We start from the raw sequence: 144,179 nt of genomic DNA on the forward strand, positions 1-144,179 counted from the left end.
AAAGAATGATCAGAGAAGGGAAGAAAAGAAAAGGAAAAAATTGTTGAGGGAAAATTCGAAAAGCAAACAAAAGTATGAAGTGATTGAAATGACAGAATTTTAGCTGATGCAAACATTTGTGAGTGATAGTTTAGTGTGATGACACATTTAGTCATCAGAGGAAGGAATACTAGCACAGGAGTTTTATTAAGAACTATTAATGAGTATTCATTTTTTGTGAGTAATCGGTTTGCGTAGAAAAAGAAATAACAGAAAAATAATGCATTCATTTGAAAATGTGATCACGATGAGTGGCCGCCAGGGTATACTTATTAATGGCTTATTAATATGAAATATAAAGCTTATGTTTGATTGATGTAGTAATACATCATATTAAGGGTTATGCATTATGTATTAGCCTTATTAATTGTAGGCCTTAACTTAGCGGATGTCTTGGCCTAGTTGCACGGCCTCATGTCAAGCTGTATTTCTTACCGTTTAATAAAATTGCTGTTCAGAGAATTAAACTGTGATTTTCCACTGTACTGTCTAAATGTGCTCGTAGCTAAAAGTCTTTCTCATGAGAACTGGCTACTAGAAGATGCTGTTCTTGCTAAATGTAACAATATAAGTGTAATATGTGTAAGACTGACTTTCTCAGGAGGAGAACTATGGAAACCCTGACTGGAGTATAAGCTGTAACAATATTGTTACCTGACGAGCCGGATGATGAGGACATTACAAGAGAAGCCAATCAATGAGATGTGAAAGGAGAACTGGTAGAATTCATAGATTTGACGTTTTAGTTTTATTGGACAAAGTGTGAACATGCGAACCCTTGACCAATAGGGACTTGGGAAGTAGTTTTAGGGAATCTAACTTAGCCGGACTGCACGGATGGAAGATAGCCCGGTGCCCATTTTCTTGCTGGCCAGAAGGTCATTATTTTCTTGAGCAGAGTCGTGCTTAACTTTACTGCTTCAAAGACTTTTCATTTTCTGAACTTTGATGCTGAATCCTGATGCCTTGCTGACTGAACTGATGTCATGATGACCAAGACTATCTTAGCTTGGCAATCCAATTGAGGAGAGGTATATGAATTACTAAATGTGACTTGTAATGTATATTTGTTTTTTCTTTCTAGGTACCAACCACTCTGCTTTGATAGAGCCATAGCTAGATTTTTTCCAAATTTGTGTTAACTAAATTGTTTTGCATGAAGCCCAACATGCTGATGCTAATCTCGTGTTAGTTAAGGATTCCTCACTAATGAAAGTCTGCTACAGTATAGGGAATAACATTTGATATCTTTCTTTGCTGGGTCTAAATGTATGTGATATCGTTTGCGCAAATATTCTTGTTATTAATTTGCACTGTAACCTTAGAATGTGTGATAGTTCAAGCTTTCATTAGATTGTGTTTATTTTGTCGCTTAGGACAGCCAGTGTTGTTTATGTATGTGCATCATTTGATTTTGAAATTAACCTACGTGACATTAGCATTGTTAATATAGGGAAATAAATATTCTAACTTTTACTAAAAGGCGTAGTTATTCATGACTGGAAAGTCATGGTGTGTGACAATTACTGCCTTCATTGATTATTAATGTTATTGATTATCATTGATTATTGATGTTACTGATTGATTATTGATTTGCATGTACTGGAGTTATGGTGGGAACATCTTAATTGCGAGTCAAAAGCTTCATCGACATATTTGCTTCCCCTTGTAAGTTTACTTATTAAGGTCAGATGCGCTAACATGGTCGCATGACTAGGCCTCACCAAGACGCTATGAGCGGTGTGGGGGGCGGCATGCATTAAATAACCAGTACTTTGGTGGTAGTCTGCCATGGAACTGCCGGGGCGCGTCTCCACCTGTTTATCTCTTAACTTTGGTCGCATGACCCACAGAACAAAACAAATGTGAATCTGATGCCAGGGGGCACTTGGAGCTACACCATTCAACCTGCAATATTATACTCCTCCTTTACCCCAATAAACAAAACAGCCAACTGTAGAACACTTGATTCAAACACAGAGATACTTAAAGACATCCCCGGGAGGGGCACAATAACAAACAAAAACCACTGCTCTTTCGGGCCAAAGGATACTGGCTGCCTTAGGTGGTGGTAGCTCGGGTCTCACTCGTATCTAATTAGCCCATCACACAGTCTTGCAACTTCTGCGACAGAGTGTGGCTTTCCTGTAGATTTCAGCATGATAGACCATTGTCATGTCCATCCTGCACTGGGGTAGGCTCTCCAGTGCCTCCTTCTGCCATAGACTGGGCAGCCGGCTTGTTAGTTCAGGATCCCACATGGGGTTATGCAGGGACACAGGGCATTCAGGACAAAGGACACGTGAGTCAGCCTCTTCCTCTGGACTGTCAGGGCTTTCAGAAAGCTGTTTAACTGCTGTGTGAAAGTTCCTGTGTCCTGGTTGTTCCCCAGGGCTTCCATGTTACTATTTCAAGCAGGAAATGGTCCGGGTGACTGTCTGTCTCTTGACAGCTTGATGCTGACAACATGGTCCCCTGGGTCCTTGTAACTCACCACAGGTGGCGTTAGAACAGGAGTCTGGATTTGCTCCCACCAGCACCCAGTCCCCTAATCAGATGCTTGGGGTATTGGCTCGCCTGCATAGCATTGCACACTGGTTCTTTTCTTGCCGTCAGATGTGTTTTTGGTTGCTTGGAATTGGGGTCTTTGCTTACGTCAGATAGTGCAAGATTGCATCCTTGATACAAGAGGATACTGGGTGCTACAACTCTGGTAATATAAGGGGTCAGGCGAAAGTCTCTCAAAAAAATGTAGAAGGCTTTTTCAATGCACTGCTCTTCCATCTGGGCTATAGATTGTTTTGGTGCTAGTATTTGTGAATCTTTCAACCTCTCCCTTAGCTTGAGATGATGGTGTTGGGGGTGATATTGCAGTGCTTGGTCTTTCAGGGCAAAAGATAGCTGGAGAGGTCCTAACCATTGAAGAGGGGCTCTTTCATTGTGGAGCTCCCTTATGAGGCCATGAGTGGCCATGATCTTCTTCAGTTTTGAAATTGTCTCTTCCATGGAGATGGTTTTTACAATCTCCACCTCTAGGTATTTGGAGAAATCTTCTAGGACTACTAATAGGTGCCCGCTATCTGGGAGACTGCTGACATCTGCACTGGCATGGTGCCATGGGACCTCTGGAACCTGTTTGTGATGATGGGTGGTGGGTAGTCTGGTTTTCCGGTGGCTTGACATAGGTTACATTGTCAGACTGTTTCCTCACCTTGGTCGTGCAAACCGGGAAACCACACTTTGCTGCACAGCCTGCTTTTGGTTTCTATGACCCCTTGGTGGGACCCGTAGGCAAGGAAAACCATCTATTGGGTCAGGCTGGTGAGTAGGACTACCCAGGGCTCTCTTAGAAGACACCCATCTGCCGTGACAAGGAGCTCATCTCATATATTATGCAGGGATATTATCCGACTCAGTCACTGCTATGGCCTGCTGGATGCATTTGTCCATTTTGGTGGCCTCTATGATGTGAGTGAAGTATATGAAAATTGGACGTGACCATTCCAGGACCATCTTTACATATTCCTCCTCATCTGCTGCTTCCTGTTCTTCCTGAGGCTTGGCTGGTCATGCGTGTCACAACAAGTAGCCTGCGGGGTGGTATTCCTTAGCTGGAATATCCATCTCTCAATTTATGATGGAGGCTTAGACCCCGATCCCTTAAACAGCGGGATCAGTGGTTTGTGATCAATAATGACTGTGAACAGGTGGCCATTTAGGTAGATGTGGAAATGCTGACACTCCCAATGGATCGCAATGGCTTCTTTTTCAATGTGGGAATACTGTTGCTCAGTAGGGGTCAGCATATGGCTGGCGTATGCTTACATGTATGGGTGTTAAGTCTGTGAAAGTACATGTCTGGGTGAGTTCGGCAAGAAACAGCCACAATCGGTAACTATGCTCAGAAAACGTCTGACACTGATGATGGTGGTCAGTGCTGGTGCCAATTGAATGTTGCAGGCTTTGGCTGGGTCAGGGGTGACTGCTTTGGTGGCAAAGCAACAGCCGAAGAAACATATATCTTGCTTTAGGAACTCACATTTCTTTTTGTGCAGGGTCAGTCTGCGGTCTTGAAGCCGTTTGAGTACTGCCCTTAGTCTGTGATCTTCCGGTGCTTGGCCTTTTGGACAAAAGATAGCTGGAGAAGCCCTGTCCAATGAAGAGGGTCCCATTGACAGTGCGGTGCTCTCTTATGAGGACAAGAGTGGCCATGATCTTCTCCAGTTTTTGAATCGTCTCTTACACAGAGATGGTTTTCACAATCTCCACCTCTAGGAATTTGGAGTAATCGCCTATGACTACTAACAAGTGCCTGCCATCTGGGAGGTTGCAAAAGTCTGCACTGGCACAGTGTCACGGGACCTCTGAAACCTGTTCGGTGATCACAGGTGGTGGGTAGTCCGGCCTGTTGGTGGCTTGACATAGGTCACATTTTCTGACTGTCTACTCAACTCGGATTCCAAACAGGGAAACCAAGCTGTGCTGTACAGCCTGTTTTTGGTTTCTACAACCCCTTAGTGGGACCAGTGGGCACGTTCTACCATCTGTTGGGTCAAGCTGGCCAGTACAACTGTCCGGGGCCCTCTTAGCAGACACCCGTCCGCCATGATGGTGAGTTCATCTCGTGCATTATGTAGGGATATTATAGTGCTCCGGGCCACCAACATTTTCATGGCTAGTTCTGCTGCAACAGCATTCCAGTTTTCCAACCCATTCGTTGCTATGACCTCCTGGATGCAGTAGTCCATTTGTGTGGCCTCTATGATGAAGGATATAGGAAATGGACGTGACCATTCCACAACTATCCTTACATATTCCTTCAAATCAGCAGCTTCCTGTTCTTCCTGAGGCTTGGCTGGTCATGCAGGTCATGACAGGTAGTCTGCAGGGTTGTGGGCTCTAGGTCTATACTCCACAGAGAAGTGGTATTCTTTAGCTGGAGTATCCATTTCTCAATTTGTTGTGGAAGCTTTGACACCGATGCCTTAAACAATGGTTGTGTGATCAGTAATGAGTGTGACCAGGTGGCCATATAGGTAGATGTGGAAAAGCCAACATCCCCAATGGATGGCAATGGCCTCTTTTTTGATGTGGGAATACTCGATAGGGATTAGCGTGTGGTAAGGCGGTAGCCGAAGGAACATATCTCTTCCTTGGGGAACTCACATTTCTCCTTGTGCAGGGTGAGTCCACAGTCTTGGTGGCATTTGAATACAGTCCTTAGTCTGTGAAGGTGTTCCTCAAGTGTGGGTGAGTGAACCAGAGTGTCATCACTGACATTTAAGACTCCCAGAAGACCAGTCATAGTTCCTCTGATAATGTCCTGGAACACCTCGGCGGCACTCGAGATGCAGAAATGGAGGTGCTTGTATTGCCTCAAATCAAGATGGGTGGAGAATGTTGTCACGTGTCAGGTCTCTGGTACTAGGAGAATCTGACGGTATCCCGACTTCAGGTCCATTTTTGAGAACCAACAGGTGCCAGAGAGTTCCCCTACATCTACGGTTGAGGTTATGTGCCTTTCCCTCTTTATGGCAGTGTTCGGAAGCTTCTTGTCAACACATATTCTACTTCTCCAGGCTGCTTCGGTTTATGGGCAACCACAATGGGTGAGGTCTAAGGTTTCGGTCCCTCTACTCCCTCAATGATGTAAGCTGCCTCTTGTATCTCTAGTTCCACTTCCACTTTTGGTCGGAGGTGGAACGCCACTCGATGGTAGTGCAGGGCAATGGATTGTACTGTCTGATTGATGTGCAGGTAGATTCCTTGGTCTTTTAGGCACCCAATGCCCTAGAAGATGTGTTGGAACTTGCTGAAGAGAGAGTCCACTGCGCTTGCATGGATCCCAAAGGCAAACTGGAATAGCCACAAGCGTTTGGCCATGTGGAGCATGTCAGACCCACCTCTGGTGACGTATACTTTTGCCTTCATAGACTTCCCTTGGTGTCTGATTGTGGTGGTAAAGACACCAGCAAGGCATTTAGTAGTGCCAAAAGTGTGTACTCTGGTGGTGGTGTGGCAAAGTGCCGGTGAACATGGCATCTTCTGGTGTAATACTAGGGGTAGCATGTTGATTGACACATCTGTATTCACGAGGGCCATGAGCGCCTGTCCTTCTATTCTGACCTGGCAGTGGAGGGGTATTGATGAGCACGAATTTTGGTCAATTCGACTGCATGTATGATATGGACAGTCCCTTCTGAGGCATAGTCATCCATGTCGTCTTTGTCTGCAAACACTGACTTTTGTTTCTACGCGGTTGGTTGTTCTCTTCTTGGACCCTTTTGGCAGGGGTGTTGAGCAGCAGGCCTTGGAGTAATGGTTCATCTTCCCACATGCAAAGCATTTCTTTCCTTTTGCCAGGCAGTTTCCTGAGTGTGGGATAGCACAGCCACACGATTGGCATGGCCTGTTGGTCTGTGATGCCTTTGGACAGTCACATTTACTGCAAGGGGATGTGGTACTAGCAACCTGATTGACTGATTCTTTCTTGATGGCACACTGGAGGTTTGCCTCCTTGTTCACCACTCGTAATCTTGATGGCTCATCCGACCTTCTAACAGTAAGTATGTTTGCCATAGTCATGTGGGGATTTGGAGTATCTGCTCTTGTAGCTTGGTAGGGAGCAGCCCCAAATGAACTGGGCCCGAATCTCATCTTGTTCATCTGGTAGGGTGCAAATGCTTGCAAGCTCCTGAAGTCTGGCACAGAATTTGTCCATGGGTTATTCTGGCGTTTGGTGGGCTTGGCAATGGATGCCATAATTGTGGCCCCTCAGCATGCTTGAGCAAGATTACGAGTGAAAGACTGATGAGAAGGACTGCTAGGAGGGTACACATACTTGAGGTAGGCAATGGGAGCAGGTTGTGCTCGGGCAGTGTTGTCCCTTGCCATTGACAGGAGTCTACTGCAGGAGCGTCTAGACCATGGGCTGCTGGTGGACATGGATGCGGAAGGCAGAGAGGCCAGATTGTGTTGGCTATAGTGTCAAATCACCAGGAGTCATGAGAGGGGGCCTAGATGACCAGTGGGAGGATATGGGCATGACACCAAGAATAGACTGCAGTCTAGAACTACCTGCCCCTTTGATAAGCATGGAGGAGGAGGAACTGTGTGGGGAGCACGGCATGCAGCCCCTGGGATGTGGTGCAAAAAATTATGCTCAATGAACACCGGCTGCAGGATGTGCGAGCTGCGGGCCTTGCATCTGAGGAGGCTGCCATTCATGTCAGCTGTTAGGAACCAGAGATGTGGGTGGGGCAGTGCTATGCACGGTGGGCGTTGAAGGGCTACGGCTGGCTAGGTCAGTGTGATTTGCACAGTGGGCTTGTGATGCGAGGGCAGGGAAGACTGTCCTCATCCCCAGCTATTGTGTCTTCGGGACTGCATGTGACTAGGCCTCACCAGGATGCTGTGTGCAGTGTGGGGGGCCCCATGCAATAAAGAGCAGGCAAACTGGTGGTCATCTTGTGCGAACTGCCTGAGAACATCTCTGCCCGCTTATTTCTTAATGCGGGTCGCATGCCCCATGGAACAAACCAAATGTGAACCTGGGGCTCTGGGTGCTTGGAGCAACACCCCTTGGCCTGCAATATTACAGGGGCTACATTCCATTCAATGATTTATACATAGGTAAGAATGAATGGATGATGTTGCAATGCTATCTGTATTTTATCACCGACTCCATCTTGACCACTGATTCCATTTTGTGCTTAGCTTCAGATGCTGTCACATCGATGGTGCAGCTATTTTTCCACACCAAGCTTGTTTTCTACACTAAATGTGTTTTCGCTCTTCTCACCAGAGCAGGAAACATATTGTGGGGGATGCAGAGGTGATAAGAGTGTACCAGGATGAGAATATTTACAGCAGAGAAAGGTACAGCTCTGTCTCAGGAATGAGCATTGGGGCCTGGCCAGTTCTTTTGCATGTTTTTGACTCAGACCACAGAAGTACAGCCAGCATTTGAACTGTAGGGAAGAGTCAACTGCTAGAATCTCCCTCTTAAGTTAATTTAAGGTATATAAAGCGGGGAGAACTGAGCACTGACACAGAGGAACTCATTTTGGGGGTGGATGCACTGCCCAGAACAAAATCCCATCGGGGAAGTTTCTCCTGTCTCAGCTGTCCAGGGTTCCTCAGCTTGACAATGGCAAGGATGGTGTTGGACTTGATCCTCATGGTAAGGCATTTTTATTCCTAATTATCTAGCTTGACTACATATATATATATATATATGTATATATATTCACTGCACATATTCATTGTTGATGTAATGCAATTTTTTCTGCCTATCATTGTTTAACTGCTAACTGTTTTTGTGTGCTTTATTTGATTCTTGGGAAGTGCCTTAATAAATTCATTATTCAGGTTAAGAGTGCTGCATTCTTTGGCTTTGTTCCTTCTTAGTTTGAAGCTCAGCAGAACAGAAGTAGTGAGTTGATGTGTCTGGGTATGCATGGACTAAGTGGGCATGCTGTAGAACTTGGAGTATGGATGGCCTCCAACTACACCATTTTGGTAACAATTTGTTAAATAGAGCCTGCCCAGAGATACAGCAGGATTTTAGTGGCAGTTGGACGTTCATCATGACAGTAGAAAAGGCTTGTCTAGAGCTGGAGGGAGGCCTTGTGACAAAGGAGAGATATTTTGGGACCGCCTGCCCCCAAATCCACTGGCAACGTGCGTCAGCAAGGCATACTTGCCAATAGATCCAATTCATACCAGAGACGCCACCTAAAATTGCTTCTCCTTTAATGCAAGTCAGTGGGGAAAGTAAATTCTGCCATTTATTTATTCAAAATCTCCATCATTCATGTTTACAAATGGCCATTTGTGGTTTTATAAGTCTGCAAATGCCTGGACATGATACTAAATAGGGTATTACACTAAATTGGATTCATTTGTATCATGACTTTTCTGCCTTTGTTTATTTTAATTATTGGTTAAGGATCATGATCAGAGCACTACAACACAATTACAAATGCTTAAAATACCAGCGTTAGGTGATTGTGTTTATTTTTGTACCGTCCAGGACATTAAATACTGGTGGTGTCAGTAGGATATGTGGCTAGCATATTCAAAGCCTTATTCTACTCTGCTGAAAGTTGTATATTAGGCACCCCATGGTCTGAATCTTCATGAGGAACCTGCGGTACATTTGAAATAATTGACTGTATTGAGTGATATTACTTATTGTCCCCACCAAGTTTATTGTGGCCCCTGAAAGTCGCATCAGAAATGGAATGGTTGAGCATACCCTTATTTTTAGCTCTAAGCAATAAGTATGTTGTTTTCATTCTATTACTTCAAATTGGAGCCCACTAGGGCGTGATGTGGGATTGTACCATTGATCCTAATTTTTATTTTGTGTTCTTCTGTTCTCATGATTAAGCTAGGATCATCCCACTGTGGCGGTGTATGGTTAATATATGATTATTGATATTATACCATTGGCTCTGTGATTTAAATTTTTTAACAATTTAAATTGATTGGTTTCATTTTTAATTTTCAAATATAATTATCGCATGGAGCCAATGAGGAAGAGCATACTTGTGAACTTAGTGTGATGAATTGATGGGCTTTGCGATGGCAACCGCAGTGTGAGATGAATACAATTTAAAATATAACCTTCACGTTATTTTGAATTTTGGTACATGTATGGGCGTTAAGTCTATGTAAATATATGTCCTTTTGAATTTTCGAAGGATCACACTTTCATATCTATTGAAACAAGTATATTTTCCTTTGATATACAGAGATCTATCAATGTGATTTTTTTTTTTCAGATCTGTTCTTGAGTATGTTTTCTATCTTGAAACTTAACTCACGTTTGCACACTATGTGTCGCGCCGCGTGGTGCGGCGCGAGCCGAATGTTCGGCACAAGCCGGGCGTTCGGCTGGGGCCGCACAGCGCGTTTCTAAAACGCGGCGCGCCCCCAGCCTTTCATGCACTTTTCGAGGCCCCAGGCATTGCATGGGGCCTCGCTCTGTCGTTTTCCACCGCCTTGCTGGGGTCTCCTGACCCCTCTTACCTGTTCTTCTTTCTTCTTTCTTGTCCTCTTTCTTTTCTTCTTTCTGGGGTCTTTTTGTTGTACTTTTTTTATGTCTTCTTCCCTTCCCAGGTTACCTTTCTCTTCCCAGCATTCATTGTTCCCTATTCTCTATGGTTTCTATTCTGTTTTGTTCTATGTACCTCTCCCTGTCTAATATGGTGTCCTTTTACTTCCTGTGGGTCACTTCCTGTCTTTTGGTATATAAGGGCTGTGTTTTCTTCATTTCCTTGCGCTGCAACACTTTCTGCTCAGATAGTGTCTTCGCTCCTGATTTCCTCGCCTTTTTGGTTCTGGATTTCATCGCTCTGTGTTTCCTGAATTTTGTTCTTTTTGATTCCTGCTTTTTGTTCTTGTTTTTCAGGAGTCCTCCTGTTTAGAGGCTTTTTCCCCTTTTGTTCTAAGGGGTTTTTTCCCTCTGGCGCTATTTTCTGAAGGCCACGGTCTGTTCTTGGCGTCTCCATCACCTACAGCACCGTGGCTACCAGAAAGAGTCGCCCCTTTTTGGGCCAAAGCCGAACATCGAAAATCCACGCCACTAGATCTGCAAATTCCAGGCGCAAGCAGCACGTGAGTCGTGACAGATTGCAGCGCCCAACCATTCCGACGTCCTCAAACACCATGGATAATACAGTGGCGGCTGCTGCAGATTCTGATCAATCTCTTTTAACCACGATTGAGCAACAAGCTCAGGAATTGCAACAACTACGCAATGAAAATGCTGCGTTACGACAGGCTTTGGCTTTCCGCACTAGTGATGTTCCGACTATCTCCGCTTCTACCCCTCGTTTCTCCGGCGAACCAACCAAGCTTCGTGAGTTCCTGGATGCATTAACAGTGTACTTCGCCTTCCGACCAACCCAATTCTCCCACGACAGGACCAAGGTGGGTTATCTCATCAGTGCCTTATCCGGTCCAGCCTTGGCCTGGGCAACCCCGATGGTGTCATCCAATGACCCAGTTTTGTCGGACTATTCCACCTTTGTGAGTCGCTTCAAACAAATGTTCAGTCGACCTGGATTGGAAGCCTCTGCAGAAGAAGCCTTATGCGACATTCACCAAGGCTCACAAGATGTTCTGCAATATATAACCCGTTTTTGTCAGCTAGCAGCAGAGACCACTTGGGTGGAACGTACTCTGGTAACGTTATTTCGCAGAGGACTCAAAGAAGAAATAAAGGATGAACTAGTACATTCTACCAGAGTGGAAGATCTTCGTGGCCTGATGGATCAAGCACTGTCCATCGAATATCGTCTTCAGGAACGGAGATCGGAGAAGAGAAGGAGTAGAGGGTTCTCCCAGCCAAGTACCTCACGAGCTGGTTTGCAGCGTTCTGAGGAACCTCGCCCTCCTGCTAGAGACGTCGAAGGGGAACCCATGCAGGTAGATACTACCCGAGGTCCGCTCTCCGCCAGCGAGCGAGAAGACAGACGCAAGAAAGGGTTGTGCCTGTACTGTGGTTCTGCTGGTCACATAATTCGAAACTGTCCTGTACGTCCGCCCAGGCCATCGGGAAACGCCACTTCCCGTCCTCTGTAAGAAGGGAGGGGACGGGATCTACAGCTATACCTTCCATCAGCTCCTTTAATGACAATACAACCTCCTTGTTCATTTTTCCTGTCTTGTTGCAACTTCCTGACGGTCGTCAAGAAGAGACTATGGCATTACTAGATTGTGGTGCTAGTGGAATATACATGGACCAGACGTGGGCTGCTACTCACCAAGTTCCTACACAATCTAAAGAAGTTCCCGAACAGGTGCACACCGTGGATGGATCCTTATTATCCTCTGGTCCAGTGGACACCACTACCCTGATGTTAAGTTTACAGATCGGAAACCATCAAGAACACATCTCTTTTGATCTTATCACGTCCCCCAACCATACCATTATTCTTGGAATTCCGTGGTTCATCAGACATAATCCATATGTGAACTGGGTAACCTGGACAGTTTCCTTGTCTTCGCAATTTTGTCATGAAAACTGTTTTGCTTCCGACAAGTATTGGTCACCGAAAAGATCTATAGTCACTGAAAGTATTACTGGTTCTTCCATTAATACAGTCCAAGGAGTCCCTGAACACTATTTGGAGTTTCAAGATGTGTTCCAAAAGCCATCCAAACCTGTGTTACCTCCACATCGAGACTACGATTGTGCTATTCCCTTAGAACCTGGCACAATCGTTCCTTTTGGGAGGATGTATTCCCTCACGGAACCTGAAAAAGAAGTTCTAAAACAATATCTGGATGACAATGTCCAGAGTGGTCTTATAGTTCCCTCATCTTCTCCGGCCGGGGCTCCTCTCTTTTTTGTACCCAAGAAGACAAAGGATCTTCGTCCTTGCCTGGACTTTCGAGGTCTGAATAAGATAACCATTAAAGACCGTTATCCTTTGCCTCTCATCAGGGACATTCTAGAAGCAGTTAGAGGGGCTCAACGTTTTACTAAACTTGATCTGCGAGGAGCCTATCACCTTTTACGCATAAAAGAAGGAGATGAGTGGAAGACAGCTTTCAGGACCCCATTTGGTCACTTTGAATACAGAGTTATGCCGTTTGGTCTCACTAATGCCCCCGCAATCTTCCAGAGATTTATGGATTCGGTGTTTTCTGACCTTCTGAACCAGACAGTGGTCATTTACCTAGATGATATTCTGATTTATTCCAGAGATCCTGAACTCCATTCGGCCCATGTGAAACAAGTCCTTCAAAGACTCCGGGCACATCAACTATTTTGCAAACCAGAAATATGTGAGTTCGACAAGACGGAGGTTAAATACCTGGGTTATCATTTAAGTTCCACCGGCATAGCTATGGACCAAGAAAAAGTACAAGCGATTCTAGACTGGCCTTCTCCTTCTTCTATTAAAGAAGCACAATGTTTTTTAGGATTAGCAAACTTTTATCGGCAGTTTATATTGGACTTTGCAAAACAAACTAGCCACATAACACATACCTTAAAGAAGGAGAATTTAACGAAAGGGTTTATCTGGACTGAGGCGGCTGAAACAGCCTTTCAAGGTTTAAAGAAAGCTTTCACACAAGCTCCCATCTTACGGCATCCAGATACCAACAAACAATTTATTGTTGTCACCGACGCTTCTGAAAGAGCCATCGGAGCTGTCTTACTCCAACAACAAGAGGATGATGGTCTTGAACATCCTGTTTTCTATTTGTCTCATATCCTCTCTACAGCAGAACAACATTACTCTGTACTTGAACGGGAATTATTGGCTTTGAAAACAGCCTGCCTAGAGTGGAGACAGTTTCTGATGGGTTCCAAAGAGCCTTTTGAGGTTAGAACAGACCACCGTAACCTACAATGTTTACGAAATTTTGTGTGCCAGAATAGTCGCCAGGCTCGTTGGGCCTTTTTCTTCAGTCAGTATGATTTTTACGTCACCTATATTCCTGGATCTCAAAACATTCTGGCTGATGCTCTGTCTCGTCGTTATCCAGATTGTACTCCTTCCCCATCTCAGTATCTACTGGAACCTAGTAAGATCATTGGAGTGGCTCAATCTTTTCTGGAGGAAGTACAACTGGAATACACCAAACTATCGGACCACGAAGTAGAGAACCTAAGACCTTTGTTGAATAAGAAACAAGGATTCCATTATTATCAGAACTTGATATTCCTCCCTACTGACAGAGTGAAAGAAAAAGCATTACAAATGTGCCATGATTCACCGGTGGCTGGTCATAGAGGCATCAAGGCCACACAAGAACTTCTCTCACGGTTTTTCTGGTGGCCTACCTGGAAGCAGGATGTTGAAAGATATGTTCAGGCTTGTCCTATTTGTGCTCAAGTCACGATTCCCCGTACCAGACCTGCAGGATTGCTACAGCCCTTGCCTGTTCCGCCAGCTCCATGGCACACCATCTCTACCGATTTCATGTGTTCGCTCCCACCTTCAGCAGGAAACCGGGTTATCATGGTCACTGTGGATTCCTTTACTAAGATGGCTCATTTCACTGCCCTAAAAAGGCTGCCTACATCTCAAGAACTAAGCCAGATATTTATTAATCATATCTTCCGCCTTCATGGACTTCCACATACCATTATATCTGATAGAGGACCCCAGTACATTTCCCGGTTTTGGAGGTATTTCTGTAAGACACTCAATATCAACAGAGCCCTGTCATCGGGGTTCCATCCACAGACCAATGGACAGACCGAGCGTCTGAACCAAGGACTAGAGCAATACCTTCGCTGTTTTTGCAATTCAACCCAAAGCAACTGGAACACTTATCTCCCTATTGCTGAATTTTCCTACAATAATACTGTCCACAGTGCTTCCAAGGTCACTCCTTTTTTCTGCTCTTATGGTTTTCATCCTACCTCCTTTCCTACTTCTCCTCCATCCACCTCTCCTTTGCCCGCTATTACTCACCTCTCCAAACGACTTTTACAGATCCATAGACTAATTCGATCCAATCTGTTACAAACCAAAAGATATATGAAGAAGGCTGCAGACAAGAAACGTGGAACCACTCCAGACTATCACCCGCAAGATAAAGTCTGGCTCTCATCCAAATTCCTACCCTCACGTCTTTCTCTGAACAAGTTCACACCTCGTTACTACGGACCTTTCCGTATTCTTCAGCTGATCAATCCTGTCACTGTCCGTCTTCGCTTACCTCATACTTGGAAGATTCATCCCGTCTTTCATGTTTCCCAGCTCAAACCTTACGTACCTGACCCTTTCTCTCGTCAGTTTCCTTGTCCTCCTCCTGTGTTGGTGAACGATGTTCCTGAATATGAGGTACAGGAAATCTGTGACTCTCGTCTATTTCACAGACGGCTTCAATATCTGATTCATTGGAAGGGTTATCCTCTCAGTGAATGCTCTTGGGAAGATGCATCTTCTGTTCACGCTCCTCTCCTGATTCAACGCTTTCACAGTTTATTTCCTCTCAAACCTGGGCCTTCGGGAGGGGGACCTACTGTCGCGCCGCGTGGTGCGGCACGAGCCGAATGTTCGGCACAAGCCGGGCGTTTGGCTGGGGCCGCACAGCGCGTTTCTAAAACGCGGCGCACCCCCAGCCTTTCATGCACTTTTCGAGGCCCCAGGCATTGCATGGGGCCTCGCTCTGTCGTTTTCCACCGCCTTGCTGGGGTCTCCTGACCCCTCTTACCTGTTCTTCTTTCTTCTTTCTTGTCCTCTTTCTTTTCTTCTTTCTGGGGTCTTTTTGTTGTACTTTTTTTATGTCTTCATCCCTTCCCAGGTTACCTTTCTCTTCCCAGCATTCATTGTTCCCTATTCTCTATGGTTTCTATTCTGTTTTGTTCTATGTACCTCTCCCTGTCTAATATGGTGTCCTTTTACTTCCTGTGGGTCACTTCCTGTCTTTTGGTATATAAGGGCTGTGTTTTCTTCATTTCCTTGCGCTGCAACACTTTCTGCTCAGATAGTGTCTTCGCTCCTGATTTCCTCGCCTTTTTGGTTCTGGATTTCATCGCTCTGTGTTTCCTGAATTTTGTTCTTTTTGATTCCTGCTTTTTGTTCTTGTTTTTCAGGAGTACTCCTGTTTAGAGGTTTTTTCCCCTTTTGTTCTAAGGGGTTTTTTCCCTCTGGCGCTATTTTCTGAAGGCCACGGTCTGTTCTTGGCGTCTCATCACCTACAGCACCGTGGCTACCAGAAAGAGTCGCCCCTTTTTGGGCCAAAGCCGAACATCGAAAATCCACGCCACTAGATCTGCAAATTCCAGGCGCAAGCAGCACGTGAGTCGTGACACTATGAGCCTTATTATGACTTTGGTGGATGGAAAAGCCCGTTCGCCAAAGTCCAGACCGGTAGGTTGCCGCCGGTGTGGCTGGCTCCCTGCCGGGGCCATTATTGAGTTTCCCACTAGGCCAGAGGGCGGAAACGTAGCTTCCACCCGCTTACCCAGGGGGGAAATGGCCTACAGCATTGTCTCCGACTTGTAAAAGAGTCGGCAGCATTATCTTCGGCTCCTAAGAGAGTCAACGGCAATGCTGTAGTGCGTAAGGTGCACAACACCCGTCACAATGTTTACTGTCTGTCAATGCAGACAGTGAACATTGAGACGAGGCTGGCCGGGGGGCCCCCCTGAACCCTGTCTCTGACAGCCTTTTCTTGGTGGTGTTGCTGCCATGAAATCACTGGTGGAGAAGGGGTTAATAATCCCCAGGAGAGTGCTGCTTGCAGCAGTGCTCTGGTGGATTAGGACCACCAGCACCGCCAGGCCGACGTAAAGTCAAAATCTGGTAGTGCTGGCGGTCCGACCGCAACGCTACCTCTGCAGTTGTAATACAGTGCTTGGCCAACCGAATTGGCAGTGGTCTGACTGCCACCACGACCCTGGCGGTCATTAGACCACTAGGGTTGTAATAAGGCCCTATGTCTATGAGGAAATTGAGCTTACACTTGCAAAAGGCTGTAATAGCTGAAATGTGTTGTCTTTGACATCCTAAATAAACATTTTGGAATTACTATGGAGGAGTGGTGAGTTACTGATTTCTTTAAAAATATTTTCATAGGCTCTGCAACCCACTTCTTTTCACCGTCATAAGAGTGGATGGAGTTGACTTGATGTGGACTATCTCTCTATCTATATATATATATATATATATATATATATATATATATATATATATATATATATATATATATATATATATATGCATAGGCAAATCAATATGTGTCTTTTTAAAGGAAGCACTATAACTATACATTGGCTACTGTATGTCCAGAGGTTGAATTGGCAGTGATACAAGCAGGGTTCCGGCTGCCCTTAATATCACAAACGCACTTTCCCAGCTGGAAAATAATCACTCAAATCTCCTTATGAGTGCAAAGGTGCTTTAATGAAGCCCCTGGGAGATATATCACAACCCAACTAGTGAAAACGCTCCTTGCGTGACCCTCATCCCACATGTAGGTGTGAGGACAGCTGAGAGAATACCATTCGGCAATAATGCAGGATTAGGTGAAAAATAGAAAGTTGTCTGTTATGCCTTTAAGGCATTCGTTGTGTACGTTCATAAAGTGATGTTATGTTAGAGCCTTGTGGTGCATGGACTACACTCGTGTCAGTTGGATCTGTGCTAGCAAGAGGGGGAGCCACGCAGAAAGCAGACTCGGCTTTGGTATCTGGTCTATTGTTGGAGTCGACTCTACAATTTGGCGAGGACTTGCCAAAACACAACCTGCCTTCTGCCTTATAAATCCATTTGGGCGCAGTGAGAATTGGATATTTCACATGTAAGGACCTGAGAGCTGCTATCATCAGTCACTGGTACCATAAGCTGAAGCGCCAGCCTAGTCTTAACATGCATGTAGGACCAGGATGGTGGCAAATTCAGCATTTTTTCATTATATGAGTGTTTACATTTGCCAGTTTGAGACTCTGTATATACAACAAGCAGGATATAGCACGAGCTGAAGACAAAACGTGAACCATTCTGTGATTACGAGGTTACCAACAGTGGAATTCCCAGTTAGAGACAGCAAGCAGGAGCAGGACATAGCGCAAGCTGAAGACAGCACATGACCCATTCTGTGATTACCAACGGTGAAACCCTATGGCCATGGAGCACCATTGCAGTAACAAATCACTTCTGAACGACGTTTAAAGTGGAATTTTTATTACACGCAAAAAACAAAGGAACTTACCTGAGTGTTTGACAGTCCCCAATTCTTTCTGCTGGTCCATTATCCTAAATGGCTGTTGTTCTCTCATTAAAGGAAAGACCATTTTAACTCTTGTCTACATTGCTGTAGCAAACATGCATGGCTTCCAATTCCATAATATTACCTCCGTTATTTTTATCGGATCAGGATTCACCTCCAATTATTTGTGGAAATTGGATAGGCATTTTTGAAAATTATTTAATAGCTCTAGATGGTCAAACTTTTAGACTTGAGAGGAAAAAAAGCATTATTTTTTAACGTTTTGGGGAAGGAAGATCAGCATTTCTTCAATTTTTTCCCTGTGGTTCTTGATGCTGAGAATAATTCTACACAAGACCCTTATAAAGAAGCACAATTATGCTTGGAACATAGATTCCCAAAAGAGACAAACATTGCCATGACAAGATAAAAGTTTTATAATCACCAACAAAGTCTGGAGGAATCCATTGATTACTTTGTATTGAGATTAAGAGAGTTATCTACGAAATCCCAGTTTGGACAAATGACTGACAAATGAATACGAAATTATTTAATTGTGCAATGGCAAAGTAAAACAAATTTCAGGGAAGGTTATGGGCAGCAAAAACCCTTCTTTGAAGAATACCATACATATAGTCAAAGTTGTGGAAGACTCTGAGTATTATGTGCGTGAAATGAGCACGAGCGAAATAGCAGAGGGAGGGGCTGGTGTTTCCAAGGAGGCAGGAGACCAGGAGATGGTGGGGGTTTTTAATAATTTTGGCAAAAGTTTAAACAAAAATTCAAAAGAAAAATATTACAAGGGGCAAAGACCTCCAGAAAAAATGTGTTATAGGTGTAGAAGTAATTTGCATTTAAGGAATTCCAAACCTTCTTTTGCTATCAACAACGATTGTTTGAAATGTGAATGTAAAATACACTATGCAAAAGAGTGTGCAAAAGTAATATCAAATCTAGAATTACAGAGACAGACACCTTATTTCTCTCCAAATAACGGCGAGGATCGCATTTTGATTGAGAAGAATGACAGTGTGGATGTAGTGGGTAGGAACTCTCGCCGAGTAGCCAGATTCCAAATTATGGGGAAAGAGGTAGATCTAATGGTAGACTCAGGTTCCATATTTACTATAATTCCAAAGAAATTGTTCTATGATATATGGCCTGAGATTATACGTTCTACCAAGGACATCAATCCCATGGGTTATCAAGGTGAAATTATAGATTTTCTGGGATTTTATTCCGCACCCATACAATTCAAGTCAAGAGAGGTGCTGGGAAAAATGTATGTGGTAGAGGATGGTCCACCGATCTTAGTGTGGGTTCACCAATACGACCCTCACATGATTATAAATCCAAGAGAGCCCAATCAGATTATGGTGGTGGAGGAAGTAGGCATTGATAGAATTTTGAAGGAAGTCAAAGATGTTTTCAGTACCCATAATAATAAGAAGTGAAGTGAGGAAAATGCTTGATGAAATGCTGATGAGGGAATAATTGAACCAGTGAATGCCACAAGTTTGGTGTCACGTGTGGTGACCACCGAGAAGGCTGATGGTCGTCTGTGTTTTTGTGTGGACCTGAGAAATGTGAACCATGAGATCATAACTGACAGTTTCCATTTACCCAATATAAACTAGATGATTTTGACATTGAATGGGGCAAACATTTTCTCTAAAATGGATCTCAAAAGTGCATATTATCAGATTCACCTTCACCTAAGAGTATAACAGCATTCATCACAAGGGAAGGGACATTTCAATCCACTAGGACACTGTTTGGTCTATCCTTGGCTGCCAATGTTTTTCAGCAGATGATGCAGAGGTATTTTGCGGTTTAAAGAACATCATCTATTTCCAAGATTATATCCTAGTGTTTGGGAAGACTGAGAAAGAGCACAATTTTGCTCTTGAGCAAGCTTTGAGGAGATTATCTGAGGCAGGTCTCACTCAGAGGAAAGACAAATGCAAATTTCTGGTGCAAGAAGTAGAATATTTGGGGCACAATATATGAGTGAAGGTTTCCGGCTGAAAGATGATCTTCTCAAAGCCATAAGCATGGCTACTATTCATCAGGAAAAAGAAAAATTGCATTCATTTATGGATTTTGTGGAGCATTATTCTAAATTTCATGACAAATTTGCTGAAACAAATGGAAGTTTGGGAGATTTTTAAGAAAAGGTTGCAAGTCTGAATGAGGTAAAGAACTGCAAATCACTTTTGAATGTATCAAATGAGAATACCATGCTTCTGGGATCGGGCCAAGTTGTCCCAAGTACACAATGGAGCAGAAAAAAACTGTGGCCTTTGCCTCCCGCTCCCTGACGGACACGGAGCATAATTATTCCATGATTGAGGGGGAAGAACCGAGAGCAGCTTGGAGTATTGAATATTTTCAGGCTTATGTGTGGGGATTGTTGTTTGTGCTCCTCACTGATCACAAACCTTTAGTAAAAGTTTTGAAACTTGGAGGGTCTGAAGAGGTGCTGCCAAACTATCAAGGTTGGCAGCAAGGTTGCAAGAATACCGATTCAGAGTGCAATATGTTCCGGGATGGAAGAATATGCAAGCGGATTGTTTGTCACAGCTTCCATTACATTTGAGAGATGTAAATAAGGAAGCGGTATTGGTCAAAGAACAGGAAAAAACTGTAGCGTGGTTACCTGACATTCAAACAGAAAGTAAAGGATTATTTACTATTAAGGAATGGGAGAGTCAGAGTGGGTGAAGTACTTAAAAAAGTAAAGGAAATTATAATACGAGGTGGCAGGAGGGAAAGTACTGTATCTTTCTCTGTTAGACAGTATGTCAAAATCTAGGAGTAATTGTCTATGTGGGGACATGAGGTGGTGACGAGAATGGACACGTTTGTGCCTCCATCAGGATTAAGGAAACAGTTAATAAAATACCGCTCACAAAGGACATCTTGGGCAAACTTTAACTAAGAAAAGATTACAAGAAAAATTATTGGTGACCTGGGATGGATGAGGAAGTAACAAGTTGGGTGATTAACTGCCAAGACTGCAAGGAGAGTGAAAAGAGACTTAAGAATGAGGTACAATTTTAGGGGGGTCATATTGATCTTTATGGGTCCACAAAGTGGAAAGGAAATTGAAAGAATATTTGAGGATATAGTGTGGGTCATCTGCCTACAGAGAATGCTGCCATTACCATGTCTCCCTTTGAATGCATGTGAGGAAGAAAGCCAGGAACTAAGTTGCTTTCTGCATGAGTATTATTGCATGGTGGAATGGAAAAATTGGAGGAGGGAAGTGTATGCATTAAAAGAAACAAAGTGAAAGTAGGGGATTGGGTGAAGATCAAGAATGGGCTTGTGGAAGTGGGGCTGTCTAAGTTTTGGGGTCCATTTAAGGTCAGGTCAGGTCACAAGTGGCATGTTGTGCATGAGAAATGAAATAAGTGGAGAGTTGCAGTATATCAGAAGAGGGGTGAGTGCATTCCATTTCATACCATGACAAAAATGACATTAGTGGTTTTATGTTGATGTAAGATGGTGACATAGCTGGAAGTAAAAATGTGGAGGGAGGAAGTGGTTGTTGGAAGAGGTAGTGGGAGGGGAGAGGTGATGCTGATCAGAAGTCAAAGGATTCGTAGACCACCTGTGCCCTTAATTGACCATGTTAAGTAATAAGTATTCTTAAAAGATCTTAAGTGATTGTATATTACAATATGTTTTGTATTGCTTTCAACTACAATTTCTTATTTGTAGCAGTCTTGCATAGTGTTAGTTTTGTAAGTTTCCTTTATCCTCATGGTTGGTATTTTCACTTTATTTATTCGTGTTTTGAGTTTCCTTATATTGTTTTTGTTGTTACTGTAAAGGAGGGAGATGTGGTATGCCTTCTAACCCTTCCCTGCTATGCCTTTAACCATCAATGCTGAGGCTTGTTATGGCTATTGGGGTAGTTTGTGCTTATGCCTCCATAACTTTTTGTCCACATAAGGTCCCCATGCCAAATTTCCAATCTTTTTTTCAAACATCCTGGGGTTTCTAAAGGGACTGAGAAATTAGCCAAAATGCGGCAAAATTTTGTTTTTTGGGGGGAAAAATTGGAAAAAGTTCTGCAGGAGAAAGTGTCTGTTTTTTTGCCTGCAAATGGCACCAACGAAGGATTTGCAGTGCTACAATCACCATCGTCTCAGCTTTCAGGAAAAGTCACACTTTACTCACATTTCTATGCAGTAAAGTTGCGGGATCACCGCACCGGCACACATTTCTACCACCAAACGTTACCCTCGGTCATCCGATAAAAATTATAACTCACTTGTGGGGTGAGCCAAACGCCTGCAAGAGGGAAGGGCCAAAAACGTACAAATTGCACTTTTGGACCCACATTTGCTCCCCTTCAGTTTTTAATTTTATATGTTTTTAGGCTGACTCTGCTTTGGGCACCCACACAACTAAGGTATCAATTTTATCAGGAGGCCGAGAAAAACGCTAGGTGGTAGGAAATTTGTGCCGGCGTGGTGATCTAACAACTTTCCCACACAGAAATGTGAGGAAAATGTAACGTATTCGCTAAATCTGAGGTTTACAGAGGATTCTGTGTAAGGAAACACTGGAGGATCCACGCAAGCCACACCACCAGCCAAGCACCAGTCTACGCACAATCCCAGCCACGTGCAAGTCCACACACACCAGCAGCAAAATGCCAGTACACTCACAGGCAGCCAAATGGCAGTACACTCACAGGCAGCCAAATACCAGTACACGCAGACCATCAGCCGAAATCACACACACACACACACAGAAACCTTCCCTGGTATCTGGCAGTTTTCTGCCCCCCCAGTGCTTAATTTGTAAATAGTAACCTGCCGGTGCTCAAAGCCCTCCTGTTACACCCGCGGCTGCTGCAGTTAAATGTGCGAACACAGAATACTGTGGCGGCTTAATCCCGAAGCCATCTCGGGCCTCTTCAATCTATTTACAGCCAGTCCCTGCCCCCTCAGCTCACTCCTGCAACTTTCTGCTTTCTCCCTTTGTGACGCTTTTTCGTTTTTTCCCTTCCTCCGTCTGTGCCATGTGTCTTTTGCTCGCAGCAAATGCTTGAGGCAGAAGAATAAGCCCCGGCCCTCAAAAATAAGTCCTGGTGCTCAGCACCGGAAACAACAAGCATAAATTAAGCACTGTGTCCCCCTTTGGGTCAGGTGAGCCTATAAATATCACTGATCTGCCTCCAAAGGGGTCAGAAACAGACAAAATGTGTGTGAAAAATGGGGAGGGACCCTTGCCTATGGGCCTCTCCCTGACATGTCCATAAACATATCCCTGGTCCCTATTAGGCAGATCGGATGTAATAACCACCATCTGCCCCCCTGGGGGGGCAGAAAGACTGTGGCCATTTTGTGGGGGGGATTGGGGCATTGGCATGCCAATTCTAGGCAGCCCCCACGCCTACATAAAGAAAAAAAAGAGTCCCTGGTACCTAGTGGGCCTTCTTCCCCCCAGAGGGCAGATCTGGGGATGTTGCCCATATCTGTCCCACCTGGGGGGCAGAAAGACTGTGCCCATTTTTGGGGGGGAGAGGCAGTGGGAGCATTAACATGCCCATTCTGGGCAGCCCCCCCCCCCACTCCGGTGAAAAAAAAATATCCCTGGTGCTTAGTGGGATTTCTGCCTCCCTGGGGGGCTGATCGGGGGCTATTGTCCTATCTGTCCCCTGAGGTGGCAGAAAGACTGTGCTCATTTTTGGAAACAGTTGTAGCTTTGCCACACCCATTCTGGGCAGCCCCCCACCCCAACTCCGGTTAAATAAAATAGTTCCTGGGCATAGTGGGCTTTCTGTCCCCCAAAAAGGCAGTAAAACTGTGTCCATTTTTTTGGGGGTGGGGCGTTGACATGCCCATAATAGGCAGTCCCCACCCGTATTCTAAAAATATATATATATTACCTGGTGCCTCGTGTGCTTCTGCCCTCCTGGGGGGTGGCAGATCAGGGGCTATTGCCCCATCTACCCCCCTGGGAGGGGCAGATAGACTATGCCCATTATTTGGGGGTGGGGGCATTGACATGTCCATAGTAGGTCACCCCCACCCCTCTTCTTAACAAAATATATATATTCCCTGGTCCCTAGTGTGCTTTCTGCCCTCGTGGGGGGGGGGGGGGCAGGAGGACTATGCCCATTTTTTGGAGGTGGGTGCATTGACATGCCCATAGTGGGCAGTCCCCACCCCTATTCAGAAAAAATAAATAGGCACCCTGGTGCCTAGTGTGCTTTCTGCCCTCCCTGGTGGTGATGGGGGGGGGGGGCAGAAAGACTGAATATGGCCCCCAAAAAAAGGGGGGAGCAAAAGACTTGCCCAATGGGCCGCTCCCCCCTCCCTGGTGTCTAGTGGGTGGATCCCTGCTTGAGGATCGCCCTCCTGCAGAGGGAGGGAAGGGTCCCATTGTAAAGGGGTGATTCTCCAATTTCAAACAATACCTCTCTTGTCTGCCTTGGTGCTTGGGGACCTGAGATAGCCCCGTGAGCACTGAGGCAAAGAAAGTGAAATGAGCTGATTGTGCACGTTGCTTGTCAGTTAAGTGAAAACTAAAAACAGCTTTGGAAGATGGAGAAGCTCTATTACAGTTCCCGAGGCTGTTTATAGAAAAACCAAATCCCTCTGCTGTAAACAGCAGCCGGATTTGGCACCTGCGTGATGAGGAGGGAATGGTTCTGTCCTCTGCACATGAGTGTCGGTGCGCATGACAGAACTGTTCCGTCACGCGAAGGGTTTAAGGCATACTTTGTGTATGGCCATAAATTGATGTCATGTTAGAGCCTTGTGGTGCATGGATTCCAATCTTGTCAGCTGGATCGGTGCTGGCAAGAGGGGTAGCCACATACAAGGCAGGTTGTAAATAAAAGATTCCTTCTTGGTATCTAGTCTGTTAATGGAGTAATCTCTACATCGTCCCATGACGGTAGATGAAAATGCAGTTAAAGTTTATTGCCAGAAATTACCCATGAACTGTTTTGGCCTCGCAGCTTTGATCACATGACCATTGTTCTCTAATTACAATTTAAGCACCACAATACGCAAACATGGAAAAAGGAAAAACATAATTCCCAGTGTAAACATAAAAAAGGACATGTTTTATATTCTGAGTGCACAAAACAAAGAAGAGAAACCCTTCCTCTTTCTTTTTGTTAAAACAGAATTTTATTATGTTTTTTGCGTCAACACTTACAAAGGGTACATTGTCTTCAGGGATGTTTTCTGTGAGGGTCTACCATGATCTCTAATATTCCTAGATACTCCCTAGGAGCCTAGTCTACAGTATAGTACAATTGCTCCCTCCTAACTACATAGACATTATCATCTTGTAGTTGGTGTCTTATTTTCTCAAAACTTCATAACAGTTAAACCCTATTCCTCTCCCAAAACCTCCTCTGAGATTGTCCTAGTCACAGCACCATCCATGTGACCCATTCTACTTGACTTTTGGCATTAGGGCATAGGGACTTCCGCAATCTGCAATATTCGTAGGTGGTATGCGGTTCTGGCTATTCTTCATCTTTAGTTTACGGGATGCTCCCCACCTTCATAGATGGGCCTCAACATCTTCTCTGTTGTGGTCCATCTCTTATGCCACCCGGAGGAGGTCGCCTCCCCTTAGATCTCCTGATCTTTGAGGGCATCTGCTAAGCCCTTCCTCTTTCTTATATACTGCCCTATCTTGGAAGGTTCATCTATAGGCTTGAAAAATACTGCTGGGGAGAAAAAGGGCCCAGTATCTCAAAGTGTCTTAGCTCTGTGTCAATGGCATCAAAATGGACAGTGTTTAACATCTACGAGTGCAGTTTATCAAAGTAACTCACAATGCCTTTGTCTAAGAATAAATCTTCAAAATACATTTTAGTGATGTCCTTAAGCAAAAAATGTTGCAACTTTACACATTTGCCAAATGGCAGAATAGGTGAAAAGTGGCCAGAATCCTGAATCGTCACAGGTATCAAAAAGGCTCTTATTACCCTGAAACCCAAATGTGGAAACAACAGCAACCCGACTTTTCTAGAGACCAAGGAAACAAAGAGAAGTAAATAATGCCCAAGTAGGCTGACCACTGCTCTGCTTCTTCAAATTAAGAGAATCCATGTCTCATGGGGGCCTCATCCTCCTAGAATACACAATCACAGTACTTAGATTCAGACGATAATCAAAATAAATGAAAATCGTTCCTTATTTGCCCCGCTGGTTCCCAATCTTGGTTCCAGATCTGTCCATGGGCAAAAAGTTAAGAGGGGGTGAATAAAGAAATGACTTCCATTTTAGCTCCCATAGGAACATTTGCTCACATCCACATTCGGAATAGCTGAAAGTAGCACTTAACTCAGCTTGTGATTCTTCTTTGATTTGTTTATATTCCTTCCTGTAGAATTTACGATCTAAACATTTAAAAAAGCAGCCTTTAAATGGTTAATGCCTTTGTGTACTTCTGCAATTTTAATTAGTGAATAATGTCAATAACACTTTGAATCTTTTACAACATGTGATAGGCTGAATTAGGGATGATTTTTTTTCAGGTGCATCAGCTCTGACTCATGAGGTTCGTGCTGTGAAAAACATTTTTGTACAGCCACGAGAAGCCAATCTCATAAATAACCGACCACCGGCCAGTGTTCAGGAGAACCCAGACACGGGGGAAAAAGACATACCTGAGAAGAAAATGCTGAAAATGGTACACAACTCACAAGTGGAAGCTTACTTGAAAGCTTACAAGCAACCATTTGATTACTAGATTTGATGGCCATTTTGTGTCCTACTTGCACAATTCTTTAATCTTAACAAGTTTTTGGCAATGTTGAAAAAAAAGGACAAGCAATACCAAACACTAAAATGAGTGTCTAGCTTTGCTTGGAAGGCAGGAGATAGCGTTCAGGGCCTGGACTGTACCCAACCCTCTCTGTGCAGGAGCTGCCCCTCAGGCCAGGCCCTGTGCCAAACCCCCACTGTGCATGGCCAAAGGCCGGGCTTAGTGGAGGCAATGTATGGCCATGGTGGACTGTCACTATATAATATGGAGTATATATAGTGTTAGAATCAGTCAACGTGCAATATGTGTATTTACTGATCTGTTAGCTCATAAAAGAACTGTCCAATCCTCTTATGTTTGTGGAATGTGGGTTCTAACCCTGGCTTACTTACATGACTAAAGTGTGATATCCTGGGCAAATCACTATTTCTCACTGTGCCTCATTTTTCTACTCGATTTATCTGAATGGACCTGAAAGACATTAAGGGGGTTATTACAACTTTGGAGGAGGTGTTAATCCGTCCCAAAAGTGACGGTAAAGTGACAGATAAACCACCAGCCGTATTACGAGTCCATTATATCCCATGGAACTCGTAATATGGCTGGTGGTATATCCGTCACTTTACCGTCACTTTTGGGACGGATTAACACCTCCTCCAAAGTTGTAATGACCCCCTAAGTTTAGGGCATCCCCTATACAAAAACATCACTTTTTATGGTTGAATAAGTAAAGAAGTTGCTTTACATGTAACCTTTTTAGCCATATACAGGATGCACACCGCAAGCTGAAATGTTTTGGTTCACTCTGACTACATCTATCAGAACATGTGAGTATTATTTTTTGTTTTTAGGTTTATATTTCAAACTATTACTACAGTGAATTGTCACTTCTTGTATGGAAATTATTTAATGTTCTTAAATGAAACACAAAGATTGCAAAAAATATTTTAATTATAAAGTGTTTGATATTTTAAATGAGACTTATTGCATAATTCACATGTCAAATCTATTGCTGGCACACTTTTGCTTTGGCTCTTATGGCCAAGTCAGAACCACTGGCTTTGCTTTGGCTTACTCTTTTAAATTGCTGGTTTGCTCACCTCTAGCAATAGCACAGCCATATGGCAACATTGCAGTAGCTCCCAAGTGAGTCAGTGTCAATGACAGTCCTAGCTTTTTAGGCTACAGAAGGGGCTTTTTACCTTTTGACTTCTGTGGGCCCCCACTGAATCATAACTGGAATCAGGATCCCCACTTTGTCATTATTCGAAGCCGTGAATCTTCAGCTTAAAATATTTCTATGATTTGAACTCGATAATGATACACAAAAATACAAAAACAAATATACACCAACTTAGGGCCTGATTTAGATTTTGGCTGAAGGGTTCCTCCATCACAACAGTGATGGTCCTCCATCACAACAGTGATGGATATCCCGTCCACCAAAAGCTAAATCCCATAGGAAATAATGGGATGTAGATTTCAGTAGAAGGGGTGTCCGTCACCATTGTGGCGGAGGAACCCGTCTGCTGAAATCTAAATCAGGCCCTAATTACTCAAACATTGGAATATTTTGTGTAATGCACAAAGAAATCTAGAAAAAGTTACAATTTTAAAATTTGCTTTTAGTTCACATTTTATTCTTTTTAATTGATTCATTTTAATAGTATTTCATTTTGTAGTCGCGGACATCCTAAGCAGCCCTCATGAACATGCCCACAGAGCCCAGGTTAAGGAGCATATGTGGTGCTAGAGAGCAAATATTATTAATAAAAATATGAGTAGATAAATTGTATAATTAACATGTACTAAAAGCACTTAATTAGAGAAACGTGTGTTCGAAAAATAAAACATGCATGTTTGAAATGTGATTTACATGATGTCTGCCACTTCGAGTTCTATGTGAAATGATAAATAATTGTGAAAACGCATTTTGATGAATCATAACTATTCCCACTGACAAAAGATAACTAATATTGATGAATAAAACTAATGATTTGAAATTATTATTTGAATAATGTACTAAATATGGTTTTACTATTAAAACTGCTTTATTCGTCATGTACTAGCATTAGTAAAAGGCCTAAGTTTTAGAATTTTTCCACATTACAGTGTTTGAGATGGTATGCTGACTTCATTGAAATTCTTTTGTAAACTTTTTTTTAATTAGATATTCCATTGAAAAGCTCACAGTGGAAATCTACTGTCTTGTTCCACTCTGCTCATTCTGTACTTCCTTGTGATAATAATTGAATGTTTTAACAATGGGCTTTAGTTTCTGGTAGGAAGTAATATTAGTTAAAGTGCCATGTTCTGTACTGATTTCTACAATGTTAATATTCTGCAGAAACTGCTGACCGGAGAGGAGTGTCAACATGGACCTATCTTGGAGAAGATTGAAGAAAAGTTACAATCCAGAGAAGAAGTGAAATTCAGTTGGTTGCTTACTATCACACCTCATAGTCTTACCCAATAGGAATCTAGCTAGTGTTTTTATTTTTATTTAGTTCAGTAGAAAGAGAGAAGCTTTCCAGTTATGTTCAGATGCAGTTACATAGTGTTATATTGACTTATAATTCTAACAGTTCAGATACCTTAGGCCCAGCATTATTGAACTATTGCCCTTTCATGATCCTGATGCTGATCGCTGAAGATCTGCTGTTCCTGTGCTCTGGTGAGGAAGACTCTAATAACTGCTAGGAGAGCTATAACCAAGGTGCATTTTTACTTTCTTTGCAGGTTTTTTCCCCTTTAGAAATCCAACCACATATTTTTTTTGCACCATAGATCAGATGTGTAGGAAAGTGCCCCTTTTGGCATGGTTACGCCCCCTCACACACACTTTTTGCCTGATATTGATGCTGACTTAACTGAGCATGTGCTGGGGTTCTGCTAACCAGGCCCCACCAGCAGTGTTATTTCCCAAACACTGTACCACTGCTCCCACAATTGGCTCACCCCTGGCCCACAGTTAAGTCCCTTCTAAAAGGTACCCATGGTACCAGGGGCCCTGTGGCCAAGGAAGGTCCCCAAGGGCTGGAGCATATTATGCACCCTGGGTGACCCCTCACCAAGCACATGCACACTGCCACTGCAGCTTGTGTGTGTTAGTGGGGCGAAAAAGACAAAGTCGACATGGCACCCTTCTTAGGGTGCCATGGCCACAAACCACTGCCTGTGGCATAGGTAAATCACCCCTCTAGCAGGCCTTACAGTCTTAACGCAAGGTGCACTATACCACAGGTGAGGGCAAAGCTGAAGGAGCAATATGTCCTTACAGTGTCTAAGTCCATTCTTAGACATTGTAAGTGCAGTGTGGCCGTATAAAGTACATGAGCTGTAAGTTTGTCATTACGAACTCCACAGCTCCATGACGGGTCCACTGAAGTCTGGGAAGTTTGGTATCAAACTTCTCAGCACAATAAACCCACACTGATGCCAGTGTTGGATATATTGAACAAATGCACCCAGAAGGCATCTTTGAGATGCCCTCTGTATTTTAGCCAGCAGGACTGATCGGTCTGTGCCAGCCTGCCACTTCCAGAAGAGTTTCTGAACACATGGGGGGAGAGCCTTTATGCTCTCTGTGGCCAGAAACAAAGCCTGCACTGGGAGGAGGTGCTCCACACCTCCCCCCTGCAGGTACTGTAACACCTAGTAGTGAGCCTCAAAGGCTCAGGCCTCTTGCACAGTGCCTCAGGGCACTCCAGCTAGTGAAGATGCCTGCCCCACCAGGCAAAGCCAGCCCCACTTTTAGAGGCAAGTCTGGCAGGAAAATTAGAAAAAACAAGGTGGAGTGACCATTTCAGCTAGGACCACCCCTAACATGTCCACAGCTGAAATGATCCCTCCTTGTAAAATCCTTATTGGTTTGGAGGACAGGGACCAACAGGGTTAAGCCTGTGTCCCCCTTCCCAAAGGGAATGGATACTGGAAGCGTGTAGCCACTCTCAGGGACAGTAGCCATTGGCTACTGCCCTCTGACCCCTGTAACACCCCTAAATCTAAGATTTAAGGGCTCCCCTGAATGTAGCTCGTCAGATTCCTGGTGACCTCAAGAAGATGACAAGAAGAAAGAAGAAGGACTGCTAAGCTGAACCCCCAGCAGAGAAGAATAAAGACTCCACCTGACTTGGCCCTAGCCCTACAGGCCTGTCTCCAGCTTGTGAAGCCCTGCTACAAAAAGGTGAGGCATCCTGCAAGACCAGCAACCTCTTAAAAGCCTCAAGAAGGCTGCCTCTACACCAGAGGACCAAGATCTCCTGTGGACAGTGATTCTATCCAGAAAGAAACTCCAGCAAAGGACTCCAGAAGTGCCACAGATCTGTGAGTCCTGCCCACTCTGCACCCAACACCCACAGCCCATGTCCAGGTGACCCACCGTACCACAGCAGGTCCCCAGGCAATTCTGACCAAGTGTCTACACTGGGTTGACCCTTCCTGGCAAACACGACGATGCCGCCAGCCTAAATCTGAAGGACCTCCCTGACTGCGAGAGAACCAGAAGAAGATTCCTGATGCCTAAAGGTACCCTTGCACCCACAGCCCCTTGGTCTTGTGGAATCTGACCACTGGTCCAGGAGCGTTCAGCAGGAAGCTTTCCTCCTTGTCCACCCCGTGGTTTTCCGGAACCGAATGTCTGGACCTATGCTGCAGCATCTTTGTGACCCACCAGAGTCCCCCTATTGAAAAGCATTGGGAGCCCGACGCTGTGTTTGCACCCGCACCCGGCTGCCCCTGCACCACTGAGCATGTGTATTTGGTGCTGACCTGTGGTGCCCCCGGTGCTCTCCTAAACCTCCCTGGTCTGCCCTACGAAGACGCGGGTACTTATCTACAAGCAGGCCTGATTGCCCCCAGTCCCCCAGTCTTTATAGCTGCACCGTGCCAGCCCCATGTTGCGGGTGGTGGGTATTTGGGGTTATCTTGAACCCCAACCTTTGGGCATCCTAACCCCCAGAGACGGAACTTCAAGTCTTGTACTTACCTCGAAACTGTACTAACTTTTCCTCCCCCCTAGAACTATGTTTGAAAATTGCATAGTGTCAACTTTTAAAACAGATTATTGCTATTTATTTGAAAGCTGTTTAACTTACCAAATTGAAACAAAGTTGTGTTGATACATGTTTGATACTTTCTTGCAAATGTACTTACCTGCAAACTCTATCTTGTGGTTCTAGAAATAAAGTAACAAAACATATTATTGCTATATAAAAACAATTGGCTTGGAGTTAGTCATCGAGTGTGTGCTTCATTTGTTGCCTTTGTGTGTACAATAAATGCTTTGCACTATCCTCTGATAAGCCTAACTGCATGATCACACTACCACAAAAGAGAGCATTAGTATTATCTACTTTAGCCTCTGTTAAGCCTCTGGGGAACCCATGAACTCTGTGCACACTAATCGCCTTACTATGACTTTGGCGGATGGAAAAGCCCATTCGCTGAAGTCCCAACAGGTAGGTTGCCACCAGTGCTGCCGCCTCCCCGCTGGACCCATTACGAGTTTCCTGCTGGGTCAGCGAGTGGAAACAGAGTAAAGAAATCAGAACGAAACTAGCGGGCTACAGCACCAAGACTGCAGGAATTTGGTATCAACTGAAAAAGTCACAGAATGCAGAGGCCAAAAAATCTTGTGTGTCTCAGGAGAGAGAATAAAACATTCAAGAAGGGTGTTAGGGTGAAGAGAGAGAGGTTACTTTATTTAAAAAAAAAAAGCAAGTACATAAAAAAAAAAAACTGCACGGGCATCCTGCTGGTAGCGCGCACTGGGCACCGGGATAGTATGTTCTACGTTTTATCTACAAAAAAAACGTTAATTTCATATCACTTTGTAGCTGCAACAATAACGATGTGTAACTATTTCGCTAATACAAAGAGGTTATTCTAGTGCATAATAAAGACATGGCATTCGGAGCACGTCTGTTGTTTCGCGGGATCAGTTGCAGGCTAGCGTCTTCCGTTCGGAGCGTGCGCAGTATATTGATATCGTGGTAATGTAAAACACTTCCGGTATTCAGTCACGCAGGGAGACGTCACATGCTCTGTCTGGTGGGATAAACTGATGCAGCTCCGTTACACTTACCGCTAGGTACTTTTATTCCAAGGGTAAGATAGTCATACTCCGGAGAGAGATGTCCCGCCAGAGCTCGGAAAAGGTGAGCGTTACCGTACTGGGTTGGGTGGCTTCCAGAAGGATGGCGCAAGTTATTTATTAAAAATTGGCTTCTATTTAGTGAGTTATTTATATGATTATTACTGTACTCGGCGGGAAGTTTAATGTCAGCTTGCCTGTGCTGCGCTTGCCTAGCCTATTTTAGTTTTCAGCATGCTCATCGGGCGCACAGTGGCCCTCTCCTTGGAATCTTCTTCACCACCACCCCCCTCCCCCCCCCCCCCCGAACATGTCGAAAAGTATTTTAACGAACTGAGTGGGGCGCACTATTTTGCAAACGATCAAAAAATCATTGTCAGCGAGTTCACTTGGATTATCAGTTCTCTAAAAGGATAATTTTCGAAACACACTGGCTCGGTGTTGTTTATTTATTTATTTTTTCTTTCCCCCCCATGCACACCTTGGCCACTTATACCTTTTCCTCATTACTTTCGTGATTATCCGCCCTCCACTTTCTAATTCATTTGTACTTTCCTTTTTTGTCACCCTTTTCTTGTGAGACTCCCCTAATGTATTTCCTCTTTGTCTCAGTCCTTTAGCTGAACTCTGCCTTCTTCTTCATGACCACTCCCTTTTATTCTTCAGCATGTTTGTAAATTCTGCCTCACTCGTTGGGTGCTATTTAGATTATTAACATATCTGTAGATCTGCTGTGAGACACCTGCTTTATCTTTATTGTAAACAGTACCTTTTGTACTGTCGTTTTGGTTTGAATTTATATTTATGTTCATGAATTTATTAAATAATTTTGTTATAATTTATTTGATAATGCTCTTGTACGATATTTGCCCACTATAATACTGTGAAATAAATATATTGCCCCTAAAAACATTTTCAGACACAAGCTGGATAGCGAAAAGAGTCCCTACATGTCACTCTAAGACAGAGGTCTTCAAACTTTTTGATGCCGCGACCCCCTCTTAAAAAAAATTAGGTGTAAGGACCCCCTCCTGATAAAAATTTCTAGAACCTGGTACTCCTCATCACCAACAAAAATAAACATCCCCATTTCGCACAGCAAATCATTTTTACTGCGAGGAAATAATATTAAACAGTGTTTAGCAAATCAAAGATCAGTGAGTGTGGGGGCATGGTAAAGGGTGTTGCTAAAAACAAAGGTCCTCATTTATTAGGAATTGACATGGGGCAGAGCTGCAAGTCTTCTTGCTACACTTCCACACTCTCATTCCCAAAGGGCAGGAATGGGCCGTATTTATGAAATACAGTACATTTCTGTCCTTTCCCCCTGCGCTGGCGCACAATTGCTGCCTAGTGCCAACATAGGCAGGATTGTATTTGTGCAGGAAGGGGCACCTTCCTGCACAAAAACAATCCAGAAAGGCATTGTACCTCTTTCTACATGTGTGGCAGATAGCAGCACACATGGAAAGAGAAAAGAACAAGGAGAAATTAAAACATTTCTCCTCATTGTGCCTGCTCTGGGGAGGCGTAAGGTTTTGGCACTGCTCCAGTTTACGTGATTTTGTAAATCTAGGGCAGTGTCAAAATCCATCTGTGTTGCATAGGAACACCCACCACTACGGCCGTGGAAGCCTCCTTGACGCAAAGTAAGGCAATGCAGCGACTTGCACTGCCTCGCCTTACTCCATATCTACAAGGCCATTCAATCCGCTCAGGGTGGCTCTAGGTCAGCTCATAGGTACGATTGAGAGGCTTGTGATGCTGGAGCATCAAAAAAAGTGATGCTCCAGCAGCGCAAGCCTCTCATAAATAAACCCAAAATATTCTCTAAATCTTTTTAAGTCTTTCACCGCCAGGTAGCTACATATAAAATAATAGCCAGCTGAAATGAAAAATAAATAAAATAAAGTTGTTACTCATTGGGAAATGCACTGCAGTGCATTATGAAACCTCTATTAGTTAATGCACTGCAGAGGTCTGTGTTTAACCGGAGAGCAACAGAACGAAACCTTTGTTAGTACAGTTGAGAATAGTGACTTGTGTATTTTTAGTGCCAAGAGGTCACAGCCTGTGACAGAAAGCACTGTGAATATATAAAAAGGCATTATTTTATACTTGCATTGCACACAGTATAATATAGGCCACTACAAAAAGGTTTATTATAAAACGGTGCTTCCAAAATGTGGATTTAAGTAATATCAGAGCATATGCAATACCTTTTTTTTTTTAATAGCTTTCCCTTCAACACCTCCAGGTGAAGTGAGCGCTGTGTAAATACAATTACAATTAAAAGCATGCACTTCACAGCTCAGTTGTTAACTCTTCGCACTACCCCTCAAAAAAAAATTATGTTTGTCCTCACAAAGCTTTGATCATTTAAAGCTGCTCCCATGCACCCTTTACATTTGCAGATCAGCTCGTAGAGCACATTTGCTTTTCATTCAGGAAGCAGAAGCCCTGGGCTGAAAGTCTCCTTAGCTGTCTGTGCGGCTTTCACATCACAAATTAAAGTTCAGCTGAGGCATTTTAAGGATCAGCTGGGGGAATGTGCGACCCCCTTTCCAGGTCTCTACGGCCCCCCTGGGGGTCCCGACCCCCAGATTGAAGACCTCTGCTCTAAGATCTCTCTCTATGAAGATTGAGACCTGTTTGACAAAGATTTACTGCATGAATATTTTTTACTTACACCTGAAAATTCAATAAAAATTCACACCTGCTCCCAGAAAAATCTTGGTGGCTCTGGCCCAAAATGTCCGGACAGTGTTGTAACATCAGTGCTTTGAAATTGTTTGTTACATGGTGCGCTGTAAAATTCTGACTGTTTAGACAGATGCAGATTTTTCTCTGGCAGAAATAGCATGTCCTCTCGATTCTCCTTTGCCTATAACTGTTTGTCATTTCCCTTGAAAAATGTATCTTACCTGGTAATATAATCCAAGCCTTCACTATCATTTGCTAGAATTCTTTTACATTTCTTTAAATTGTTTCCGCCTGCATTTTTTGACTGATGAGACATTGGTGAAAAGAAAGAAAATTTGTAAGATATTTTCTCTTTCTTTGTCTTATATGTTATTTTTTGTAGTTACTAGCAATGTCAGGCCTTGAATGTATTTGTTAACAATGGTAGTTTTTTAATCAGAAGCATTCTAGGATCTTCAGCGGACTCTGCTCTTAGTGCAAACAGAGTTCCATAGCGACCCATTTCTTGGCAGGCCCGACAGCCTCGTTCATTTTCACTTATTTATTATTCAACACATTTCTTCAGAGAGAAGGGAGAAAGAATTAGACAAAGTTAAATCTGGACACACATGAAATTGGATGTTGTTTTATTGTAAGAATACCGAACTCACTCTTTTGGACTCATGACCTAAAACAAACACTCCCAGAAGATAACTATATTTGTGCTGTATGTCTTCACGTTTTATATTAACTGCCATGTTCATCTGCACTAAACTAAGTAATAATATAAACAAACCATATTTGTGTCCATTTCGGTGTTTTTTTTTATTTTATTTTTTAACAATGTTAACAACAAAACAGATTGAGTGTAAATAGTACTCAAATTCTTTATGGGTACACTGCAAAAATGGCCATAACATTATTTTCATCCATTTAGCCACGAGCACCAAGATCCAAAAAAGAATTCACGTATGCATCCAGTTGCTTTATGCATGAAGGGTCCTTCAAGCAAGAATAAACAAACTTTATGTAAAAAAAACCACCAGGATCCGTAAAGCCATTGTCGAACCAGACTATACATTTTTTAAAAGAGTCTTCCACACCTATAAATCATTATAAAATTGACTCAAATTTTTTTTGAAATAAGAAACACTGAAATTAACAACAGGGTCATTTTGGAACTATTAATTTACATACAGAAAGGTTTGTACTCTCTCTCAACAGTAAAGATTTATTAAGGACATACATATACATTTGTGGATTTTTTTTTTAAACTAACAACCCAGCGAGCTGGTTATTGCTTTCAGATGCCATGTAATAGCCAAAATGTATAAAATGGAACTAACTCCTCACTCATAAAGCATTATGAAGGAACATCTTTGCTATAAAAATACAGTGAATAAAATAATAAACATAAGTCCTATTAAGGTGTCTTGTTTAAAATCTAATGTAAGTGCATAAAAGGATGAAGGGAAGATATAGTATACAACCTTTAAAATGTATTATGTAAGTTTGGATGCATACATGTGATATGAATGATAAGCTCACTGTGGAATTTAGTTTTTATTGTATCTGTTTGCTGTTGCAGATGCTAACACATTGCTCAAAACTGTCAAGCATGTGCCTACTCCTCTCCTCACCATAGTTGTACTCCTCCCCCAAACCAACCAGTGACTCATATTCAGTAATACTACTCACTTTCATGTTGATACCTTCCCCTACTGAAACCACACTTTCATTTGAAGGCGGTAACTACACTGGTCAAGTATGGGCTCACCTTATTGCACAACAGCACATAAATACAAATGAATAAATCAGCACATTATCTAAAATGTTAAAAGCCCTCAACATGTTAGGACTGGCTAGTTCCATGTAAATGAGGTACTTATTTAATCCACCTGAAGGGGACATACTTGAATCTGAAGACACCAAACCTATTATAATTCCTTCCAGAGACATCTGTATCCATCTAACCTGTTCATTTCCCTCTAGTGCTTGCTTCCAGAAACTCTGGAAGTGAGGATAGGAAGGAGAGAAGTACTATTGATTTGAAACTATGAAAAAGTCTGGTGTCATTTATTTGAAAGATGCAGAAAATCCAAAAGTGATTGATGCCTTAGAAATATTCAGCATCAAGTTTGCAAAATCTTTAGACTACCCAATTCGCAGCAAGTCTGAAACAACCGAGGCCTTCTCAATGCATTCCATGAAATAAAAATCCACAGACTTAGAAGCGTTTATCAAAATGCATTAATGGTCAATTACGATCAGAAAAATGCATTGACATGCAATGGAAAGAAGGCCATCCCTTAACAGTGCAGAGGTGCTGAAACAATTAAAACATTCAGTTTACTTCATCAAGACTTTTTACCATTGAGAAGATGCAAGCCATTTTTGAGAAGATTAAAATATTATTGAATTGAAATGTGAGAAACTGCTTTGAGTGAGTGTTGTTATCAAATTCACTCTGATGATGTACAGTAACAGGGCTACAACCATGGTCATGCCCTTGGATTTTCAAAACTGTTAGCACTAATAAAAGTAGCATTTTCAACAAAACAATGATATTCATGAGGTATACTCAAACAAGGGTGCAAATATGAATTATAAATCTTCGAGTATCACCTTTCGAATTTAACTTTTTAGCATCCTCTGTTTGTGAATGCTAACCCTGAGAATGAGCTAATGTCTGTTTGTTGTCTGTGCAGCCATTCAATTTTGACTCCTTAATGCAAGGCACTCCGATTTACATTAGGTGTGTTTGGTGTGAACAGCTTGGAATAATTTATTTAATTTCAGGGAATAGTTCGTTTTAAGAGATTGTAATGCACAACTTAATTCTGTGGCTGCAAAATTTCACAATTACTGTGCCATTAAAGGATGTAAATCCTCTGTAACAATGTTAAGTGTGAGAGAATTGATCTCATAGACAATATGTATGACTAAGAATCTGCATGTGATTATGAATAACAAATCATGTGTGTTGTACATTTTGCCTATCAATATCTCCAATGTGCGGAATTACTTCTTTTTTTGAGTTGGAAGGTCATAAATTTAAAAGTATAAAAACTGTAGTGCTATCAAGCTCACGTTTGTGTTTCGCTTTTGAAACACTGCCAGAAAGAAAGGTGGTGACATTGACTGTGTCTCAGTGCTGTTGAGTATGGTATTTATTGGAGGTAATGTAATACTTCTGTACCCACATCCAGAAAACGTTTTCACATAAAATGTAGTGGTGTCAATCAGAGGGTACCTAGAACCTGATCTTTTTAAATGTTTTGTGCAACCTTACCCTGAAATATTTGGTCACACTAATTTTATTGAATGGGCCAGTGCCCATAAAAGCATAACCTGAGGATGGAAAAGTCTCATTCACCAATAACTGAAAACAAGGTCCTGATCCCAGGCTCAGTCATTAAAGTGGAAATATTTATTTTAAGAAATTAATAAAGTGTAAATGTCTGCAGGTGAGTCCAACGCAAAGCATGTAGTTTTCTGAATGGTATATTTAGAAAATATAACATTTATTTGAACCTTGTTGTTCGACTTGGTATCATTGGCATGGTCTCCCCTAACTTTTTGCCTCTACTTCCCAGCTTGTTTCTGTGTGCTGTACTCTGTTTTTGCTATTTGTTTGCTCTGGACACTTTTACCAGTGCTACAGTGTAAGTGTTCCCTGTATAAATTGTATGTGTACATTGGCTTATGCATGATTGGCATATTTGATTTACCAGTTAGTCCCTAGTAAAGTGCACTAGAGGTGGCCAGGTCCTGTAAATCAAATACTACTAGTGGACATGCAGCACTGGTTGTGCCACTCACATTAGTAGCCCTGTAAACATGGCTCAGACCTGCCACTGCCGTGTCTATGAGTGCAGTTTTGAACTGCAAATTAGACTTGGCAAGTGTACCCACTTGCCAGGCCTAAATCTTCCTTTTTTATATATGTAAGGCACCCCTAAGATAGGCCCTAGGTAGCCCCATGGGCAGGGTGCAGTGTATGTTAAAGGTGGGACATGTACTTATGTGTCTTACATGTCCTGGCAGTGAAATACTGCCAAATCCGGTTTTCACTTTTGCAAGGTATATCTCTCTCATAGGTTAAGTTGGGGGCTGCCTTTAAATATTATTAAAACACAGATTCTCTTCGGGAGCAGATAGATGTGGAGTTTGGGGTCTCTCAACTCACAATTTAAAAATCATCTTTTAATGAAGGTGGTTTTTATATTGTGTGTTTGAAAAGGACACTTTCAGAAAGTAGGCATTTTCTTGCTTAACCGGTTCTGTGACTCTGCTTGTTTGTGGATTCCCTGTCTGGGTCAGTTTGACAGTTGGGCTGTTTGCACCTCTCCTATAGACAGTGAGACAAAGGAAGCTGGGTGTAGCCTGCATATCCTGATGAGCCATCTGGGCTGAGGGGAGGAGTGGTCACTTACACCTGAAAAGACTATGCCTGCCCTTACACACTGCAGTCTCCAACCACCTGGTGTGTGTCTGGGGCCTGGCCTGGGCAAGGCAGGATCTTGAAAACAACAGCAACTTTTCTTTGAAGTAGGCCTACTTCAAAGGCAGAATGGGGTATAAGAAGAGCACCCAAAACCCCTAAAAATCAGATTACTTCTGAAACCAAGAGGAACCCGTGCCAAGGAGAAGAGCTGGAGAAGCTGGAAGAGAAATACTGCCCCTTTGCCTGTGACTGTGCTTTGCTGGGTTTGCCTGCAGTAGCTGCTTCCACCTGAGAGAGGACAAAGACTGACCTATGTGTGATTTCCCACTGGTGAAGAATCTCCAAGGGCATGAAACTGAGCTTGCCTCCTGTTGTTGACGTTTCAGGGACAGCAAAGACATCTCTCTGCCAGCGCTTGGGCTTTCTGCTGAGAGTCCTTCCTGACAAGTGGTGCCCTAACCTGTCTCTGGGCCCTTGAAATGTGCAGCTGGGGGGAAAGGACAGAAATCCACGCAAAGACCACCATGCGGAGAAACTTTTGACGCACCACCCGCAGCTGAAAAATGACACGCTGCCGGCCTCGCGGCTAAAATCGCCGCTCCACCTGCATCACAGCTGGGAGATGGATGCAACGTGGCTGGAGAAACGACGCACAACACCATCAGCGGCTGCTGTTAACGACGCAAGCCCCCACGCAGCACGGTTTCTTGACACTGTGCAACCGGATTTCGACGCAACATCGCTGGTCACGAAAAATCAACACAAATCCTGCCCGGACCCGAGGTGCCCGTCCGGATCAAAGCATTGCTGGCCTTTTCTGACGCACACTTGCCCGTGCAGCTTTATTTCGACACTACTGAGGTCCTTTTGTATGCTAACAATGTTCTCACTGTTTTCTAAAGGATTTAAGACTCTTTTGCTTTTTAAATTCATAACTTGACCTGTGTATGTTGGATTTTTGTCATTTTTGTTTTGTTTAGATAAATATTATCTTTTTGTCTAAACCTGTGTTGTGTCATTTTGTAGTATTTTCACTGAGTTACTGTGTGTGTTGGTACAAATACTTTACTTTACACCTGGCTTCTGAAGTTAAGCTTGCCTGATTGTGCCAAGCTACCAATGGGGTGAGCGGGGGTTAACTGAGGTTGATTCTCCTTTACTCTGACTAGAGTGAAAGTCCTTGCTTGGACAGGGCTAACCTGACTGCCAACCAAAGACCCCATTTCTAACACTTGTACTTGCCACAATTTTGTGTACCATGTGCTGTTAAGAGAAACTGAAGCATTCCAAATGCACTGCCAGATGTTATGAAAGACTCAATGAAAGTAGGAGAATAAGTTGTTCTGTGTTTTGTAAAAAAAACATTGGGCAGTATGTCAGATTCCTGCAAAAAAAGTTAGACTCAGTTTCATGCCTAGCATTGTTGTAGAAGAAAGCAAACTTTCCTCTAAACTATGGTGTGCTGTCTGCGTGCAGTGATCGGCAATGTTGATTTGCTTTAGCTGAAGATGTCACATGAAGTACTGGTGAGGTAAATATAGTATTCACCATAATGGTGAAAATACAACATGCCTTCGAACTCACCCAAAAAGGGGTCAATGACTTCAAAAGGTGCATAAACTTTCAATGCATAACAGCATTGATATCTCATGAGCTAGCATAGGTTGATAGGGACACAATGTTGTCTGAATCAAAATGAAAAATGTACAGTACGGTCAGCCCTAGGATTTGCTGTGGACTGTAATGTATTAGATACCATCTTTCCGGGAAATTACAGCAACAAAGGTCTAAAGAAAACAAAAGCACAGAGAACATATCCAGAGACAAAAAAGTGGAAAAACAAAACTCTGAAATTTGAAACAAAACTCTGAAATTTGAAACAAGATCTAAAATTCTCCCTCCCACAGAAAAAGGACTGCTTTGGTTTCCAAGGCCAATTCCTACTCCGCCGCACTAAGGAATGCCAGAGCAACTTTCAACGCCATCAGGTACACAGGTTTTTCATCTCTCTTTCTCCTCTAGCCCCTTCAAGCAAGACTGGGCTGCCTCCGGTTCCGAGAAAACATACTGCTTCTCGTCCACAATCATTTTCGGAATCTCTCTGAGACTTCTGACCCCTTGATGTCTCATCTTTTCTAAATGCCATCAGTTTTCTCTTCCTGGCCAGTGTGGTGGGGCTACGATCTCAAAATACAAGAAGATGGCAATTCTGGTACACCACAGTTTTTGCCTGCACTGCTGCTTATAATTCTTCCTCTGCTGTCTGCCAGTACTTCCCAGTACTGCCCCCTGGAGTATCTCCAGTCATCATGGGCTAAGTATAGACCCGCCCATACCAACCATTGGCCATAACCTTCATAAGTTCCCAGCAAAGACAGGGCTCAAAAACCTACGCGACCACTCGCTATGGTGAGTCATATTTTATGAGGTCGAGCTATATTGAGAACCTACTCGGCCCTTGAGTGGACAAAGAACAGGTGTTCTGTTCAATCAGAAGCTAAATTAGTAATTAAGATGCCTTTAAATCTTACTCTTGTCACATTTACTCTGTGTTCAGAGACAGAGGTCAAAAGTCAGTTTGTCTTCTTGTAATGCAAATACTTTTCCTTGTGACGCAGACTTCAGGATTTTGTAAAGTGAAATGTCTGACCTGTGTGAAATGAAAGGCTGTCTTATCTAATCAGTAAAGCTGCAAGTTAGTAGGAAGGTTTTTGGACATTTCTTAGCAATTTACTGTCTGTAAATGACAGTGCACTACCACATCATGCTTTAGTAATATACTTAGTAAAGTGGGTGTTTATACATAAACCGAGAAACACTCCTGCCCTGATGGCCAAGCTATTAGTAAACTAAGAGGCAAGTCATGCATGGCTTGTGTGTACCCTATATGTGGGCTAGTTTTATTATACATGGAGCAAACATTTAGTATATTTAATCAAACAAAATAGGATTTTTTATTTTTTTTACATTAGAAATGCTGAACTCACATATTTGAAGGTGCACTCATATGTGAGAATGAAGAAAAAGGTGAATGTAAGATACTATATTTGCCTAGGATCACTCAATTTGAGACCCGGTTCCGGGTCAAGTACATTATAGTTAGGTCGAGTAGATTTTTCAAGCTACTCAACCTGCAGGTCTAGTAACATTTTTATGATTTTTCGAGGCCTGAGAGGAATTAGCACCACCTCCACCATCAGGTGATTTCACAAGAGGTTTTCGAGGGACATTAGTACATTGAAGTGGGCATTCTTTAGATTAACTAGCATCCCCCAGTGTTGTTCAATCTGACCAAGCTCCCAGCTACACATCTTTTAAATTCTGCTATTTCTTCTAGTGTAAAGTTCATGTCTCAGCCCCAACCTTCCAATGGTTTCAAAGATATAATAAAAAAGACTGAACTTTGCTTCATCTGTATTTTTTTATTTGTAGTTTTTCTATAGTACCGCTTTACTGAAAACAGTATTTCATCGCTTGACAAATAATATTCAAGTACAATTTAAAGAAAATGAAGCAACAAGTTTGAGAGAGAAGGATTGTAGTTTACGAACCACTTTAGTTGGCAGAGGGCTAATTGGAGTTCAGTAGAACAAATGACAGAATCAGAGTTAAAGAAAGACAGCAACATATAGTTGGTCAAGGCTATAGAATCATTTACAGAGGAAACGATGGGATGGAATTCAGTAGCAATTGTCTGCTTCATTTTTTTTTTTTTAGCCATGCAGAATCGTCATTCTAGGTGTACCTTTAGAAAGTGGGTGTTAATCAGTGCTTCAGTACTACGATTAGGAATTTCGGTGTTTATCAATGAAGTGAGATCTTGCTCCCTAATTCACTTGAGCCCACAAATATTGTCTTGAAAACCTGATATTGTGGTCTTACTAGGTGTACTGCCGTACTACTTTAAAGGTTAGAGAGCCAGTTCACAATTTTATTTGGGCCTCCGGCAGCAGGCAATGTAGTTCCCTAAAACAAAAAATGTGCTTGAATGTCTTCTTTCCTTGAACTATTTGTGCACTTGAATTCAGTTTAGTACTGAAGTATTCTGCTTGGGGTACAATAGTGTAATAAGCTGCTTGCAACTTCAGCTTTACTGCATGCACCACTGCCTCAATCCTGATCGTTATGTTTTCAAGATCTGCATAAAGGGACATTATTTGATTTCAGTAGGTCTGTTTGTTCTTGGTTAGCTCAAATCTGGCCCCCTGTGAACTGCACGTAGTGAAAAAGAAGTTGTCCTTTTAACATCATCCACTATGGTTCAGAGAAACCCTCTATTTTGTCAGATGCCATTGTCAGAGTGTCCGGCACAGCAGGCTAGCTCTGGCATGAATAAGAGTTCTTGTACGCAACTGGCAGTGGTCCGCCCTGAGGACTGCAGTAGAGTGGACACATTGTAGTGAGACCACCACCTATTCTAGCTATTTACCCACCCGCTCTCCTCATCAGCAAAGTCTTTCCCATGTCTCACAGGTCTAATTCCTCTGCAGCATTCTCTCCTATACTTTGTTCCAGCCATATAGCATTTTCCGGCATGAGCAGTGTCATGTAGAAGAGTTGGACTTGCCACACCACTGCTGGTGCAGCTGCTCATTTTGTGCTGCTAAGTGGGGATTTTTGGGGAGAGAGGTAGAGGAAGCTTACTTTTTGATTTATCCTGGGGGAGCCACACATACAAGTCAAATTGAACCTAGGGTAATCTTATAGCTTCCACTACTTTGTACTGGGTGACCCTGGTTCCAGCTCCGTAATGTAAGTCAGGATGGCAAAGCAATGACATTAGCAGAGGCCTCCGGAGTATCTGTCCATCTTGGGCACTGGCCACTCCAGCCTCTGACTATCACCTTTATATATATTGTGAAAAGACTATTATTTTGTCTGTAAGCATTGGTTATTAGTTTCTGAAAATTCTGAAATGTGCATACTTCCCTAGTTTAAAAAAGAATGTTCTGAAAAGAAGACAATTTTGTCTCTAAATACCAGTCCTCATGTTTGGTAAATATATGTTAAGTCCTCCAGACATCAGCTTGTGACTTTAAGGTCTCACACATACAACTGCCTCAAATGAGTATGCTCTATTTCACACCCCCATGGATTATGATCAAATGCAGGGGGTGGGGGCGTGCTACCATAATGCCAAACAGACCCACAGTTTGAGAGGTATGGTTAACATCATGCCAGGGCCACAATTATGCCATGAGTGAACACCATAAGGTCAACGATAGCCACAATATTCCACTGAAGGCCAACATAATGCCAGGGCCACCACTGTTCTAGAGGAGTACACCATAATGGTGCCCCTTGATATGTAGTCAGTTTTTAGGTCAGGAGGCAGCTGTTCGGTCAAACATTAAAAAATATATATATATTTTTATTAAATTTTCAATACAAATCTAATTTCCATAATTTTGCATTTACATTGGCAGGGTTTGGTTGATCTGAAAAAGGTTTACATTCAAACAAAACAAGAAAAACATAACTTAGGTCCTATTATAACACTCAAAAATATTTGCCTGCTGTAACTGGATGATGGATCTTGCAGTGTGGTATTAATTGCCACACAATTAGCTGCATGGTTACACTATTCCCTGCTGGTTCATGCTTTGTTTGTGGTGGTGGGGGGTGCTGGTCTGTTGTCTATTTGTGGCATGTGCTGTAGTAGTACTTATTGTTCATATTCTAATTATTTACTCATCACTTGTTGGCCGCTGTGGATAACAGCCACTTGAGGGTGTGGGAGTGGGTGCTCTCTCATCTAATATGGTATGTCTTGCCCGGTTTGCTTTGTTATGTTAGAGGTGGTCGAGTACCAACCAACCTTTCTCCAACGCTGTGTCTTTGTCAGGTTCATGGCGGTCTCTCATCGTTCTTAGCCTCTAATCTGTTTACTAAAGTTTCCCAGGCTTCGCATCCTGTGTGTTGTTGGCCCTCCCTTTCTAATTTTCGTAATACCTGATATTCTGTGTGGGCCCAGCGCAATGTCAGGGTGTGCCAAGTTTTCAAATCTGGTGCTGTGGACGCTTTCCAATTCATAGCTATCAATCTTTTGTACATCACGTATGCTAGGTCTGCAAACTTATGTAGATGCCTGTGTTTCTTTTCTCTCGTTCTCAGCCCTAACAAACAGGATTTACAAGTACAAGACCTGTCAATTCTGAGACCTCTTCTACCACTCCACTCCCTATTCACCTGGGCACATTCCCAGACCATATGGTAGAAATGTGCCAGTGGGGCATTACATCTAGGGCAAGTTGGGTCCAATCCGGGGAACATACGTTTAATCCTAGCTGGTGATAGGTACGTTTGGTGTGTGTAGTTGAATTGTGTAAATCGAAATCTGGGATTTCTCGATACCCCGAGTATGGTATAAAACTTTCAGCCAGTCCTCTTGTGGTATCGGGTTTGGCAGAACTGTATTCCATCTGTCCCTTATGTTCTCCATATTAGATTCGGGGAATTTATTCAGAATTTTATATAAGTTCTACACTACTTTTATTTGATTATCATATTGCAGCATGTGATGCAGTATGGGGGAGATCACTGGTTCTCGGTCTCCAGCCGCCCATGCCTTCTTAATTAAGTGACATATGGCATAGTACGCTATAAATTGCCCTGGATTCACTGCTGTGAGGGCTCGTATGGATTCAAATGTCATCTGTTTCCCCTCTTCAAAGCAGTCTCCTATCGACAATATGCCCGCCTCCGTCCAGGTCGTGAGCGTGTGCGTCCTAGTCGCGTTGGCCCATCCAGGAATCAATCCAAGTGGAATGAGCGGCGAATAGGGGAGCACTCTGTGGCCTTTTTGTATATATCTCTCCCAACATGAATGTGCCACTACCATTAACGGATTGTCAGACGCCCCTTTCGGTATTTTATTTGTTAGCCAAGTGATCAGGGGTTCTCCGTGTAGTCGCACCAACACCCATGCGGATTCCGCCAAGGTGGGTCTGTGTATCCAATTCTGTATCCACTGTAACTGTGCAGCAGCGTAATAGAGTTCGAAGTTGGGGGCCCCTGGACCACCCGCGCTAATTGGGCGCTGCAGTGTGGTGAGTGCGACTCGCACTCTGCCCCCTCCACATATAAGCTGCAGCAGGATTGCATTCAGGTCTCGGGAGAAGTTCTTGGGGACCCTGAGTGGTAATGCCGTGAAGTAATATAACAGCCGGGGCAATAACAGCATGTTTGCCACCGCCACTCTGCCCAGAGGCGACAATGGCAATTTACTCCAGAAACGCAGCGACCCCTTCATAGAAGCAAGTGCTCTCCCCAGGTTCCCATCTCTAAAATCCTCAGCTCTATGATATAAGTGGACCCCCAGATATTTGAACGTATCAAAACACCATTTCAGGAGTCCTGCTGGGGCCTTTTCTTTCCTCGACGGGGACCATATTGTTAGTGGGAAAACACACGATTTTTCCCAATTTACCACCAAGCCCGATATCTCCCCATATTCAGTCAAGAGTGAGATTACTAAAGGGTATAACCTCGCTTCCTTTCCGCACATATGTTAGGGCGTCGTCTGCATATAATGATATAACATTGTGTAGCCCACTCCTGATTATTCCCCATCTATCTTCCATGGCACGTATTCGAGTAGTGGTTCCATCGCTTTAGCAAACAACAAGGGAGAAATGGGGCATCCCTGCCTGGTGCCTCTGGTGATCGGGAAGCTATCAGATATAACCCCCTCCTGTTTTCACCCTAGCTTGTGGGTTGGAGTACAGTGTCTGTACCCACTGTATGTAGTTAGAGCCAATTCCCATACTCCGCATAGTGGCAAATAGATAGTCCCACCCTAGTGTATCGAATGCCTTCTCAATATCTAATGAAAGTACCATTTCGTCATATGCATCCAGGGGGGTGCCTCCCATGACACTCAGCAATCTACGGATGTTTAAAAAAGTATTACGTTTTGGGATAAATCCATTTTGGTCTTCGTGTATCAAAGTGTGTATGATGGGAGCTATCCTGTTAGCCAATATTTTACCTAGGATTTTACAATCGAGATTTAGGAGTGAGAGTGGTCTATAAGATTTAACGTCTGTGGGATCACAACCTTGCTTGGGAAGAACCACTATCATTGCCTCTCTCTGTGTGGGAGGCAATATCTTACGGTTCCATGGCTCCTCGAACACTTTCAGCAAGTGAGGCTTTAAGTGTTTCGAATACGTAGAGTAGTATTCTATTGGGAGGCCATCTATACCTGGCGCTTTGTTCCTGGGCATCTGTGCTTGAGCTAAGTCCAGTTCCTCCATTCTCAGAGGGGCCTCCAGCATCTCCCTATCTGCCTGCGACAGTTGCGCCAAGGGTGATCCTGCAAGAAAGGATTTGAGTTGTTCGGCCGTGCATACTGTGCGTTTGGTATAAAGGTTCGTGTAGTATTCCCTGAACGCCCCATTGATCTCTTCTTGTGTGGTGGCCATTTTGCCTTCATCTAACTTTATAGTCCCTATGGGAGACTGCTGACGGTTCTCGCGAAGGAGCCATGCCAGCAGCCTGCCCGATTTATCTCCCTCCGTTTGTAGGCGCATTAGATGATATTTGTGGTCATGTCGGCGGAGACGAGAATCTGCTTCATTATATTTTGTACGTGCCTCTTTTAGCATTGTATAGGGTGTCTCATTTCGTGCCACTGCAATTTCCATTACTCTCAGTTCCTTTTCCAATTTGCTAATCTCCGCGTGAAGGGCGCGTCTCACTCCCCACGTGGACAATATACAATGTCCTCTGACTACCGCCTTATGTGCCTCCCACTCAACTGCTCTTGTGTCTGTGGAGTCTTTATTGATTTCCCAGTACTGTTTCAGTGTTGTGTTCAATCCTTCTGTGAATGCCTGATCCTGGAGAGCTTCCACTTGCAATCGCCAGGTAGGGATTACTGAGCATCTCCTGCCCCAATTCAGTGTTAATCTAAGCGACGAATGGTCCGACGGTGTCTTGGCCAGGTATTCTGTCCTATTAATCAATGCGCATATGTCCAGGGCCCCCCATATTATATCTATTCTAGTGTGCACTTTATGAGGTATTGAGTAGAATGAGTATTCCCTCTGTTGAGGATGCTTCATGCGCCATAAGTCATAGAGTCTCATGTCACCTGCCCATGTCAGCAAGGGGCACCTGGCATTTCTATTTATTGATCCTTTCGGGGGGTGTTCAACCTGTCTAACACTGCGTTCAGTGTGCTGTTGAAGTCGCCCCCCAGATGGCCGGGGCTGCAGAGTTCACCAATAATGCTGGGGTAAGTGTGCCCAGGAATTCCGCTATCGCACTGTTGGGGGCATAGATCCCGATTATCGATAATTGTCTCCCGTCTAATTCCCCCTCTATTGCCACATATCTGCCCCCCTGATCTATCCTATGCGAGGTTTGGACAAATGGGACGCCACCTGCTATCCATATCAATACTCCTCTAGCAAAGACTGAGTATGTTGTGCCTATAATCTGTCCACCCCATTTCCCGCGAATCTCCTCTAAATCAGACTCCAGTAGGTGTGTTTCTTGTAGAATAGCGATATGTACTCCCTGGCGTCTGAGGCGTGCATATACCCGAGCTCTTTTGCTTGGTGCACCCAGTCCTCTCACATTCCACATGACTATTTCATATTGGAGTGTGATGAGATTTGCATTTTGAGCCATTTAACGTTGTATGATGTACCTGTATGTGGCACGCTCCAGGTTGCAATGCCCGTCCGGGCCCCCACCATCCTCACCAAATATATAATTAAGGCTAACAACCGCAGCAGTGTTCTCTGTGTTCTGAGTTGACCTATTGTATACAACTTAACTGTCTTCCCCCCCCCCCTCCTGCCCCAACTAATTCCCTCACACAACTGTGAACTCGTAATAAACTACACAACACACTACTACTTAAGAAAACCTGTATCCATGTGAATACCTGTAGGGGAGCTATTTTGGCAACCGGATGTGGCTCTTATACGGGGCTCACATCCTTCCACAGACATGATCTGCGCGTACGTATGGGCGCTCCGGGAGTGTTAGGCCCCCCCCGGACCACTTGCACAATAACATTAGTCCATATTCGCAATAAAGAGGAATAAATTGTTCAAAAGATACTCATAGGTGGCTACTGCGTCATCCGTATTGATTCCCGCACATTATCCTTTGCCGCCCTTCGACTTGTCACGCAGTTCGGATAAAAAAGCAGTCTGGCAGCTTGCATTCACAGTGCATCCACGGATCTGGGGGTGAGCTTCAGGCCCTTGAACGCTTGTGTTATCGTGGAGTCCGAGCTAGCCGAGTCGGAGTCCGAGTTGCCGCAGGGACCGCCCGGAGTACCTCAAAGGAATTTTGCGTGTGCAGGGGAGTTTCTTTCAATACTTTTGCCCTTTCTTCTGCTGCCTGTTTTTCAGTGGGTTGTCCCTTGGAACATTTCTTGGTGCGCTTCCGCGATGGAGAGGTAAGCCATTCCTGTCCCTCGTTCGTTCCCTCTTGGGATTGTGCGAAGCCTTTGGCATGCAACCACGTCCAGGCATCTTCAGCAGAGGTGAATATGTGGGTGCGATCTTCTGATATCACTCTCAGTTTAGCAGGGAACAGTAGGGCATATTTAATATTGTGCTCGCAGAGGCGTTGTTTGATTTTTGCATAAGAGTTACGTTGTTTCTGTACCTCTTGGGTAAAGTCTGGGTAGGCGTTAACAACTGGGACTTCGTGTCAGAATGGGCCTTTGTTACGGAACTGCTGTAATATTAAATCGAGGTCTCTGTAGTTTAAGAATCTTGCTATCAGTGGTCTAGGTGGTTGGCCTGGGGCCGGCGGCCTCCCTGGGACTCTGTGCGCCCTTTCCACAGAGAAGAACTTCGATGGGGACCCATTTAGCACTTCTTTGATTAGCCATTGCTCTAAGAATATTTCCGTACTCTGCTCTGCTAGTTTCTCAGGGAACCCTAGAACGCATACATTATTGCGCCGGGATCTGCTTTCTGCTTCTTCAGCGCGTGGCCATAGGATCTTCACCTCTGCGTCCAGTTGTTGAATTTGTTTTTGATTGTCCGAGACCGTGGAATTCACCGGGTTTTACACATCTTCCGTTGACTTCACTCTTTCCGCCAGATTGCAGTGGTCCACTCTAAGTAGATTCAAATCTTGTGATACTGTGTCTATTCTAAGTTCCAGAGAGGATTTAGTGTCCATGATCGCCTGCAATACTTTTTCAAATTGTGTAGAGTGGGCTTGGAGTGTGCTTTCCAGCGACTGTAGGGTTGGTATTAGCTGTTGATCACTCGGTGCCGGTCCAGGCGTGCTTCGATCTTGACTTTTCGTGGATTTGGATTTCCCGGCCATGTTGCGTTTCTATTGGGCAACTCTCGCTGTGTAGAGCAGCGGAGTTATGTGCTGCTTGGGCGGCGGAATTCAATGTTGGTGCGTATCCACCCCTCGGTATGTGGTTCCTCGCCGTGGCGCAGCAGAGTCTGCCTGCGTCTCCCCCTAGATGAGCCGGTCAGCAACGGCGCAGGTCGTGGGCAAATGAGTGTTTAACACTGCTGCTAATAATTAAATGTCCTAGGTCAGGAGCTTGTTCCCTCCTCCGGTATGCCCAGCCACCGCCACCGAGATAGCGTTCTGGGCGGCCTGGGTCACTCCAGCCGGCCCGGCCCAAGCATTGTTCTTGCGTAAAAATTTGAGCACTGGCAGGGACGGGGGGGCCGGATGGCAAGGAAGAAAGATCGGAGATTGCCGGTGGGGGGGGGGGGTTGAGAGCACCGGTCTCTCCCGCATGAGCAACCCCCGCACTGATCCAATGGTGCTGTTGCCCCCGTTCCACGGGGGGAAGGAGTACAGTTTTTAGGCAGTGTAGAGGGAATTGTCCCTCAGACTCATGGGCATCACCGCCGGGCCCGGGTGAGTGCCCGCCGGCACGGCGCGGCTCCCATCCACACGCGCCGCAACTGTTCTGCCACCTTTGCCTCAGATTATTTCCCCAGGCGGCAGGCCTGCGCAGAGGAGCAGCGCACGGCTCCCGGCCTAGACGCGCAATCTCCTCCACGCCTCTTCCCTGGCGCCCCGCTCTGCTGGGGGAACCGAGTGAAACGCAGCAGCCGCCGTTGTCCGATGGAAGAGGGGGGTAGAGGGGAGAAGCCGTGTACAGATACGGCCCCCCTGTTGAAGACCCCCACCTCGCTTCACCCCCTCACCTCACGTCGCTGCCTCCCGGCTGGGCCAGCGATCAGCCCAACGCCGTCCCAGCCTCCGCGCCTGCCCAGGATCATGCAATGCCGCGGCCGCCGGCTCCTTCACGGGCCTCACCCGGCTCCGGCTGCCTCGTCTCCCCTCGCGGTGCTGCTCGGTTCCACAGCGGCACGACGGCCTCCCGGGCCAAGTTGCTGAGTTTTCAGGCGCCGAGTCCCACTCCGGGAGCACCCTGCAGGATGTTTTCCGTGAACCCGAGTCAGAGCTCACGGATTAGGCGTCCGACACGGCCGCCATTTTGGCTCCCAGTCCTGTTAGGTCAAACATGACCTCAAGTATACCACTGAGCACCAATGTGCCAAGGACGCCCACGATATGATGGACATCATTAGACCAGGACTCAAGGGTGACCATCAACAAGCCAGGGGTAGTCAACATTACTGCAAAAGGGGCCACAGTTAGACCAGGGGTGCTGAAATATGGCAGTAATGATCACCATTATGCTTAGGCAAGTGAAGACGATATATAACACTTAAGCAAGAAGTCACTGCCATTATGCTAATAATAACTACCATTGTGTCAAGATGACCCCATAATCCTAGGGGGCACTACTTGCAAAGGATTGCAACTATTATCTACAAGGAGAGAGTACACATGGTGACCTACTTGCTCAGTCAGCAATTTGCAGGGCAGTGCAGAATCTCTGGTTTCTACAGCTGTATTCACAGTTATTCAAGCAGCAGTGGTAGTCTGAGTTCTAAAAGTGAGCAACAGTGGCACCATTCTCCCTAAGGCCCGTGACACAGAACATATTTCCCTTCTTCATATTCACTTTCACTCAGGCACCAGCTATTTGAATGACACCTTCTAAGTCTTATTGATGAGTAGTTTATAGTATAGCAAAGAGCTATTTTATTTTTTCAAGCATCAGCAGAAAGTGTTTCCTGGCAGTAAAACAGTGTCTAGCCTTTGCTAACAGTTGAAAGCAGTGGAATCAAGAGAATGACCGAATTGGTGCATCGTTGAGCTATGGAAACCCCTCCATGCTCTTAATTGGCTGATAAGATGAATGGCAACAGAAGCGAGGACCTCAGACGTGCAAAACCTTTGGTGCCCAAGAAAACAAACGGAACTTTGTTTTGTGTTGCAGTTTGTGTATATATCCAGTATTACTGAAAGACATATTGGCGACAGACTTCATTGGTCTGGGTATGCTTGTACCACTCATTTGTAGCACTGGTTGGGGGATTCCCAGTAAAAGTTCACGATTTATATTATTTTATATTATGTTATGTTTACATAGATTTGTACAATGCCCTATTGCCGTTGATGCTGTCTCACGGTGGTCTCACGAATTCCATCACAGACCAGAGAATGTTTTTTTTAAATTATTAAGTAGGATCCTCAGTAGTATGAGTTTGGGATATAGTGTATGTATATGTTATAAGTGCCCTTTCCTGAATATGCCATGTAAATTTGATGTTTGTTTCAGAAAACACTTACAACTCATGATGTTTCTGCCTATTTCTCTGAAGAGGAGTGGACACTTTTGCAGGAATGGCAGAAGGAACTTTACAGGAATGTGATGAATGAAATTCACCAGGCCTTGATTGCACTTGGTAAAGTAACAGCAGTCTTAACATTTTGCTTTGCAGATTATCTAAAGAACGTTGACTTGTCTTTTACTAATGAACTTATTTGCCTTGCAGCATGCTGATGTTTTACCCTTCACCTTCCCCATCTTTCTCACTCTCTCTCTGTTCCGCTCTCTCTGTTTAGCTCTTTCCCGGTTTCTCTCTCATTGGTTTCTCTTTTTCTCTTCCTTCCCCTCTCTTTCTTTGCTTTGTTCTGACTCTCTGCTCCATTCTTTCCCTTCTCCCCTCTTCCTTTGCCTATTGTGACCCACAAGCTCTTTTGTTTTACAATCTCTTCCCAGAGAGGTATAAAATGAGATATGAAATACTGCAACTCTCTATACTTGGAAACTTTAAATCTGCATAACAAAGGTGAAGCTAATAACCAACTTCTCCTGTTGTCATTACAGAAATGATGAAAAATATAACTTGAAACTGAAAATGAGTTAGAATGTACTAATGTAGGTTAACAACTATATTACTGATAAATATGATAGGTTGAATCAATCAGGCGTTGTTGCACTGCCTATGTCTGAGATATGTTGCTATTAGAGTTTCTTCTTTCTCTTAGGGTCAGTAGTCAATTTATTGCTTGAGAAGTGTTTAACAGGAAATGGCCACTTGTAGAAAATTAAATCTAATCCGAAGTGACAGTTGAATACTGTGAACTCTTCTTACAGAAAGTCAGCAGATTGTGTCAGGACACACAGGATCCAACAGAAGTAATGCTCCTTCACATTCCTCACCACTCCCACAGGAATATAAGGGCCAGTGGTAAAAGCGAGTAAAGGGCTATGGGCTAAGAGAGAAAACAGCGACATGTCTCATCGCTTATATGGGTTAAGGAGGTCTGCAGGATGTGGTCGATCTCAACAAGCCATTTGTATGGACCTAACTTAGCAATACAACTGTCTGTACTGGTAATTCATAAAGGCTAAATATACAAAGATTAAAATGTACATATAAACTAGCACTTCTCCCTATGTGTTTGTATGCATGTGTGTAAATATATATATATATATATTGTAGTTGCAATGCGCATGCTTTAACTTGATTACTTCCGCCTACGGGCCGGTGCCGGGCAAGTGGGCGCAGGACCCGCTACAAAATCCACAAGACTTCTTTGTATTTCACTCCAGAAAGGCACCCACACGCCAGGAAACCAAAGTTTATTTAACGCCCACGCATACTGACCAACACGGTCTTCGTCAGAGCAAACACAGTGGAAACAATGTCGCCACATTTAAAGAAACATCAGCGCATTTCCAAAGTAAACATAAAAAAGATACTTCAAACTTTTAACATTGTTGCTTCGTTGCCCACAAAACAATTATTATAACACATCAGCAAAAGTCTGTAACAGTGTATCACCACACAGATATGTTTTTAGAATAGAGAAAGCCGGATGAAAGAAAATTGCTTTCTTGTCTGTCATACGCCGTTTTGCTTATGGCTATCCAATCGGCATTGCCTACTCCGTTCCTGTGCCCAGGTCCAGTGGCTTTTTAATTTTAAAACTGAGCACAGTTGCCTAAAAAAAATTAATCAGCGTTCAAACATATACTTTGAACAAGGAAAGAAACGGCAAAAGAAAGCCTACTATTCTGTCTGTCAGATGTCATTTTACATAAAGCTGTAAAATTGACATTATCCGTTCAGCTTTACTAATTACAGCTTGTCAATCCAAGCCCAGTGGCTGGATATCAATTGCCCGTAACCTAGATGGTAATAGAGCACGCACCTAAGTACCAAACAAACAAAAAGAATATGCACACATATAATACAAAGCCAAGTGCCAAAAATTATAAGACTACTTGATTGTTTGGCAGGCGCCCAGACAGAAAGCCAGATGATACACATAATACAACCACATAACTTTCCAAAGAAAAAATATAATTCTCAAACCAAATGATATATCCTTTGATGTAAGAGGGACAACACAAATTTACATATAAGCTGAAAATTGGCAAAAAAACATTTTACAAAACCCACATATATCCCAAAAACAGAAACCTACTAGCCCTCATTCCGAACCCTAAAACGAAAAACAATACATAAACTCACATTTGAGGCAAGTCATGCAAGTCCTGTGTTTTTGAAAAACCTATATACTAATGATGCTCCCCCCCCCAAAATAATATATATATATAGGGGGGGGGGAACATAGCAGTAGATGAAACACCCATGGAGAGGTATTATAACCATTTTATCCCAAATGTACATGAAGTTCTTCATCCAGATTCAGTCCTCCAGGGAACTTACTCTCAAGCTTGATTACAATTCCGATTTCAGTCTCCATAAAGTTCTTTCTGTGTCTTCTCCTGTGATATTTAATGGGACCCTGTCAATGCTCGGTTAATGTATTTAATGCTAATGTCTCGCCACCGGGTACGTAGAATCATAATGAGAGATAGCTCAATAGTATTCCAAGATTCTCTGTTTAACCGGAAAAATCATACTTCCTGCATAATTCAAACCACAAGGGCAAACTAGAACATAAGACACATAGGGGGTTATTACAACTTTGGAGGAGGTGTTAATCCATCCCAAAAGTGACGGTAAAGTGACGGATATACCACCAGCGGTATTACGAGTCCATTATATCCTATGGAACTCGTAATACGGCTGGTGGTATATCCGTCACTTTAGGGACGGATTAACACCTCCTCCAAAGTTGTAATAACCCCCTTAGTCACTATTACTGTTAATGAACTTATTTATCTTTACATTCCCACCAGTGGGCAGTGTATTTGTTTTCTTATTAGTGCTGAGCCTACATGCGTGGCACTTTCCGCATTTGATACCTCTATCCTGGCCCCCCCCCCCCTTATGTGTGTTTTTATTTTTGTTTTCTCCCCGGGGCCCCAGCCAAGAAACAAAATGGCTGCAACAACTTTCCTTTTAGGTTGCAGCCAGCCAATCAGGGCCTTGCTTTTCGTCTGGATCCGCGGGTACCTGCGGATCTTCCCCTGGGTACCTGCAGGTCAGCGAAGAACCACATCTCTTGATATCTACATTGTTATTTTTTTAATAACTCCAAAACTTCTGTTTACACCAAATAACAAAATAGATCTTTCTGGACCAATATCTAGCGTTCTGCCATATTTGTTGTAAATCCATTCAGTGCTTTGGGTTGTAGTCATGTTCAAAAAATGAAAAATTCTTCTAGGCATTGCATAGGGGGAAAAGCATTTTGGGACCCCCCTCTTTGTCTTTGCCCAGGCTTGACGAATCACTAAACTTTCCAGACAGCAGCTAAAGTAACTCGCGTATGAGTTTTGAAAATATTGTTTTTTTATTATTAGTATATATATATACATTTATATATATATATATATCACAGATTGGATAAAAGGCAAGGGGTCATTCTGGTGCTGCTTGATCTATCTGCAGCAATTGACATGGTCAATCACAACATCCTTCTCAATAGGCTAGCTTGTTGGTTAGGTGGGGTCGCCCTAAAATGGATTTGTTCTTACGTACTAGACAGATGTCAGCAAGTGGCGTTGCTCCCCTATTGCTCAGCCTTTAGAGAGTTGAAACAAGGTGTCCCTCAGGGTTCGCCCCTGAGCCGTATTCTATCTAATATTTATATGAAACCTTTAATCTCTCTTAACAAAAGCCACGACATCCCGGTTAACAACTATGCAGATGACACACAACTTTTTATTTCTATGAACCAAGGAGGCGAGATCTCTTCCTTCCATACTTGTATGCATGCTGTCACAAACTGGATGGATGCTAATGCTCTAAAACTGAATGGAGATAAAACAGAGTTTCTTTGTTGTGCCCCAAACAATGGTCCTTCTATGCTACCTCTGAATTTTTGACCTTTAGCCACAAATACTGAGCGAAAGGCCTCTGATGCCGTGCGGAACTTAGGTGTGGTGTTTGACACACATCTTATTAGAAAAGCATGTGTCCAAAACAGCAGTCATCTTTTTTTTTTTATTTTTTTTATTTTTTACTGAGGAGCCTTAGAAAGAATGTTTTGGTTCTACCTATACATGCCAGAGCTTCAATCACCATGAGTGTTATACTAGGATGATTGGACCATTGTAATGCCATCCTCCTAGGTGCACCAGATTATTTAATTAATAGACTCCAAAGAGTTCAATAAACTGCTGCCAAGCTGGCTCCGAGTTTACCTCCGAGTTTACCTTGGAGATCCTCTGGTACAATAGCGCTGAAGGAGCTGCATTGGCTTCCTCTAGACAAAAGGATAATTTACAAAGCTATGTGTGTGGTGTGTAAAGCACTTCATGGAAAGGGACCTACTCCTTTGCAAAAAAAATGTAACCAATATATGCCTAACAGATCCTTGCAGTCTGCCTCTGCCAATTTGGTGTGCCGGCACAGATTTCAAAGGGCACGGATGGGAGAACGTGCCTTCTCTTTTGAAGCTGCACAGCTGTGGAACTCGCTGCCAAGTATGCCAAGAGCACACTCTAATCTGTTAAATTTAGAAAGGCCCTGAAGACCTTTTTGTTTCCTAAGCAGAAGTGACTTTCCCCGTTGTTTTTTTTCTCTTTTTCTTTCCCTCTAGTATTCTAGTTGCTCTAGCTCCAGGATTACTGTCACAGGGTACTCTATAAATACTATAAAAAAATTATCTGAAAAACCTAAAGGTTACATGGACGTTATAGGTTCTGAATTTACTTGCACAAACCATAGAAATACAGCAGATATAGCTAGTTATTTCAAGTAACTATAACTCGCGGCCTAAGGTAACAATAACTCGTGCCCTCGCCATGCCCTGCTATTACAGCACTCATGACAACTTTTATAACGTCAATAAAAATATCAATGAAACATTAGAAGAACTGTGCATGGGAAGGCACAAGTTATAATTACCTTAGGCCGTCAGTTATAGTTACTTGAAATAACTCTAACTATAGCTGCTCAAGTTCAGCGTTTTTTATATATATATATATATATATATATATATATATATATATATATATACTCACATATTTAAGCTTTGCGGTTTAGGGTTGGGTAGAGTTTGTAGGTTTAGGGTTGGGTAGGGGTAAAGGGTAGTAAAGGTATTTTAGGGTTTATGGATGGGTGGGGGTAGTGGTACTTCATAGAGCTGCTGGCAGTGCCATCCTGTATGTGTACTGCAGAGGTGTGCAGTATATTCTATGCAGTGTCCATGTATATTTAGGTGAGGTCTATAATACAGTTTGTGTGCATGTGTATGTTAGAAAGCTACAGTTTTTTTCCATCCTGTCCGTGTGTGAGAGGCTTACACTACTTCACGCAGGGTGCCTATTACCTTCTGTGTCCTTTTGTCCTTCAGCATGCTTAAGTGCTCCAGAGAGTTGCAGGTTATTCCACACTGTGTGCATGTATATCTGTGCATATTTATACGTGTACACTAGTATACAATGCGTAAATGAACATCAAAGTGAGATGTATATTATTACTCGTGTTAGAGAGGTAAATCATGGTAACTCCTGTGTGCTTGTATACGTAACTCCTGTGCATGTATATGTTGATGTGTACACTCTACTCCCTCTGTGCTTGTGTACGTTCTCGAGATGCGGTGCAATATGTTGACTCTTGTAGAAGTTATTGAGGTGTACACAACTACACCCTGTGTGCATATATACTTGTGCAGTGTATACTCACACATATACTGTGTGCATGTATATGTGAGTGTACCTTGCGCATACACATGCAAGATGTGTGCATGTGTATGAGGCGGGGTGTGCAGTACTGCACCATGAGTGCATGTGTGCATCAGAGATGAATCACAATCCCCCATGTGGTATTGGTATGTGTGCGAGGTGTGTACTGCCTGCTGCTTGCACAGGTTTATGGGATAGTTGCACTACATTCCACCCTCTGTACTGTATCCTTGAGGGCAGTGTACACTCCTACTCCTTTGTGCATGTACATTTAAAGGTGGTGCACACAACACTCCTTGTGAATGTGTACTCCACAGAGGTGTGATGTACTCCATCGTTAATGTCACGTATATGTAAACTTGGAGAATATATGACTGATATGTATACCACTACAATCGCATGCATGTGTATTTTGGGAAGGTGCAGTATGTGCCACTAGGTGTACATGTATATGTGTGCAAGGTGTAAACTACTACATCATGTGTCCTTTGCAGCAGCACAATATATTCCGCCCCATATTTATGTGTAGGTGGCATAGCCCCCCACCTGGTGTTTGCAAGTTCACTTCATGTGGTGCAGTATATGCCACTCTGTGCAGGTGTTGCCATATGAGGTGGAGGATAAGCTATCCAGGTGTCCGTGTGCTTCAGTGGAATGCAGTATCTTATGCATACGCACTTCAGAGAGGTGCAGTATATTTCACCCTGCGTGTACATGTGCGTCAATAAGCTGCGCTAAATGTCATCCTGTGTTCATTTGTCTGTCAGGGGAATAAGGTCACTGGTTGCACATGTAGATCTGTGCTAATTCCTTGTGCCGTTGTTTAATAAGAACACGTAGAAATCTTAATACCACAGTTGGCCACTTCTAAGTACTGCGCATCCTTGAGAGGATGGAAGGCTGGGCTACCCTGAAATCCCAAGTCGTGACTTTGAGCCGACATGCAGAGATCAGCAGAGGTTACTTGTTTTCAATGCTCCTCGTGCCTTATAGGCCTGGGCCGAGTTGTGAAAAGACCAGTTGTTTACTATGCACACACTTGTGCTATTGATAATCGTGAAAATGGAGTGTGAGACCCGTGTGCAGTGGTCAGCCTTTGAAAATATTCTTTTTAATTTAGAAAAGTAACCTTGTTTAACTGTGCTGCCTTCCATGCCATTAAGATACAAAACTTTTAAATGGATTCACTGCTTTGATCTCTGGTTGTGCGAGTCACGATCGTGCCACAGAAAGAAGGGCAGTGTGGGTTACACATGCAGCTCCTTGCTCACAGCCAGGAAACACTTGACAGTGCACAGTTTATAGTAACAATGGACTTGGTTAGCACATGTCCCTGCACTACATGTCATCTGGCACACAGTGACTGTAAGTGCTGAGGCCACTGCTAGCACTTCAGCTTTGATCCTATTGAGTACTCGAGAACAAGGTCACTACATTCACTGCATGGCACATGACATGCCATTGTGAACTCTAGCCTCGAAACCACTGTCTTCAATGCATGTGGCACGACACTGCTTGCTCCAGGGCAGAAATCATGACGTGCACTGTACCTGCTACCGCACTGTGCCTGCTACCACACTACACTGCACCTGCTACAGCCCAAGAGCTCACACCATGAACTCAAAGATACGGTCACTGCATTCAGTGCGTGACTCTGTGAACTCTAGGGCTCAAACAACTGACTTCACTGGCGTGGCACCAGGCTGTGAGAACTAAGGCCCAAATCACAGCACGCACTGCACCTGCTAACACACTGTGAACTCCAAGGTGGGGACAGTGCATTCAGTGCATGGCACATGACACATCACAGTGAACTCTACAGCCGAGACCCCTCTCTTCAATGCTCCTGATACCACACTGAGCTCCAGGCCAAAGCCACAGCAGCAGCTGTACCCGTTACTGCACTGCACATGCTATGGTCCGCCATTGAACTCCAGCTGTGAACTGCAAGATAGTGTTGCAGCATTCACTGCGCTTAATATCTGCATACCCCTGGGAACTGGCCCACCTGGGGCCTTCTTGAAAAACAAGCGTAGGAGACCACTCTTGCTTTTTTTTCAATTTCTGTCATGAATTTCGCGAATTAGCTTCAATTTTTAATTTTAAAACTAATACTTTTTTTTGTCCTGATGGGGATTTCTGAGAGCCCAGCACAAGAGCTAGATGGTCAGGGTGTTCCTACTCTGTCCCCTTTTCTTTCTTTTTGCATTTGTTTTGGGACCTGGCTGAAGCCAAGTCCACACTGCAGCGCTCATACTCCTTGACCTCTCAGCAGCCTTCGACATGGTCTCCCACAGCACTCTACGTACCAGACTCCACGACATACGAATCTGTGGAAGAGCCCTGGGATGGATCCACTCCTTCCTCTCCGGGAGGACTCAGAGAGTCAGACTCCCGCCCTACACATCCAGACCCACAGGAATCCACTGCGGAGTCCCCCAAGAATCCTCACTGAGACCCATACTGTTCAACGTATACATGGCCCCTCTCGCAGCCATTGTCAGAAGCCATGGAAAGAACATCGTGTCATATGCCGATGACACACAACTCATAATTTCCCTTACCAAAGACCCGGACATAACCAAAAGGAACATCCACTCAGGAACGGAAGCTGTCGCCACCTGGATGAGAGAAAGCTGCCTCAAGCTCAACTCCGAAAAGACTGAAACCATCATCTTCGGAAACGCCACCTCAGCTTGGGACGACGCCTGGTGGACCACTTCTCCCCCCCGCCTGCACCGACTGAGCACCCCCACATTCTAGTCCTATCCATGACTCGCCAGGTAACCTCAGTCGTCTCCTCCTGCTGGTACACACTCCGCAATCTTCAGAAAATATTCAGATGGATCCCAGCAGACTGCCGCAGGGCAGTCACCCATGCCTGTCACGTACTGCGCTGGACTTCTCACCTCTGGATTTCGGATTGGCGAATACACCAAGTCTTCTACAGGTCCTGGATGCTCCCAGATAAGGGCGACCCCTTCTAATAGCCACGGTGCCGCTTGACAGGCTACGCCAAAGCAGACCGTACCCTCCAGAAGGAGTCCCAGAGGGAAAAAAAAACCAACACTGGGGAAAAAACCTCTAACAGGAACTCCTGAAGGAAAACAAGAAAAAACAGGACTTGACAACAGGAAACAAAAATAGGCAACATCCAGGGTACAAGGCAGGAAAAAAAGGAACAGGAAAAAATATCCCAAGGCAAAAGCAGGAACAAAGAACAGGCAAAAATCTCCCAAGGCAAAAGCAGGAACAAAGAACAGGCAAAAATCTCCCAAGGCAAAAAAGCAGGAACAAAGAACAGGAGCGAACAGCACAACCAGAAGGAAGTGTTTGCAACGCAAGGAGGAACAAGACTGACTGACTTATATACTGAGAAAAGGGAAGTGACATCACAGGAAAGGGAAGTAACACCATCTTGGATTGGGAAAAGCCCATAGACCAGTATAGGAAAAAGGAAGTAGTATAAAAGAAAAACAGAGCATGCTGGGACAAAAACACGAAGAAGACAAGATGGACACAACATGGATAGAGACAGGCAAAAGGCCCAACAAAAAACCCACCACCAACAATAAAAGAAGAAAAAAGGCTACAAGTACGTGTAGCGCGACCGGGAGCGAAATATATGCTTCCCAGAAAGCATAGTCAAAAAACGCGGGGAACAGCGCTCCGAGTATCGGTAGCGCATTCCACCCGCGAGGACAGAAAGAGACGCCGCGTCAAAGCGTTACAATGTCTTAGTCACAAGCAAGCTCCACTACGGCAATGCCTTCTACGCCAGCACCTCAACTAGAAACATAAAAAAACTACAACTCATTCAGAACGCTGCCACCAGACTGATCCTGGACCTCCCACACCGGGAACATATCTCCCAACACCTGAGAACCCTCCATTGGCTCCTGGTCGAGAAACAAATCACTTTCAAGCTACTCACCCACACGTACAAGGCCATACACAACGCAGGGCCAGCCTACCTGAACCATTGCATCACCTTCCACCCCCCGCCAGACCCCTCTGCTCTGCCCAGCTGGCCATGGCCACCATCCCTCGCATTCGTAAAACCACCACCGGAAGACAGTCCTTCACCTACATCACAGCAAAGAACTGGAACAACCTGCTGCTGCACTTCAGACAAAACCTATTGGTCACCATCTTCAGGAAGAACCTCAAGACGTGGCTCTTCGGATGAGGCCCTGTCCCCCAGCGCCTTGAGACCCTCACGGGTGAGTAGCTGCGCTTTACAAAAACTGATTGATTGATTGAAGATGGCTGCCATCACTTCCTGGTCGAAGTGTTGGCAGCCAATCAGAGCTCTGCAGATCCCTGCACGAGCTTGTTATTATTTGTGAAGGTTTCACAGCCACAGATATACAGATTTGGATTTCCGTTAATATCTTGCAAACTACTGAACAGATTTACACCAAATAACAAAAAGCACAATCTGCAGAACAAAATTTAGCTTTCTGCCAAATTTGGTGTAATTCAGTCCAGCTGTTCGGGCTGTAGTCATGTTCAAAACTCCTCAGGGAATTAACATGGGAAACACACTTTTTTTTTTTTACCCCACTCCCCTTTTTCTCGCCCCCGCTTGACAGATCACCCTGAAACATTCCATGTGCAACAAGAAAAACCAGCACACTTTTTTTGGAAACGTTTGTGAAGATTTGTCAAACGATGGCACAGGTGTATGCAAGTCAAAAAAATGCTTTTGTTATGGAAACATGGACCTAACTATAACTACCTATAAATACATATATGTGTGTATTTATGTAATAATATATTCATTAAAAAAAACAAAGGTTACAGGAACGTTATGGTTAGGATAACAATTTAAACGTACCAAACCATAGAAATGTACCTGTTATAGTTAGTTATCTCAAGTAACTATAACTCGTGCCCTAAGGTAACTATAACTCACACCCCTGAAATGCACAGTTTTTTCATATTTTTTTTTATTGCAAATATTACCTTGATGTTATCAATGATGTTATCAAAGAGGTCATGAGTGACTTATTTTCGTCGGATAATTAGCAGTGCATGGCGTGGGCGAGAGTTATAGATACTTGAGATAACTAACAGGTGAATTTCTGTGGTTTGGTACGTTTAAAATGTGAGACTAAGTATAACATCCCTGTAACCTTTGTTTTTTAAGACAATTTTTATGTCTTTTTAAAATTACATTTCCTAACTATAATGCACCTGTAACCTTAGTTTTTTTCAGTGAATTTCTATAGTTTTTTTTTTTTTAACGTAAAGTAGTTTTCATTACTAAACGTTAATCCAACCACGACGGCGTGGCGGCGGTTGGCTACAGGGCCCGTGGCCAACCCCTCTATCCACCCAACCCTAAAAGTCAAGGATTGTCAACGTTATTGATACATTATGGAACAGGCAAGAAAAGACACTTAATCCTGCTTCAGATTCTGTGCAAGAAACTTGAGCCAGAGATGCCTAGTGTTCTTATCAAGGGACATATTCTTATGGGTGATGACACTATGAGCAAAATTGCAACAAAGCTTGGAGCTTTAATAGCTGAACCTGTGAAGTTTCTAAAAGGTTTGCATAGACAGAAGGAGAATATGACTTTAAGGACGTAGAAAAATACCTTGTGCGTGTGTGGAACAAAAGTTATGACTGTCACACATTTGTCGATCTTCAGTACAGTGATTTCAAGAGACCAGTCCCGCTAAGTGACCTTCCACCAAAGTCATATTCTGTGCGTGGACACATTAAAAGAGCCTTTTACTTGATCAGAAGATGTGTAAATGTTTTGGCTCCTGCATCTGTAGAGAAAGATCTGTGTGAATTTGGTTGGGAAGATATTGATGGGGTTCTAAAACCTATGAAATTTCTTCAGCCTCTACCCACAGAACGTACACATACATGTACTTGCAAAACCTGTGCTACGAAAAGATGTCCCTGTCGATCTGCTCTTCTCAAATGTTCAGTATTCTGCAAATGTACCACAAGCGATTGCTGAAACAAATAAATAAAAAGAACTATGAAAAAGTGTCTAAAACAGGAGTGATAAACATTTGTTTTCATGTTCAGATCATAAACATTACTTGGTGTATACTTAAAAGGATTAAAAACCATTATTATTTGTTTCATTTCTATGTCTCTTCTTCCTCTATTATAGCAGCCATTTTGGAAAATGGCAGAAAGGGTGCTCTAAGGAGTTATTTTATGTCTCTATAAGACTACTTGACCCCCAAAACCTATGTTGTGATACCAAAATGAAGTATACAGGTCTCATGGGTCCTGAAATATTACATCATCACTGCAACACATCCATTATTTTTAAAAATGTCATCCAGAAAACTTTGGCACTGATTACCAATGAGTACCCACGCAAAATTACTTCTCTAATAATTCAAAAACACAAATCTAAAATGAAAATCACTGGACAACAACTTTTTTTACGGAGGTATATCAGGGGGCAGGATTATATGAATCCCTGCTAAGAATTAGAACTCATTGGCAGCATGCTGCTACACAGAACATTGTCACTGTGGGTGCAGTCAAGGTCCTGACACCACTTGCAATTTATGATGACCGCCATCCTTTTCTTTGTTATTAGGAACTTGGCACAATCATGTTACGAGTACTGCTTCCCCTGCACAAGACATTATGTGGCAAGCAGCAACTCAAGCTCCGCTTCCTAATATAATGCATAATGCAAGAAGATATGATTAATGGGAGGGTGGGAAATTACAAGGTGTATTTCTTGCTTGCATTTTTTAAATTAAAATTTAAACCATAACACATTAGGACAATGAACCTTTTTTTCATTACACCTTCTGTCGTAGTTTGGACTCTTGCTCTAGGCAAGACTGCTGGTTAAACAATGACAGTACTTTTGTTTGTAAACGACTACGTCTCTCCTACAACAAATCGCAACTGTTGTCCCAACCTTACTGGCTCACTAGCAGCACCTCACCAGAAACACAATAGTAAAAGGTGATTTGTGGCAGCCTTTACGCATAGACTCGAGAGTAAGACATCTCAGGGAGTGTCGTGATTAAACGGAGATTTCCCCTTTCTCACAGATATATCATGTCTCATACAAACACAGGCAATGACAAAGATGCAGTAAAGTTTCAATAGTTTTTATTCAGCATAACTGCAATTTGCGATAAGTTGCATGGGCTGCAATAATTAGGATAATGAATAATGCAAGCAACAGAATTGTGAAGACGAGAGTCATTATTACAAAGACCCCCACCATCTTGCAATGCATGAAGAAGACATACGGAATGTAATATGCCCTAATACCCTAGTGTGTAAGACCTAACCTCCTACCTAAATGAGAGCTGGGTTTGTTAAACCTAATCTGTCAATGCCATGTCCATGAGAAGAGCCCCCCAACCCTCGTTACCTTGGAATGAGGTCTCTATCTCAGACTCCGCAGGGACACAAAGACTGGGTCAGCGTCCAATGTAGCTTGCTTTGGTGACAGTCTCTAAAGCCGGCACCGGGGAGACAACAATAATAGGTTTCCCCTGGGCAAGTGGCCTCTCTTTTATGACTACCATCTTAACTGCAGTCAGAATCTTTTCTGTTGGTGCAAAACGCTGTTCAGCATTGGAGTATAAATGTGATTTATATGCTATGGGTACTGTGTCATCCTCATTGAAGGTGACCTAAGTAAATCCAATGGCACCAGCTATTATTCTGATGACCAAATTATTTTTATTGTCACGGGTGTGCAAGTGTCTAGCTTCTAGCATGTCCCGTTGCATTTCCCTAAGGATATGCGTGTGTTCAATTGTCCAGTGCCTGCTAGAAAATTTGGGCTGAACCAAGTAATAAAGCGGCTTGATCCATTGTGCATAATCTGGAATGTATGTTCTGCCAAAATTAAAGAAACCTAGCAATGACTGGAGTTTCTTCAGCGAGTTAGGAGGGTGCAGTTGAGCACATTTTTCTAGAAAGTGCGGGGCCAGGCTCTTTCCCTCGTTCGATAGCTCATATCCCAGGAATAATACACTAAGAAAGGCTATCTTGCTTTTCTTAAAATTGAATTTGTAACCGAGATATGCAAATCCCAAAATGATCCGATCGACCCTCCCAAGGTGAATGTCGAGGATGTCGTCTGTGAGATATATGTCATCCACATAGGATAACGCCTCGGAATCAATATTGTGTAGTATCGAAGTTACACGGGCTGAAAATAGCCCTGGGCTATTCTTATAGCCTTGAGGTAAAAGACAAAAGCGTTTCTGCAAGCCAAATGAGAACGCGCTCAGGTCCCGACTTTCAAGTGCTAAATTCTGGCAGAAGAATCCATTAGAGATGTCTAATGTTGTTTTATATTTTTTACGCACTATATTATTTATTAGTGCTGTGCTGTGTGAATTCTGTATAGCATATGTTCGTGTATGACTATTTAGATGTCTATAGTCAATGACTATCCTGTATGAATGGTCTGGCTTTGCAACAGGGAATAATGGATTATTCATTGCAGATGTACAGGGCTCAAGTACTCCCTGGTACTCAAGTTGGGCGAGTATTTCCTTCACAGGAGCTTTCGCTTCATGTTTAACAGGATATTGTGGCTGTGGTTGGGGTGTTGACCTAACGGGAATAACATGACAAGGCGACTCCTTGTCCCAACCTACATGATTGCGGTATAACGCAGGTGCTTGCGCTAAAGCCCATTCAGAAGCATAGGCTTATTTGTCTGCTTCCGGTACAAGGTCAGAGAAAGAAGGCAAAATGACATCTTCCCCATGCGGGAGCTTGCGGATGTGTTCTGGTGGCCAGTCTCTTTCAGCCAATAGGATATCACTTGTAAGTTCATCCCAAAATATCACACTAACAACATGCTCCACGCTCCCTCAATCTGAATTTTTAAATAATAAACCCTATCGGGGGGAGTACGCGGCCATCTGCTGTTTCAACTGTGATTAAATCATTAGTTGCTGTCGCATCCAGATGATCTTTCAGACTCTGGCGACATATCGTGACCTCTGCCGCGCTGTCTAACAGAGTCACTGCCCATGTCTTGTTCCTCAACAGTGTTCTCAAGTACACTGGCATTTTTAGCTGTTAGTGCTGCCACCTTCTTTTTAAACTGTGGCTTTTGCTGAGGAGTCTTTTCTTCTTTTTTAATGTTAGACTGAGAAGAGTCTTTCTTTTCTTTCAGGTATTCAGGACGTCGATTTGGTCTGCCCCCTCTCTCGCTACGTCTATCCGGTGCGTCCTGAAAGGAACAAGAGGGACGTGAATCAGTATATCTGTCTGGAGTTTTACTACTCTCCCTATTTCTAAGATTATATCTCCTTTCGGAGTTCTCCGGGTGTGGAGAATCTGCTCTCTTATTTCTTCTCTCTGTTTGTCCCAGCGCTTCTTTGTGCCCTCTTGTGCCTGCTTTGTACCCTCCTTATGGGCGGTACCTTGCAATTCCAACTTCTTTGGTTTGGCTCCCAAACTATCCCGTCCTATACTAGTATAGGTATCGGAGATAATTTTCGGTAGCTGTCTCTCTTGTTCCTGGTGTGGAGTTTCCCAGAGACGCTGGCGAATTGCCAGTGCTACCGCTTCCCCTTTAATGTTACTCACTGTTATTATACGGCGTCAAAGTTCCGCATTAGTTTCATCCCCAAATCTAGGGCTGGTGCTGCCCCATGCTCATTTTGTATTTGTTTTAACACTTCCGGTAAATTGGCAAGTGTCGGGGTACCATGTGTGGTAGTGTATATAGCAGCGAAGACTGTACCCCATGTGGCGCAGTCATCCACAGAGGGAACCATCCCAAAAGGCAAGCACATTGTGAGTAGTCTATGTTTTTCCTGTGGTCCCGTATGGGGAAACACGGCTTCCAGCTGATTAGTTTTCTGGGCAATCCAGAACGGTATTTTTTCCAGTTCCGCGGGTACCTTACCCATAATAGTATGTACTGTTTGCGGATTAATCCCAGTAGCCAATTGATAACCACCAGGTGCTGACGGTGCTGGACGCGCTGATGTTGTGTTCAATGTTCGCATTACGAACTGAACTAATCGTCCGCTGTTATATATAATGTCACTAATTCATTATATAAATCTCGCAGATCTGCTAGCAGCATATTCTGTATGCCTGGGTGAGGTGTGTTTGTGGCAAACATAGGCTACGTAGGTCCGTCGTTACTTAAGGGACCTAACCTCACTCTTTGTAGTACATGTGGTAGGGCGCCTTCAAACCAGTTCTGATGCTCTTGGTATGTGAGCGATATTTCATGATACTGGTATACTCGGTACCGCTGAGGTACATTCGCAGTTTCATATGTGTGGAAAGTATGTGTTGTTTGGTCCACCTCAGGAAAGGTGACCCAGCAGTAAAATGTTTCTGTTCGGTATGCTTCATTAGCTTCTATTATAAGAGTAACTTCCTCGCCCTCATCTGTAAGGCCATGCATTAATAAATGTTGTGTTAGTGCTTGTCTAGCATTTTCAGGAATGTCAATGGAGTTAGCCATTTTCGTTTAGTAAAACAGAACACCAAAACATGGGGAGTAAAGTCCTTTTATGAGTTCGAGCTCAAACAACCTACAGCGTAATCGGGTGTTACCTTTTCAGCTGAGGAGGATTGACCCAAAGACCACTGACGTCTCCGTATAATGGTACTTAGGGTACCTGTTGTCTGTGAGACAGTGATAGTTGGAGTATCCGTAAATTAGTGCCTAAACACCATCGTTGGTGGCGCCATGTCGTAGTTTGGACTCTTGCTCTAGGCAAGACTGCTGGTTAAAGGATGAAAGTACTTTTGTTTGTAGACGACTACGTCTCTCCTACAACAAATCGCAACTGTTGTCCCAACCTTACCGGCTCACTAGCAGCACCTCACCAGAAACACAATAGTAAAAGGTCATTTGTGGCAGCCTTTACTCATGGACTCGAGAGTAAGACATCTCAGGGAGTGTCCTGGTTAAACGGAGATTACCCCTTTCTCACAGATATATCATGTCTCATACAAACACAGGCAATGACAAAGATGCAGAAAAGTTTCAATAGAATTGTAAAGACAAGAGTCATTATTACAAAGACCCCCACCATCTTGCAATGCATGAAGAAGACATACGGAATGTAATATGACCTAATACCCTAGTGCGTAAGACCTAACCTCCTACCTAAAGGAGAGCTGGGTTTGTTAAACCTAATCTGTCAATGCCATGTCCATGAGAAGAGCCCCCCAACCCTCGTTACCTTGGAATGAGGTCTCTATCTCAGACTCCGCAGGGACACGAAGACTGGGTCAGCGTCAAGACGACTGCAGCATGGATATCAGCGATGCCCTCTGATCCCTTGAAAGTATAGAGAGGGAAAATCCCTAAGTGTGAAGGCCTACTGTTTGTTTGTCTTTGGTGCTAGATCTTGACGCCTTGGCGCGGTGACACTGATAATGTAACCCATAACAAGTGGCCTAACTCTAAACAAGGCAGCCACCTTAGAAGAAATAAATAATTAAGGGCCAGATGTAGGAAAATCCAAGTCTGACCGACTCGCAATTTGCAAGTCGCAAAATCGGATGCAGAATGGTGTCTCAGACACCTTCTGCGACTCGCTATGGGGTCGCAAAGACCCACCTCATCAATATTCATGAGGTGGGTCGCATTTTGCGACCCCATAGCGAGTCCCTGCACTCACAGGGATGGTGGCCTGCTGTAGTCAGCAGACCTCCATGTCTGTGACTGCATTATAAATAAAGCAGGTTTTTTTTCATTTTGCAGCCCGTTTTCCTCAAAGGAAAACGAGTTGCAAAATGAAAAATAAACCGAAACCATTTGGTTTCGTTTTTTTCAGAGTATGCTCTGAAAAAATATTTTTGTCGACATCCACAAATGGGAAGGGGTGCCATGGGGACCCCTTCCCTTTTGCGAATGAGTTACCACCATTGTGACACTGGTGTTCACTGCGAGTTGGTTTGCGACCGCATTCGCGGTCACAAAGCAACTCTGAATTGCGATGCAAGTCGTAAATAGGAAGGGAACACCCCTTCCTATTTCCGAGTCGCATTCCCAAATTGCGAGTCGGTACCGACTTGCAATTTGGGAATGAGCATCGCGTTCGGCCGTTTGCATGCCGCAAACTGCGATTTTTGCAGTTTGCGACATGCCAACGGCTTACTACATCTGGCCCTAAATGTGCTAAGACAGAGCAAGCTAAGTAATTTAAAAGTCACTAGGTGACTGGGGCATGAGTGTGCAAGCCAAAGGCTAAGCTAACTCCTGTTATCCCATTAAAACGAAGTAGGATTCACTACACTTCGTAGCATCACTGTATGCAGGTTGGAAGCTGTGAAACATAATTTCAAATTCTGAACTACATAGATTTAAATCTTTAAAGGTAGATTGTTTTGAGTCTGTCCTCTGCTCCAAATGTTTTAGAAATGACAAAGAGGAGAGCAGCTCAGAGAAAAGAAGAACAGACTGGAGATTTGAGTCATTCGTAAAATATGAATTAACGTGACCACTACAGACTCAGTCCCCTGGATAGTAAGGGTCAAGAATGTAATTTACCTTGTACAAAGGGCTAAATATGGTCCATGATATTTCTTTCACACTCTTAGAAGCTCATTTCTGGATCTGCCTATTACTCTCATTATTCAGTACAATACGTTGGGCGTTTGCATGAAAGCCCTTAATTAACTAGCTTCTTTTCTCAGTGACAGACCCAAGACCATTTTCATATTAATCCCCTTTCCTGTTTGCTGCAACACCCATCAGCTGTGGAGTCCCTCGGGGCTCCTTACTGAGTCCAATTCTGTTAAAAGCCTCTGTCTGCCTCCTGGTGCCATTACTTTGATCCTTTGAGTTTTACATTTTCATTATGTGGATGATACACAAACCATTCTAAATGTCTCAGCAAAACCCTCTACTACACAATCTGCTTTCAGATCTTGTAGGAATTCTTTTGCCAACTGTATGAAATCACATTTTTGAGCTGAGTAGCAATAAAACTAAAATCATTCCATTTGGCAATCAACATTCTCCTTGGTCCTCAGCTTGGTGGCCCTTTGAACTGGATCCAGACCTTGCCCCATTCAGGAGGTCAGAAAACTTGGGGCCTCATTATGTTTTTGGCGGTCCCACCGCATGACCGCCAAACTCGCAGGGAGGACGCCACCCACAAGCGTGTTACAATGTAACCACCAGGCTGACAGGCAGGAACATTGTAGTACACGGTTCCCGCCAGACTGCCTGGTGGGAACAGTGCTACGATATTGGTCTCAGCTTACTTAAAGGAGCCAAGGCAAATATCGTAACACTGCAGCACCCTCGGAATATGCCCTGCCTGCAAAGCAATCCCCCCTGTGACCCTGACACTGGCTTTCCGATCAGCCTTTCCTTGGCAGGGTCAAAGCCATGGAAAGACTGGCAAAAAGCTGAGTTATAATCAGCCAGGCGGCACTGAGTTCAGCTTAGTCCTGGCTGAGTACAACTCAGGCTGCCATAACCACATCCGGAATCATGTTCCTGACGGGGTCAGCAGGCTTTAGACGGGTCCACATGCCAGGGTTGTAATATGGCAGTCGGACCGCCACACTCACAATGAGGGCATTGTTTCTAATTTTAAATTAATCAAATTGTAGCAATTTGGTTCTCTCCAATCAAAATGATGAAAACACTCTTTAAATGTCTCCCATTGCATACCCTGAGGTCAGTGACTCATGCCTTAGTCACTTCTAGACATGATTATTGTAATTCTGCATAGTTGGGCTGCTCTGCTCATCTCATTCAGCACCTTCAAATGGTTCAAATACTCCGAAGTCGCACCATTGTGTGTCTTCCCTCATGTGTATCTGTTTCCTTCCATGTTAAGGAACTCTTCTGACAGCCAAAGACTCTAGACTGTACATGTCACCTACACCTTGAAGGCCACTTGAAGGCATCTTGGTCCCATCATCCCTCCAACATATCATTTAGAGACACTAAGCTTTTGATGCATCTTGTGGAGTCTATGCTCTTTATAGTCAAGAGATATTAGGTATAAAAGAAATCCATGATGTATTATGCATTACTTGAAGCAGTGAAACCCGTTCCTAAGCTCTCTCCTATTGCCAACATCCACCTGTCACTCATTTCATTGTTGGCTTGATTGAACAAGCTGTTACTAGTTTGTCAAAGGGTGAATGGTTCAGGGTATACATGATAGTGGGAGCCTTTTTAATGTCTTTCATTGGCAAATAACATCAACAAATAGGATCCAGTTAGTCAGAGACTTCTATGTTTTAGTGCGCTAAAAACATCAGTACCAGCTGTCGTACATCAAAAGTATTCTTAGACTGGGTGGTGCCCGTTTCCTACATGAATGTCTCCATTAGTTCCACTCTTCATCCCTCCATCAGATGGCTACCTGCCTCCTGTTTATGGTATGAGATTTGAGAAACAGGCAGCTGAAGAATCAACACTGGATCCTCACAGACCTATCTACTTCCATTATTATTTGCCTTGGGAGTATTTAGGCTTCCAAAAGCATATTTTTAGGAATGGAATTTTATGACCTGCTCTTAAGCAGTTAACTGGACTTGTGAAAATACATCAAGTGCTGCACTGTACCGAGCTGTTCCCTACTATATTTTTTCATTAGGCTGGCTGGAGCCTTATAAATTCATAATGGGGCAGAGCCTATGAGTAGGACTTTTGAAGTGACTCTAAAGCTCTATTTTTCATTCACCCACATTTCTGGCGTCTGCGCTTAGTATTTGTGATCAACAGTGAAGATTACTGATCTTAATATTATCTTCACAATAATATTTGTAAGGCATGCATTGAATTCAAATTGCTTTCATTTTATCTTACTTTATGCATTGTGGTAACAATTCAATTTTCCTTTCATTCTAGGTCCTCTTATTGCTACATCTGTTTCATCGTCAAGAGCTAAAGAAAAGGAAGATGTGTATCCTGTGATCAACAAGGACTCTGAGGGAAGATACAGCGATGATTGTTGTCTAAGTGAGTGAAAAGGCTTTACAGAAGGATCAGACATTAATAATGTCCTAATATTTAACAAATATACACAAACACACCCATACACTAAACAGATGCACATATGTTGATGTGCATAACATAGACAAATGTACTTCATCTCTGATAAATGTAAATAATGCAGCTTCCTGAAGAGTATCCTAATATACCAGGGACAGTGTTTTAGGTAAGAAGCTCATAAGAGAGATTTAGTTTTGTAGCATTTACATATTGAAACGTTCTTAAGAATAGTTTTTTATAATTCATTTTACTGCCTACACCACTTTACGGGGTGTTGTAATATGTATCCATTTCAGTAAACTTTCCAACACCCATTTAATGCATTAAGTTACTTATATTGGTTTGTAAAATGGCTGCAACGTGATTTGATTCTAGTGGACGTGTTTCCATGTTAAATATTTTGTTCTTTATCCACAAAGGTCAGAGATTGGGTGGGAGAGTTTCCCATTTTTTCCTCACAATGTTTTCTTTGGTTTTGAACCTTATGAGAAGAGACTGGGGAACCATGCTGTAGGTACCAGTGAAGTTGCATTGTTGACGGGATTTAACAAACTGTTTCCAAAGACCAGTGCAGTCAGGTGCAAAAGACATATCTTGGCTCTTTACTTCCCAAAACAGTTTTATTTCCTAAAGTGGTTTGAAATGTTGACAGTGATTTTTGTCTGAAGTTTAGCATGAGATTAGCTGAGTTTAGTCGACCTAAAGGATGAGCATTTCCACCTTTCAATTGGAACTTACTTATATTTTAGTGAGGTATCAATCCTAAACAATAGAGGCCCAAAATGCTGGCCACAGTTGTAGATCACCTTCGTGTTCCGGAAAAACAGTTCAACAAATGCCCTGATGTTTGGCTCCACAGAGCAACTTGGCTTGATAGAGTTCTCATCTTCATAGCTGCTTGTTAGCATCAAATGTTCTGTGTGACTTCTTTTTCTCCATTAACTAGCCTAATTCAGCCCTCGTTCCATCCATTTGATTTCGTTTTATCCCAGCAATGTTGAGTTACTTTCGGAACATGACGTTTTATTACAGAGAGAATGAATTTGCACTTTCACTTTGAGGTTTCAGAGATGCAATTTGTAAATATAGGATATGAACCTATTGTAGAACCCAAATAATTAAAACTTCATTTAGTGAACAAAACACTTAATAAAACTTCAGTTTTCTATAATAAAAAAAATAATAATAATAGAACAAAACAGTCAAAAAATGAATCCTAATTTTATAAAAATAAATAATTAAAAAAAGGTTTTTGAAAGAAACAAAATGTGGTGGACCTTGTGGAAAATCCCAAATAAGATATTATATTTTTATACTAAAGCAAAGGAGAAGTGCCACAGAGAGGCAGGACATGGAAAGAGAATGGGTTGGACTGAAAGGAATGTAGCTCAACCTTGTTGAAAAAGCAACAGAAGACACTTTCAAGATCAATAGCATTCACAAGTGAAATAAGCAGCGGCAAAGCCAATAGGCTGCGCCTTTGCGAATTCTATTGGTTTTGTCGCTGTTTAGTTAGACATGTTACACAGCAGAGCGAGCTGCTGTACTACATGCTTAAAGTGTAAATTAAAAAGCACTATGAGAGGTCAGCGGTTGTAATCTGTACCTATCAATATTCACAGACGCTGAGTCCGGATCAGTCATTAGCCGTGCGGATGATACTATGTTTGCTTACCTACGGGTAGTCTGTGAATGTCTCGTTACTTAAGCCCTCTGTTCATTATTTTAAGTTATACTTGAGAAACGCAAAAACAGTTATCTAGCTGACAGAGGGGCTTCAGTTCATGATATTGTGAAATGCATGTTTCGTGTGTTGCCCAGACTGGTTTGTGGGAGCTGTTGCAGCAGGGGCTACACTAGTAAGTACCTGGGCCCTCCAGCAGGGCTGCTGTTCCACTGCTTTTTAAGGCAAGGCATAAACGCATACAGAAAGGTGACACCGATCACCCTGCTGTCCCAGAGGAAACAATGCTGTGTATTTTGGATGGTTTTTGATGCAACACCACCTGTCGCAAAACGGTTAATTCGACCTCTGTCCGTTACATAACACAGACAATGGTTTTTAAGTGGTGGCACATTTTAGTGCTATAAATACAAACAAAATGCTCAATCAAACAGATCTACATACTTAGTGCCATCTTATGGATTTTGGGGGCCTTGAGCAAGACCTATTTCTACTGCTCCTTTTAGAGTAACGTTGAATTTTATGACCAGTTTCCTTATAACTCAAGCATACATGGTGGCAAAAAGTACTGAATTCTAGATTAAACTTTGAGCATTTGAAATAGGTCATGCTTGGGGGCACAAACATCCTTCATGGGGAGAGGGAGTCAGGGGTTAGATAGGCAGAGACAGGCATTCTCGGAGAAACATAGTAGATAGATGTCAAATAATGAAAATGTTCATCTACTTAGGGGGCTCTTGAAAGATGGGCACCCTGAGCAATTGCCCACTTTGCACGTGCTTTAATAGTTCTGCCTTTGGGAAGACAGCAGGCACTTCCAGGTTGCACTCCAGTGAGACACAAGTGAAAGTTACAAAACCACATGCTGTTTGTTATCTTGTTACATTGACATAACCGAGGTTCATTTTGTGAACACAATTAGAAAACCGAAGCTCAACCGGTGTCACCTAACGCAGTAAGGCAACCTCAAGATACAGCTAAACTGTTTCTCCTGAGCTATTCCCAACACTAAAAGTTCTGAAAATAATTTTCCTGCCTCTTACAGAAAATGATTGCAAAACCAATCCTTGTGGGAAATCACAAAACACACAGGGGGTTAATGGTGTTTGCCCTATATTAGGGATAAGGCCAAAAGTTGGCGGGTGCAATTTAGCAACAAGTAAAGGTGCATTTTAACCACATATAGAATATATGAAACGCATATAAAGTATGTTAGCGGTCTACCTGTTAACGTATGTTCTGACCTGTCACATCTTTTCTGTGAAAAATACACCGGGTGTGGCTGTAAAGTGCAGCAACCATGTTTGTGTTTCTGCCGGTGTGTTGTGTCGCTCACCCTGTGTGCCTGTAGGATGCAGAAATACCTGTGCTCCTGGTGGTGTGTCTTGTCGGTTGCCCATTTGTGCCTGTAAAGTGCAAAGATGCCTGTGCTGCTGCTGGTGTGTCTTGTCGGTCACCGTGTATATCTGTAAGGTGCAGCCTGTGCTCCTGTGGTGTGCTGTTGGTCGCCCTGTGTACCTGTAAGGTGCAGAGATGTCTGTTCTCCTACCGGTATTCTGTCCTACCCACAGTGAGTATCTTTAAACTGCAGTAGTGCCTATCCGACTTCTGTATGTGGGATATGCAGATCACTGTCAAGGACACGAGGTGCTCAAAGTGGAATGCATGCCAGCGGTAATCATGACTGCGCAAGAATGAAAAACTGTTCTTCCACCTGCGTAGCATGCAGGTCACATGGTCATCCCTGCACAGTGCCTACATTGAGCTGCATGAAAGGTGCATCCTCGTCTGTTGTCCTACAGGGTGCAGCTGACTTTACCTTGCCTACACAAGTGGTGTAGGGATTCATAGAGCAGCAGGAGCAGTGACGCGAGGGGTGAGAGGAGCTGTTTGCACCCAGTTTGGACAGTTATCGCTACCTAGGGTTGGGAGGTGTGTTCCTTGCTTGCTTTGGGGCTGTTACTTCCGGACCGCAGTGCTTGCTCCTGCCTGCTGCCGGCAGGACACAACCACTGTGAAGGCACCTGCTGAGAGGACAGGTAGACAAGCAGAGAGGGGCTTACCTGAGAAGTTTGCCAACACAGAGCAGTAATCAAAACAGCAATCAAAGGCTGCCCACACCCTCTGCAGGAAGCCACAGCATTACAACTAGAAATGTACCAGCTGGTTGGCAATGAAGAAACAGGTTTGGCACAAAAGTATCATCCATTGGTCGCTGACATTCAAGGCTAACCATAATTGAATGGCGGTGGCTTAAGCTATCATGAAGGGCGGAAGCAGACCTTTGTGTACATATGAAGGTGGAGTGGGGTCAGATCCTCGTGGATGAAGCAAACTCTGTGTGTAGCCCTTTCCTATTTTCAAAGATTTGCTTCTTATACTGAGTATAGACCTCTTATAAAGTGACAACATATATTTTTTTGCTCCGTGGTACATTAATGATTTTTAATGGAGGCGAGTTTTATTTGGCCACGCACAACTATTGCAACTCCGGTTATAGTGGCAGTTTCGTTCTCGATGCGACCGGAAATGTCTCTAGAAAATAACTAATTTTCTTCTGATGACGAGGAGAAAACAGATTTTTCATGTCACGCTGGATTCTTTTAACATTTACTGTGTTAGCTTATGCTTATAAATTACAAATCTATGATCCTGTGCAGGAAGACGACGAATATGCACTCATATGGACTGCAGGCATGAAACTAAATTAGAAAATAGTACCTCTGAAGCGTGGGGCTTGTGGAAGGACACTGGCTGCCAGCTACTCATTGCCAGTCGGAAAAGGTACTTAGTCCAAGCCCCAGGGAAAGACAAAGGGGGTTATTCTAACTTTGGAGGAGGTGTTAATCCGTCCCAAAAGTGACGGAAAAGTGACGGATTTACCACCAGCCGTATTACGAGTCCATTATATCCTATGGAACTCGTAATACGGCTGGTGGTATATCCGTCACTTTAGGGACGGATTAACACTCCTCCAAAGTTAGAATAACCCCCAAAGTCTGGATTCCGTTCCCCAAAACTGCTTTTTTTAAAGTTCCAATGTCCAAAAGGATAACTTTATTGATCCTTTCGAATATAGCTGTAGAAGTCACCTAGATACACTCTTTGCCCACACTCTCTGGTGTAAGAAGGGCTGGAATTGATGCAGAAGACTGCTAGATTTTATAAGTGTGTAAATCATTTCTGCTGTGTCTGCATGGTTTGGCTGTTTATTCAATCATGTTTCATGTTAGGAAACTGGCTAACAACTGCATAATTCTTCTAGCAGTTGGAGAGTAAATTATGGGAATGCTTCTGAATCATAGCTTTTCCCTCACTTTTGTCTGTATTCAGGCCACGTGCAACCCATACACAGAGTGATCACCAGCTTCCATCATGTGCGTCATGACATGATGCTGTCCCCTATGACAATACATCACATTTTCAACAACAAATAGGTGCTTCTCTCCATACATATTTGTCACCACATGTTATAATTCTAAATTCTGTTGAACGTGCCGGGTTCATTGTAAAGTATCCCAAAGAGGGAAGACTTTTACCTCAATGTTATGTATTCCATTTAGTCTTCCACAAAGTTGCCATTTCAGACCCGCCCTCCACAATTCATTTTCTCCAAACTAAAAGGATCTAGGATTTTGCTCAAATGCTTGATTGGAAATTGTATGAGGAAACAGCAGAGCGTGCTGCTGTACTACATGCTGGCTCATGGTGCGCACTAATCAAATGTTTGCCATCACATACCTCTCAAAACACATTCTTGTGTCATGCCTTTTGTTGGGAAAGCCTTCACCGCATTTCACGATGAAGCAAATGGATTTGATTCATGTGCCCCTCTACAGTGAACTTTGCGATGTTCTCTGTTAACTTCCTGGCAGCATTTGGTCTGAGTACATCAAGTAATACAATGGAAAGTATTATTCCAGAGTCTGATCAGGTAGAACATTTCTGTGAAACCTTTAATGTATATGAAACCAGAAAATACAGCCAGCTTATGCTTGTACAGGTTACAAGTCAAGGAAAACTTGAAAATAATAACTTCAACTATCTCTTCCTTTATAACATCTGAGAGAAACCATAGCAAAGCTCTGGGATCAGGTATTGTCCCACAGCAGCACTTCTTAGTTTACTGAGTGCATCTGTTGATACATTGCTATGAAATTTGTTTGCCTAATCCATTATTCTGGGTTGATTCTCACACATCTTGGTGGTTTCATTCAATCAAAAATTCCCTGGAGGTGAAGTAACCTTCCGTAGGCCTGCAATCCTAAGTAAAATTGATCGCAAAACTTAGTGTAAAATGAACCTCATAGCCGTGGAGTACTTGGTAGTGGAAAATAAAACCTAGAACGCAATTAAGGTAGGATTTCACACAGGTTGTAAATGACAAATCTAGTTTCTGTACGTTTTGTTATGCAAAAGCATTTAAACCAGATACCCATGTTGTTGCTGTTTTTTGTGTTTGCATGTGGGTTCAGACTACTCCTGTAAGAAAAACTGGAGTAAATGGTCCAACATAAACAGCAGTAATTGTTTTGTGGTAGTTATGTCATTCTGTATACAAAATGTCACCCCTAAAAAGGAAATAAGTGAACCAACCCTTCAAACCTATAAGGAGAGGCTAAACAAGGATGCTTGATTGCAGTGGTTCTCCTCACCTTGTAGATCAACCTGCATGATATTGATTTGAAAACTTTTTAGGTTGCCCCAACAATAGACCACGGTCAAATTCTGATTGTGTTTTAGCATACTATAGCTTTCAGATTACACCCCAGAAAATGTTTTCAAATCACAAATATTTTGTTTTGGAAATCCAAATGATAGCCAAGCAAACACAACTTTCAGTACTATTACAGAAGTTTTGAAGCTGTCTCAAAATGCTTTTATACCACAGAACGTTGTAGACCTTGTGGCATTTGGAGCAGAAGTGCAAGGCTTGGATTGTAGTGCCAAGCATATAGATCCTTGCAAAAAAAAAAAAAAGGCTTTTGTTAAAAGGGTCTGCCATGGATTGCAGCATTAGTTGGCCTGTCCTAGAAGTCTGTACTAGAAAGAGTATGCAGTGCTACTATTTGCAGTTAAGAGATGCAGCCAAATCCAACAATGTAGTGGGTAGATCCTGGAGAGAATATATTCTTCTGGATCTGGAGTTTAGGATTGTAATATACAAGAGACTAAACAATGTGGATCTAACATCACTAATTACTATTTCTGAGAATATCCATTAACCTTTAGGTCAATGCAAACACTCACCAGAGAGCTCCAAAATCTTCTTGGAAAAAATGTCCATTTGGAAAAGGTTAATGACTCTCATGTGGAGACATCTCTGAGTATCCTCTTCAACATCAGTTGTACTTGGCTGCTCTGTTTACTCATCATATATGTAACATATTTGTCCAAACAAGGACAACCAACCACCCATGGCAATGCATTTGGTAAGAGAAAGCAGACAACGGAGTACTGCTCCCAGTGTAATAAGATGATTAAGCTATATTTAAGCCATTTCATCCGTTTCTATGCCCTGCATTAGCCCACATGGAGGTGGACACTGCCCTAAATAAAGAGGAAATAAGATATCAGTGACAGTAGGTTTTCTCTGCTCAGTCACCAAGATCCATTTTTGACAAGGGCAAGTTTTTCTCCTGTATGGAACATTGGTTGGTCCATGCTTCTTCTTAGACTCAAAACATCACTGAATAGTGAACTCCTTACCAATGTTTGCTGTCCCTATAAAGATAGCAACATTTACAAGGCCTTGTTGTGTCCAAATCTGAGACCCAGCTTCCAGAGCAGAAGGATAAGCCACAGTGTCACCTGTGCAATTTACTTTGAAGAACATGGGCATTTACCCACATGGGATCCCTGACAGTGGCCTGCTTAGCATGTTTTCTTTGACACCCTCATTGCCATTTCGGTTCTTGTAACTATGAGAGGATGGTGCCTATTTGAGAAAGGCTTCCAGATTTAAATACTTGCTTGTCCATCTTTATCAGATTAGGGGTGGGTTTGGGTGGACTAATGCCAGTATGATTGATTTGAGCATCAATGCCAGGGGATTACGTTGCTTGGGGGTAGGGCTAAGCTTAGTGGTTGTGCATCTGCTGGAAGCACACTGCATTTCAGTTTAGTGGAAATGTTTAGCTTTCGGTATTCTTGCAGTTTCAGATCCGAGCAGTACTGCTTTACAATACAATAACCATATATATAATATAAGATAGCTGAAGGCCCCCCTCTGCTGTCCATTACACTGCCTGTTGGTTTAGGGGGGCATACCCACATAACATTTTCCAGTCAAAACATTTGTACATGTTCCAATAAAGACACATATGCTGTTAATGTGATCAGTAGTGTTTATTGGGCATACAGGGAAAATGTGAACAAACAATCTATGGTGCATATAGTGACAAACAGGTGATGAGTGGGGTCATGGTAATTGTAATCATTAGAGTAGGTGGCACAGCTGTAGGTAGCACAGGTCCAGTGTCCAAGGGCCATGGGAAAATAGAGTCATGTCATTGAAGAGTCAACAATGTGCCTCAGTGGCACGCATGGGAGAGCAATCAGGAGAATTTCACTTCCTGGCAGTGGGTTTGGTCTTGGCATCTGCTCCAGCCGAATGTCTAGATGGATGTCCACGTTTGCGGGGGGGTTCATCAGCTACAGAGGGAGGGGTGCCAGATGCCTGTGGTTCCACTGGCAGGGCCTCCATTCCACTAGCAGTAGCAGATGTGGAAGGCTCAGATGTGATGTGGGTAGGGGAAGGGGCCTGTTAGTGCGTGGTGGAAGCACGCAGGGTGGTAATGAGGTCCCTGAGCACCCCTACAATGGAGGACATGGTGGCATTGTGGGACTGCCACTGCTGCATGCCCTCCTGGTGGTATTCCCTCTGCAGCCTTTGGTTTTTCCCCAACATGGTAATGATCTGGCCCATCCTGTCCTGGGATTGTTGGAATGCTCCCAGGACTTGGGAGATGGTTTGCTGGTGAGTTGACTCCTTTGGGTGCCCCGTCCTCTGGCCGACAGGTTTCCTCCCACGCCCCCTGCCCTCATGTGCCTGGGCCCCTTGGCACGGTGTGCCCACACCCAGTGTCACCAGGAACTTCATTGTCTTGGGTGTGAGGGGTCCACCCAGGTCCCTGTCTTTGGGGCACAGGTTTGGGGACGAACGGTTGGCTGTGCTGTTGATGCCAAGGGTAGGGATGGGAGGTTTGATGTGGGCGGGTAGTGGTGGACTGACGAGGTGTCCTAGATGGGCCAGATAAGTTGTCTATGTCCAGACATCCAGAGGCGTTGTCCTCACTGGGGCCTTCATCCTGAGGAGAGCTGTCTGTCTCTGGTATCCTCTCGATGGTGGCAATGGCAGGGGTACCTGTGTCTGGAGTGAGAGAGAGTTAAATGGTGGACGTGTGATTGGTTATCTTTGTCTGTTGCATATAGTGGCTTGACATGATTTCCAGCAATGGCACTGACAGATGCAGCACTGCAAACATGGTTGTGGATAGTGGATTGTGACATGTGTACCATGCTCCATTGAAGATTGGTGTCAGTAAGGCCAGGTAACTTTTGGTGGGTGGATAGGTAGGTGTAGGTCCTGTGTGATGGTTCACCAGACAGGTGTGCCCTGTTTGCTCCTGGCAAATCAGGCTTGCTGTATGCGAGTGGTGATGGCTGTACATTGCAGCATGGTGTCCAAGTGGGAGGAAAGTATGTGTGTATGCATGGTAACTTGTCCTTTCTCTGCATTTGGTGCATGGGGTTTACCCTCTTACTTTCTAGGCCATGCTCAGTCCATTTCAGGGTTGTTGAAACAGATAAATGGCCATTAGGTTTGGTGGCAGTGATGTGGCAGTGATGTGGCGTTGTTTGATATTGTGTAGTGCCATTGTATTGCTGTCATTGTCAGTTGAAGCATCCAGTTGGTGAAGCTAGTTTAATAGTCATATATGCAAGATATGTGAAGTGAAGTGGACATAGCAGGTTTTGATGTAGATGGACTAGTGCATTATGGGAATCATAGTGATTGTTCCTGGCACTGCTAACCGTGCACTTGACAGGGACTGTGTGGGCAGTGGGGCTGTGTGGTTGTGTGGTATGTAGGAGAGGGCCATTAGGTGATTAGGTGGGAGGTGTAGTGAGAGATTAAGTGAATTGCGGAGTGTTTGGGTGGTGTGGAAGCATGCTGGACAGGATGAATGTTTGCCAGGGGAGTGGTAGTTACTTACCAGAGTCCAGTCCTCCGGGTATTCCAGTCTGGTCCTCTGGGTGCAGGGTGTCCAAGACCTTCTCCTCCCACGATGGGAACTCTGGGGGAAGAGGTGGGGGGTCCACTGCCAGTCTTCTGCACAGCAATCTTTTGGCGTCATGTGATGGAATGCACCTTCCCCATAGGTCGTTCCCCCTCTTCCTGATGCCCTCCCTTGTGCGTGGATGGTTGCCTACTAAGATGACCATGTTGACAATTCTCTTCCCTAACTCCATTTTCCTGGCAATGGATGTTAGCTGGACCTGTGCTCCAAACAGTCGTGGCTCTACCCTGACAATTTCAGCAGTCATGACCCTAAACTCATCGTCTGTGAAGCGTGGGTGCTTTTGTCAGGACATAGTGGTGGTTGTGTTGTGGTTGGCGGGTGGGTGTTGTGTGGACAAGGGTGCAGTGTATGGTGCTTGGTGGGGTGGGGGTGTTTAGTTGTATGTGACGTTCAGTTGTGGTGTTTGTATGTATTCGTTATGTGTGTATTGTGTTGTTCGTGCTGTTGTATGGTGTGTGCTGAGTTAGATGTGTATGTGTGCCTAAAGGGTAAAGGTGGTGTTGGTTGATTTTTGTCTGTTCTCGGTGTATGAGATTGTCTTTTGAGTTGCAAAAGATTGTGGGTTGTGTGGGGGTGTTATATAGTGCAGTGATTAGGTGTGTCTGCTGTGTGTATGTATGTCAGGTGTGGGGTTTTAGACTTGACCAATGTGGTGTTGTATTCTGTCTGAAGTGATTTTTGTGCCCAGTGGTTCACACCTCCATTGGTTTTCCACCATGGTAAAACCGCTGTGCTGATTTGTGGGTCGTAATCCGGTGGGTGGTAAGTTGTCGGGTTGCGGTGGGACCGCTTCTTTTCCACGCCCCCATTTGTCCTGGTGGTGACGGATTTGTGGCGGTCTTCAGTGTGTGCCTCTTAATACAGTGGTTGGATGACCGCCAACATGGCGGTCTTTTGGCGGCTGCCACCGTGATGGTCTACCAAAAAGACCGCAAAAGTCATAATGAGGCCCATAGTCTGATGTAAGTGCTATATAAATGTTCCAGTACAATACTACTGTGAAATGCTTCAGCATGTTAGAGAATTACACTTTCTTGAAGACACGCTAGGATATTGATTTACAAGCCAAACATTTTCAAGGCACAGCTTGTGCACTGACCTTTAGAGCAAGAGGTGACAACTGCCTTAGCTCTACTTCAGCTCTGTGTTAATTTGTTGGCCTATCCACCTCTATGTATAAGCATTTGCACTCTGTTAGAGATGACAATGGGCTATTTGTTGGGCACTATATCATAGTATGTAAAACATAAGCACTACGTTGTTGTTAATGTGTACATTGAAAACAGTCATCATTAGCAAGGAATATTTGAAGATCACAGGTGAATGGTGGCAAATAATATGTGACCACACAGCAAACCTAAAGACTTAGATCAGTAGTTCCCCTTGAAGGCCGCCTTTGCAGTACCATTTATGTTTTATACATAATAGGTTTTTTAGATGTGCCTTGTAGCACTTTAGTAGTGAGGAAAATAAGAAATCAGATTTGTAGTAAAGTGCAGTTTATTTTACGCCTTCTAAGGTGACTCCTTCGAGTTGTTGTGTAGCCATTTTGTGTATAGCTCCCTGCACGTTAGTTTAACATACTAGGCCGCTGTGCACTTTGCCCTAGATATATTTTATTCAGCTTTGTACTGTTATTTTACAATAACCAATTTTTACGGTCTTGTTTTAATTTCTTCTATCACACTGTTTAGCTTCTTTCAGCACTGTGTTCTCAAACAATGCATTCTTGATCGCCCTGTGGTTCAGTCAAGGCTACAGTCTGGTACATTGCCGGTAAACGTGGTAGAAGTTTAGTCTCCAACATTCGTAGAAAATACACATCCTTACCTAGGGACATTTTCTTAGAACATTTGCTGTGTTAGTTATAAAAACACTTTCTAGTACTAGTACACGTCAAGAGGGAGATTCCAGCCAGGAAACCACAACTTTATGCTGCATGCCCGTTTGCAGATGCTGACGCAGAGTACAGGCCTTTGCTCAGGAATGAGGGTTGATGTCCTCCCGGGGGAACCTGAAAGGCAGGCTTGGAGCTTAACATGCTGTGCTCGAAATATAATTTAGAGAGTGAATAATCCATCGATACTAACGGCACTATGATAGCCTTATTCTTGTGCTTCACTCTCATCGTCACTATTTTAATATTACTGTGTTGTGTAGTTCTGGTTATTGCAGTTCACGCTTTGCTATCCAAAATGCAGTCGTTTTAGTAAACCAATCTTTAAAACTTATGCTGCCTTTATTGTCATTTATATATGAGACCGCACTGTGTATGAGAGAACCGGTTGTGACATGAGTGACCACGACTTCCCTGAGAAGTACTGATATGTCTTGCGCTCACCTGCCCAATTGTCTCTACCATGTGGAAGAGATGAGGCACTGCTAGTTAGCCAGAGCAAAACCTGGATTTGGAGTGACAAGCGTCATCCACCGTGGGTCAGACTTAGTCCCCCACATTGTGGACGATCTTGCCGCTCAAAATCCAGTGGTCTCATTAGGATAATGAGAGCCTACGCGACAGAGTAATATGCCAGCACCAAACTAAACTCTTCTGGAAAACTACTTTTTTCACAACGACTAGATGAATAAACAAATAGGACTAAAATGCTGAATTAAAAAGCTGACAAGTCAATGTAAGAATGAAAGTCACTGATTTTGTTTTTGTATTTATTACAGCTGATGCTGTGGATGATTTTGATGTGATGCTAGGAGTAAATCAAGAGAAAAACAAATATATGAAGAATCATCAGTCAACACAGAGGAACGAAGGTATTTACTATTTTAGCACTGGCCAGAAGAGATGATATAAGAGTTGAACTCAACAGATTCTTATTGCCCTGAATATGTTTACTCCTAACATGTGAGTTACTTAAACAATATCAAATATCATTCAGCAAAAGTAATGAGGAATGATAAAGAATTAGATGCTCTGCCATGTACACGTGAAATTACTGTGAATGTTTATTTAATTGCAGTAAGGGTCATTAAATCCGTTTCCACCTTCACAATATGCAACAGTAGCACAGAGGAGAATGCACAGTGCAAATAAATTGAAGTGTTTTTGTTTTGGAATGTGAAATGCTTAAAGCCTCGTAAAGTGACTTAGTAACAGTGCCATTGCGATGCAAGTATGCAAAATTCGAAAAGTGATTTAGAGAATCATGGGTGACATTCACAATAAAATACAAACTTAGAGAAAAGAAGAAAAAGTATGATAAGGGTGCTTACTTTGTGCTACACAGCAGGCGGAAACAGTCAGCAAAGTATAAAGGTCCACAATGAAAAGCATTCACCAAAAGGTAACCATTGTAAGCAGCAGTAAGTGGTTTGTAAATCCAGACAGCACAGAATGCCCAGGAAGAGGTCAGGGAGGATATGTGAAGAATAGTTATGTTACTTGATCACAAACATGTAAGAAACGTGTATACATTAGATTCAATTGGCACATTCTGTGTGACATCATCAGGGAATGAAGCCTCCTAATGAACACTGTATCAGCACATTCGGTTATTGTCTACCCATATTCAGATTTAGGGCCTCATTACGAGGTTGGCGGGCTGACCGTCGGCACCTCTGGTCAATTACAAGGTTTCCACTGGGCTGACCGGAAGAAACCTCAGAAATCTGAGGTTTCCACCGGTCAGCCCAGTGGAAACCGTGTGGCAGTATTGGCCTTGGCTCCTCATGGAGCTGAGTCCAATGTCATCGCATAGAGGATGCACCCAGCACCCTCGGAATGTGCTCCATCTGCCATAGTGACATGGTCATGGGCAGTGCAGGGGACCCCGTGGCCCCAGGCACTGGCTTTCTGTCAGCCTTTTCATGGTGGGGTCCTCGCCATGAAAAGGCTGGCAGAAAGTGAAGTTGTTATCAGCACGGTGGTGCTGCTTTAAGCACTGCCGTAGCTGAGCATGACTTTGACTGCCCCCCTACCTTTCGGGAACCTTTTTTCTGGCGGTGGTCCCCTGGCGGTCTGACCGCCAGGGTCGTAATTGGCGGTCGGACTGCCAAGTTCACAGCAGTCCGAACGCCACCTCGAGTCTGGCGGTCTAAAGAACACCACATTTGTAATGAGGGCCTTAGTGCCATTAGAGGTACTAGCCCCAAGGAATTACCAGTCCTCAAGGTGGTGTTTTCCAAAGTATTGTATTGCATAACTATACCAGAGGCGACTCTGGAAGACCATAGTAAAGAAGTGGATTCTTAACCTGTAAAAAACCCTAATTCGATGTATGGACCTCCTCATGAAGTCTCATTCACTGTAAGCTCTTATTAAAAATTATTTTCAGCTGTAAAATCCAGTAGACACCTATTGAAAATACATTCAGCTCCTTTGTAGCTCGTTTAAGAGGCTCTCCGCAGTATATAAATGTGAACACATGCATACACAAATTTGAGCATGTGTGGAAGCTGAGCAAGGAAGATCATTGTGTGACTCATTGTGACATCTGTGCACTGTTTGCCATAGACTGGATAGTGACTAAATTATTATGATTTTGAATAGTGAATACCATTTGGAATACAGTGAAATGTGTAATACTTTTACAGTACATGATATACATAAATAATGCTTTTTACCATTATCTCCATATTGGCTTACGGTACAGAGTTTAGAGTTGTTCCATGGATCCGGACCTGAAGATGGAAGTCCAATTTATCCTATTTCCCAGAGCCAGCTTTAATTAGATTCATGCTATGAGCTGCCCTGCTGGATGGTTTAATTTCTCTTCTATCACAGGTGACAGGTCAAAGTGTTCTAAACACAGTGGGCCATCCTCTGGAGATTAGGCTTCTGTTGGCAGCGGAAGAGTGTGGGTTGAAATCTCCATAGGCCTGGTAGCTCCTCCCCATAAAATGGCTAGGATGATGTTGCTACATCGGACAAAAGTCAGAGCTCTGGCTCGTTTCATCACTGAAGACGTCTTTGAAGTTTGAAAGGGAAGAAACCAGGCCAAGTTGAGGTGAGCTGCGTTCACAGGAGAAATATGCTACAAGTTTGGAGGCAGGTGCCATTTTGGATTCCTCCCGAATAGCGTGCAAGAGGTGGGACAAAAAGAGCATTGACTCTTGTAAGTGGCAGCCATGGCTGAAGGGACGATAGGGCATCAGTAGATAGGGTAGGTGATGCCCATGTTTTATAAAACTTGCTGCGTCCATTTTTTAAACTCCTGCTCAGGGAAGAACAGCACAGAAGAAGAGAAAGAGGAAGAGGAAGAGGAGGAGGGAGACCTACTAGTACTGATGATTACTCCCTGTCTGGAGTGTGGAGGCCTTCATTTTGGACATGACTGTTGACTCTGTATTCTGGGCTAGTGCTGCTAGCTTCGTGACCCCCTCTCAGCACCAGTAGAGGACGGACTTGCTATAGACCCTGAAGGAAGGGAGAGTCCCCTGAACATCTGTTGGACTGGTCCTTCCATAGTGCCTAGAGCAGTAGGCACTTGCTCGACACATACACAGCTTGCAAGTGTCAGAAGCACTGGGGTGCGGCTGTCAGAAAAGCCTGAAGTCAGGAGACCACCAAGGCTGAATAGGAGGGCAGGTAAAGGCCCTCTATAGCTAAGCTACTTCTTAAGAGGAGAAAACATGGGTTCATGAAACCGGATTTGGCAACATAGCTCTGCAAATGCAATGCATTGTATATGTTAATGTACTCCCTCGTTTGTTTTAATTTTTTTGAAAATGAAAATAAACTTTAAAAAATGTAAGTAATAAAAGAGGGGAAAGCAGCAGCTGCTCCATAAGCATGGACATTGTGCCTCATACCTATTTAAGTTAGCCTAACATGGCTGGAGATATCTTGAAAAGAATTAAACACTATGGTGCAGTGGAAAATCATCTGAGAAGGTACCCTCTTGGTGGTGAACAATGGGCATTCTGAAATCACAGGAGCACGGTGAAGATTCCCTCCCCAGGAAGCCAGTTCAAGATTGGATCCTCTGGGGCCTAAGTGTTGTGGAGTGGCATGAAATATTGGCTTACGTGATAGAGATAGGAAAACTGTGAGATTATCTCTGTGACCTGCAGGACATAAATCAACGTCTCCTCTGCCCCAAGAAAGTCCTCAGGGCTATGCATTAGGACTCTGCAAAGGGGGGGGGGGTGAGTTGTTCTGTGAAAGTCATGGGCATCATCTTCCCTCTCGGTGGCTCCAAGCGCCTGAGGAGAGGAAGCATATGGCAGTTGGTGAGAAAAGAGAGTGGAAGGCATTTGACTTCTCGTCCACCCGCCATTATCAGAGTGACAGGCCGGTAAGGAAGATATGACATTGTCCTGCACCAGAAGTCTACAACACAGTCCATCAAGGTGTGTGCAGGTACCACAGAGGAGAGAGTGGGGCTCCTACAGGTAAGATTTTCCTTTAAGGAGGATATGGCATCTCATGAGAGGGGCAAACTTGACTGTGAATTATGATATGCATCTTGTGAAGGTATGTGCCCCAGTGTCAGAGGCCACATTAATCATGTGAGAGAATGGAGTCCTTTCACTACTGTAAGTTCACATTTCTCACCAGTGGATTCTCAGTCCCTAGGGATTTCCTTTAGTGGGACCCGGTCTTTTAGTAAACACCACACATTCATCCTACCAATGATTTGTATTGAAAAAAACAATTTTTGATTACACTATTCATCAGTCTACAGTAGGAACATGAGGGCCTTGGAGACTGAAAGCTTCTCAATGCTCCCCATTCGCCAAACATTGGGGCCCACACCGATATTTCTGTAATTACAGCTCCTTCTCACGGGGGGTCTCCATTCTGGTTCATAAAACCTTACCAATCCATCACCAGCACAGCATGTCGGACACGTACGCCTGAAATCTCCTAGTGAGGGGCATTCTGGCTGGCCACCATGTTTCACTATTTAACATATATGGCCCCGATACAGATACTCCTGAGTTTTGTCACACAATACAGTTGCACCTGGACAAAGAACCTGCTGAGCACTTGATAATTGGGGGTGATTTTAACTTGCTACAACAGTGGTTCCCAACCTGCGGTCTGGGGACCCCTGGGGATCCGCAAAGCCTCCTCAGGTTGGTCTGTGACTGCTTAGAAAATTAAATAGTATTAACAGATTAGGTCCCCAGCTTTCACTTATGACTGATTGGGGTGGGGGTCCCCGGATTCCAATAATGATTCAATAGGGGTCCCCAGCCAGATTTCATTACTGATAAAGTGGGGGTGCACGGATGTCAAAAGGTTGGGAACCACTGTGCTACAAGACCCCACACTAGGCACTACCTCCCCACCCTCTTGACCAAGCCACAGACTCCGCAGACTCTCTGACATATGAAACACACTCACTCTATGACCCGTTTCGCCTATCCACCAATACACTTTCTATTCCTCCCCAAGTATCACCTGGTCGCGGATAGATTTCTGGCTGTTGTCGTCTCTGGTCATGAAATGGCTGGGTGGCACAGCCAATTTACCACGCACACTTTCAGAGCACTCCCCAACTTGACTTGCACATCCATTGCATGGACTATATGGAGCACCCGTGGTGCTTTCCTGTGATGGCCCTGCATGACAATGCTTTCCCCAAGGAAGTCCGCTCAGCCATTACTCAATATTTCAACCTTAACGCACTTTCAACCTTATCTCGGGCGGTGCTCTGGAAGGCATTAATCATATTCAAACATTCAGGAGTGCTGCGCTCTGTCCGCTGGAAACTTGCCCGGGTGGAGACTGCCCTGACAAAGCTGGATGACAGCCACGTTATTAACCACAACAGACTGTTGCTAAAGGCTAGGTCTCACCTCCTGGATGAACTTAACAAGCTCGCAGAGTATAAAATAACATTTTTGGGTAACTACACCAGGGCATACTGCTATGGTGAGGGCGAGAGGCTCAGCCGTACGCTGGACCACCTCATTCACCCTTCTAGATCCGCCGCCTATATCGCAGAGATAAAATGGTCAGATGGCACTATGGCCTCTGACATTACAGAAGTGAAGGCAAAATTCCTTGAGTATTATAAACAGCTGTACACTGCTTGGATCACCTCCAGCTCCCTGGCTCTACTACAATACTTGGAGGAGGTGGCTATGGTCTGACTCAGCTCGTTGCAACAACAATTCCTCTGCGAGCCCTTCACTGAGGAGGGACTTTTACCAGCCATAGATATGCTGGATGGCCCTAAAGCATCTGGGTCCACAGGTGCCTTTTATAAGACATACAAGAATCTCCTGACCCCTCACCTCCTCAACATGTATCAGGAGGCAATGGTACAGAGAATACTTTCCCGCACGCTTAGAGATGCAGTGATCACTCTGATCCTGAAACTGGGAAAAGACCTAACGCTATGTGGCACATATCTCCCCCCTGTCACTGTTGAACTTTGACAACAAAATCCTTGGGAAGCTAGCGGCTAATCGACTGTCCTTGTTACTAGACCAGACTATATCACTACCCAATCACCACCAAATCGGGATTTGTGCCACACAGATCCACATCCATCAACCTCCGCATGGTCTTTGCGACTCCTCACAGGGTATCACCCAGAGTCCCTGCAGCCATAGCCCTGCTGGACGCGGAGAAGGCCTTCGACTCACTTGAGTGGCCAGTATTGGAGGCCTCCCACTGCAAGATTGGGGTCCTACAGGGCTTTGCCGCACTGATAATGCTGCTGTACACTTCTCCGACTGCGTGCAACTTACCCTGGCATTCTCTATTACTAGAGGGACGAGTCAAGGATGCACCTTCACAGAGGACTTCAGTTCAAGAACGGGCCTTTGCTGGTCTCCCTTTACGCTGACGATGTCCTCCTTTACATAGGCTACCCTGCCACCAACCTGAGTCTTGTGCTTACTGAAATTCCCCGCTTCAGCACCTTCTCAGGGTTACGGATAAATTGGAATAAATCTGAACTATTCCCCCTGACAGATGCAACCACCCCATTGACCGGCAAATTTTCCCTCACCTGTTGTAAAGATTAGGTTAAATACCTAGGCATTCACATATATAGGGATCGCGAACAAATAATTTGCCTCAACTATGGCCCTGCTGAGAACAAATTGAACTCTCAGATAGACTGCTTTGCCTCCCATTGTCAATTGCAGGGCGTATCGCCTTGATAAAAATGTTGGTACTCCCACAGTTCTTATATCTCTTTGTTAACATTCCAATTCCGCCTACAAACTCCTTCTTTAGAACACTGCAGAGCTTACTGACTCAACTGATATGGGCCGGGAGACACCCACACATACACTGTGAGACCCTCACGCTCCCTTACGAACAAGGGGGATTCGGTGTGCCGCACTTTCAACTATATTATCTGACTGCACAGTTCCACTACACACATTACTGGTACCACCCTGACGCCCCCTTACCATACAGCATACCAGAAAGCGACCCAGTGTTCCCTACCCACTTGACGACTCTGCTCCGATCTGGCGTTCCATTAGACACTAAGGACATTCAACCTCTCACTACAACCTGCTGGGCATGGCGACGCTTAGTGCGCCTACTGCCATCCCCCACACTGTACTCATCAACTCTCCCTCTCAGGGACAACCAGTAGCTTCCGCTTACACGGGAAAAACTAGTCCACAGCACACTTTGCTCCCATCACTTGCCCACCTTAGGGGACCTTTTCCCAGACGGACACATTTCCACAAACGGGAGACCCTTGTTTCACAACTGCTACCCCCAATGGATCAATCTGTCCTTGGTCGTCTCCAAAGCACATTACGGCCACTCCTCCCCATCTACCCTCTTGCCCCTGCAAATTTTACCCCACTAACCTTGATTATTACTGCAGACTCTAGTGCCAGTCTCATATCCAAACTCTGCCACTCTTGCCATGCACACCTCCCACTTAATGACCGGCGGTGTGGGAGACCTGGGGGTTAGACCCGGGATATGATATTTCGGACAAGATGTGGTATGCATGCTGCACACAAACACACCCCCTCAACCATAGACATAAGCTGTTGCATTATAAATATCTTCGTAGAACATACATGACGCCCAATGCCTTAGCCAAACCTGATCCCATCCGCCCCTATAATTGCTTGAAATGCAACGCCGAACACGCGGACATGTGACTGGGTGTCAGAATACTGGAGGGATGTTTTTGTTATGCTTTCATCTATGATTGATACCAGTGTTGTACCGGATCCCCAGATGACCCTCATGAAATATGTAGCATCAATTCCTAAGCCAATGCAACGATTTGCAGCAATGGCCTTATTATTAGTAACATGAGAAATAGCACTGCATTGGGAGTCAAAAACATCCCCTAAGACAAATTGATGGCTCCACAGTCTCATATACTGTGGCACCACTCGTGAGTTCTTTGCCTCCTTGCAACCACCCAGTTCCTGTCCCAAGGATATCTGGAAGCCGCTCAGTGCTTACTTTCTGACATTGGAGGACTCAATTCTGGTAAACACCCAGGACTATGGTATCCCCTGAAACAAGACTAGAACCCCCTGGCAGAGGTCTCCTTATCTAATTCACTCTACACATAGCCAAAAATATGGGTAGATCCATAATTTGTACTCTCTGGCTGATCCGTTCCACCGATATTCTTTGCCAGTGTTGGTTACATAAGTATACCTTTGCATGTCCTTTGTGTCAGAATCAACATGTTACTGGCCCAATAATGGGCTTGTCGTTATTGTATGTGGTGTATGATTGCTTACGGTTGAAAATCAATAAAGAAAATTAGGAACAAAAAGCTAGCCCCCCAAATGTGTATTTTGTTGAAGTCCAGGCACCTTTGTTCCTTTTGTGAGTATGCTATTGTCCTTAGAAAGTTGGCCATACTGTCACACTCTCACATGTGTAAATATCATATCATGACATGAACTCACCTGAAAAACTTCCAGATGAGTGAAGGAAAAACATGTAACATGAATAGAGCTGGTGAATGAATGCATGTTGTGTGCTAATAACGGGCCATCAAGGTCATGCAGCCAAATGTATGCCTCTGTGTGATAATGAGTGTGAGCATATGCTGAATACCAGCTCTCTTTTGAAGGCATTTCCAACAGCCAGGCTACTAATGATGAGGTTACCAAAGCTATTAGTGATGTCACTCACAATGTCATGTGTTCTGCTGTTCAAGTAATGCAACCAGTTTTATGACAGTTTAGTTCATTAATGTTTGCATTAATGTTTGTTTTGCTTCACTTATATGTTTTGATTCACCAACTAAAAAGGACATAATTTACCTGTCTTTGTGTATCATTTATACGCAGATCAGTTAAAAGTAACTTTTTTATTTATTTGCGGGTGTGTGAGAAAGTTCTTTTTGCACGGTCAGCCCCTTTGCTGTGCACTGACGCTGCTGGTTTTCTGTCCAGTCCCAGGTTTATGTGCTATGATTCCTAAAAGATAGCAAATTGGCAAAGTCCTAATTGCCGTATTTACCATTCTAAAGAGGCCATAGTATATGGCGAGTATATAACAGTGGCATGGAAAAGTTTACTGTCACCCATGGTCTTTAACACGTCGCACACTAGGATGAGAAATGAAACATGGCTTCAGTCCTACTTGGGGAACCTGACTTCTGTAGCTTTTGAATGTGCAGAAGAACTTGTCAAATTAACCCTATCTGTCAGGAAAGAATACCTACTTTTCTATATTAAATATGTCACCCAAAGCAGGTCTTCTAGCCCACAAGGTGGGGTGGCTAGTATTTAAAAGTAGTACATGCCAGAATTTAATGTTGACATGTACCTAGTATCCAAAAGCTATTTTCACTGCAAAGGGCTAAAACAGGCATATGAGAAAAACTAAAGTTCAGATTAAAATCATAACTCTAACAACACTGGACAGGCTACCAGAATAATTCAAACAGTATTTTTTTAAATAGTTATTATAAATCCATTTCAGTGGCAAAATTGGAACTTTAATATTTAGCTAAAGTGATGTTTAAAAATGTAGACGTTATCTACCTGAACCTTCATTCATCTTATTAGCATTAGCTTACTGGCAGAAGGCTGTGCCAGTGATTATCCTTAATGAGGAGTGAAAACCGCTCCAAGAGCAGAGAGAATGGGTTAGGCCTTTTGGCAGGAAGACTGGGTGTGGAGTACGTGACACATATTAGCTCAGGAAGAGGAGCTGGGGAGAGTTCAAGAACTTCATTAACTTTAAAGGGTACAGGGTAAAGCTTGCCGGTTCAAAGTAGTGTAAAGGGTGACCTAAAAAAGAAAAGCCTTCTGTCCCCTGCACTCTATGTAACCAGTGTGACACACACGATCACAGTGGGTGGGGGAGTGGGTCCCAGAATTGGTTTTGTGTAGCTGAAGAGGAGAGGACTTCTTGTTTACCTAAACACACCACTGGCTGGTATACAAGCTCCCTCCAGGGATGAAACAATTTTGCCATGTTGGATTTACCTCAACTTAGTGCACTTTGGGATACTTTGCAGTAAGGTAAACAGGATGTGCTACTGAAGTTGAAAGTGTTATCTCTGGGAACTTTACTCATGTTGGTTAGGAATTGTCCTGGAGTCACACCCCACACTGGCACATATGTTTACAAACATGGCACTTCATCCCAAGCACTCAGAACAATTTGTGAACCTGTGCAAGATCAGAAGAGGAATGGACCTGCTGTTTGAAACCTGTGTGGAGATCTTAGGGACTGGACCTGCTCCTACTTTCACCCAGGACTAAGAAGTGGTTAAGATGTGGCTAAAAGGACACAGCATTAGCAAATGGACCTGAACTGTACCCTGTTGGCTGCCTCTGACCCTTAGACCTGTCCCTGAGGTCCTCGGAGCCTTAAAAGTGACCAAGAAGAGCTGCTTTAGAACCTCAGAAGAGTTGGATTTCTGGAGTATCAGCGTGACCTCGCAACAAAGGTGTCCGATTTCAAAGGCACTTAGTCAGCTCCTGCTTCAGGCACCCCTGCTGCAGGACTTTGAGCTCCATAAAAAAAAAGACTAAAGTCCAAAGATAGAAATCTTGTCTGGGAAAAGGCACAAAAAGTATCTGTTTGAATTGAGGACTTCAGCAGCTGTGAAATTTGAATTTCTCCACTCTGAGCTTTTTCCTCCCAAACCAATAGCTTCAGCTGGACCTCATTAAGCATCTCTCCAGCTTCAAGAGGACTTCAGTGGCTACAGCGTGCAACCATGCTCTGCTGGAGGATTTTGACTTCATTTCCAAGACCAAGTCAGAATCTTGGACCTGGACGAACCCACTTGGTGTATCTGACCCATGCTCCATTACGGTCAGCCTGGAATCACACCTGGGTCACCTATAACCACGAACAGTGACTACGGATTGGTACTTTACTTTTTCTTGGCACTTGTCTAAAATTATTAATATTTCATAACTCTGGTTGTCCTTCATGGATTTTGGTCATTTTACTCGTTGCATAGTTCGCTATTTTTAGAAATTTTTTGTGGGATTTTCATTGTGTTGTGTTTTGACGTCTTAACTGTTAAGTAACTGCTTAATACTTTACACTTTTAAGGCTGTGTGCTTTGTGCTGTAGCTACCAGAGGGTAGAGATCAGGTTCAAATTATTGAAGCTGTGTTTTACCTTAACATGTTTGTGGTTTTATTCCTTGTGGTGGGCTACAATTGACCCAAATTTAGTAATCGAGACAGAGGAGGTGATCTTAGCTGGCAAATTCCATATGCTGTTTTAATACCCAATTCTCTTACTGGTCTATAGGTTTCATTTATTAGTTGAACAGAAGGATAAATTACAATTTGCAAAAGGGCAGTCACTGAAATTCAGACTTTCGTCAGTAACACTTAAATTGTTCTTTTAACATAGGAGATTTGGTCATTGGTTCGGTAGTTTCATTCAAAGTGAAAGAAGAGGATGCTTGTTTTATGGACCTCGAAGACTCTTGTGCAAAAGAAAACGTCCTTTATCCCACAGGTGAGTAAATAGTGCTTTTCTACTTAGTCATGAGAAGTTGGAGCATCTCAGTATTTCTGGTTGTCTCTTATGCTTTCTGTCTCTCCCCCTTTCCTCTTTCTCCTTTGCTGTTTCTCTCTTCATAGGCACTTTATCTGTTTTAGTATTCCTTCACTTGAAGTTATAAAGACTTAAATTCTGACAGACACTCTTCTTGTTCAGGTCAGGCAGCCAGGAGCTAGACATGTGCTGACTCCTGGCTGCCTGAGCTGACCATTGACAGGCTGAGGATTTCACAGCCCTGTGGGTGTGCCCTCCTCAGCCTGGCATAAGTGCCTCGAGGCCCTCCCCCTCATGACGAGGTGGAGTGTCACTGATTGCCGCTGACCTAATCTCTTCACTTATAAGTGCTGAAATGCCCTGGGTTGTGTGTCAATCAGTGGTACCTCATCACAGAGTGGGGTGAGCTCAGCTGTCTCACTGACCCTATTCCACTCTGAGGAGTGAGGAACTGCTGCCTTCCCTCGTTGGCAGCAGTCCAAAGCCTGCTGGGACTTCTCAGGAGACATCTCAGAGAGCTCCAGTTAAGGTAAGTTTTACTTTTTTTTTTATGTTTGGTGTGTGCATGTGTGTATGTATGAATGTATGTGTACTTGTGAGTGAGTGTTGTGAATGGGTGTATGTGCGTGTGTGAATGCATGGGTGTATGTGCGTGTGTGAATGCATGGGTGTGAGTGTGCGTGTGTGTGGGGCCCACTGCCCCCCTCCCTGGTAAATTTACCGGTTGCCACTGGTTGTGAGTTTTTGTCAGGCACCAAGTTATTATGAAGTAGGGGTACTCTAATTCTATGGATGTTATACAGTTAATTGCCATAATTTCCTGGCACAATCAACAGAGCTCTGCATTCGACACTCATATATACATAATAATAATTTGTCATTTACTGCGTAATTTATATAATCTGTGAGGTCATAAACAATGATTAGATGGGGTGGAATTGAGGGTTATGTAGCTACCAGCCAACTTGAAGGCTTTTTATATTTTTGGGACATACACTGCAAAACATCTTATTTTGTTTGATTATGTTGTCTGACTGCTTCGAAAATAACTGTAACTGAAACATAACTATTTTTCTTTCAGTAAATGTATATACACTGTGGGTGTGTGTGGATTAAAGGAGTGAATCATTTAACCTAAACTTATTGTACTTCTATTTGTAGGCAGTGTAGTCCTTACTATACTGAATAGTTTATACATTTTGGGCTCAAATCTGTTTTTTGTAAACAAAATGTATTAGTATGTTAACATACAAAAACAACTGGGCAGTGCAGTACTGTGAAGATAAATACACATATTCTGGCATAGGAGGCTCCAAGATTTATTTTGGGTTTAAATCTAAAAGCGCTTTGCCTACTTAAGTTTACATGAGTGTGAACATTTTCACTGTGCTGATAAGAAATTATGCCTCTGTTAATTGTGAGAATCACAACTGGGAATTTTCCATGTGGAAAGTGCATTTGCTTCTATGAAAAGCCTGCCAAGATGTCGGAACCTCTGCATTCCCAAATTTAGTTAGCGTCTGTAAGCATTTCTAAGTTCATTGCCATAATAATCAACTACAAATGCTTCTCACCAACAATTTCCAGGTAGTTCTCCAACCTTAAATCACATGCAAAATGCCTCCTCTCAAGAGCAGGACTGTGCCTCCAAGCTGGGAATGAGGAAGGCACAAGTGTTAAATGGGGTGCAGGAGAACACATTTTGCCACATGCAGATCTGTTTTCCTCATTTAGAAACAACAGAAAAGGTGAAATGTTCTAGTACGCATTTGCATTCGATTTCCACCTGCGTTATTGAACACGTGGTTACAAATACACATGCAGGAATACTTTTGAGTACTCCTGTAAACGTACTACTGTGGCAAATTTCTAGGAGTACTATTGTCAGAATTGTGTTCCAAGTGTAAGGGTAACCCATTGGGAGGAAATATTTGACTTTCACAGCAGCTCCTCTGAAATCATCCCCTTTATATTATTAAAAAAACAGGGTAAATTTTAAGGGCTGCTTTTTCCTCCTCTACTTCTTGTGGCAAGAAGGTGAGACACATTGATTTGATTGGATTCTTCTCCAGAATACAAATGCAACAGAACAACACATACTACCCTTATAAGCACCATTTTGGAAATGTGAAGAGACAACATTTTCTTGAAAGCAAATCTGTTGTTTTGCAGAGGAATTCTGTTAACCAGACTTGTACACGTCTAATTCTGCATGTAGCCATATTAACATGGCAGTAAGAGGCATGCCCCTCAGTGTTATTGAACTAAAGCAACCCAGGATACCATCCCCCAACTTTGTGAGGGAGGAACAGGCAGTATGATTGGTCTTCCACTTGATAGGAATGTACTTTTTCTGTACACTGAAGGCAAGGTTCTAACAGTGTAAGGTGTAGACAATGATGGTGAAATCACTTGCCAACCTCCCCACGTTCTCTTAAGCCCTTGGGGACGAAGACACAGCAATGACCTTTCATGTGTATCATGGCTTTATGGCTCAGAAGACGTCAGCTGGGACCTTCTTGCCCCCCCCCCCTTATACCTTGAGCTAGTTCACCTATTACCAGGGCCACTGGAATTATGGGACAGAGGAGTACCAAATTATGCGGCAGGGATGAACAAATTATGCGACAAGAAAATGCAAATTATGCCACATAATACTGTACATTTTGTGGTAGTAATACTTCATTATTTTCTCATTTTTACATCTGGCAACAATGTCTGGTAATATAGTTTTACCTTATTAGTAACAATTTGACACCCACACAATAATAAGCAACTTAAAGATGACCAGTCAGACTTTGCAAAAAGTGTTCCATTGCACAGGAAACCAAGTCACTATATATATTTTGTTAACTTTTGATCTGTTTGAGGAAGGAACAATTTTTGTCAGAATCTGCAGATTATGCAGCAGATGATGGATTATGCCGCAAATACATAATTATGCGAAAATTGCTGCAGCAACAGAATTGCATAATACCAGTGGCCCTGCCTGTTACTCTCAAAAGCACATTTGCTCTGGTTCTATTTGCTTGGCAAGGAAGGCCTTTTCAGTGGAGATGGCAGGTCCCCACATTGGTGGAGGACTGTGGTTCATTTTCCCTTATCTACAGTGCCAAAGGCTGTTTGCAACAGACAAGTTGCATCTGCCTCAACCCATGGCTGTTGTTAAATGAAGCAAGTCCTTCATGGTCTCAGTCCAGAGACTAGCTTTTATTTAGCCCTTGCTGAACACAACAGAAGAGGGAGGGACCTTCCCTGAAGCAGTGCTTCAAGATTTGGCGTACTTTCTTCCATCGCAATTCCTAAACATGACTTTGTTTCTAGACTGCTCTAAAGTAACTCTAGTATTCAGCTATTTCATCGATTCCTAAGCAATATTTAATTACTGTGCCCAGAAAAGCATTTTTTAAAATTTATTCTTAAATGTTCAAGGTGAACAGTCTCGAGGGGAGGGTTTCCTGGGAGTGTTCCTGGATGATTTAAAAAAAACAATTCTTACACCTCTCTCTCAAAATGGTATAATTTCTGTTATGGTCTGAATGGTCCTAATATTTTTGCATAGGTCTCCTGTTACTCCACCCCACACACTTGTCAATCATTTTACCCAAATATCTTCCACAAGCACAGCCCAACAACCCGCATTGCTCTCGTCTGACATGCATACAGTCTGTCTTGTATATTGCAGAAGATACTTCTTTTAAATCTACAGCCATACAGACATAATAAACATACATTAATGTTTCCATAACATCCATGTTATGTTACATTTTCAGTATTTGTATAGCCTCTTCTAAAATTAGTATGGCAGCAATACCCTTTATTAATCAGGGCACCCTTTTTTAGTCATTCTGGGATTTCCATCCATCTGATGTGTATCATTGCTTGGTTGTGTATGGTTAGTTGAGAGTGTCTAGGTTAGTGATGATTCTTGCTGGTTGATGTGAACAGAAAATTAATTTGATGCTTCAGAGATTGTTGTGTGTTATGTGTATTGGTGGGTAATGAAGGGCTTTGCTGCTTCCAGTGGGAGCTTGGTTGTGTTTGTGCGTTATGTGTATGAATGGGTACATAGTAACTAATACTTTGGGTTCACATAGAGGCTCATAAAAAAACTGCTAGCGCCAATTGCCTTCTGAAGGTTTACATATTGGTAAAATTGTTATCCTACCTCCATACTGTTGAACTTTCCGTAATTTTTCAAAGGACAAGAACATTTCCTCCACCAGTCAGTAGGCACCAATTAAACATTTCATTATATGCAGATGATTTAGTAATTACAAACCAATCATCAACCTTCAAGAACTACAAAAATATTCCCAAAAATATTGTCTGCAACTACATGTTAACGGCAATAATTATTACTATTGCATCTTTTCATAAAAGGAAAAATTCCAATTGGCTAAAGGTCCGTCTTCAATCAAAAGGGTAACAAATGTTACCTATCTTGGGATGGTATTTTCCTAGAAGTTCTCACGTCAGACATAAATCATGTGGTTGGTAAAATAAAATCTCACATAGCCGGCCTGAGAGCACTGTATGTGCTACCAGGAAAAACATTTAGATTCCTTCCTGAAAATACTCTCAACACTCTTATTTGGCATGGAATATATTCCATTTGATAATCACGACTTTTTAATCAAAACTAATGATAAACTTCTCAGGTATCAGTAAGGAATTTCCACCCAATACAAGTTTAAGATTCGAATTAGACTCAATTTGTAGTTGAGTTAAAACTTTTGGGGTTGTGATATGCTGAGGTTTTTGTTGTAGATAAGTCAAGCCAATCCAATCAAATCAAAATGCTCTAAGTGACCTCATTAAACATGAAATGGAACTTCATCAGTCTTCTCAAAACACCCTTTGTAAAAACATGAGACTTTGCTTTGAAGTCCTTTTAGGTGCAAAATTAAATAATTGCAAATTTGGAATGACGTACTGCAGGTTAAGTCATGGGTTCAGGATCTGACTTATAACCAGAATAAAGAACACTGTCTCAGTCTAGAAAGCATGAATTTAGTGACTCAGCTGTTATTGTTGAACAACCATATTTTTCATTGTTCATAAATTATTCTATAAGCTAATTTGTCCTTGATTTACATGCGTATGATTTACCATTGAACCCTTATAAAGGCAAGCGGTAAGGAGCTCATGGACCTGATCAAAACTATATTTATTGTGTTGCTTAGGACATGATCCTTAAGTATAGGCAGTTCATTTGTCCAAAATGAAAAAAATATTGTGCTGTTTTTTAAAGAAATTGTTTCAACGAAATACTAAAGTGAATGCACAGAAGGCTCTATATGTCTGCCGGCAGTGATAATGGATTGGTAAAGACAGAACAATTTTTATCCATTTTAAGTAAGTATTAAATGCTTTTCTTGAACGCTGTATGTTATTATGGTATTTCAGGAATATTATCATTGGATGTTGAACTTTAGTTTTTATTTGACTTTAATTTATTGTTAATCTTTTTGAAAGATTTTTATCGATAAGTATTGTTTATACCTTGAAGTATATATAAAACCACTGTAATTGCAGTAGGGCAAATAATTCTGGTGGCATTATGTGCACAACATTTATAAGACACTGATAGTGGCAGGTTATCATACTGATGCACATTTACATAATAAAAATATTGAGATAACAGTTGGAATAATAGTGAAATTTCACCAGGTGAGCAGAATCTGCACAACATTTTAAAGGCCCAGATTTCACCTACGCTTCTGAGGCTGAAGTTTGAGCAGTTGTTTACCCCAGATATCTCATGTTTGTGAAGTCAACCAAAGGCAGACAGTCACCAGTAATTCAAACCCTATTGGGATCCTGGCATATACCCTAGCCAGAGAAGCACCATTTACACATAAGGGTAAGACCCACTTTACTTTGGAGGTTGTCACACATAGTACTTTAGAGTTAAGTACTTTCACACAGTCATATTCACAGTTATGTTGTAGGTAAGCTTTCAGTCCTCACCTTTCCATGGGCGACCCTTACCATTTCTTGCTCACATGAGGCAACATCCGCCTGCTAGCCTAAGAATTTCCTCCTGACATTTTAATTTTAATTTTAGTAGGGAAAACTAATCGTTTGGGTTGTGGCACCAGCAGCTCTTTGGGTCTTAAAAGTACCACTGTATTGTTACTATAAGTCTGTATCTAGGCAAATTTTGGTTTTAAGCTTTGGAGCAAGCCTTAGAGTGTAACTGTTTGAGTGTGACCGCTGCTGCCATGTTTTGAGAGCATCTTGACACAGGTTGTGGTCTTTGACTGCATAAGGTTTGGGGTAGACCCATTAGAGCACTCTCTAGAGTGATCCATCCTTCAACTGAGAGTACTTCTAAGCGGGGTCTGGTGTCTGGACAGAAGAGATATTGGGAATAGTGAGCCTGGAAATTAGGTCTTTATTTGCTTACATTATATAAAGCCCTGCAGGATGTGCTATGCCCCCCAGAATAACTGGATCTTCAGAGTCCCCAGCTGAAAAAGAATCAGTCCTATAATATGTCTGCAGTGATTGAGGTTCCATTACTGCAGTCAAAACTATGGATGTTCAACTTCTAAGAAATGGTACTGGCAGGAACACAGTTCTGGATTCTCAGGACCTGTGCACGAGTGAGCCCAACATAACGGAGGCCACTGCATTACAAAAATAAAATTGTTCAGTAGCCTCAATTTAAAAAAAGAGGATGCTGTAAATGGGTGCGTTTCTGAAGGCAGGATGGGTGGCTGAGCACTGGTGTGATCATGCATGTGATTCATTCATTCATTCATTCACATGTTCTATGACTGCTACTCAGGAGGAAGAGAAGCTGGGACATCTACCTAGTTATTTTGTGCATCAAACCAGGTCACTGGTATTGTCACCACATTCAGTTATGCACAGCTCGAATTAAGAAGTTGCATTTCATATAATGCAGGGTAGGTGCAATACATTGTTTATGTGAAAGCTTCAGCTGATGTCACATTCCCAGATAAGAAGCCTAAAGTCTTCCTTCAACTTCAGATCAAGTACAGCAGTGTTGATGATCCCTTACAGTACGCCTATGTGGGTCATAGTACTACTATGGCTGCCGTCCAAAATATGTGAGAGACCGTGTATAAAAACTAGTGTATTGTATGCTATTTCTGCTTGTTGGGTGGATGTTGGTCTCAGTAAGTTAAACAATTACATGAACTTGAATGCTACCACTTACTCATTTGACATTGACTTATATCTTGGGATTATTGAGGTGCGTAGAAAAAAGCCAAGGTTAGAAATATTGACCCTGAAATAAAATATAACTTGATCCAAGATCAAACAAGTGTATTAACTTGAGTAGACGTGAATATACCACCCCCGCAATCATTTATATAACATGCTGAAAGCCACATTGGAATCTTTGAAGTTAGATCACCTCCTTTAAATTGGTCGGCTTTTCTAATACATGATCATTTTTGTTTATTTTCACTTTCAGACAATACAACTGTTGCACCTCCAGCTGTGCACGGATGTTTAAATGAAGAAAAAAAGTATTTCCGGGAAGCTGAACAGATTGAGAGCATGAGCTTGGGTAAGTAATATCTTTTAACAGTAGTTGCATGGATGTCATTGATGATCAAGAAAGTTCTCTCAGTATTAACTGTCTTCTCTGTGAGAAGAGGAGAACTATAAGAGGACATCTCTTCGCATTTATCTTTTAACTGTACCCAAGCTTTGAAGTCACACAAGGCTTCTTAGGTATATTGTATAATAATAATCAGAATTAAAGAAAAGTAAACTTTATATCAAACTGTAATATTTAGCAAGAAAGAATTGTTTGCTCTATTGCTTTTGACAGAAATATACATTCTCAGCGGATTCAAAGACCTTTAATTCTTCTATTATTATTACATTGGATGGATGTAATACCTAGCCAGTTTTGTTGATCTATGGCAATGATGGGACGGCTGAGGCAAGTTCCATAATTGAACTTTGCATAACTAATAAGGGCAACTTTGAAGCGGTTCTGTACAGATCATGCCCGACCTACAGCTGTAATCAAATCTAGATAAAATAATATACGTTGTCTTACAGTGAAGTTTTATAGAGATACTATTAAACAGGCTGAGTGACATTTACTATTCTGTTCATGTCTTTGGCACTCCAGTAATTTCTTTGATATGGGATTTGATCTCTTCAATGCCAGGATTTTTGCTTTGTCTCGACTCATTCCTTTTGGTCCCATAGAAAGCTCTGTTACTGTTGACACATTGTAATATTGATATTTAAACCACAGTGGTAGAAAGGTGTAATGGCCTGTGTACTCAATGAAGGTTTACAATTAGTAGCTCACCTGCAAAGTAATTTCCTTAAATGTATGTATTTGTTAATTTGTACAGTGGTATATTTCATCAAATCAATGACTCCAGTGCTGAATGAGTCACATAATGGAATTACTGACTAACATCAAGCCAGTAAAAGGGGGCAGGGAGAGAAAAAAAGGAAGATAAGGGAGAGTAAGGAAAAAAAAGGGGGCAGTTAATAGGAAGGCCCTTGAAAACGGGTAGAGAGAGAGCGTTAGCAGCCACACCTATTCTTGAAAAGTAGAGTTTCATAAGCCTTTCAGTTTGAGGTCCATATATATTCTCGCCAATTGCTCTTTCTAAATAAAAAAAAAAAACAGTCCCTTATGGTTGTCATTGCAGCTGTGTATGTTTATTCGAAGACTGGTAAATTGGCTCCACTAGGTCTATTAGCACATCATTTACCAAAGGGCATCTTGATGCTGTCAAGCAGTGTGTTCACAGTAGCATGCATAGTTGGATCAAGCAATTTAGATACAGAGATGCCTTAAAGACCCTTCATAGTGCCATGATTTGTATTTGTGGGCCCTTGTTTGAGACTGGCTCTCAGGCACAAAATTCACCCTCTTCACATCACAGCTGAGTTGGAAAACCACACTGACCCTGGAGCACTAGGCATTACTCCATGATGGCGTATCTCCATGATTTGGTTTGTAGTACAAAGACGTAAGCCTTATTCTGAGTATATTTACTTATGACAGTGCCTCCATCCACCTTGAACTCTCTTGTCTGTACACCAGTACAGGTTTTCAACACTAATACTAAAACCTTAAACTGAAATGAGAAAAATGAAGAATTAATTTTGCATTGTAAAACAAATGGGAACTTTACTTCTGTGTGTTGTAGACCTGATTGAACAGCGCGTATATATTCCCACCAGACACAGTGTGTGCACTATAGTCCTGAAAGGTACTGCCCATGTAACTTCTTGTGGCCAAACAACTGCTACCTAACTATAAACAAATATGGTAAATGTATTGCTTTTTACATCAGGCCCTCTGAGAGCTTTTCAAAGTTTGGTTAATGAAAATATTCCTGCTGATACCTTTTGGAATGGACTTGGGTTCAGTATCTGCTCAGTGTTTTAGCAGGATGTGCAACTGGTTTGTCTGATAACAATAGTAATAAAAAAGATTGCTTATATAGCAGTTTATCCTCGAGGTCTTAAGTTATTGTAGGTGTTACCATCATCTGATTCAAAATTGCTCATTTATTAGCTTCTGAATGATGAACCGTTAAGCATCACCGCTGTAACCATGTATTCCTTAGAACATGGTTATTAATTAGCATAAAGACATAGGGCCTGATATAGACCTTGACAGTGTTACAGTGTACCCATATCGTCGGCAGACCCAAAATGCCGCCAAGGCAACGGAGTTCCACCCGCCATATTTAGATATTACAGCTGTGCAAGTGATGGACTGTTGAGGGATTGTTGATGAGGAAGATGGCAGCAGGATTCACTGGACTTCATACAATGGCAGGGGCTATGGAATAGAGTTAAGTGATGCACACACTTTAGGTTTGTCATATGTGTGCCCCTGCACTACACATTACACAACACACCATCATCCATTACAATTCCAACACAACACTACCCGTACGTGCCGAAAACACACATTGACAAACATCCATGCCACAACACCACACACCTTTGACACTGCACCCACACACGACACAAACACAACAACCAACACAACTACACACTCAGCTACACAAACACAAGCACAACTAGACACCTCACAACATTGTCTGCCACACAACATTCACCTGAATGTGTCACATGGCAACACAACATACACAACATCGATCTTACATGCAAGTGACACACATACAGATACAACCACACCACCCACTCCAGCTCCCTCCACCTCAACCAGCCAATCCACACACATACCCGTACTGACTCACGTACACAACAGATAGCACAAACCTACCAGTACAGGTCCCCTTGCAAAGCGCACACATGGACACTGTTGTCAAGTGTGATTGTACTGTCATTGTGGTGCCAGCATTCATTTGGCAATGAGTAATGACACCACAATGGTAGTTGTGTATGTGTGCGATATGTATTGTGTACCAATGTGTCCCCATCCATGTCTGACCCACTTGTTTCCCCGACATATGTATGTCACAGTGATTTAAAAAAATTACTGTGACATGTATATGCCTGCAGTGATTCCTGCCTCCTGTGCAGTGCCCACCTATCGTACCCAGGCATCGCGGTGTCCCTACCTTTGATTCCAGCGATGGGTGGGGTCATGTTTTCTTCGTGGGACGGTGTCAGCAAAGACAGCAGGTGTTGTCCAGTTGTTTCCAGTGGTAGACTGAGGTGGAATGGGGAGAAAAGGTGAGTTTTGCAGCGTGAATCTTTTCTGGATTCACATGATTTGCTTTATTCTGCCATCTAGTAAATGGGTTCAGATTACCTACTATTTCACCTTCTAAATTGTTTTTTGTCCGTCCTCTGTCCGTACCTTTGTTTTGTTTTTGCTAGACATCAACGAAAGTACCATTTGGTGTTTTGTTGTGACGTCGTTGCACTTCCTCCGGATGTTTCTGCCCCATTTTGACATCTTCAGATCGTTTTTTTCCGTGGTTGCGTCAGGATGTTTTTCGTGGAGACGTCTTCAGCTTAATGAGGAATTTCTAAGAATTACAAGAAAATTGTGAGCAAGTCGACAAAGATATTTAAAGAAAAAACAACATTGCGGAACACATGAAGTGATTTTCCAGTGTTTTTATTTTCCACCAACAGATTCCTGGGAATGCCAGAACAGGGGGCTCCCCACATGGCGTGATAGATAAGATTCGGTTTCAGTTTTCTAAAAATTGTCATCATAAGTACCCCCAGAAATACAAACATTCGGTTTGCAATCTTTGCCTTCCAGTCGATCACTGGCGTGAAGACTGTCTCGCCTGCACAGTATGTGCGCCGAAAACACGGAGGGTGAGACATAAATAAAAAATGGCACACCATACACTGCGGGGGGAGAGGGGAATCACCACCATCTATAAGAGATTCAGAAGAAGCAATTTGATTAAATCCTTAAAGTCTTTACAATACCTCAGAAAACTTTGACATCGAAAGAACTCCATGAACAGGAGCTGGAAGAAATTCACCCCCTCACACACCGGAGCCTCAAGAGGAGAAAGAGGACATATATTATGAGGAGGAGGAAGACTCAGAAGAAGGAGAGTATGGGGAATGTCAATGGGAAGACCTGGAAGGAGAATCCCCTGAAGAGGAGGTTGAGTCCTACCCATTAAAACCATCCCTACCAGATGACATAGTAATGCACAATCTGATTATAAAAAATGCGGCTGACAAGTTTAACGTTCAATTGGGGGGGAAGTGTATTGGACTAGGGCAGGGAAGCATTTAAAGAGCCAGCTACCTATAGAGCCGTAACACCCAGAGCTGAGAAAAAAAATAGTTCTCCTGTAAGGATCCACTTTGTATAAAGCAGTGGTTCCCAACCTTTTGACTTCTTTGGACCCCCACTTTATCATTACTGGTGCCCGGGGACCCCCACTGAATCTTTATTGAAATCCGGGGACCCCCCACTAAGTCATTAATGAAAGCCGGGGACCTAATCTGTTAATATAATTTAATTTTCTCAGCAGTCGCAGACCCCCTGAGGAGGCTTTGCGGACCCCCAGGGGTCCCCGGACCACAGGTTGGGAACCACTGGTATAAAGGGAACAATTCCAGCAGACTCTTTAATTGTGGCAACAGCAAGGAAAACAGCAAATGTTCTTTCAACCACAGGACCACCCCTAAAGAGAGCAAAAAGATGGAGCTGATGGGGAGAAGAGTAGAACGCAGTGCATCAAACCAGTGGCGCATTGCTAATTCAAATGCTCTTTTATATAGACACACCCATCAACACTAGGACAAGTCAGGAGAGTTGATGAAGTACCTCCCTGAACAATATAAAAAGAGAGCAGCACATCTGGTCGACAGTGGCAAGAACATTGGAAACACCTGCTTAAAATCTGCATTAGATGCTGCAGATATAGTTAGCTCAGGACGGGGTTACATTAGGAAGACACTTGTGGTTACAAATTTCTGGGTTCAAACCAGAAGTGCAAGCGAACTTTATAAACACCCCTTTCATTGGCCAGCAATTATTCTGAAATCAAGTGGATGATTGCCTCAGTCAATTAAAAAGACAACAAGACTGCAAAATCTATGGGAGCATTGCAGTTTCGAGGGGGCTCCTTTCCATCAAGAAGACCGGTCTCAGGAGGTACTTATCAGACAGGGAGTACTCATCAGGACTTCCATGTGCACACAGTCAGCACCCTTGCAACAAAGCTGGCAATACCAACAGCAAGGAAGAAATACAGTTACCAGAGGTCAATCAGGAAGAGGAAGTTCAACACCAGCAAATAAATGACTGCAATACAGCACCAATCATGAAGACCACAAACTCCATCATCAAAGCAAAAATACATCACAATTCAACGGTGAGTGGAAGCATTAATTTTTTTTTACGAGGAGTGGAGAAAAACAACTTCAGACAAGTAGATCCTAATTGTAATAAAACATAGATATTTCATAAAACTACTAAAACTTCCACCACCAAGAAGACAAAAGAAAATAATTCATTCGAAGGAGGAAATAAATCGCCTCCTAAAGGAAGTCAGAGTTGTTAGACAAGCAAGCTATAGAAAAAGTGGCAAAGCAATATATCAACAAGGGAAATAACTCAACATACTAGTTACTTCCAAAAGTGGACGGCTATTTGGGTCCAATTCTAGACCTCAAATACCTCAACAAATTCATAAAGACTCAAAAATTTCAAATGACAACCTTACAGGAAGTTATTCCCCAACTTCAAAGGGGATTACATGGTAACTATAGACTAAAATGGAGCTTACTTGCACATCCCAATGAATGCAAAACACAGAAAATATCTAAGATCTGTAGTCGACAACAAACACTACCAATTCAAAGTCCTGGCTTTTGGTCTAAAATCAGCACCAAAGGTGTTCACAAAATGTTAACAAGTGGTAGCAGCACACCTCAGAATTAAAGGAATACATGTGTATCCTTACCTAGATGACTGGTTGGTGAGAGCACACTTATCAAAATGCAAACAGGACATTTAAAATGTAATGAAAACACCATGCACTCAAGTGTTTTCCTTAATCATAGAGAAGTCCTCAACAGGATCAGAACAAGAGAAGGTGTACTCGGAAGCAAGACTGTATTCATTTCAAGCAAAAACATTCCCCAGCAAGAAGAGGACTCTGTCCCTGTTGGAAGATACTTGCCGTTACCAGAAGAGGCAAGCTCCAACAGCGAGGACGGTGGGGAAGGCATTAGGAAAGATGGCATCTCGCATTCCATAAATCCCACATGTTAGACTACATAAGAGACCAACTGAAGATTGGCTTCAGAATCAATGGTCTCAGGCAACTGGGAGTTGGGAAGATCTAGTGGAGGAAATGGCATGGTTCAACAGGAAAAACATTACTCGGGGAAGACTATTTCTGCAACCAACTCCTACAGTGACCATAGCGTCAGATTCCTCACACATGAGAAGGGAAGCTCATATGGGCTCTGTAAAGATAAGAGGGATATGGAACAATCAAGACAGTACAACACATAATATTGTCTGGAACTAAAGACGGTTTGGTTAGCCATGAAAGCATTTCAGAAACGCATTCACAGAAAGGCAGTTCTAATTCAGACAGACAACACAACTGCAATGTTCTATATCAAAACCAAGGTGGGACGCAATCACCCTCCACCCCTTCCTCAAGGTTATCTCAACCGAGCTGGAAATGGGCGATCCAGAGAAACAGAGATTCAAGCAATTCACTTATGGGGGAAGGAAAATTTTGAGGCAGACAGGTTGAGCAGATTGGCAATGGGCTCGCATGAATGGGAGTTGAATCAGAATGTGGTACATCATTTTTTCAAAGCATGGGGGACCCCATTATTAGACTCTTTTGTGACCCCGTGGAACGTGAAGTACCAAAACTTTGCATCCACACTACCATACCCTCAATCTCAGGGGAATGCCCTTTTGATAGACTGCTCAAGAACATTTCCTTACGCTTTTCCACCAATTCCCCTGTTGCACAGAGTAATCAACAAATGAAAGAGGAGCCACGTGACGCTAATTCTATTAGCGCCACAATGGGCAAGTCAAACATGGTATTCGGAGCTGATAGCCCAGGGGAAAAAGACAAAACTTGCTATCCCTGGGAAAAGGTAAGGTTCTACATCGAGAGGCAGAATATTTAAGAGAAGACAGAAAATCTGCAACAAGTAAATGTTAAATGGCAAAATGGAAACAATTTACAATATGGTGTAAAAAGAACAAGTTATATAAAAAGATTACAAAGGAGTGGACTGTTCTAAAACATGTATCTCTTAATTGTGCTTCTTTATGAGTTCATTTGTCTGCTACAGTGGCTTATAGTAGAGGTCAAATGGGAAAAAGTTTTTTCACATCTCCAATGGTAAAACGATTCCTAGAAGCAACCATTTGAGCTGTTACCCAAAGGCAGCTTTGCAAATGTTAAAGTTAAAGATGGCCTTTTTAGTGGTGATTACTTCCTTATGTAGAGTAAAAGAGTTACAGGCACTCACTATTAAAGGACCCTATTGCCAGATACATAAAGACAGAATTGTCATGAGAACAGACTCATTTCTTACCAGAAGTGGTCTCTCAATTTCATATTAATCAATCTATTCAAATACCAAGTTTCTTTCAAAACCCAAAACTCATGCGGAAAGAAGCCTGCATACATTGGATACAAGGTATTGCATCATGTATTACATTGAGAGAACTAAACGTTTTAGGAAATCTCAGCCATTGTTTGTTGCTTTCTCCAAACACCTTAAGGGGATAGCAGTATCAAAGAACAATTTCAAGATGTATTGTAAAATTAATCCAATTATGCAAAAAAAAAGTGCAGGCCAAGCCTTACCTACAGCTCCAGGAGTGCACTTTACATGGAAGAAGGGAGCAATAGTAGCATTTATGTCCAACACAACATTACAAGAAATCTACATGGCAGCAACTTCGGCTTCAGTACATACTTTTACATAACATAGTATTGACATACAAATGATTTAAGAAGCACAGGTAGGGCAAAGAGTGTCAAGACATTTATTTTCAAATCAATATCCATCTTCAACCCAGCCACCACAATAAAGGAAAACAGCTTAAAAAAATCAATGCACAGCATATAAATCCAGAGAAGACTCATGCCGTAAAACAAAAAGTTTCTTATCTGCAGGTGTAGTTTTGCAACTTGAAGGTTTTCTGGATTCATATGCCACTCATCGAACTCCACCAAGAAGATGGTGAGAAGAAGAGTGTAAAAAAAAAAAAAAAAAGAATCTGAATCTGAATATGGCAAACTGGGATGGGACGGAGGCATCCAGAGGACGTGCAAGAACGTCACAACAAAATACCAAATAGTACTTCCATTGACACCCAGCAGCAGCAAAACAAGGGTAGAGGTAGAGAACGGACAAAAAAATAAAAAATTAGGAGGAGAAATAGTAGATAATCCGGACCCAACCACTAGATGACGGAATAATGCACAGCATGTGAATCCAGAAAATCTTAAAACTGCAAAATTGCACCTATAGGTAAGAAACTTTTTGTTTTGACCCCTTTGTCCGCCCAACCCGCCAACTCAAAAGTGGATTTCGGACTGCCATTTTTTGCAATGTGCAAAGCTGGAAGGGTGGCTGGGTTCCGCCATCATCGTGGACGGTGTTTCTTGGTGCAGGCGGCAGTTGGAATGCGGGCTTTTGGCTTTGGGACTGCCAACATCTAAATACAGCTGGTGGACCATCAAAGCAGTGGATGGGTTTTCAGTCGAAAAGTTGACGGCGGGACCATTACCGCCAACATCTAAATTAGACTTATAATTGGTTCTGTTGGAGTGGAAATCAATATTGTGCATGCAGTTCATTATTGGCTACATCCAAAAGGCATTCATCTTTGTTTTTTAGAATTCAGAAAACATATACAATAAATGAGAGAAAGAGCACACATGGGTGTATCTTCAATTCATTTGTTGTATTCAAAATAGTCTCTTTTTATCATATTATACAGGTAAATTAACTCTCAGTAAGCAAAGGTTTCGGCACAAATGCAAGGTGGAAGGTGCTTGTGCAGTGCATTCAGTGACAACAGTGAGTTTGAATGAATAAAGTAAAAATAAAAGTAAATTGAAGATCATGGGGTAACAGAATCTGAATATTGCTGTTATTTTGCCTGTCTGCAGTCACATAAGTTATCAGTCTCTTCTATCGGAGAAGGTAGATTTTAAACTCCTGTTTCCTTTCTGCCGGACTACTTTGAAATACAGATGTTATATACTTGATTGTCAGAATTTAGACCCTGGTGGAAAGTGGAGTCGTGATCAGCACTGCAGTGCCGACCTTGACACTGCCGTGGCTGACCACGGCTCCGACTGCCGCCAACCCATCAGGATCTATGATTCTGGCAGGGGTGGCGGTCTGGACGCCAAGATCATAATCTGACAGTCGGACTGCCAGGAGTGCGGTGGTCCAACCGCTACAGCGGGTTTGGCGGTCCTCGGGCCGCCAAACTCGTAATCAGGCCCAATCAGCCATAACCTTGTTCACAGGATTTTGCTGATTTCCTTAATCACATGCAACTTTTTTCTTGTTCTCAATCCTTTTAATTTGGTTGTTTACATGTTAATTATATTTATATTCAATTAAAATTGTTTTACATCAAGGGTGACTGCTTACCCCGGCCCCAAAATGTAGTCTACCTTACCAGAATCAGTCCCTTGGAAATCACTGCAGCTGTTCTTTTGTAAACTTTACTAGGAGTGCAACCAACTCCCATTTTGCCTTTTAGAAGCTGTAACATGCTTACCCCAGGCCCTCCAGTACAAAGGTTTTTCTGCTGCCCTTTCATTGGTTAGTGCTTGTAGTAGAGTAAAAAAAACATCATTAGGTGTTCTATACCTTCCCATTTTTATATTTATGGAGCACAATTATATGTCTTCATAAGTACATTTTTTATGTTTAAGAAAAAAAACTTGCCTAGGTCCATATCGAATTTACTATGTCATAAACCACAAGATGCAATTTTTTTGATGTGCTTCTGAGCTCCCAGTCACAAAACTGCACAACACCACTCATCTGTTAGGTGAGAGTCCATACAAATATATGTTTTGAACACTAATTGCAAAAACAATTGCTTAAGACACATTGGTGAGCACATACAATAATGTGGACAGTTTGTATAGAGCCGTTTTTGTCCTTTTTTTCCTCGCTTTTTAGCACTGCACTTCATGTCTGGATTTGTTGTATGCAATAAACGGATAATACTTGCTTCAAGTAACAGTAGGTTAAATGATATTTGTTATGTGGTGATTGTTTCAATATTGCTACTTTCTTGTCTTTTCTAAGGACTGAACAGATCAATCAAGTGTACCAAACAGCAGGAAACAAGTGGTTGGGAAAGAAAACTCGCTTGTGATTTTGGGAGAAACACAAGTCAGAATCCAAAGAGTCTTCAGAAGGTGTGCCCACTGGAAGAATCATATGCTTACACCGAATATAAAAGTACCTTTAACCAGAAGTCAAACATTCTTGAACATAATAACAAAAAATGCCAGAAATCATACACTCTGACTGAATGTGAAACGAGTCTCAACGAATCATCTAAGATGGAGCAGCATCAAGCAATAAAATCTACATTACAAATGTGTATCTGTGGCCAGTGTGGGAGGTGCTTTAACCAGTCATCTAACGTGATTACAGATCAGCTAATAAGCAACAGCCATCAGCCAAATACATGCAGTGAATGCATGAAGGTTGTTTGCTTCTCATCAAATTTGAACAAAGATCAAGAGAGACCGTATAAGTGTAGTGATTGTGGGAAAAGTTTCAAAACATCTCAAACATTGATAAGACACCGGCGAATGCATACTGGAGAGAGACCATATGTATGTAGTGAGTGCGGGAAGAGTTTTAGACGTCCACATACATTAATGACACATCAGTTACTGCATACTGGTGATAAACCATACACATGTATTACATGTGGGAGAAATTTCAGACAGATTCCACACCTTATGAAACATCAGCGAACACACATGAGAGAGAAGGAGCTCGAATAGTGAGAGTAGGATCCTGAAATGAAGGACAGCTAAACATCTTGAACTCTGTTCTCATGGCTGAGCAGAATACCCTCATCCAGTGAGACTGCTTGTAAAGGATACGTTCCAGAGTGGGAAAAATGGAGGCTGTGCAACCACCTATCCATGGGATGGCACAAAGTGCATGCAAAAGACACACACGATTGGTTATTGCTACAATAATGTTTACAAAAAAGAAGCCTAAGCTGGCGAAATTGTTGAAGTCTCTATGCATATATATTTTTTCTTACCTGCAGTGCTTGTGACCTGGAGCGTGTTTCTCAGCAACTCACCCCGGCTGATGGTTTGTCCAACCACAGAGCTACTTCCAAAGTCATCCATCTCACTCAGCAGTACCACGGACCCCCTCGAAGATCAGTCTTCACCAGTTTTTAGAAACTTTATGATTCCAGGATAATGTTTTTCAGCTGAAAATGGTGCAGGGATTTTGGCTTTCCTTGATCCTTCATACAATCTCTGTTTCACAGAGTTGGCCTTGGGGATCAAATGCTGGGTATCCACACGAACTGCAGGTTTTGTGTTATATTGTATCTTAGTAGAGCCTTCTGGATATAGTCGGCCCTTTACTACAAACCTCTTTTCTTGCCAGAGTCAATATCTTTAACTGTGTACTCCATTCCAACAGCAGCCAATGCAGGTGAGTGGGTTTTGAAGAAATATTACTTTTGGGCTTCAGTTTGCATATTTCTTTGTCTGCTACTATCTGTTCTTGCGTACGTCTGGCAGAACAGTGGGTTGGGAAACTGATAGAGTTTTGCCATAATTTATCCAAAATAGAGAAAGGGAGCTTTGAGTACTGGAAGGGGACATTCAAGAATACCATGAATTCCTTTTTTGCTGAAGCCATTTAGCTCCCTTTTTTTTTTTTTTTTTTTAAACTTTTCTTCTGGTATTTGCCACTGCTGTGAGTGCTCTTTCTCACAGTGAAACCCCAGAGTTTTGACATAGCATGGTGTCTTGAGTGAAGGACCCAAGGAATGTGACTATTTGAAAGGCGGTGAGGATGGGATGTTTGAGCCCAAAATGGTAACTACTGTCTTGACATCCTTCGGGCTTAACAAGTGCTCCATGATTCAGGCATCCCTTAGTCAATGCTTGTCTGATCCTCATTCTAATTCATCTGCACCGCCTGAAGCATATCATCAGCTAACATCAGGAAAGATGATACCTCCAAATAATCCCTGTCAGCGTTTTGCAAGCATACATTAAAGACCGATTTCGAGCCTTGTCCTAAATAGTACATGAAAGAGAGAAATAAACATTATAAGGGAAAATTAAGACAACCTTGGGTCTAAGGAAAATATGACTGTTCAAATTACCAACCAGAAAACATACTACAAACAGCTGGTGAATATTCAATAACACCTTAGAGAAAATCATGAGTAGGCAGCTGGGTAATTTAAATTATTTGAAAGGGATGTAATTGATTTCTATCAGCACAGACAAATTAAGAATTTGAAATAAAATATAACATGCAATTCATTTGGAACACAAAGGCTCGTTTATCTGTGTATTGCACATTTGAAATGTAAAATAGAAGTAAGAAAATACTTTCAAACACATTTAATTTGTTATTGTTTTTTTTTTTTAATGTTGCCATTCTTTATTAGTTTTTTTTTTATAGATTTTAAAGGAATCTATACATACAATATACAGATAAGTATACACGAACAACAACAGTAGCATTACTGCTGGTTATATGACTATACAACTGGTAGCGAAAGACAACATTCTCCATCTGTGAGAAAGGTGTAGCATACCAAACATTTGAGGAAATAAAAAGGGGGTTCAAGGGAGGTGCATACGGAAGGAGGAATGAGCTGGGGTGGAGGGGGGGGGGGGGGGGAGTGGATGAGAGGGTAGGGCCTCCCTCCTTATCCCAGTGTGAACCCACCTGCCAACCCTATCATCTCAAAATCTTCAGCATGTTGCTAAAGTCATGGGTGGTGGACGTCAGGCTGATCGGAAATGGGGTTGAAGAAAGGAGACGCAGCACCATCCGCACAATAGTGTGTGGAAGCGTGTGAGCCTCAGCTTCTTAAGGGTATGGGCCATGTTGGTAGTTTAGTGAACCATGCCCATGGAGTATGGACACCTTGTCCCTCTGCTCAGACTTATTCACCATCATAGGAAGGCGCTCCAGGCGTCTTCGAATTTATGCAACTGGTCATTCAGTTTGTATATCATTTTTTGCATAAGCCTTCTAATGACGTAGGATCTCTACTTTCGCCACTGCCAAGGCTGTAGACCACCACCGTTCCTCATATCTGTTTCCTTTGACGCTGTGTGTTACCATTGCTGCAAACTATGAAAGAACATGAGCATCAATATGCAAGTAACAGGAAAGACATTGTCTTTCACACAGTAAAAATTTCATTCTCTAAAAATGAAAAGAAAGAAAAATATAGCTTCACTGTGTATTGTAATGTACTACAGGACTTGGCACACACGCACGAGAGCTAGGATTCTGCCAAGAGAAACAGTAATAAAAAATATAATGGTTAGTTGACTGACATTATTGAGCTAGATTGGTTGTTAAGAGACATACCTTGCAATAGGTCAGATGACACTGCAGGACAAGATATTATTTGCCTCTGCTTCACGATAATTAATGCAAACTGTGTTGATGTGGTTATTCAACATGCTTTAGTGTACTACAATAATGATGGTGAATAAGGAACTATATTTTTCAGTCATTGTGAATGCTCAGAATTATCTGGCTATGAATTATTAAACATAAAGACACACAGGATATTTTTTTTATTTTGTAAATAGTACATTACCTGCAGGGTTACTCTGTGCTAGGAAGAAAGAGAACAGAATCCTACTTTTTAGGCACCTCATGTAATATTTTATGTATTTTTAGTGAGGCACAAATATATGTTTTATTAGTAGTTCCAACTGATGAAAGATTGGTATTGTTTCTTGGAGTCAGAGGAAGGGGATTCCAGACGGCAGGCGCCAGGGGAGAAAATGCTCTGCCACCAAGTCTCGCTTTCCAAAAGCGTGATAAATTTGATAGGTAGGAGCCAGAGGGGTGAGGTGGGGTGGATTGGTATGGGTTGAGGTGGGGCAAATTGGAATGGGGTGGATTGGGGTGTACTGCACAATTATGTGTTAAAACATCATTTCTGAAATTCCACATAATAAAAAAATGTTGCTTTGTAATGTTTAGAAAAAAGATAATCGTCATCTTTTGAGAACAGCGCCCACAAGCAAAACCAAAAGAAAACATGAGTGCGAGGTGAGAAAAGACAACTTGGCAAAATAAAAGAAAGTTAGCTTTAAAAATTAAACTTTGCAATTTTGTTTGTCATTCTAGGCACATTTTTCCCAGTCACAAGCCTTCTGTTTGCAGGGCATTTGAAGCTAAAAAGAACAAAATAGTACCTCAGTCATGCCTGGAGCAGCAGATGGGCACTGATTAAGTTGAATCAATCCGTGCTTGGTCCCTGCTCCACATAGAGGAATGGAAATGTTTGCCTTGAAGTGACAAATTACGAGGCTGTAAAAAAGAGTGCCAACAAATTGCAAGTGACAGGCGGACTCCAAGCTCTTTACTGTACACAATAGAGTCTCACAAGCGAGACACATGCACTCACAGGCTCAACCCTAAAAAATAAAGCTGCATTTGGTAGAGGGGAGAGTCTTGTAAACATGTGCTTTAGGCATTGAAAGTGTAGAAATTGAAAAAAACAAAGGGCCACAGTCCGGTCTGAAATAAACACAAAGCTTGGCCTATTATCTTTGTCACTTAAAAGGGCTAATCTTTTTAGATGGGCCTGCATGTGTGCACAAGCAAAATGCCATTTCACATACAGTGAAGAGAGACAATTGCTGAAGTGGGCAGACCCATTACTCCATGATCTGTGGTGGGTGGAAGCAAAATGTGAGAGCTAGTGCCACTTAAACAGACCAATGGATTAAGAGTGACCCCATATGAAAATACATATTTTTTAATTCATTTTTTTAACAATCAGTCTCGCAAAACAATAAAGCTGTCTCTAAGCCACGACTAAAAACATGGTATCTTGTATGCTTTGCAGCAGCTGTTTTAAGGGTGATAGAGGTTCATGATGTGGAAGCAATTATGAATGACATAAGCACATATTGACTCACTTTAACATTGAAAGATCTTGCCACTTCCTACTACGAGTAGCCCAAAGGTGGTAAGTACAGCACATTGCTGTGGCACGGAGTGAACAATGAAAAAGATATCAGATAGAGTTAAAAATGGAAAAGCGACTATTGGTCTGTCCCTCTGCCTAGGACCTTTTTTTTCTTCCCTTTTTTACATAAACTTTATTGTGTTTTACATTTTTCAGTTACACCAGGATATAGTGTTAGTGATTGAGTACAGATAGTATTAGTGTCCTTAAACATAACTCAAGCTGAACAATCACCTAGTATAATATATACCGTATTGATTAGAATAGGTAAGAAATTACATATGGTAACACAACAGTAAACCCCACTAACCCTCCCCTGACATAAATAGGTGTACTTCATAAATATCTATGAAGTTCTATAGTGTAAGGAATATAGTAATTATAGGGAACCGGGATGGTATGTTAAACAATCTGTTTGTGTATAATGTACTAATCACTAAGGCCCTGATTCCTACGCCGCCCGCCAGGCGGGAACCGCCATATGGCCGCTCTGCGGTCGAAAGACCGCTGGGGCCATTCCGACCTTCCCGCTGGGCCGGCGGGCGCTAACATTGTTAGCGCCCGCCGGCCCAGGGGGAAGGCGGCCTGCAACACTGAAGCCGGCTCCGAATGGAGCCGGCGGTGTTGCAGGTGTGCGACGGGTGCAGTTGCACCCGTCGCGCTTTTCACTGCCTGCTAAGCAGACAGTGAAAAGCATGCTGGGGCCCTGTTAGGGGGCCCCTGCACTGCCCATGCCAGTGGCATGGGCAGTGCAGGGGCCCCAGGACACCCGTTCCCGCCATCCTGTTCCTGGCGGTGAAAACCGCCAGGAACAGGCTGGCGGGAAGGGGGTCGGAAGCAGCGCCGCCATGGAGGATTAGCCAAGCCAGGGGAAATCTGGCGGGAACCCGCCAGACCTGGTTTTCCGACCGCGGTCGGAATGGGCTTTGAAGCACCGCCAGCCTGTTGGCGGTGCTTCAGTCATCCGCGACCCTGGCGGTCATAGACCGCCAGGGTCAGAATGACCCCCTAAGTAGTCAGAAAGTGCTACCCAGGGCCTCAGCACCAACCTCGGTCACCCACCAAGAAGGTGGAACATTGCAGGCTCCATGGTGGGGTATTTGTCTGGATCCAATGTCAAAGGGCAAACCCCGTGTCGTCCTAGTGTGTACTATCATCTTCACTGTCCTGTGTGACAAGATTTTCTAGGATAGTATCCCAATCTAAAGCAATTGATCGTTTACGGCAGTGGTTCCCAACCTTTTGATTTATGTGGACCATCATTTTAACATTAATGGAACCCAGGGACCCCCACTGAATCGTCATTGGAATCCGGGGACCCCCTCCTGAGTCATTACTGGTAGCTGGGGACCTAATTTGTCAATATTTGTTAATATTTTTTAATTTTCTAAGCAGTCGCGGACCCCCTGAGAAGGCTTCGCGGACCCCCAGGGGTCCCCGGACCACAGGTTGGGAACCACTGGTTTACAGTATCCCTTGTATTCTTCACAGCGGATTGCAGCACTCTCTGCTAATCTCCATTTCGCCACCTCCTCTTTTCCAGTGGCGTGCTAATAAACCTTTGGCCAATATTAATGACAGGTCCGCGAAGCGGGAGGATACTTTAGCTACTTTGAGCCTGGTATACAAGCCCAGTATGCACTATTCTAATGTGCACCGGTGATTCCTCCCTGTCAGTCGTAATAATATTGATCCCACCTTTGCCTATATGTCGATAGGAGAGGGCATCACCAAAACATGTGAACTAAGTCCGCGTTCGGTACATGACACCGTGGGCAGGACACCGAGGCTAATGGGAAGATTAAATTCAATCTATGCAGCTTGAGGTAAGCTCTGTGGAATATTAAAAATTGAAAGAATTTAAAATGTGTGTTCCGGGAGATTTGCTTCGGGTATTGTAAGAGGAAGGACCATTCGCCCTCTGTGAGTGTCCTATTAATGTCAATCTCCCATCTATTCTTGAGGGAGTCTAGGGGGATTCCCAAATGTGCTCTACGTCCTTTATATAACTATTTGATCAGGTGTCTTTCGTGTCCCATGGAGTGTAGCGCCTGTAGTGGTTCATGAGTTATAGGCGTATTTCCGTCAGGCACCCTATAGCGGCGTACATAGCCAATTATACTAGCATGTGTTAAAAAAAGAGTGTTTGGTAGACCATGTGTCTGTGTAAACACTAGGTGGGACATTAATACTCCGTCTGTGAATAGAGAGTCCACGGTCAGTTCTGTCTCTTGATTCCAAGGTCACAGAATCTTAGTTGTGAGAGTTCCTAGCGAGACCGGGAGACCACACAGCGGTATGTTTGGAGGGTACGGAAAAGGTGAGTTTGTGTATTTTATTGCAAGCTTCCATTATGAGAGGGCTATTTTTAACAACAGCGGACCACCCGGAGGTGTATTGGGATCTGGGCAGAGTAATTTATGCAGACTGCCACTTTGAAGCATATGAGAGGTGTATCCAATCACTTCTAAATTATGATGTGCTAACCAGTATGCCAGCCATTGTAATTGACCTGCTATGCAGTAGGAATCAGGTCTGGAGCACCCATACTGCCCTTATCAGATGGCAGTTGTAATTTAGTTAAGCTAATTCTGTGGTGACCTGTACCCCATATCAGGTCAGATAGCAGAGTGTTCAACGATGTAAACATACGTGACGGTATCAAGATTGGTAAATTTATGAAATACTATAATAACTGGGGAAGGAGAACCATTTTGGACAATGCCAAACTACCTGCTGAAGCCAAAGGTAGGGTCGTCCAAAAACATGCTTACGAACGCAACGTTGCTTTTGCATGGCCTAGGTTGCCATCCAGAAGATCTATCGGATCTTGATACACTTGCACCCCTAGATATCTAAACAGTTGTGCAGCCATTTGGATCTGTAATGGTCCAAATGTCACCTGTGGGGCATCATAGAGGCCACTGAAGGAAAAGGCATAGGACTTAATTTAGTTTATCCGTAAACCTGACAGATCGCCAAACTGAGACATTAGCTGCGCCGCTTCCACAAGGGGACAATGCAGATCTTTAAAATAGAGGATCATATCATCTGCATGAAGGGAAATCGCATGGGGCGCTCTATCCACATGGATTCCCCATCCAGCAGCACGTTGACGAAAATGTTGGGCCATCGGTTCCACTGCTAGGACAAACAATAAGTGGGACAGAGGGCACCCCTGTCGGGTGCCACATAGTATCTGGTATGGGGACGAAATATAAGCTCCAGTTTTGGCCTGTGCTGTCGGGTTTGAGTAAAGTAATTGTACCCATCAGACATATATAGGCGGTATGCTGTTTGCCAACAGGGCTGCTAACATGTAATCCCAGGTGAGAGAATCAAAAGCTTGTGTAATATCTAGGGAGAGGCAGCCAGCATGTGGGTTAAGGTCGTGAGTGCTGTCCATAACATGAAACATGAAAAGTCTATGTATTTTTAAGGAGGTGCATCTTCGGGGTACAAAGCCGCACTGGTCGACATGTAATAATCAAGGAAGCAGGGGAAGTAGTCAGCTTGCTAGCACTTTGCTAAGGATTTTATATTCGGTATTCAGAAGAGAGACAGGCCCGTTAGAAGACATCTCCTCAGGGTCCCTTCCTGGCTAAAGGAGAGACATCACTAACTATTCATGCGTCGATTGTGGGATCTCGCCTTTTTCCAGCGAAGCGCTATACAATTTAATGAGGTGTGGAATCAGGATTGTGGAGTAAAATTCTGTCAGTAATTCATCAGTACCAGGTGTTTTATTGCCTGCTAAGTCTTTGATGGTGTTGCGTATCTCGTTCTGGGGGTGTTACCTGGGGAGGGTTAATTGAGCTAGGTATGACGTTATCACCGTGGGATCTTTCCTAGGAGGCGCTGTGTATAATTTTGCATAATATGCCTTGAATGCTTGGTTAATTTCTAACTGGGTATGTACCGGGCCATGGATTGGTGTATTTATGTGAAGAATCGGGGTAGGTGACAGAATTGGTCTAATGAGGCGGGCCAGGAGATTACCTGATCTGTCCGCTTCCATATGAATCTTAATAAAATATACTCTGAAGTCAATTACTCTTAGACTTTATAACAGTTTGGCGCATGTTATACATGCTACCTGTCGTTGAGTATCTTCTGGGTGATGTACGGCCTCCTGCTCTAGGAGTCTAAGCTATTCTTTACGTGTGTGAGGTTGCATAGGACCTCCCCCTGATTCCCACTAGTGTTTTTATAGATATCCCACGTATTACCACCTTGAAGCCCTCCCATTCAATCAATGTAGAAGAGTCAGTGCCGGCATTATCTGTGAAGTATGTTGTAATGGCAGTTAATAATGTATCTCAGAACACTGTATCTTCTAGTAGCATTGGCTGTAATTGCCATGTGGGGATCGTAGGTGGCACTCAACCCCATGTCAGCGTAATGTCCAATGCGATATGGTCGAACAATATCTTGCCCAAATATGCGGCATGGGATATCTGGAATTGGAAGGGAGAGGTGCAAAGAAATTGGTCAAGAATGGAATGTAATGCATGCAGGTAAGAGTAGAATGAGTATTCTCTCATTCCCACATTGAGACCATGCCATATGTCAACAAGGTCCCAGCCCACTGCCCACTGCCGTAGGGCCTTCGCCTGTCGGGCGGGTTTGCGATTGGCAATGGAGGGTGGGAACGGTCCAAAAGTGTGTCCATTACTGTGTTGCAGTTACCACCCTGCACCCAAGGGAGATGCCAAGGCCCTAGACAGCTGTGAGAAAACCCAGTCTTGTCCTTATTGGGTGCGTAAGCAACCCAGCACAATTGGTGTACCCTCTAAGCTGCCTCGCAAGAGGACATATCTGCCCTGTGTATCAACTTTGGATTCTTGGTGTAGGTAGGGGACACCCGCTGCCATCCAGATTGCCGCTCCTCTCACATAAGCAGAATAGGAAGTATGGAACAACTGGCCTCTCCCTTTGTTCCGTAGTTTTTGTGTTTACAATAATGTGAAGTGCATTTCTTGAAGGTAAGAAACATGTATTTTCCTCTAATGTAGTTGAGCTAATATTCGATGACGCTTATGTAATGAACCCATCCTGTGAACATTCTAGGTGAGTATGTTATAGGCATTAGGAACAGTAGCCATTATTGTAAATGGAATAATAAATAGATTCCATCTCTAATCCATACCCGCATTCCTTATCAGCAATAATTTGTTTGTCAGGCTGTAACTTTAACTGTGACTTCCGTAATACACGGTCCAGCGAGCAACAGCCATTCGACCAAACTATTAAAGCAAACATGATATAATATGCATGACAAAACTTATGCCTTCGCTTTGGGGGGGGGTGTTACCTGTAATCAGCGTTATGTAGGATGCTTTATCTGTGGTTAAACAGGCGTCCGGACCCGGACTATTGCTAATTCAACCTTGGAAAAGCATAACTTCTGTAAATGAACATTTCACTGTATAATCTTAACTGGTCCCCAGCTAATGTAGCTAACAGTATAAGGCAAAATTGCAGTAGTATCAACTATTTGAGAATTTCCTTTTAAGGGACATTTCTTTAGGGGAGTATCGGCATGGCACATGCAACAATACTAGTATTTTACTTGTGACTAACTATGGCCTTGTAATGACACAGGGCCTAGATCAGGCAATCCCACAATTGTATAGTCTTACAAGTCATTGGTGTTATAGATGGAAAAAAGTGCCACACAACCATCTGTACCTTAGTCCAAAGTACTGTCACCAGATTTGCTAGTGCGGGGTGGCACAGATCTTAAGGCCGCCGCCGAAAGCAGGGCTTCCATCTGAATTGCCTTGGCCTGTCGTGGGGATGGTGTAGATCATACCTGAGACTTCATAGCTCCCTTGTGACGATGGTGGCGGGGCTCGCGGAGGGCTGTCCCTGGAGGTGCCTGGCTAGATCACATCCCCTGCTGCTCTGGTATTGTGTGGTCTATCCAGTGATGTGCAGCCTCCAGAGTATCAAAAAAAGGGAGCCTTGCTCGTGGATTATTTAAAGTTTCGCAGGGAAGATCAGGGCATAGGTGAGACCAGCCCTGCGGAATCGATTTTTTACTTCTGTGAATGAAGCCCGCCGACGTTGAACAGCCATGTTATAGTCTGGAAACAGGGAGATACTTGAGTTGTCAACAGTGAGCGGTGCCTGCTCACTAGCCGCCTGGAATAGTTGGTCACGGTCTCTTTAGGATTCTGGTCACTATGGCTCTCGGTGGTGCTCCCGGTATAGGTTTCCTTGTGGGTGCTCTGTGTGCCTTTTTCACATTAAAAAGGGCTGAAAGTCCAGTTGGTGACACCACAGTGCATAGCCAGTCCTCTATAAACTGTGTTGGATTGGTGCCCTCCATGCCTTCTAACATGCCAATAATGCAGACATTATTATGATGAGCCCTTCCCTTCTGCATCTTCAGCACGCTGCTTCACTTGGCATCGCAATTGTGATACTATTGCAGTTTGTTCTGCCAGGCCAGGCGTTAGGATTGTTAGTGCCCTTTCAGTTGTTTGTTAACTTACTGTGGTCGTCTTTTATGATGCCTATATCTGTAGTGTGGGTGCCAAGCTATAGTTCCAGTGTGGCTCTAAATTCACAAATCTCCCGTAATACGAGATCTAGTTTATCCTCAGAGAATATCTGTGAGTGGGATCATATCTGTGTTCGTCAACATGGAGGAACAGTCTGAGTGAAGACTGTAAGGGTGAGACATTACCACGGCCTGGCATCTTTGGTTTTTGCGTCCCATTGTCTCAATTCAATGTCGCTATTATTGGGAAATGGCAACTGTATTGGCGAGTGTAATGGGACTCAAGGCTGTATAGGCGGGGACAAGGTCCTGATGTAAAGCATTTACCAATGACATTGTGTCATTTTTGAAAGGCAAGCCCACAAACAAGTGAAAGGGATAGGGGTGGTTAAAACTCCACAATACACACAACAATTCAAATCGCTTGTGTGCTTGATCTAAAAAAAAACGGTGTTCCCTAAAAGTGAGCAGTGGAAGGTTTGAAACCAACCACTCAGAGATAGCAAAGAGTTTATGCTCCTGGGGATGGACAAACACAAGGTGGTCAGGCTGAAACAAGGAAAGCCATTTAACAGCAATCAAATACAAAATGACAGTAAAGCCAAACAATGGTAAGCAACAGGAGGTGCTGCAAGCCCCTCTATTGTTCTTGGGAAGCCAGTAATATGTCTTTCTCTGTCTGGTAGGCTTTACCTAAAAAGCGCATGGCCTTTATTACATCTGAGGGTTTATTTAAATTTAAACTAACGCTGTTAGGCCGGACATCAGCTGCAGCCATTTTCCAGAGGTTGTTTAAAGTTTTTAGTAAGAAAAAGGCTATAATGTTTTCAGGGCAATAATTTTACTCATTGGAAAAAAATAAGGAAGAACATGATTTGACATTGGTGAAGGTTTTGAACACCTTTGAGCAAATGGGTCTCACAGATGAGTTTTTTAAATGCAGTTTGTGCAGAGGAGAGTGACACTTACCTTGGGCCTGGTAATAATGAGGAGAGTGTTAAACCTTATTTGGTGTATACCATGCAGAAGGCATCTATGCCTAATTGCAAAGATTACACTCTGTCGTTCTTTGGGGTGGCTGAATTTTATTCTAGACTTGCCCAAGTTTGCTGGTAAGATGTATCACATAAGACCGTGGTTAAAGAGGACTGTCTCCATCTGAAGAAAACTTTTATTGACTATGAAACGCTTGGAAGCATATGCAAGTTAGGGCATTTGATGGCTTTTGATTGGGATAAATCCTTTATAATCAGATGTGATCATAAACCTTTAGTAAAGATTCTAACTGCAGAGGGTACAGTTAATTCCTTTACAAGAAACACTAGATTCTCAATGTGTCTGCAGGATTTCAACCACAAGCTTGTTTATGCCCTATGTAAAGCTAATGTTGTTGCTAACTATCTTTTCTGCATTACCAAAGTTAAAAGAAAGTGAAAATGATATGTTGAATGAATATCAGGTCACTTTAGTTCATGATACAGGTTTAGAGGAGTGGGATCACAGTTTGGGAAACAATTTGACCTTACAAAGGGTTATGGGGTTTTCAGAGAACTGTTGGCTCTGTTAGATGTCAAGTTAAGGCCATTTGGCAGGTTAGATCTGGATTGCCATTGGAAGATAGTATAGTCATCAGAGGCAAAAAAAAGTGATGTAATTTGGAGCCTTAAGGTAATCGTCTCTTTGGAGCATGAAGGAGATATTGTAATTTTCAATACCAAACAGGCTGTAAAAATAGGTTATTGATGATCTGCTGTGGAAAGGGGTGTGAGAGAATGTTTATTGTTTAATGGTTGACACAACATTAAAAACATTGAGACCTCTTATGTCTGAGGGGTTGCACCCAAACATTTGTGGGAATGTGTCAAAATGGATACTTTAGGACCTATAGGTGTGTCACAAATATATTATTGCTTTGATTGGCATTTTCTTATGTTGGTTTTAATCAAAGTGGTGGAAAAGGCTGATACTGATTTGGTTCTACAAAGTTTAGACTATGTTTCACCGAGGAGGGTAAACCCTTATTGAGTGACAATAGAGTGGACTTTTTATCAAAGAGAGTGACCAGTTCTTTGAGAAATTAGCACAGAGGGACAGAAGTAGTTATTTGGAAAACCCGAGCAGGAACAGAATGATTGAGAGATTACGTTTTTGTGCTGAATGGGGAGCTGTGCAAATTCCTTAGTGGTAATTTAAATTGGGAAGGGCAAAGAGAGTAGGGGCATATAGAATGAGAGACAATGAGGCTATTTATCACCTTTCATTATTATGACAGCTATTCTGAAGTCTGCTTCTGGATGAAGGGAGTCACCTTGTAAAACAGAGTCATTTAGGACCTCATTACGAGTTTGGCGAAGGGGATTACTTGGTCACAAACATGACAGATATCCCGTCCGCTGTATTACAAGTTCTATTGTATCCTATGGGACTTGTAATATTGCGGACGGGAATCCCCTCTGCCAAACTCATAATGAGGCCCTCCGTGCCAAGCGTTTTTAGGACGAAGCCTACCAGAGAGTGCAGCTGTCTGGTTGCTAAAGACTTCTTTGGGACATTCTAAAAGCTGACCTAAGAATGCATTTCACCCATTGCTTACCATTGGCTTTGTGTTTTGTAACTCACGTTTCTATTTGCTGGCTTTATCTGTTTTAGACTGATCAGCATGTCTTTGTCTCTCCAGTGGAGAATACGTGTTAATAGGCCTTTAAGTTTTGTTCTTATCTTGTCACATTTGCTGTGCATTCAAAAGTCAAACGAGAGCCTCTAACTTTTAAGGGAGCTGGATGTTTAATTTTCTAGCACACAACAAAAATTAGAGGTCTGCAAATGAACTGTACAAATATTTGAGAATATATCAGTATTAGGAATGCCCAAATTAAGCACTTTTTTGTAATTCTGAAGTGTGCTGGAAACAAATATTTTAATACGATCAAAACGAATCGATACACTAGATGATGCCATTTCCACTCATCGTTTGTGTGCTGTATAGTTTTATCAGTAAAACTGTATCTCTGTGCAAATGTAATGGTTCTTTCTGTTGAAAACGTGTTGTTAATGACAGTGCTTTACCACACCATGCATACTCCACTCTACGCCACTCCACTCCACTCCGTGCCACTACTTTGAGGTTCTACTCCACTTTGTTCTACGATACACTATTCTATGACATTCCACTTTATCCCACTGCACTCTATGCCACTCCATGACACTACACCACTTCACTCTAGGTCACTGTACTCCACTCTACGCCACACCACTCAGTGCTACTTTACTCCAGTTTACAACACTCCACGCTATGCCACTCCATTCTGGCACTCTATGACACTTTACTCCACTCTGTGTCCCGCCACTCTGGGCCATCCATGTACTTTACAGGGGGGCGTCCTCAAGTTTTGTTACACCACTGGACTCTACTCACTCCACACTTTACAACCCTCTGCTGCTCTCCATAACACTCCATGGCATTCTCCTTTATGCAACTAACTTTTAGCCATGCTAAACAGCAACCACTCTGGTGTACAACATGGATATAAAGCATTGGCAAAGCCAATAGCTCTTGCATAGGCAAGACCCATTTGCTTTGACAATACTTGTTTGTAAATGTTTTGTCTGGAGTGTGGGCCCAGTGACTTTACAATATCTGAGTCTGCGAGTAAAACCATCCAGGCTAATCTTTGAAAATTATTCTCCACCTGTTGCTGTCAAGGAGTACAGATTCTGTACATACCAGCGCAATCAGAATCATGTGAGCAGCTGGCGACTGGACAAAGTGGCGGGGCGGGAAGGGACAAAAAATAATAATAATAATTTATATTTATAAAAAATAAAAAAAACACCTTACCTTGACCCTGCCGCACTGCTGCTCTTCTGCTCTCTGACGCACTGTAGGGAGGGACAGGCTCCCAGCCTGCTCCTTACGCTCCTCTTATGCTGCTGGCAGCATGAAAGCAACATCAGGATTGGCCTGAGTACCCTGGTTTTGCGCTCCCAGGCAGACTGGGAACCTGTGCCTGCTCTCTCCAAATCTGCAACACTGTCTCGAGTTGGAGGGAGCTCAGTGCACATGTGTGTTTGGTCATCCTGAGACAGCCCCCAAGCACACTTGCGCACTGAAGAGAGTGCACACCACTCCGCTCTCTGGCTGTCATCCCGCCGTGGCCCCACCCCTTTAATAATAGTGGAGGAGCCACTGCTGTGTGCGACAGAGGTGCAGTACATATTTGTGAAGTGTGGATTAGGCAAGATAATGGCATTCTAAACATTGGAGTCCAGGGTTTCTGGATCAGCAGTAGTGTTTTACTTACTGTACATTGCTAGGGTAGCGTAATGTGTGTTGCTGATCCAGGGGCAATATGGAAACCGCCATCATGGCACAAACTTTAAACTAATTGCTAACTCTTTAAATAAACTGCAGACATTAGTTATTTGCCCCGGAACAGTCAGCCTGAAAAACAGCCCTTGCAATACGATGTGCCACGTGACACCGTGAGCATAACTGGCCCATTTGCCCATCAAACGACGAATGATTCCCCCCCACCCCCCCCAAGCTGTCACTCACTGAAGCATTTTGAGCAGCATATATGAGTGTCCTCCCTGGTAGGTTGGCATATTTAGCATCGTATTAATAGCAGCAGAACACTTTGATGGACTCTTAACTGGCCTGGAACAGAGATGGGCATACATACTCAACTAATATAATTTCCTTGCCTGGGATTTTGTTTGGATAGGCACTTTGTCTGATGTGATACGGATAGTTACCTGGAGTGCATCTAGTTTATTTTGTGTCTGATTCATAATTTATTTATTGGCTCCTACATGGTTCTGATTGAACAGGAGGAAGCCAGGGATGGGACTTCTTACCAAGAAAAAAAAAGAAACCTCTCTGGATTCATGTGCGAATGCCAAGCTCTACTTGCTTTCAAAACAAACTTTTGACTTGTTAAATGGGTGGATAAGCTTGGCCAAAATCCAGGGTGGAGACATGTACATAGCTGCAATTCAGCCCCTCATTCGCACCAAAGCAGTATCACTTTAAACAAGCATGTCCACTTTGTTGTATCAACAAAGTTAATAAGCGTCACTTTGTGCCACTTAAAACCTCAACTACACGTTCAGATGTAGAATTTACAATACATAAACATCATTTTTAAAAGTTAGTTTTTCTTTCATTATATATAGTGTATTTCTTGTTTATATATATATATATAGTACAACGCTTACACGGCCAGGCTGCAGCTTACCTCCTTAGCGGCTGGGCCTTTTCTCCAAAGAGCTGAGGCCTATTTGGGGTAGTTTGCACTTAGCTTTTTGTCCACATAAGCTACCCACGCCAAATTTGCATCCTTTATTTCCAACATTCTGGGGATTGTACAGGTAACTAGAGTTTGTGGGTTCCCCTCAAGGAGACCAAGAAATTAGCCAAAATACAGCTAAAAAAAACAAAAACAAAGTGCTGCAGAAGAAATCATCTGGCTTTTTCCCTGCAAATGGCATCAACAAAGGGTTTGCTGTGCTAAAATCACCATTTTACCAGCTTCCAGAAACAAGCAGACTTGAATCAGAAAACCTAATTTCTGAACACAGTTTTGTCATTTTACTGCGACATACCCCATTTTTACTATTTTTTGTGCTTTGAGCCTCCTTCCAGTCAGTGACAGAAATGAATGTGAAACCAATGGTGGATCCCGGACAGCTAAATATTTTTAAAAAGTAGACAAAATTCTGAATTCAGCAAGGGGTCATTTGTGTAGATCTTTCAAGATTTTCCTACAGAAGGTAACAGTTGAAATAAAGTAATATTGAAACAGAGCTGAAAAAAAACAGCCATTTCTGTCTACATTTTCTTCTGTAACTTTTTCCAACTATGGTCTGTTTTTAAAAGCAATATACCATTACGTCTGCTGGACCCTTCTGGTTACAGGGATATATAGGTTTTGTAGGTTTATCAAGAACCCCAGGTACCCAGAGCCAATAAATGAGATGCACCTTGCAATTGGTTTTCATTGTATACTGGGTATACAGCAGTTCATTTGGTAACATATAAAGTGTGAAAAATAGATATCAAGGAAACGTACGTATTTCTGAAATGGACACAAGATAAGGAGTTTAGAAGCAGTGATTATTTGCACACCTCTGAATTCGGGGGTCCCCATACTAGCATGTGAATTACAGGGCATTTCTCAAAAGCACTTCTTTCTTAAACACTGTTTTACATTTCGAAGGCAAACATGTAGAGAAAGACAATTGGCAATAACACTTGTTCTTCTATTCTGTATTCACCCAAGTCTCCTGATAAAAGTGGTACGTCAATTGTGTGGTTAGGCCTAGTGACCGCAACAGGAAATGCCCCAAAACACAACATAGACGCATCACATTATTCCAATGAAACCGGATGTGTTTTTTGCAAAGAGCCTAGCTGTGGATTTTGCCCTCTAGGTTAGCCGGCACCTAGGGAAACCTAGCAAACCTATACATTTTTGGAAACTAGACACCTAGGGGAATCCAGGATGGGGAGACTTGTGGGTTCTGTCACCGAGAATCCTTTGCAGACCTCAACGTTTGGCTAAAAAACACTTTTTCCACACATTTCGGGACTGCAGAGTTCTGAAAAAAGAGGGGAGAGACAAACTTCCTTCCACCGAGTATTCCCCCCAAAGTCTCCCCATAACAATGGCACCTCACTTGTGTGGGTAGCCTAGTGACCGCGACAGGAAATGCCTAAAATGACAGGAATGGATCACACAAGGGCCAAGGGTAGTCAATGGTATGCTCTTATTTAAAGAAGAGTGGCTGCAGGGGAGGGATGGTCAAAGGCCAAGGTAACCTGTCTGGGGAGGAGGGCGCTTGTAAGATCTGATTATAGAGCATGATGTCATGGAGGCGAGTCCCGCTGCCTCTAGTCTGCTAGCAGAAGACTACAGAACGTGTTCAGGAGAAAGTGGAGGCGGGTCAGAAGACGTAGAGAATTAACTCACCCATCTCCCAGGCAAAGCCAATTGTTAAAATCTCACCATTGGTGAGATAATACCTGTCAGTTTCAGTGAAGCACTCAAGTCCTCCCTGTTTTTTTTTCTTTTTTTGCAATTTTATACAGAGGAAAATTGACCCGAAGGCTTAACATGAGCACCAGTTGCTTTACATATGGGCACATTAATTTTTTTATGGCACGGGGAGATTAAGTAATTTGCCCAGTCACAGGAAGTTGAGCAGACCTAGAGACTCGAACCTGGTTCCCCAGTTACATATTAGGCAGCCAGGGGCGTAGTTTAGTCAGTATAATTGGGGGTGGGGAGGAAGGGAGAGCTTAAGTGTTCCCAGCAATCATGCTGGGACATCTTGATAAAACACATGAGAAGCAGGACATGAGATGGCTTAAGGGGCAGTGGAAAGAGAAAGGAGTGCAGATTTCTAGGGATACTTTAAAAAAATGTTTTTTTCAAACTAATCAACATTATTTAAAGCCTTCAAAACGGGAGGGGGGGGGTGTGTGTGTGTGTGTGTGTATATATATATATATATATATATATATATATATATATATATATATATATATATATATATATAAATATAAATCACAGTGGAAATCCGACAGACACTTCACATTACCCCACTGAAAGCTCTTGTACCCAACTATTTAGCAGAAATTAATTTTTAGGGGGGGGTGTAACACCCTTGGATCTACGACCCTGTTGGCAGCCCTTGCCGTAACGCCACATCCTCAGGCTCTTGTTCTGCCCTGATTAAGACGATCATCATGGCAGGAAGAGCAGCCCAGTAATCACCCTGATCATCAACAGTGTTTTTGAGCTGGGAGCATTGTCAACAAGAATAAAAGTGCTGGTGTTTTACAGAACAACACTGTATCAGAGAAGTAACCAACTTATATCCGAGCTACCTAGCTTCAGTGAAGTGAGGAGTGCCATTGCCTGCCAGCAATTACAGAATGATCTAAGAGCTACCTGCGAGTAAACAGTTCAGTCATATTCTGTCCTGGACACGGAACAGAGGCTGCAGACCTCAAAGACCGCCACTCGAGAACAGAGATTAAGAACGACCACCAGTATTCAGTTTATTCAACCTCTACCTCTGATACAGCTGATCAACCACTGATCTGGTGAAGGTAGAAAGTTGTTCTGGCCTCACTAAAATTGGCTTTTCAGTCCTTGAGTCGAGTCGAAGGTGGAGTGTGTTCATTTTTCCCTACTTGGTTTGTATAGCCTACAGGGTAGTCCCACCAGGCTGGACTACTGAGGACACACCAATGAAACCTTTACATGTACTATAACAAGACTATGGTAATAGTGAAGTTGAAGAGGAGTGGGAGTGTCATCTGACTGCCTCCTAGAGATACAGGCATAGATGTGATAGTATGTTAGCACTTACTTGGGCCAACATGGAGATAACGTTGGAGAGCACATTACAGCAATCTTTCCTATTCACCCATTTGCCTGAGGTTTTGGCTCCACAGCCAGTAATGCTGATTGTACTGCAGAGACTGAAATTTTAGCTGTCACTCCATAGGCAGATTTTAGTAGCGGTGAATCCTTACCATGCAAACTGATGCCCATATAACCACCTGACATATATCAAGTACAGACATTCCTCATGCTAATGCAGTGGTACCAGCTTTCACCCTGATCTAATGCACCTGCAAGCCTTCTGGAGGCTTTATGCACAGAACAGTCCATCAAGAGATGGTTCGTTTTTGCACTGCCTTTTCCTTCTTTGCTCCTGAAAACCCTACAAAGAGCTGTTTGTCCACTTGATGTTCCCTGGTTCGATTGACGTAAAACACTCAAGGGCATATTTATACTCGGTTTGCGCCAAATGTGCGTCAAACATTTTGACGCACATTCGGCACAAACCGTGCACCATATTTAAACTTTGACGCCCTCAGACGTCAAAATTCCTCTGTGTGAGTCATTTTTTGGATGCGGGAAACTGCTTTGCGTTAATGACATGCAAGGTAGGCGTTCCCGCCAAAAAAATGACTTTAAGGCCTGTGTGCCTTATTTATACTCCAGCGTCATTTTGACGCACAGGAGGGGGCGGGCCTTGAAAAATGGCGCACAGCCTGATGTGCGCCTTTTTTGTAACGCCTGGGTGAGGGCAGGCGTTAAGGGATCTGTGGGCTCACTTCCATGGTCTCAGACCATGGAAGGAGTCCAGAGGTGCCCTTCCCATGCCCCCAGGGACACCCCCTGCCACCCTCCCCCACCCCTGAAGGACACCCATGGTGGGGGGGACCCATCCCAGGTAAGTATTATTATAATTTTTTTAAGTGGCATAAGGGGGCCTAATTCGCCCCCCCCTACATGCCACTGTGCCCAATGACCATGCCCAGGGGACAGATGTCCCCTGGGCATGGCCATTGGGCAAGCAGGTATGACTCCTGTCTTTGCTAAGACAGGAGTCATTTCAATGGGGGTTGTGCATCAATAAATGGCGCAAGTCCGGCTTGAGGCATGATTTTTGCCTCAAACCTGACTTGCACCATTTTTTGACGCACAACCCCCATTTTCCCCTACGCCGGCGCTGCCTGGTTAGAGTCATTCTTTTTTTTACTCAGACCAGTCCGCAGCGCCGGCCAACGTCATTCCTTAAATAAGGTGCCCACAAGGTGCGTAGGAATGGTGTTAGCCGACGGTTAACTTTTTGACGCAAACCAGTGCTGGTTTGCGTCAAAAAGTATAAATATGGGCGTCAGTGCTGTTTTAGGATACAGACAATGGAGTAACTCTTCCTTCTTAATAGGACGAGGTAGAACAAACAAGGCCGGAAGCATGATAACCTAACTGAAATTAAAATAACTACTTTGGGTAGAAAAGAAGCCTGGGGTCTTTAAACCAACTTGTCAGGAAAGAAGGTGGTATAAGGTGGAGACTGAGAGCCTGAAGTTCTTTAGCCACTATTATAGCAATGTGAAAGACAGTCCTTAAAGCCAGAAGTCTCAAGGAACAACTGCAGTAGTTCAAAAGGGGCACACAAAAAAAGTGAGGACTAAGGTCATTCTGGGCAGCCCAGAAGAATTTGGTGGAAACAAATGCTGCAGACCTTTAAAAAAACCTCATCAAATCAGGTGATTTGAAAAATAATATAAAGGCTGATCCAGCAAATGCAAGAAGGCTGAAAGAGCTGGCAAGTAAGCCTTAACAGTGCTCAAGGCAGACCTTTGATGGGCTAGAGCCAAACAATAAAACTTAGGACAACTTGGTGGGCAAAGGGTCACTTTGTTGGGTGCCGCACCAATACACATATTTGTCCTAACAGCAGGTGTATCAAGATTTTGTGGAGGGACATGCCGCTGCCAGTCTAACATCATTGGCTTCAGGATGTAGGTCAAAGGAGGTCACCTGTTGCCACTCAATCACCAAGCATGAACACGCTAAGTATGCAGGCCCCTGCACACACCCTCCCCTCCTAAAAGAGAGAAGATCCTCCTGAAGTGGCAGCTTGATCAGAGGCCAGATGCTCATGCCCAGCAGTTTCGGCGTCCACTCTCCTGGCCCAGTCTGGTGGCACTATGATGACTTGGGCCCTGTTATTCTTGATCTTCAGAATTCAGCGAAGGAATACAGGGATCCTTAGCACCTATCTCAGCTGAAGGCGTCTAAGTGAGAACTGCTTTGGAAACTCCAGTTTGCAGAGGAGCCAACATTGCATGTTCTCTGCAGTGGTAAAAATATCGAGCCACAGTTTTCCCGACTGCTGGAAGGCTGCCTGCACTACTTCTGGATGCAACTGCCATTCGCGATTTGCTAGGTGCCTGCAGCTGGGTTCGTCTGCACTGGTGTTTTTAATCCCGCCAGGTGGTTGACCACCAGAGAAATCCTTTGGCAGTCCAGCCACTTCAAGAGGCGCACAGCCTCTTGGCATAGGGCCCAAGACCCAAACCTACCCTACATCTTGCAGCACAACATTGGGGTGGTGTTGTCCGTATGCACCTGCATCAGCCTTCCTTTGATGGTGGGCAGGAAAGCCTTTAATCCTAAACTAATCACCCTCTACTCCAACAAACTGACGTGGAATCAAGTCATTGCTAGAGATATGGCCATGGTCAGCTCTGGGTGGGGATAAGGAGCGGGGTGTGCCATTGACCTTTAATCCTAAGCTAATCACCCTCTACTCCAACAAACTGACGTGGAATCAAGTCATTGCTGGAGATATGGCCATGGTCAGCTCTGGGTGGGGATAAGGAGCGGGGTGTGCCATTGACCCAATCGCAGTCCAGCAGCTGCCACAAGTATTTCCTCCAAAATCTGGATACGATCCAACAAATTTCCCTGATGTTGTGCTCACTTGGATTTTAGGTCTCATTGCAAAGCCAGCAGGGTGCAGGAGGCCAACAATCCCAGTAGGCTGAGAGTCATCTTAAATAAGATCCAGCACAGAGGCTGAAATATCGGGCTCATAGCCTAAATGTCCTGGATTTTTAACTCTCATCACTTTCATGAACTTGAGAAGGGCACCGTTGAGGCAAAGGAGAGCACAGTGAACTGAAAATGCTCATGGCCCCCCATTAACAGCATGTAAAGTCTGCAGAACTGAAGGACGAGGAAATAAGCATCCTTCAGTTCCAACACCACCATCCACTCTCCATGGTCAAGGGCAGACAAGGCATGGTTGAGCAGCTTGAATTCTTTCTTCCGTAGGAAGGCATTGAGAGGGTGGAAATTCAAAATGGGACGGAGACCACCATCTTTGCCGGCACCAGGAAGTTGCAGGAATAACAAGCCCCACTGATGTCTGGCATCAGTACCCTCCTTATGGCTTCTTTGACCAAAAGAGCCTTCATTTACTGCTGCAACAAAGGCAGGTAGTCCTCTGTCAGCAGTTATGGTTATGGTGTGTTTTTGAGAAACGGTAGGGAGTAATCCGGCAACCTAATTTACAAGATGCACTTATCTGAAATTACTGGCTGCCACGTTGGCAGAAAATATTGGATCCTGCCCCTGATAGGTTAGCTGCATGCTGTCAAGGGCACTCTAAAGAGGTTTAGGGGCTCAGAGAGCTGGTGGGTTGTAAGACTGTGCTGCACGCTGTTCCTTTTGTCCATGTGCTCAGAGTGCCGCAGCCATAATAGGATTGGGGGAGACTGTTGTGCCGACTGGATTTGTTAGTGATACTGAAAAGCCACTACCATGGTCACAAAGGGGAGGAAACTGTTGGTGCGAGGCGCGAAGGAGCAAAAATCCCCAGGGAGTGCGCTGTGGCTCTTCTGTCTGTAAAGTGCCCAAAAAGACAGGAAATGTCAAATGCCATGTCCATAAGGCTTGCCTGAACGTCCCCCTAAAACAGAGTGAACCGTCTTCAGGTGTGCCTATGGCCATCAGTGGTGTCTAGCCCTAGCTGACAGACTTTGGCCGCATGACAACAATCCTGCATAGCTTAAGAGCGGATACAACAGGCTTTTTCTAGAACCATAGGGAGCACCTGAGCCATTATGTCCCACAAAGTATGCCCAGAAGGCACATGGCGTCCTAGAATGCACATGGCATTCACAGAACAAATTGCCAAACTGTCAGAGAAGGCCCTTTTCCCAAAGTTCTCTATTCTTTTCGATTCCCTCTCAATGGAGTGGCCAGGAAATAATTTGGAGGAACTTTGGTAGCTGAAGCCTATACCATGAGGCTAATGAGAGTAGGGTGCAAGGTAAGAACATCTGGGCCGCCCGAGCAGGGCAATTGCAGTTGGGAACCTGTTGATTAAAATGGGGGCCTGAACAGGGATTTGTCCAGGTCCCCAAAAGTCCGTCAGAGCCTTATTTAAAGGTAGAAGAACTAATATGGCCAGATTGAAGTACCTCAGTCAAAACGTTAGTCTTTACTTCCTGGGTAGGAAAGTGTACATGAAGAATGTCTGCCACCATCCACACAACCATGGTGAAGGAGGCTATTTCATTTCTGGCAGGACCCAGGGGTGACACCAGTCCAGATGTCCAGACCACTTGTGTCCTGGAGGTCCTCATGCCAAGAATCCTTCTAATAGTCTGGGCAAACTCACCTCCAGCATCATAGCCACTGGTGTCCAAGTTTGTGCCAAATAATTTGTGGAGGATGGGAACCCTTCTGGAGGACAAGAGCACTGTATCAGAATCAGAGGCGGGACTAAATGGTTGCAGCACAGTTAAAGCAGCATAAGACCAAAGTTTGAGTGGTGCTGTCCTGGCGGCCGACATCACTCAAGGTTGTCATTCGTTGTCCGGGGTTAGCGGCACTGGTATCTGCATTCGTGAACAGCACTCCATGGTGGCACGTGGTGCCAGAAAGGGAACCAGTACCAAGGTAGGCGCAGAACATGGTACATATCCCGAGGGTCCAGCTGGCGCAGAGGAAACCTCTTGACTCCTTGTGGCCCACGGGTGTGTCAAAGGGAGCTGGCAAAGTGCCAAAGGGTTCAGCATGGCTGCATGGAATTCCTCACTCTGCTGCAATGTTTCGGACAGCCCCGGAAATTTGGGTTGCTGTAGGACAAGGGCTGGAGAGGATCGAGAGTGGCAGGATGGGGCAGAATGTGGGTGGGCTTCGTGTTTTTTTTCTTGGATTTACCAAAGGGCTTTGACCTCGATGATTATTTGTCACATGACTGACCTTGGGACCTGGATTTGGACCTCGACCAGTCATGATGTGTAGTCTTACGGTGTTTCACTATGCACAAGTTCCCATTCCTGGATGGTCTTACGATGCATCAAATTGCAATCACTGCACGCTTTGGAGTCATGCTGCTACCACAACCACCACAGTTGCACCCTGCGCAGGTTAGTCACGGAATCAGTTCTGCACAAGGTTGAATCCACGAGATTTGGGAGGTGGGATTGTCTGCATGTGACTTTGTGCTGTTTTTTTGTGTTTTTTTTTTTTTTTGCCAAAGGACTGGACTTCACCTACACTGCGCTGCAGCTGGAGATGGTAAAATGCTTATGGGTAGGGGCGGGAGCATGAAGTGGGCGCACCCAAAAGAACAGCAGAAACCATTTGGCAAATACAGGCGTTGACCTTGTCCCTTGCACACTGTAGTAGTTTTGTTAGAAAAATGTTTTTTAAAGTTTCAAAGAGACACGCAGGAACTCCAGATCCTCATCTGTTGGCACAGAAGAAAGAAACACATGGGTGCCGCCTACATAGACCCATGCATGTCCCATCCAGTGCTCAATGTGGATGCGGGAGCACCGACAAATCTACCGGCACCCAAGAATACAGACCCAGTCTGACCCTTGAGGGAAATATTTAAAAAAGGTGAGGACTCTTTGGTTAGACGTCTATCAGAAGGTCTTGCTAGACACCTGAAGCTCTGTGCAGGGAGCCCACAAAAAGTACTGAATACTAAAAAAAAAAAAAAAAAAAAAAGATTGTTTGCATTTAGACTTCTGTGGCCATAGGGGTAGCCAAGGTTTAACTACAACACCTCTAGTGCACTAAATCCCTAATCTTTGGTTCTTTCTGAATGAGGCCAGGGGAACAGGTGGTACATGAGGGGAACTCTGTGCTGAGATCAATGGAAAGTGCCTCATGGTAACCACTTAGACTGGCAACTTTCCAAAACCCATTCAATAATCACATATCGGGAACACTACTGAATCATCAATTACTTTAGTTTAATTCCACGGATGTGCCTTATTTCGGTAAATAAAAAAATAGAAGAAAATGGAGTATTTTAGTATGACGATGACAGCTTGCTGCATGCCTATTTTAGAAAAATCTACGGAATGTTGAACCCTTGAAAAAAACAGACAACATGCAGTTTCAGTATAAAATAGCCATGATCACAATTTTGTAAGATTGCTAAACTATTAGGAACTGGAAGAAAGAAAAACAACAAGAGTACTAGGTGTTGAGTAACAAAGAAATACATGGCGATGGCAGTCCTTTTCCACTCCTACAGTGAGCAAGGCAGCATTGTGACAAGAAGAGTCAGAAGCAAGTGGAGGTTAGGGAGGAAATAACTCATTTTTGCTGGAGAATATCAACAGGTTAAGACTCAGATGGAATGATATATGTGGGAGGACAAACATGGGGAAGAGAAAAACCATGGGGGAGGGATAAAGAGTGAGGGGTGGAACAGAGTAATGCGTTTGCAGGATGTGTCCTAGGAGAAAGGAGAAGAGGGCATCAGTCCCAGCAAAGGGACAACTAAACAAATAAGAGAAAGACTTTTTAGATGAGAAAGGACAGAGGACATATGGAGAAGGGACGCAAGAGCTGTGGAGAGATGGAAATTGCAGAGTACCTTCCGTCTATCTCAGAAAACAACAAAAAACTGAAATTAAGTAAGGCTTCATGAGTTCATAGCATACCAATGCATTTTCAATATAATCAGCCTTCACCAGATCCAAACAGTTACATGGCAGATGATTCCACAGACGCTGAAAAATGTAAGGAAATAAATGCATAAAAGTTTCACCAAAAAGGCTTTCTTGCAGTCTGTTTCTTTCTAAATAGGACTGAATTGTTCCAGTTTCAAAGCAGGATGTGAAAGAAAACCCAACCCCATAGTACAGCAACAAAACATCAAATGTTATGTTGCTAACATTCGTACATTGTTTCTACCACCTGTGCATGCTTTCAAATGGAGACAGTATCTTCATTCCCATAAGGCCTACGAAGAAAAAGGTTACATACTTGTCCCAGTTCTGCATTGTAGGAACCTTCATCGAATTAAACCTCATGAATAATTCCATGCTTTGTGCATGGACTCAAGAGCGCTTTTCTATACCAAACGCATAAAGAGAAACACTGGGATCCATATGATGGGCAGCGTCCCTCAGGGGTGTACCCAAAAGTGTCATTTTTTTCCTGGGCGTAACCTTTAAGATTGAAAAAAAAAACATCAATTTCAGGACTGCATTGCTGCACCTTAGGTGCAAAAGAATTTGAACGTGTATATCATGAAAGAAAAAACTCATCCCGATAGAACTGTACTGAAAGCTGGGAAAGCGTATCTGGTTTCTAATGTTTCAGGAGCTTCCCCTACCCATGATGCAGTGCACCGGCACCGCCTCAGAGCCAGTTCATTTTTACAGCATCTGTGAGTAGTTTCTCAGAGCACATGTTCAGTTTCACATCCCATTTTTTGATAGTTAATGTAGTCATTTATTTGAGATTTTTCCACTCAACATCTTTTAAGTCCTGCTGAGTGAAGTGTTTTTTGCCAATCTCCGCATACATTTTCAGTCAGAATTCGTTCTAATTTTGAAGTGCCACTCTTGCATGAGGGCAGGCAGTCTCAGACCTACACAAGGTCTGTGTGCTGTGTCATCCAGCTTCGTACTCCGTGAAAGAATGTGATCCTGTCAAAGCAAATATCTGAAAACAAATGAACAGTCGCAACACAGTCATGGTGATATCAAACAAAAGAAAAGTTTATTTGCTTTAGCCCAAGGCAGAAGCTGCACAGAAATGGACTGTAGATTAGCTTATCAAGCTGGAATGAACCTTTTATACGTTTAAAAACTCATTGGTTTGCATTACAAGCACTATTTCATCATCTAGGAACAGCTGCAAGACATATTTCAAAGAAAATTAATTACATTTTAAAGAAAAAAAAACAAGCTTATCAGTAGTGTAATTTATGACAGTGACATCTGAAGGGGGCCTAGGCTCACCCCTTATCTTAGTTTTAAGGACCCTGTTTGAAACAAATTGCATTTTGTATGTAGCAAACTAGCCTCCCTAAAAGTCACATCCTTGTTACATATTGTAAAAAGCTATAATTTTCCGAACATGCCACTTTTATCTTAGCTAAAGGCACTATTTGACAGCCAAACGTTCTTTGAGAAATTTCATTTGCGAAATAACCAGTAATTTCTCTCAGCATCAAGGATTTCATGATTTGCAATTGCACTAAGCTGAGATAAGGGTGTTCCTGCACCAACCCTGCTTGTATAATTAGCAAACAAGAGACGAAAAACCTCACATTTTCTCAAGTGGTCTTTCTAGAGAAATGTAAGTATGTTGCATAAAGCATCCCTAGAACAAGATTCCAAATGCAATTGCCAAATGCTTGGACAGTGGTTCATGTTTTTATGTTTAAT

At 43.2% G+C, this 144,179-nt stretch overlaps 1 protein-coding gene across 2 annotated transcripts; it reads left to right on the forward strand.

Annotated features, from left to right (window-relative positions):
• The first annotated feature begins 32,497 nt into the window (after positions 1-32,497).
• On the forward strand, positions 32,498-118,038 carry LOC138286437 (zinc finger protein 773-like). 2 transcript variants are annotated; one of them, XM_069226698.1, is made up of 7 exons: positions 32,498-32,639; positions 53,350-53,476; positions 73,949-74,059; positions 86,759-86,851; positions 97,830-97,937; positions 105,430-105,525; positions 115,725-118,038. In XM_069226698.1, the coding sequence occupies exons 1-7, from the start codon at positions 32,616-32,618 to the stop codon at positions 116,435-116,437; spliced, it is 1,272 nt and encodes a 423-aa protein (XP_069082799.1). In that variant the 5' UTR covers positions 32,498-32,615; the 3' UTR covers positions 116,438-118,038. The 2 variants fall into 2 exon arrangements, with proteins under 2 accessions (XP_069082799.1, XP_069082800.1); XM_069226699.1 differs by lacking the exon at positions 97,830-97,937.
• Positions 118,039-144,179: the final 26,141 nt, after the last annotated feature.

This window comes from Pleurodeles waltl, chromosome 3_2 (assembly GCF_031143425.1).
Source record: "Pleurodeles waltl isolate 20211129_DDA chromosome 3_2, aPleWal1.hap1.20221129, whole genome shotgun sequence".
Taxonomy (NCBI): Eukaryota; Metazoa; Chordata; class Amphibia; order Caudata; family Salamandridae; genus Pleurodeles; species Pleurodeles waltl.

Coding starts and splice junctions, on each gene's coding strand:
- LOC138286437 (XM_069226698.1), top strand. CDS start 32,616: ATGTCCCGCCAGAGCTCGGAAAAG. Junction 74,060..86,758: donor CAGCGATGATTGTTGTCTAA/GTGAGTGAAAAG, acceptor TATTTATTACAG/CTGATGCTGTGGATGATTTT. Junction 105,526..115,724: donor GATTGAGAGCATGAGCTTGG/GTAAGTAATATC, acceptor GTCTTTTCTAAG/GACTGAACAGATCAATCAAG.